Genomic DNA, 144,179 nt, shown 5'->3' with positions numbered 1-144,179 from the left:
GGAGCCGTGATGCATACAGCGATGTTTATTTAGAGACATGGAAGACAACGTAGCACTAAGGCTATCGTGGGATCAAACACTGACAACGTTAATGTTTACACAAAGGACTTATATACGCAAACAATAACAACACAACGAAGAGCAGGCGTGAAACACAAGGGGGCGTGGCCACACGGATGAACACACACACACACACACAAGCAAACACACACGGGGAGACGTTTGGGGGGAGGAGCCGTACAGTGACAAGAATATGTTCACACATGCTCGCTCTCTCTCTCTCTCTCTCTCTCTCTGTCTCTCTCTCTCTCTCCCCCCATCCTTTCAGCCTTTGGGTTTCAATAATACCCCCAGGGCAGACAGAGCCACTATTCAAGCAATGTAATAATGTAATATTCTGTAATATTCTGCTCTGGCTTCTCCTACCTCTGCAATGACATCCTCAGCTTTTATTTCAGTGGGTGTGGCATAGCCACTCATAAATATTAATGTTCCCCTGCCTGAGCTCCTGAAGTTACTACAGCCTATTAAAAAAAAAAAAACCTAATGAAATATGCAATTGCTTATAGTAGATTGTTCAGCCTTTTATATTCAGTTATTCATGACTATGGCTAGGCACCCCTGTACCCAATGATGTCCGCATTTCGATGATTGTGCTCATTTTTGAGTATCATGTGAGCTAGTAACATCTCAGCAAAAGAAAGGATTCCAAATGTGCGTTAGACTTTACAGTAACCTAAGACAACCCTTTTGCACGAAGGGAACTGATAACTATGCACACCCTCCATTATGTGCAGAAGATATTTAAAGTGCAGGACAGTCAAAGCATTAGGTGTGCGCGTGCGTGATGTTATTAACGTGACAGTAAAAGCTCACCATTTTTAAACGGGGGCTGATCGACTTTCCACTTATGCAAGACAAGAGTACATGTCAAAAATTAGAGACGAAATGAGGGGTTAAATGCTGCAATTAGGCATACAGCAGTCAAAGGCAATTTGGAAACACACTTAGAAAACAAACTATAAGATCATGATTTACACTAAGAAAACAAACAAACAAACAAAAAAATATATAACTGTCATATAGAAACAGAATACAAACTATCTTCCAAGATTGTAACTTATTTACATAATTAACAAAATATGAATTAATTTAAATTCTAATTATTCACAACAATAATGCTCGGTGACTAGAAATCGATTCTGATTGTAGCTTCATGTAATCCTGTAGCTACCAGTCTCTTTCAGTGAAAATGGTCAGGTACATTTATGTTACATCTGAAATATTTCCATGAGCTTTTATGTAACATACTAAACAAAGGTTAAGAACAAGCTAAATCAAATCAGGCTAACTCTCAGCAAGTCAGAAGGACTTTAGACTGCAAACCATGACCTAGTATTTTGTCAAACATGTTTGTTATTACATTATCAGTGACTTAGCCTTGTTAAAGTAGACGAGGACTTGTGCTCGTGAGAGAGTGACAGTAAGCAGCAGCATAACCTTGGAGAGCAGCACCCGCTCCGAGTTACGCGTACGCACCAACGGGTCCGTGCATCTCTGACTACAGGTGATCAAACCGGTACAGTGTGCTGGCGTAAGTGCCATTGACCACTCTAAACTGGAGTTTTGAGTGTATATACATGGAGGAAGGACAAGTAGTTAAAGAGGATTACGTCTCCACGTGTTGTGGTTGCTGGCGGTACTGGTCAGCGCAGGGCACGTGTGTCAAAGCCGGACATGCTCCTGTTCAGCGATCTGGCAATGCAAAACAGAGAGAGTGAGCTGCAACAGAGTTCCACAGTTTTAACAAGAATTTTGAATTATTGACAACTCGCATATAAGAACAAAGTGAAAGATTTACATTAGTGTCATGCTTTTATGTTTCCAGGAGATGAACTCGCCTGCTTTTCAGAGACGTGCAGAGCGGAACTTTCAAAAAGCTTATCAACGTGACGAGAATGTGAGGTTTAGGTTCATCTACAGTGGTACAGTAACAATGTGAAATGTGGATATTGAGGTCAGCATCACTTAAGAGTGTATGTGTGAAACATCCTCGTCACCATAAATGTTGTGTTGTTACATAATTAAGCAGTCCATCCAGTTTCATTTACTTGACTTATTAGCAGCCTGTGTCCACGGTCTAACTGAAGTATTTTTATTTTAATTTCCTCCATGTTGTTTATAATAGGCCTACAGTAAGAAATCCTTTTAAAGGTGATCGCCATTTCTCCCACTGTATACTGTTGAAGCATACAAGTTTTTATTCAGTGAGAGATATGTCATTTATGGGGATTAGGTACAGCGTGTTTTGTTCAGGACATTCGCGGCGATATATGTGCTAAATGGGATTGTAAAATAACTTGCTAGCTAGCCATGTATTTGGACAGAATTGTGTTACATGGGGATTTCTATCCCATGTTTTTAAGGCTGCGTTATGTACAGCCTAGCATAAATAAATACGCAAGAATGCAGAGCACGAATAGTCGTTGCTTGCAATCACTAGACAATCACTAGCAACTACATTTGCTAATCATCATTTTCTCTTTAAAGTTGGTGTAAATCTAAATCTATTGCAGACGTGACGTGCGATGTCATAATGCATCCGCATCAATTATGCAATTATGATGTAGTCAAAGAACAGATTTTTCAAATGAGCAATTTCTGTGAACCAATTTTAGTCTACCGATCACATTTCTGTTTTACCCAAACGATCTCTTCTGTTATCAAGTAGTGCCGGTTAGTTGGATTTTCAAAACAAAATTTATTATGGGTCAGTCCAGTAGTTACTACTGTAATCCAAGATGCAAGGAACCTGTTCCTTCTGAGAAGTATGAAAAGGAAAACCATGGGATATTTGGTCAATATAGGAAAAAGAAAAATGAAAAGACACGAGCCCAGATCCCTGCCAGAACATTCACACAACTTGTGCTATTCTTCACTTGCTGTTGTCGGAAGGGTGTTAATAGAAGGAACTCCACCTCAGATGATGACTTCTTTAAGGGTAAGTTCTGACCACAGCCACCACTTGGATGAACTGTGTGTGTGTCTGAGAGAGAGAGAGATCTACGTAGAAGTGTTCTAAGTATCTATACAATGCTAATAAGACATTTTCTGTTACTTTTTAAACAGACACTAGAACAAACCATTTAACGAAGAATGACTTGACTACTCAGACAACTGAATCAGCCATAGTAAGTAAAGTAGAACCAAGACAAATGATTTAAAGCCATACTGAGGCAAGGGACAAAAGCCACAAAAAATGGAAAAACAGCTATGGTGAACAGTGATGCTAATTTAATGCTTGTACTTAAGTACACTGAAATGTCTCTGAATATAAATTACAAATGCATTTCAACAAATGTTGGAGAAATTAATTAAAACCACTAATGTAAATGTATTTAGAATATATTTAGGACACATACATTTAGCATACGTAATCTTTGTCAGTTACAGGAAAAAAAATACTGTTGGTGGGTTTTTTGTTTGTTTGTTTTACATTCTCCTTACTATAGAATTAACAGTCGACTGTTCGGTGACTTTGCATGCTGAGTTGTAACGCTGATTATTAGTATAATTGTGGCGAGAATCAAAATCAACACTAGCTAAAATGACTGAATGCATTGGAATTTATTGTTCCAATAGCACAATTTGAATGGGTCTACGGTACCTTAGTGTGTCAGGTCCTGTTATTTCTGTTGAACATTTGGGGGCACATTTTTACATCATTAGGCCTGCAGGCTATGTGATAATGGATATGCGATAAAAAATTGTATTTGTTTCCTTTCCAGTCCAATACAAATGATAAATTACAAATGTATCAAAATGTAATTAAAGTCATATTTCAATTAAATGTATTTAAATACTGGTCAACAATATTTCTACTCATATCTACAGGTGGAACTGGACTCTTCCAAAAAGACAGAACCTCCACATATGAATGTCATGATGTTTCCTGAAAAGACTCAGATTTTCCATGACAATGACTGGGATAAATATATTGAGGACGTGGAAGCCATCTTTGCTAGAGTGAGAAAGTCTGCAGTGGAGCAGAGCAATCCTAACACTTGTTTTCCACAAATTCTCACAATGCTATGAACTACGCATTTCAAGTAGATGTAATTAAATATTGCTTAACACTGTTTCTCCTCATAGTTGCAGTTGACACTGGATTCTTACAGAAAGATGCGAGATCCAGATGTGAATTTTAAGATTGTTCCTCAAACATCTTTTACTAATGATGTTTCCTATGAAAATGATGCGGATCAACTGATTGAGGAGGTGGAAGCCGCATTTGCTAGAGTGAGAAAGTCTGCAATGGAGCAGGGCAATCCTAACACTTGTTTTGCATAAATACTAACAATGCAATTAAATATGCATTTGGAGTAGATGTAATTAAATATTGCTCAACACGGTACTTGTGTCTGCAGGTGGCCAAACAGTTAGAAGAAGAAGCCATACTTGCTAGGGAGGATATGGCTGCATAACCTCTGACAACAGCAATAAACGGCACTAAGAATACTCTGATATTTTTCAGTCTAATCCCTGCCTATGTTGTCTGCAACACATTCAATTCCACCATGGATAGTAATTATATCTTTTTTTTTTTTTTTATCTCACAAACATTCTGAAAGTAACATTTCCTACAGCTTTAAAGATACAATCACCATACTTGGCACCCACACTATTTTTTCCCTTGATGTCCACTTACATCTGTGTGGCTTAACAATCACAATTCATTTTTACACAACCAATTTCCAACCTCTATATATATATATATATATATATATATATATATATATATATATATCGTTCAGCAATTTATATATGATAATACAAGGCAGTAAATTAAATTGGGCTGAACTGGACAATAGTACCTGGCATGAAAAGTATGTCGTAGAGAGAGTAACAAAAAACTCAACCTCTCACCTCGCGCTCTGAGATGTCTCCGTCACTGTCTGTAGTGTCCTCTAGGATACTGCTGCCCTCACTAAAGTGTGTCACCCTGACCGGGTCAAACATCTCTTGAACATAATAACTACACAATGGAAAATCAGCTTCAAGTGCTGCATTGAGCAAGAGTGCACTGTAAATGGCCAGATACAAATGACAATGTCAGTAGTAAATTTATATATGCAGTCATGGAACAGGACCTAGCTGTAGTGTACAGCTTTAAGGTGCATATTATGATCTGCTCTTACCAATCATCCTCCTGGCTGTGTCTTGCTCTTTTGGCCAAATGTTTCTCTTCCAAAGCAGACAGACCAGACTCGCTGCATATTACCCCGTGCACTATAAATAAACCACATGTATAATGCCTTGTAAACAATGGAACAAGGGAAATTTGAATTGTGACTACTCTGTTAAAGGGGCGGATAAGGCACCCCACCCAAACCCCCCGAAAGCTGTTCTGTTATCCCTAATTGCTATGCAATAGTCCTGTGATTAACTCAAAGGCTGGAGAAGTTTCACCTTTCTCTACTTGAATCCTGAAGGCCGTTCGGTTCCGTCGCCCACAATCCATCCTGTGTAATTGAACATTCACATCATAACTCGACCCCGTGTAACAGGGCAAACTCACTCGGATGGGGGAAAGGATCACAGACTACCTGTACTGCTGCTGCAACTCTGCGGCCATTCCAACAACATCCACATACGTTCCAGCAACATCCTATTATAGGACACAGTGTATCTGGCTTAAGTACACCCATTTAATAGCATGTTGGACCTTCTTTGGCCTCCAGAACTGCAGCAATTCTTTCTGGCACAGCACTATGTGCTGAAAATACTCGGCAGGAATCTTGGTCCAATCTTCATAGGATATTTTCTCTCAAATTACATGGAGGGACTGACATGTTCTAAACTGCTGTTTTATACCTTTACCCAGGGATGTTCTATAGGATTAAGATCTGGGGACTGTGAAGGCCAGGGAAACATTGAAAATTTGCTGTCTTGATACTGGAACAAATCCGTGATTATACAACCCTTGCGGCAGGGTTTCTTGTCTTGTTGAAAGTGTCCTTCTGCCATAATTTAAGCAGCTGCATGAAGGGATGCACTTGGTCACAATACATAGGTAAGCCCTTCTGTTCAAATGTCTACCGATTTCAGAGGACCCATGGTGTGCCAAGAAAACATTCATCACACCTTTGTAGTAAAATCGGGCGAAACACTGGTCGAAACGTCTACCAAGGAGTCCACTCCTTACGCTGTTCGGCCGCACTGTACCCTTCTGCGAAGAGCAAAGCTGGTAAGGAAATCTCACAATTAATATCGCGATATGTCATCAGCTTGGCAAATGTCACATCCGGGTCACGCCAACACCATCTCAGCCTGCAGATGGCGTAAGTTTACACGACGGATTCTTTTATTCTCTTCAACGACAAAACTCAGGTCTGTACATCAAAAATATGGCTGATTAAAATGCCCGTAAATTAAATGTAGAGTCAATAAAATGCATATGAATTGACGCTTTGACTGATAAGTAGTTTTATTTGACTCAAGTTTAATCAACTTATCTTTCAACTTTATCCATTTTTATTACTCGCCTAATTTATCGTTTATTTGAAGTTTGCGGGCGCAACGTTCTGATTGACATTTTGCCTCGAGAGGCGGAAGTAATGAAAATTGCTTGGGTTAAACGATTGATTAATTAATGAATGTTATTGGATAAACAAGGCAACTAAAACAGTTACTAATGTTAAGTGATAAGAGTCCGGTAACAAAAATGGCTTGAGTTAAACGTTAAATGACGTGACACAAAGTTACTCAAATTATTTAATTATATACCACTGTAGTTTTTAGTTTACATGCATTTGTTGTTTACACCCTCATAGAAACTCCCTTGGTCACGAATGATAAAACTTGATATTTCATTTTTTAAAATGTATCAAATCAAGACTGTTTTAATCCTTTCTTTTCCAGATAACGATCACTTACATTTTCAATTCACAAGCATTTTTTCATGACCAGTTTAAATTTTCATGGATTTTTATCAGCTTCGATTTAATCATTTAGAATTTGCTAGTTCCTCCACTCATGTGCCTGAAATGTTACTAAACCGTGTTGTAAATTAGTAGATTCATTCCTGTTTGAGGAATTCTGGGTTGTGTTTATTGTCTGTGCGCAGAAAGGCTTTCCTAGAAGCCAACTGGCAAAATGTTCCAAGATTTCTAAGAAATTATTGAACTTCCCTAAAAAAAAACAAAAAAACAAAAACAAATAAGTAAGCTGAGAGAACTAAAACGAAAGCTATAAATACAACTTGACAGTTTTCAGCAGCAAGCGAATTTGTACGGTTACTGAGCTGCTAGCTAGCTAGCTAGCTACCGGCTGCACTGTTAACCGTGCTTCCGGTAGCTGGATAGCTAGCTAGCTACTTTACTGGGTATGATTCTGTGACCTCCTGGGCTTGGAGGTCTCTTTCTAGTTTTGGTTAAAGGGTCAAACTGCATGGTCTGCCCAGGCCCATAGCGACTTTGCTGGGCATGACTCTGTGACCTCTTGGGTTTGGAAGTCTGGTTATAGTATTATTTAAAGGCACAAGGCACAAAGTGCATGAAGTGTGCCCTGGCCCAGCACTACTTTGCTGGGCATGACTGTGTGACCTCTTGGGCCAGGAAGTCTGTTTCTAGTTTTATTTAAACGGTAAAACTGCGTGAAGTGTGCCCAGGCCCAGAGCTACTTTGCTGGGCATGACTGTGTGACCTCTTGGGCCTGGAAGTCTGGTTGTAGTATTATTTAAAGGGTCAAACTGCGTGAAGTGTGCCCAGGCCCAGAGCTCCTTTGCTGGGCATGACTGTGTGACCTGGTGGGCCTGGAAGTCTGGTTGTAGTATGATTTAACAGGTCAAATGGTCTCCATTGTGTGTCCAGGTTTAAGGCTACTTTGCCGGGCATGTGATTTAGAGAGCATTGGAAGTCTGGATCCTGTATTATTTAAAGGCTCAAATCACAAGAAAGTGTGCCCAGGGACGAAGCCACTTTGCCCTGCATGGTTGATGTGACACGGTGGGCCTGGCAGTATGTTTTTTCCCATCTATCCATTCACTTGAAGGGGATCAAAGTGCCCGAATTGTGCCCAGGCACGGAGCTAGGTTGCCGGTCATCGGCACGTGCGCACTTCGACCCTTGAAAACGTGAGCCCCAGGGGCCGTGCAGCATCGAATATGCACAGCCTTCGAGCTACCAACTGGGCACGAGAGCTGGACCCATCGGGTACGGAAGCCTTTCGGTCACGTGCTCGTTTTCCACGCCTTCAGCGCAGGTAGCCTGCGAATTTGAAACCGGTGCGCATTTTATTCTTTTCCCCTTTTATCCTTTCATATATCTCCGCTACTTTGGAGAAGAGAGACGCACGGGGGCTCGTTGAAAAGCTCTGGAACTCAGCTTTCAGCCGGTGCTAGCGATGGACGTCGGAGTAGAAAGTCTGTTCAGGGCTCTTTGGAAAGGGCTGCATCTCCCCTGTAATCGACTTCGAGTGGCACGCGGATCGGACCCACCGTTTTCACGCTACGATTTTTTAAAGCCGCCAGGGATGGGACGAATGCGTGGCAGGTGGCGTTCGTTAGGGACAGTCATGGAGGTGATGCGCACCGAGTTGCAGGCCATTTGGACCTGGCCCGGCCTAGATGTGAGTATGCAAAGTCAGCGCGTTTGTTTAAACTTCCTCCTCCAATTCGTTGCAATTGCGCATGCGCTTCTCGCTCATCCGTCTGGAGCGTAGCACTTTATTGGTAAATATCTCTGGGCCCCTTGGGAGTAGAAAGTCTGTTCAGGGGTTGTTAGCCTCTGTTAACCTCACAGATGTACTATATCTGTAGCTTTTAACAGCAGGCTACGATTCACACCACGTCTCTTCTGCCCTCAGGCGGTTGTCGGAGGAGATGCCTAATCTGCAGGAGTACCTGGAGAAAGAGGACATCGAAAAGAAGCTTCTGAGCCGAACCAATGAGGAGCTGCTCTGTAAATAAAATGTAAATATCTGTATAATATGTAAATAAAAGGAAGATGTGGTTGTATAGTGTAGTTGTTTGATTATAAATAATCTCATAATAATTTTATCCACAAATTCTTATACATTTACATAGTAACATTCACTCATATACTCAAATTCCATATGATACATAGAAAACGTCCACCTCATCTATTTTATAGTTTTTCCCTAAACAATAATACAAAAAAAGAAAAGAAAAAAAGATGAACACCACCCTCTAGCGATGAACCTCAATTATTTCAAGATAACTGTAAAACATGGCTAGGTTAAGTCGGCGTTAGAACAAAAAAGGCTCAGATTAACTTGTGTCTTATGGCACGCAGCTGAGTTTAAAATTATACGCAATGAAAGACTGAGCATAATAAATAATAAGACAATCTGAGCACTTAGTCCACATATTTCTAAATGAGAAGAAAAAGTTCTTCCAAACAATATAAAGCACACAATTCTATATGGGAAAACAGTTACATTTGTCATTAAGAGAAGCACTACTTATTACACAAATGTCAATAACTGTCCTAATATTAATAGTTCAACAGTCTTCCTCTGTCTATTATACGCACTGTACACATGTTAAATATCTGCCTTGAAATTACAATGAAATGACTTCCGGGCGCACTGAAAATTGTTATATACACACAGACACCCCCATACCAACATAAGCATAGTGCAACTCTATGTTTACGCACCAGGGATTGAGTGGGCAAGTGCGTGTATATGCAAGTTTAAATTATTATACACAAATGTAAGTAGTAGGCTATTTATGTGAAAATGTTTCATATGTATGTACAAGTAGTGTTTCCCTGATTTCTCCCTAAATGGCCCCTCATAGTTCAGCAGTAATGAGGCTAGTTAGATTTTGCTCAGAATTAAGTACACTTTGGGATGTTATATGTATCACAGTCTCCGGTGAGCCGTACATGGTTAATCAATCCAGGTTGAGGTAGAGTCAATGAAATTAGGAAATTCAAAGAAAAACAACTCATCTACACTCTTGGAACTTTAGAACCCCATATGTCCTGTGGCCCAATGTCACACGTGAGGGGAATCCCATGAACACCTTTACAGATCAGTCTGTGGAAAGACACTGAAGAGGACAGAGGAAAAATGAGGCGTTTCTGGAGATGGTGTGCTGGACGCATCGAGGACGAATACACAGACACAAAGGATGTGGAGGGTAAATGTAAATATAATGCCACTCACACCTGCGGTTGCTGGTGCTGCCACTCATACCTGTGGTAAAAATTCCTTTTTTGTCTTTAGCGCTGCATTGTCGCCTCTATCTCCCAATAATTCATATTCGAGGCTTTAGAAATCAAATTTTTTGGGGGGGTATATGCCATTTCCTGTTATTTGTGCAGAATACACACACTTTCATTTTGGAATCCACAAAGTTTTATAAATGAGCTCCCTGAATAACATCAATCTATTTCTACACTATATGGCTTTCTAATTTCATATGTCTATGTGTCTTTCTGTTTGTCTCTCTTTGTGTGTGTGTGTGTGTGTGTGTGTGTGTGTGTGTGTGTGTGTGTGTGGTTCTGTGTCAGTAGTGGGGCCTGTGGCCCGATTGGAGTGTTTGCGGTGTGAGAAGCAGGAGTTGGAGAACGGTTTGTTGGAGCAGCTGAAGGAGTTGAGGTTGCAGAAGCAGACGGAGCTGCAGGTTCTTCAGGAGATGCTGAAACACAAACAGCAGGAGGAGACAGAGCTCCTGCAGAAACAGCAGGAGGAGGAGGAGCATAACAGGTCCATCAAGAGTAAGTACTATGGAAATGCAATATATATATATATATATATATATATATCCAGCAGTAATGATACTTGCTCTGGCAGATATGAAAATGGCCTGTGAACAGGAGAAGAAATCTCTGGAGGAAGAACTTGAGAAGCTCAGACTGTCACTGCAGGTAGAGATCCCTTATAGTGTCAGTACACATCCACCAGTACCTCCACCTTTCACATATAACGTCAGTACACATTCAGTACACATTCCCACCTTTCCATTGTACTGGCTGTAGTGATGATTCGTGTGTGTGTGCGTGTGTGCGTGTGTGTGCGTGTGCACGTTTGTGTGTGTGTGTGTGTGTGTTAAACCAGCCCATAGAGGAGAACATTATGAGTCTGAAAGTGGTGCTGGAGATGAAGAACCAGGAGATCAAAGATCAGCACGATCTTTTGGTAAAACTATATACTCTGTATGTATACTATATACTCTGTATGTAGTTCCTGGTTTAACACTATATCCTCTGTATATATACTATATACTGTTTATGTAGTACCTGGTTTAACACTATACCCTCAGCTTACTCTAGTCTGCAGATGTGAAGAAATTAAACAGAATGTGTATCTGTGTATATGTGCGCACCTGTATGTGTGCCCGTGTGTGTGTGTGGGGAGAAGCATGTTCTGGTTCTCCTGCAGCAGAATGCAGCACTAATTGCCAGGAAAGACCTGCATGTCGCCAAGTCCAGGTCTCTACACCTCTGCACTGTTTCACTCACACATCAGCATGTGGTATGAGCAGGACTAAGACCTTTAAGGGAGACTCCTTTAAACCTTTAAGGGACTAACCCAGTACTTGTTTTCTTCATATCGCTGGGTTTGTCAAATTTCATCACAAGAATCTATAGCACTCAACCTGGTAAAACTATGCACTCTCTATGTATACTATATACTCTGTACCTGTCAAGTTGAAATCAGCTCATAATCAAACTCATAAACGTATATATCAACTTATGCTAGTGTATCTACAGATGTGAAGAAATTAAACAGTATCTGTATGTCTGTATGTGTGCCCGTGTGTGTGCGGGTGCATGTGTGTGCGTGTTGTCATCAGGCCCAGAAGAACGTGCTGTTGGAGAAGCGTGTTCAGGTCCTCTAGTAACAGAATAGCACCAGACTGAGAGGATAGGCCTGCATCTCGCCAAGTCCAGGTCTCTACACCTATGCACTGTTTCACTCACACATCAGCATGTGGGATGAGCAGGACTAAGACCTGCAAGGGATTTAACCTTTAAGAGATACTCTGTTCAGAACATCCTAAAACATTTTAGGAAAATTCTTAAGGGCTATGGTAGTGTTATTCAAATGAGTTCATGAAAGTTTGTAAGGGTTACATTAGGGTTGATCGAATGAGATCATTCCATATGACCTCTATAAGGCTTCATATAATAAGCGCTGTTAGCCTCACAGATGTACTATATCTGTAGCCTTTAACAGCAGGCTACGCGTCACACCACGTCTCTTCTGCCCTCAGGCGGTTGGCGGAGGAGATGCCTAACCTGCAGGAGTACCTGGAGAAAGAGGACATCGAAAAGAAGCTTCTGAGCCGAACCAATGAGGAGCTGCTCTGTAAGTAAAATATAAATATCTGTAAATATCTGTATAATATGTAAATAAAAGGAAGATGTGGTTGTACAGTGTAGTCGTTTGATTATAAATAATCTCATAATAATCTTATCCACAAATTCTTATACATTTACATAGTAACATTCACTCATCTACTCAAATTCCATATGATACATAGAAAACGTCCACTTCATCTATTTTATAGTTTTTTCCTGATCAATAATACAAAAAAGAAAAAGAAAAAAAAGATGAACAGCACCCTCTAGCGATGAACCTTAATTATTTCAAGATAACTGTAAAACATGGCTAGGTTAAGCCGGCATTAAAACAAAAAATGCTCAGATAAACTTGTGTCTTATGGCACGCAGCTGAGTTTAAAATTAAACACAATGAAATCAAATTAAATTGACCCAGCTGCAACAGGCTCAGCAACCACATTTCATTTCACTGATTGGTCAGTTAGCCAGGCTATACAAAACAGGCTATTGTTAGAAATTCTGCACATGTGCTTCACTTAGCTTCACATCTCACACTGCTTATAATTCTAAGATAACGTATCCACGTTCGTAATAACGTGGTGAAATCTGCCAAAAATGGTCAAAGGGTCAAACTGCGTGAAGTGTGCCCAGGCCCAGAGCTACTTTGCTGGGCATGACTGTGTGACCTCTTGGGCCTGGAAGTCTGGTTGTAGTATTATTTAAAGGGTCAAACTGCATAAAGTGTTCCAAGGCCCAGAGCTACATTGCTGGGCATGACTGTGTGACCTCTTGGGTCTGGAAGTCTGGTCCTAGTTTTATTTAAATGGTCAAACTGCGTGAAGTGTGCCCAGGCCCAGAGCTATTTTGATGAGCATGATTCTATGACCTCTTGGGCCTTGAAATGTGGTGCTTTGAATGATTTAAAGAGTGAAACGGTCTGAAGTGTGCCCACGTTTAAAACAACCTTGCTGGGCATGACTGTGTGACCTCTTGGGCCAGGAAGTCTGTTTCTAGTTTTATTTAAACGGTCAAACTGCGTGAAGTGTGCGCAGGCCCAGAGCTTCTTTGCTGGGCCTGACTGTGTGACCTCTTGGGCCTGGAAGTCTGGCTTTAGTATTATTTAAAGGGTCAAACTGCGTCAAGTGTGCCCAGGCCCAGAGCAACTTTGCTGGGCATGACTGTGTGACCTCTTGGGCCTGGAAGTCTGGTTGTAGTATTATCTAAAGGGTCAAACTGCGTGAAGTGTGCCCAGGCCCAGAGCTACTTTGCTGGGCATGACTGTGTGACCTCTTGGGCCTGGAAGTCTGTTTCTAGTTTTATTTAAATGGTCAAACTGCGTGAAGTGTGCCCAGGTTTAAAGCAACCTTGCTGAGTATGACTGTGTGACCTCTTGGGCCAGGAAGTCTGTTTCTAGTTTTGTTTAAACGGTCAAACTGCGTGAAGTGTGCGCAGGCCCAGAGCTACTTTGCTGGGCATGACTGTGTGACCTCTTGGGCCTGGAAGTCTGGTTGTAGTATTATCTAAAGGGTCAAACTGCGTGAAGTGTGCGCAGGCCCAGAGCTACTTTGCTGGGCATGACTGTGTGACCTCTTGGGCCTGGAAGTCTGTTTCTAGTTTTATTTAAATGGTCAAACTGCGTGAAGTGTGCCCAGGCCCAGAGCTACTTTGCTGGGCCTGACTGTGTGACCTCTTGGGCCTGGAAGTCTGGTTTTAGTATTATTTAAAGGGTCAAACTGCGTCAAGTGTGCCCAGGCCCAGAGCTACTTTGCTGGGCATGACTGTGTGGCCTCTTGGGCCTGGAAGTCTGGTTGTAGTATTATCTAAAGGGTCAAACTGCGTGAAGTGTGCCCAGGCCCAGAGCTACTTTGCTGGGCATGACTGTGTGACCTCTTGGGCCTGGAAGTCTGTTTCTAGTTTTATTTAAATGGTCAAACTGCGTGAAGTGTGCCCAGGCCCAGAGCTACTTTGCTGGGCATGACTGTGTGACCTCTTGGGCCAGGAAGTCTGTTTCTAGTTTTATTTAAAGGATCAAACTGCATGAAGTGTGCCCAGGCCCAGAGCTTCTTTGCTGGGCATGACTGTGTGACCTCTTGGGCCTGGAAGTCTGGTTTTAGTATTATTTAAAGGGTCAAACTGCGTCAAGTGTGCCCAGGCCCAGAGCTACTTTGCTGGGCATGACTGTGTGACCTCTTGGGCCTGGAAGTCTGGTTGTAGTATTATCTAAAGGGTCAAACTGCGTGAAGTGTGCCCAGGCCCAGAGCTACTTTGCTGGGCATGACTGTGTGACCTCTTGGGCCTGGAAGTCTGTTTCTAGTTTTATTTAAATGGTCAAACTGCGTGAAGTGTGCCCAGGTTTAAAGCAACCTTGCTGAGTATGACTGTGTGACCTCTTGGGCCAGGAAGTCTGTTTCTAGTTTTATTTAAAGGGTCAAACTGCGTGAATTGTGCCCAGGCCCAGAGCTACTTAGCTGGGCATGACTGTGTGACCTCTTGGGCTTGGAAATCTGGCTGTAGTATTATTTAAACGCACAAAGTGCATGAAGTGTGCCCTGTCCCAGCACTACTTTGTTGGGCACGACTGTGTGACCTATTGGGCCTGGAAGTCTGGTTGTAGTATTATTCAAAGGGTCAAACTGCATGAAGTGTGCCCAGGCCCAGAGCTACTTTGCTGGGCCTGACTGTGTGACCTCTTGGGCCTGGAGGTCTGTTTCTAGTGTGAATGGAAATTATTATTCGATCATGTATTATCATGTGATTCATATATAATCATGTTAATCCTTTCTCTATGTAATCCTATATGAATAGTTTAGTCTGCACATTCTGTCTTTGTATATTGTGTGAACAAAACGACTGCTGAATCAGCTGCTTCGTGATCTTGCATGTGTCGTGCGACTAATCCTGATAAAGAGGATCTAGCAAACTGTGTCTGTCCTGGTGGAACAGAGCATCCTGATATGTGCAGAAGTGCTTAGTGCAACAAGGAGCAGGAAATGGGTATACAGGATGACAGGACATCCCTTCCAGGATGTGAAGTTTAGGTATAAGGAGCAGAGCCAGTCTACCCCTTTAGAACTTTTGCTTAGAGCATTAGCTCTCACACAGCTGTGTTTTGTATGCCTTATTTTCTTTATTAAATTACTCTTTTAATCACGTCTGACTTGCTGTTTATTCAAAATTCCACCACAGAAATTGGTGTAGTCGGCAGGATCAGCAAGAGGCGAGAGGTTGACGGTTCCGAGTGTCGAAAGGGTAGGCCTTGCCTTTAACACCCTACTCAACACAGTTCCGACCTAGTCTGTTGGGGTGCTGCTGCTTGGGGTTGGGGCTGGTGTCGGAGCCTTCTTACAGTGTGTGTGATGTACCCAGGTTCCTCGTCCTTCTATTTTGACAGCAGTGTGGGTTGTTAACAGGACTTGGTGTGGTCCTGTCCACCGTGCTTGGTTCCCTTTGGGGAGTGCTGCGCACAAACAAGACAGCTGGAACAAAAGTTTTGGGTAAGTATTGTGAGTTCTGGCGCAACATTAATATGCTGTCCACGATTCCCCCTTTGCTCATATGGCTACGCCCATGAGCAATTCTGATTAGGCCCTGCATGTATGATTTGGCTAGGCAAGGTTTGCGTCCACTTCATCTATTTTATAGTTTTTTCCTGATCAATAATACAAAAAAGAAAAAGAAAAAAAAGATGAACAGCACCCTCTAGCGATGAACCTTAATTATTTCAAGATAACTGTAAAACATGGCTAGCTTAAGTCGGCATTAAAACAAAAAATGCTCAGATAAACTTGTGTCTTATGGCACGCAGCTGAGTTTAAAATTAAACACAATGAAACCAAATTAAATTGACCCAGCTGCAACAGGCTCAGCAACCACATTTCATTTCACTGATTGGTCAGTTAGCCAGGCTATACAAAACAGGCTATTGTTAGAAATTCTGCACATGTGCTTCACTTAGCTTCACATCTCACACTGCTTATAATTCTAAGATAACGTATCCACGTTCGTAATAACGTGGTGAAATCTGCCAAAAATGGTCAAAGGGTCAAACTGCGTGAAGTGTGCGCAGGCCCAGAGCTACTTTGCTGGGCATGACTGTGTGACCTCTTGGGCCTGGAAGTCTGTTTCTAGTTTTATTTAAATGGTCAAACTGCGTGAAGTGTGCCCAGGTTTAAAGCAACCTTGCTGAGTATGACTGTGTGACCTCTTGGGCCAGGAAGTCTGTTTCTAGTTTTGTTTAAACGGTCAAACTGCGTGAAGTGTGCGCAGGCCCAGAGCTACTTTGCTGGGCATGAATGTGTGACCTCTTGGGCCTGGAAGTCTGGTTGTAGTATTATCTAAAGGGTCAAACTGCGTGAAGTGTGCGCAGGCCCAGAGCTACTTTGCTGGGCATGACTGTGTGACCTCTTGGGCCTGGAAGTCTGTTTCTAGTTTTATTTAAATGGTCAAACTGCGTCAAGTGTGCCCAGGCCCAGAGCTACTTTGCTGGGCATGACTGTGTGGCCTCTTGGGCCTGGAAGTCTGGTTGTAGTATTATCTAAAGGGTCAAACTGCGTGAAGTGTGCCCAGGCCCAGAGCTTCTTTGCTGGGCCTGACTGTGTGACCTCTTGGGCCTGGAAGTCTGGCTTTAGTATTATTTAAAGGGTCAAACTGCGTCAAGTGTGCCCAGGCCCAGAGCAACTTTGCTGGGCATGACTGTGTGACCTCTTGGGCCTGGAAGTCTGGTTGTAGTATTATCTAAAGGGTCAAACTGCGTGAAGTGTGCCCAGGCCCAGAGCTACTTTGCTGGGCATGACTGTGTGACCTCTTGGGCCTGGAAGTCTGTTTCTAGTTTTATTTAAATGGTCAAACTGCGTGAAGTGTGCCCAGGTTTAAAGCAACCTTGCTGAGTATGACTGTGTGACCTCTTGGGCCAGGAAGTCTGTTTCTAGTTTTGTTTAAACGGTCAAACTGCGTGAAGTGTGCGCAGGCCCAGAGCTACTTTGCTGGGCATGACTGTGTGACCTCTTGGGCCTGGAAGTCTGGTTGTAGTATTATCTAAAGGGTCAAACTGCGTGAAGTGTGCGCAGGCCCAGAGCTACTTTGCTGGGCATGACTGTGTGACCTCTTGGGCCTGGAAGTCTGTTTCTAGTTTTATTTAAATGGTCAAACTGCGTGAAGTGTGCCCAGGCCCAGAGCTACTTTGCTGGGCCTGACTGTGTGACCTCTTGGGCCTGGAAGTCTGGTTTTAGTATTATTTAAAGGGTCAAACTGCGTCAAGTGTGCCCAGGCCCAGAGCTACTTTGCTGGGCATGACTGTGTGGCCTCTTGGGCCTGGAAGTCTGGTTGTAGTATTATCTAAAGGGTCAAACTGCGTGAAGTGTGCCCAGGCCCAGAGCTACTTTGCTGGGCATGACTGTGTGACCTCTTGGGCCTGGAAGTCTGTTTCTAGTTTTATTTAAATGGTCAAACTGCGTGAAGTGTGCCCAGGCCCAGAGCTACTTTGCTGGGCATGACTGTGTGACCTCTTGGGCCAGGAAGTCTGTTTCTAGTTTTATTTAAAGGATCAAACTGCATGAAGTGTGCCCAGGCCCAGAGCTTCTTTGCTGGGCATGACTGTGTGACCTCTTGGGCCTGGAAGTCTGGTTTTAGTATTATTTAAAGGGTCAAACTGCGTCAAGTGTGCCCAGGCCCAGAGCTACTTTGCTGGGCATGACTGTGTGACCTCTTGGGCCTGGAAGTCTGGTTGTAGTATTATCTAAAGGGTCAAACTGCGTGAAGTGTGCCCAGGCCCAGAGCTACTTTGCTGGGCATGACTGTGTGACCTCTTGGGCCTGGAAGTCTGTTTCTAGTTTTATTTAAATGGTCAAACTGCGTGAAGTGTGCCCAGGTTTAAAGCAACCTTGCTGAGTATGACTGTGTGACCTCTTGGGCCAGGAAGTCTGTTTCTAGTTTTATTTAAAGGGTCAAACTGCGTGAATTGTGCCCAGGCCCAGAGCTACTTAGCTGGGCATGACTGTGTGACCTCTTGGGCTTGGAAATCTGGCTGTAGTATTATTTAAACGCACAAAGTGCATGAAGTGTGCCCTGTCCCAGCACTACTTTGTTGGGCACGACTGTGTGACCTATTGGGCCTGGAAGTCTGGTTGTAGTATTATTCAAAGGGTCAAACTGCATGAAGTGTGCCCAGGCCCAGAGCTACTTTGCTGGGCCTGACTGTGTGACCTCTTGGGCCTGGAGGTCTGTTTCTAGTGTGAATGGAAATTATTATTCGATCATGTATTATCATGTGATTCATATATAATCATGTTAATCCTTTCTCTATGTAATCCTATATGAATAGTTTAGTCTGCACATTCTGTCTTTGTATATTGTGTGAACAAAACGACTGCTGAATCAGCTGCTTCGTGATCTTGCATGTGTCGTGCGACTAATCCTGATAAAGAGGATCTAGCAAACTGTGTCTGTCCTGGTGGAACAGAGCATCCTGATATGTGCAGAAGTGCTTAGTGCAACAAGGAGCAGGAAATGGGTATACAGGATGACAGGACATCCCTTCCAGGATGTGAAGTTTAGGTATAAGGAGCAGAGCCAGTCTACCCCTTTAGAACTTTTGCTTAGAGCATTAGCTCTCACACAGCTGTGTTTTGTATGCCTTATTTTCTTTATTAAATTACTCTTTTAATCACGTCTGACTTGCTGTTTATTCAAAATTCCACCACAGAAATTGGTGTAGTCGGCAGGATCAGCAAGAGGCGAGAGGTTGACGGTTCCGAGTGTCGAAAGGGTAGGCCTTGCCTTTAACACCCTACTCAACACAGTTCCGACCTAGTCTGTTGGGGTGCTGCTGCTTGGGGTTGGGGCTGGTGTCGGAGCCTTCTTACAGTGTGTGTGATGTACCCAGGTTCCTCGTCCTTCTATTTTGACAGCAGTGTGGGTTGTTAACAGGACTTGGTGTGGTCCTGTCCACCGTGCTTGGTTCCCTTTGGGGAGTGCTGCGCACAAACAAGACAGCTGGAACAAAAGTTTTGGGTAAGTATTGTGAGTTCTGGCGCAACATTAATATGCTGTCCACGATTCCCCCTTTGCTCATATGGCTACGCCCATGAGCAATTCTGATTAGGCCCTGCATGTATGATTTGGCTAGGCAAGGTTTGCGTCCACTTCATCTATTTTATAGTTTTTTCCTGATCAATAATACAAAAAAGAAAAAGAAAAAAAAGATGAACAGCACCCTCTAGCGATGAACCTTAATTATTTCAAGATAACTGTAAAACATGGCTAGGTTAAGTCGGCATTAAAACAAAAAATGCTCAGATAAACTTGTGTCTTATGGCACGCAGCTGAGTTTAAAATTAAACACAATGAAACCAAATTAAATTGACCCAGCTGCAACAGGCTCAGCAACCACATTTCATTTCACTGATTGGTCAGTTAGCCAGGCTATACAAAACAGGCTATTGTTAGAAATTCTGCACATGTGCTTCACTTAGCTTCACATCTCACACTGCTTATAATTCTAAGATAACGTATCCACGTTCGTAATAACGTGGTGAAATCTGCCAAAAATGGTCAAAGGGTCAAACTGCGTGAAGTGTGCGCAGGCCCAGAGCTACTTTGCTGGGCATGACTGTGTGACCTCTTGGGCCTGGAAGTCTGTTTCTAGTTTTATTTAAATGGTCAAACTGCGTGAAGTGTGCCCAGGTTTAAAGCAACCTTGCTGAGTATGACTGTGTGACCTCTTGGGCCAGGAAGTCTGTTTCTAGTTTTGTTTAAACGGTCAAACTGCGTGAAGTGTGCGCAGGCCCAGAGCTACTTTGCTGGGCATGAATGTGTGACCTCTTGGGCCTGGAAGTCTGGTTGTAGTATTATCTAAAGGGTCAAACTGCGTGAAGTGTGCGCAGGCCCAGAGCTACTTTGCTGGGCATGACTGTGTGACCTCTTGGGCCTGGAAGTCTGTTTCTAGTTTTATTTAAATGGTCAAACTGCGTGAAGTGTGCCCAGGCCCAGAGCTACTTTGCTGGGCATGACTGTGTGGCCTCTTGGGCCTGGAAGTCTGGTTGTAGTATTATCTAAAGGGTCAAACTGCGTGAAGTGTGCCCAGGCCCAGAGCTACTTTGCTGGGCATGACTGTGTGACCTATTGGGCCTGGAAGTCTGTTTCTAGTTTTATTTAAAGGATCAAACTGCATGAAGTGTGCCCAGGCCCAGAGCTTCTTTGCTGGGCATGACTGTGTGACCTCTTGGGCCTGGAAGTCTGGTTTTAGTATTACTTAAAGGGTCAAACTGCGTCAAGTGTGCCCAGGCCCAGAGCTACTTTGCTGGGCATGACTGTGTGACCTCTTGGGCCTGGAAGTCTGGTTGTAGTATTATCTAAAGGGTCAAACTGCGTGAAGTGTGCCCAGGCCCAGAGCTACTTTGCTGGGCATGACTGTGTGACCTCTTGGGCCTGGAAGTCTGTTTCTAGTTTTATTTAAATGGTCAAACTGCGTGAAGTGTGCCCAGGTTTAAAGCAACCTTGCTGAGTATGACTGTGTGACCTCTTGGGCCAGGAAGTCTGTTTCTAGTTTTATTTAAAGGGTCAAACTGCGTGAATTGTGCCCAGGCCCAGAGCTACTTAGCTGGGCATGACTGTGTGACCTCTTGGGCTTGGAAATCTGGCTGTAGTATTATTTAAACGCACAAAGTGCATGAAGTGTGCCCTGTCCCAGCACTACTTTGTTGGGTACGACTGTGTGACCTATTGGGCCTGGAAGTCTGGTTGTAGTATTATTCAAAGGGTCAAACTGCATGAAGTGTGCCCAGGCCCAGAGCTACTTTGCTGGGCCTGACTGTGTGACCTCTTGGGCCTGGAGGTCTGTTTCTAGTGTGAATGGAAATTATTATTCGATCATGTATTATCATGTGATTCATATATAATCATGTTAATCCTTTCTCTATGTAATCCTATATGAATAGTTTAGTCTGCACATTCTGTCTTTGTATATTGTGTGAACAAAACGACTGCTGAATCAGCTGCTTCGTGATCTTGCATGTGTCGTGCGACTAATCCTGATAAAGAGGATCTAGCAAACTGTGTCTGTCCTGGTGGAACAGAGCATCCTGATGTGTGCAGAAGTGCTTAGTGCAACAAGGAGCAGGAAATGGGTATACAGGATGACAGGACATCCCTTCCAGGATGTGAAGTTTAGGTATAAGGAGCAGAGCCAGTCTACCCCTTTAGAACTTTTGCTTAGAGCATTAGCTCTCACACAGCTGTGTTTTGTATGCCTTATTTTCTTTATTAAATTACTCTTTTAATCACGTCTGACTTGCTGTTTATTCAAAATTCCACCACAGAAATTGGTGTAGTCGGCAGGATCAGCAAGAGGCGAGAGGTTGACGGTTCCGAGTGTCGAAAGGGTAGGCCTTGCCTTTAACACCCTACTCAACACAGTTCCGACCTAGTCTGTTGGGGTGCTGCTGCTTGGGGTTGGGGCTGGTGTCGGAGCCTTCTTACAGTGTGTGTGATGTACCCAGGTTCCTCGTCCTTCTATTTTGACAGCAGTGTGGGTTGTTAACAGGACTTGGTGTGGTCCTGTCCACCGTGCTTGGTTCCCTTTGGGGAGTGCTGCGCACAAACAAGACAGCTGGAACAAAAGTTTTGGGTAAGTATTGTGAGTTCTGGCGCAACTTTAATATGCTGTCCACGATTCCCCCTTTGCTCATATGGCTACGCCCATGAGCAATTCTGATTAGGCCCTGCATGTATGATTTGGCTAGGCAAGGTTTGCCCGTAGGTGTGTGTGTCCAAGCACCATCGTACACTGCGCAGTCTAGTTGTCTCCACCTGGTGCGTTCGGTGGCGGTAGCCCCTGACTGAATCTCCCGTAATGTGGCATGCGGGGTAGCAGCGGTTTCCTGTATTGCTTGCACAGCGGTGTTAGTTGCAGCTGCCTTTGTTACTCTATCTACAAAATTATTCCCCTTGCTGATTTGGTCTTCTGTAGTCCTGTGAGCTGCACACTTAACAACTGCAATTGTCTTTGGCAGCAAAATGGCTTCTAGCAAGATGGTGATGTCTAATATATTTACCCGAGCTTGTCAGGAATTGCCTATGTTTCCATATGGCTCCAAAATCATTAACAGTTTTGTCTGCAGCTAATTGGCATGCTTCCGTCAGTGCTACTGGTTCAGCAGCCTGCGCTGAATAGGAGGACGGTAATACTTCTGTTTCAAGTATTTCATGATCTGTTACTGCCGCGTATGCCGCCCTATTGACCCCTGTGTCGTCCCTGCTTGCTGACCCGTCCACATAGAGGCATAGGTCTGGGTTACTTATGGCTTCTTCAAAGAGATCAACCTGCGGTGTACATACTTAAGCTAAGACTGCTGTGCAGTCTTGTGGATCTCCATCCTCCTCCGTAGGAAGGAGTGTAGCTGGGTTCAGTGTTATACACCTTTTGACAGTTATATTAGGCATATCTAAGAGGGTAGTGTGGTATCTCAGCTACCATTGGGCTGATAAGTGTGACACTCTTTGGTCCTGCAGTATTTGGTGTACTGCGTGTGGGACTAAAACAGTAAGAGGGGAGTATGCCACTATGGTTTAGGTAGCAAAATTATGGCTTGTGCTCAGTTTTGAGACAGCCCGTGTGTATTTCCCTTAATGATATGCCCCAAGAATGTCACTTCTTCCTTACAATTCTGTAATTTTGCTCTACTAGGTCAATTACATGTATGTTACATCTGAAATATTTCCATGAGCTTTTACGCAACATACTAAACAAAGGTTAGGAACAGGCTAAATCAAATCAGGCTAACTCTCAGCAGGTCAAAAATACTTCAGACTGCAAACTATGACCTAGTATTTTATCAAATTTGATCATAATTGTAACGCAGGGAGGCTTGGCAGGATACAAAAGAGGAGCCGTGATGCATACAGCGATGTTTATTTAGAGACATGGAAGACAACGTAGCACTAAGGCTATCGTGGGATCAAACACTGACAACGTTAATGTTTACACAAAGGACTTATATACGCAAACAATAACAACACAACGAAGAGCAGGCGTGAAACACAAAGGGGCGTGGCCACACGGATGAACACACACACACACACACACAAGCAAACACACACGGGGAGACGTTTGGGGGGAGGAGCCGTACAGTGACAAGAATATGTTCACACATGCTCTCTCTCTCTCTCTCTCTCTCTCTCTCTCCCCATCCTTTCAGCCTTTGGGTTTCAATAATACCCCCAGGGCAGACAGAGCCACTATTCAATCAATGTAATAATGTAATATTCTGTAATATTCTGCTCTGGCTTCTCCTACCTCTGCAATGACATCCTCAGCTTTTATTTCAGTGGGTGTGGCATAGCCACTCATAAATATTAATGTTCCCCTGCCTGAGCTCCTGAAGTTACTACAGCCTATTAAAAAAAAAAAAACCTAATGAAATATGCAATTGCTTATAGTAGATTGTTCAGCCTTTTATATTCAGTTATTCATGACTATGGCTAGGCACCCCTGTACCCAATGATGTCCGCATTTCGATGATTGTGCTCATTTTTGAGTATCATGTGAGCTAGTAACATCTCAGCAAAAGAAAGGATTCCAAATGTGCGTTAGACTTTACAGTAACCTAAGACAACCCTTTTGCACGAAGGGAACTGATAACTATGCACACCCTCCATTATGTGCAGAAGATATTTAAAGTGCAGGACAGTCAAAGCATTAGGTGTGCGCGTGCGTGATGTTATTAACGTGACAGTAAAAGCTCACCATTTTTAAACGGGGGCTGATCGACTTTCCACTTATGCAAGACAAGAGTACATGTCAAAAATTAGAGACGAAATGAGGGGTTAAATGCTGCAATTAGGCATACAGCAGTCAAAGGCAATTTGGAAACACACTTAGAAAACAAACTATAAGATCATGATTTACACTAAGAAAACAAACAAACAAACAAAAAAATATATAACTGTCATATAGAAACAGAATACAAACTATCTTCCAAGATTGTAACTTATTTACATAATTAACAAAATATGAATTAATTTAAATTCTAATTATTCACAACAATAATGCTCGGTGACTAGAAATCGATTCTGATTGTAGCTTCATGTAATCCTGTAGCTACCAGTCTCTTTCAGTGAAAATGGTCAGGTACATTTATGTTACATCTGAAATATTTCCATGAGCTTTTATGTAACATACTAAACAAAGGTTAAGAACAAGCTAAATCAAATCAGGCTAACTCTCAGCAAGTCAGAAGGACTTTAGACTGCAAACCATGACCTAGTATTTTGTCAAACATGTTTGTTATTACATTATCAGTGACTTAGCCTTGTTAAAGTAGACGAGGACTTGTGCTCGTGAGAGAGTGACAGTAAGCAGCAGCATAACCTTGGAGAGCAGCACCCGCTCCGAGTTACGCGTACGCACCAACGGGTCCGTGCATCTCTGACTACAGGTGATCAAACCGGTACAGTGTGCTGGCGTAAGTGCCATTGACCACTCTAAACTGGAGTTTTGAGTGTATATACATGGAGGAAGGACAAGTAGTTAAAGAGGATTACGTCTCCACGTGTTGTGGTTGCTGGCGGTACTGGTCAGCGCAGGGCACGTGTGTCAAAGCCGGACATGCTCCTGTTCAGCGATCTGGCAATGCAAAACAGAGAGAGTGAGCTGCAACAGAGTTCCACAGTTTTAACAAGAATTTTGAATTATTGACAACTCGCATATAAGAACAAAGTGAAAGATTTACATTAGTGTCATGCTTTTATGTTTCCAGGAGATGAACTCGCCTGCTTTTCAGAGACGTGCAGAGCGGAACTTTCAAAAAGCTTATCAACGTGACGAGAATGTGAGGTTTAGGTTCATCTACAGTGGTACAGTAACAATGTGAAATGTGGATATTGAGGTCAGCATCACTTAAGAGTGTATGTGTGAAACATCCTCGTCACCATAAATGTTGTGTTGTTACATAATTAAGCAGTCCATCCAGTTTCATTTACTTGACTTATTAGCAGCCTGTGTCCACGGTCTAACTGAAGTATTTTTATTTTAATTTCCTCCATGTTGTTTATAATAGGCCTACAGTAAGAAATCCTTTTAAAGGTGATCGCCATTTCTCCCACTGTATACTGTTGAAGCATACAAGTTTTTATTCAGTGAGAGATATGTCATTTATGGGGATTAGGTACAGCGTGTTTTGTTCAGGACATTCGCGGCGATATATGTGCTAAATGGGATTGTAAAATAACTTGCTAGCTAGCCATGTATTTGGACAGAATTGTGTTACATGGGGATTTCTATCCCATGTTTTTAAGGCTGCGTTATGTACAGCCTAGCATAAATAAATACGCAAGAATGCAGAGCACGAATAGTCGTTGCTTGCAATCACTAGACAATCACTAGCAACTACATTTGCTAATCATCATTTTCTCTTTAAAGTTGGTGTAAATCTAAATCTATTGCAGACGTGACGTGCGATGTCATAATGCATCCGCATCAATTATGCAATTATGATGTAGTCAAAGAACAGATTTTTCAAATGAGCAATTTCTGTGAACCAATTTTAGTCTACCGATCACATTTCTGTTTTACCCAAACGATCTCTTCTGTTATCAAGTAGTGCCGGTTAGTTGGATTTTCAAAACAAAATTTATTATGGGTCAGTCCAGTAGTTACTACTGTAATCCAAGATGCAAGGAACCTGTTCCTTCTGAGAAGTATGAAAAGGAAAACCATGGGATATTTGGTCAATATAGGAAAAAGAAAAATGAAAAGACACGAGCCCAGATCCCTGCCAGAACATTCACACAACTTGTGCTATTCTTCACTTGCTGTTGTCGGAAGGGTGTTAATAGAAGGAACTCCACCTCAGATGATGACTTCTTTAAGGGTAAGTTCTGACCACAGCCACCACTTGGATGAACTGTGTGTGTGTCTGAGAGAGAGAGAGATCTACGTAGAAGTGTTCTAAGTATCTATACAATGCTAATAAGACATTTTCTGTTACTTTTTAAACAGACACTAGAACAAACCATTTAACGAAGAATGACTTGACTACTCAGACAACTGAATCAGCCATAGTAAGTAAAGTAGAACCAAGACAAATGATTTAAAGCCATACTGAGGCAAGGGACAAAAGCCACAAAAAATGGAAAAACAGCTATGGTGAACAGTGATGCTAATTTAATGCTTGTACTTAAGTACACTGAAATGTCTCTGAATATAAATTACAAATGCATTTCAACAAATGTTGGAGAAATTAATTAAAACCACTAATGTAAATGTATTTAGAATATATTTAGGACACATACATTTAGCATACGTAATCTTTGTCAGTTACAGGAAAAAAAATACTGTTGGTGGGTTTTTTGTTTGTTTGTTTTACATTCTCCTTACTATAGAATTAACAGTCGACTGTTCGGTGACTTTGCATGCTGAGTTGTAACGCTGATTATTAGTATAATTGTGGCGAGAATCAAAATCAACACTAGCTAAAATGACTGAATGCATTGGAATTTATTGTTCCAATAGCACAATTTGAATGGGTCTACGGTACCTTAGTGTGTCAGGTCCTGTTATTTCTGTTGAACATTTGGGGGCACATTTTTACATCATTAGGCCTGCAGGCTATGTGATAATGGATATGCGATAAAAAATTGTATTTGTTTCCTTTCCAGTCCAATACAAATGATAAATTACAAATGTATCAAAATGTAATTAAAGTCATATTTCAATTAAATGTATTTAAATACTGGTCAACAATATTTCTACTCATATCTACAGGTGGAACTGGACTCTTCCAAAAAGACAGAACCTCCACATATGAATGTCATGATGTTTCCTGAAAAGACTCAGATTTTCCATGACAATGACTGGGATAAATATATTGAGGACGTGGAAGCCATCTTTGCTAGAGTGAGAAAGTCTGCAGTGGAGCAGAGCAATCCTAACACTTGTTTTCCACAAATTCTCACAATGCTATGAACTATGCATTTCAAGTAGATGTAATTAAATATTGCTTAACACTGTTTCTCCTCATAGTTGCAGTTGACACTGGATTCTTACAGAAAGATGCGAGATCCAGATGTGAATTTTAAGATTGTTCCTCAAACATCTTTTACTAATGATGTTTCCTATGAAAATGATGCGGATCAACTGATTGAGGAGGTGGAAGCCGCATTTGCTAGAGTGAGAAAGTCTGCAATGGAGCAGGGCAATCCTAACACTTGTTTTGCATAAATACTAACAATGCAATTAAATATGCATTTGGAGTAGATGTAATTAAATATTGCTCAACACGGTACTTGTGTCTGCAGGTGGCCAAACAGTTAGAAGAAGAAGCCATACTTGCTAGGGAGGATATGGCTGCATAACCTCTGACAACAGCAATAAACGGCACTAAGAATACTCTGATATTTTTCAGTCTAATCCCTGCCTATGTTGTCTGCAACACATTCAATTCCACCATGGATAGTAATTATATCTTTTTTTTTTTTTTTATCTCACAAACATTCTGAAAGTAACATTTCCTACAGCTTTAAAGATACAATCACCATACTTGGCACCCACACTATTTTTTCCCTTGATGTCCACTTACATCTGTGTGGCTTAACAATCACAATTCATTTTTACACAACCAATTTCCAACCTCTATATATATATATATATATATATATATATATATATATATATATATATATATATATCGTTCAGCAATTTATATATGATAATACAAGGCAGTAAATTAAATTGGGCTGAACTGGACAATAGTACCTGGCATGAAAAGTATGTCGTAGAGAGAGTAACAAAAAACTCAACCTCTCACCTCGCGCTCTGAGATGTCTCCGTCACTGTCTGTAGTGTCCTCTAGGATACTGCTGCCCTCACTAAAGTGTGTCACCCTGACCGGGTCAAACATCTCTTGAACATAATAACTACACAATGGAAAATCAGCTTCAAGTGCTGCATTGAGCAAGAGTGCACTGTAAATGGCCAGATACAAATGACAATGTCAGTAGTAAATTTATATATGCAGTCATGGAACAGGACCTAGCTGTAGTGTACAGCTTTAAGGTGCATATTATGATCTGCTCTTACCAATCATCCTCCTGGCTGTGTCTTGCTCTTTTGGCCAAATGTTTCTCTTCCAAAGCAGACAGACCAGACTCGCTGCATATTACCCCGTGCACTATAAATAAACCACATGTATAATGCCTTGTAAACAATGGAACAAGGGAAATTTGAATTGTGACTACTCTGTTAAAGGGGCGGATAAGGCACCCCACCCAAACCCCCCGAAAGCTGTTCTGTTATCCCTAATTGCTATGCAATAGTCCTGTGATTAACTCAAAGGCTGGAGAAGTTTCACCTTTCTCTACTTGAATCCTGAAGGCCGTTCGGTTCCGTCGCCCACAATCCATCCTGTGTAATTGAACATTCACATCATAACTCGACCCCGTGTAACAGGGCAAACTCACTCGGATGGGGGAAAGGATCACAGACTACCTGTACTGCTGCTGCAACTCTGCGGCCATTCCAACAACATCCACATACGTTCCAGCAACATCCTATTATAGGACACAGTGTATCTGGCTTAAGTACACCCATTTAATAGCATGTTGGACCTTCTTTGGCCTCCAGAACTGCAGCAATTCTTTCTGGCACAGCACTATGTGCTGAAAATACTCGGCAGGAATCTTGGTCCAATCTTCATAGGATATTTTCTCTCAAATTACATGGAGGGACTGACATGTTCTAAACTGCTGTTTTATACCTTTACCCAGGGATGTTCTATAGGATTAAGATCTGGGGACTGTGAAGGCCAGGGAAACATTGAAAATTTGCTGTCTTGATACTGGAACAAATCCGTGATTATACAACCCTTGCGGCAGGGTTTCTTGTCTTGTTGAAAGTGTCCTTCTGCCATAATTTAAGCAGCTGCATGAAGGGATGCACTTGGTCACAATACATAGGTAAGCCCTTCTGTTCAAATGTCTACCGATTTCAGAGGACCCATGGTGTGCCAAGAAAACATTCATCACACCTTTGTAGTAAAATCGGGCGAAACACTGGTCGAAACGTCTACCAAGGAGTCCACTCCTTACGCTGTTCGGCCGCACTGTACCCTTCTGCGAAGAGCAAAGCTGGTAAGGAAATCTCACAATTAATATCGCGATATGTCATCAGCTTGGCAAATGTCACATCCGGGTCACGCCAACACCATCTCAGCCTGCAGATGGCGTAAGTTTACACGACGGATTCTTTTATTCTCTTCAACGACAAAACTCAGGTCTGTACATCAAAAATATGGCTGATTAAAATGCCCGTAAATTAAATGTAGAGTCAATAAAATGCATATGAATTGACGCTTTGACTGATAAGTAGTTTTATTTGACTCAAGTTTAATCAACTTATCTTTCAACTTTATCCATTTTTATTACTCGCCTAATTTATCGTTTATTTGAAGTTTGCGGGCGCAACGTTCTGATTGACATTTTGCCTCGAGAGGCGGAAGTAATGAAAATTGCTTGGGTTAAACGATTGATTAATTAATGAATGTTATTGGATAAACAAGGCAACTAAAACAGTTACTAATGTTAAGTGATAAGAGTCCGGTAACAAAAATGGCTTGAGTTAAACGTTAAATGACGTGACACAAAGTTACTCAAATTATTTAATTATATACCACTGTAGTTTTTAGTTTACATGCATTTGTTGTTTACACCCTCATAGAAACTCCCTTGGTCACGAATGATAAAACTTGATATTTCATTTTTTAAAATGTATCAAATCAAGACTGTTTTAATCCTTTCTTTTCCAGATAACGATCACTTACATTTTCAATTCACAAGCATTTTTTCATGACCAGTTTAAATTTTCATGGATTTTTATCAGCTTCGATTTAATCATTTAGAATTTGCTAGTTCCTCCACTCATGTGCCTGAAATGTTACTAAACCGTGTTGTAAATTAGTAGATTCATTCCTGTTTGAGGAATTCTGGGTTGTGTTTATTGTCTGTGCGCAGAAAGGCTTTCCTAGAAGCCAACTGGCAAAATGTTCCAAGATTTCTAAGAAATTATTGAACTTCCCTAAAAAAAAACAAAAAAACAAAAACAAATAAGTAAGCTGAGAGAACTAAAACGAAAGCTATAAATACAACTTGACAGTTTTCAGCAGCAAGCGAATTTGTACGGTTACTGAGCTGCTAGCTAGCTAGCTAGCTACCGGCTGCACTGTTAACCGTGCTTCCGGTAGCTGGATAGCTAGCTAGCTACTTTACTGGGTATGATTCTGTGACCTCCTGGGCTTGGAGGTCTCTTTCTAGTTTTGGTTAAAGGGTCAAACTGCATGGTCTGCCCAGGCCCATAGCGACTTTGCTGGGCATGACTCTGTGACCTCTTGGGTTTGGAAGTCTGGTTATAGTATTATTTAAAGGCACAAGGCACAAAGTGCATGAAGTGTGCCCTGGCCCAGCACTACTTTGCTGGGCATGACTGTGTGACCTCTTGGGCCAGGAAGTCTGTTTCTAGTTTTATTTAAACGGTAAAACTGCGTGAAGTGTGCCCAGGCCCAGAGCTACTTTGCTGGGCATGACTGTGTGACCTCTTGGGCCTGGAAGTCTGGTTGTAGTATTATTTAAAGGGTCAAACTGCGTGAAGTGTGCCCAGGCCCAGAGCTCCTTTGCTGGGCATGACTGTGTGACCTGGTGGGCCTGGAAGTCTGGTTGTAGTATGATTTAACAGGTCAAATGGTCTCCATTGTGTGTCCAGGTTTAAGGCTACTTTGCCGGGCATGTGATTTAGAGAGCATTGGAAGTCTGGATCCTGTATTATTTAAAGGCTCAAATCACAAGAAAGTGTGCCCAGGGACGAAGCCACTTTGCCCTGCATGGTTGATGTGACACGGTGGGCCTGGCAGTATGTTTTTTCCCATCTATCCATTCACTTGAAGGGGATCAAAGTGCCCGAATTGTGCCCAGGCACGGAGCTAGGTTGCCGGTCATCGGCACGTGCGCACTTCGACCCTTGAAAACGTGAGCCCCAGGGGCCGTGCAGCATCGAATATGCACAGCCTTCGAGCTACCAACTGGGCACGAGAGCTGGACCCATCGGGTACGGAAGCCTTTCGGTCACGTGCTCGTTTTCCACGCCTTCAGCGCAGGTAGCCTGCGAATTTGAAACCGGTGCGCATTTTATTCGTTTCCCCTTTTATCCTTTCATATATCTCCGCTGCTTTGGAGAAGAGAGACGCACGGGGGCTCGTTGAAAAGCTCTGGAACTCAGCTTTCAGCCGGTGCTAGCGATGGACGTCGGAGTAGAAAGTCTGTTCAGGGCTCTTTGGAAAGGGCTGCATCTCCCCTGTAATGGACTTCGAGTGGCACGCGGATCGGACCCACCGTTTTCACGCTACGATTTTTTAAAGCCGCCAGGGATGGGACGAATGCGTGGCAGGTGGCGTTCGTTAGGGACAGTCATGGAGGTGATGCGCACCGAGTTGCAGGCCATTTGGACCTGGCCCGGCCTAGATGTGAGTATGCAAAGTCAGCGCGTTTGTTTAAACTTCCTCCTCCAATTCGTTGCAATTGCGCATGCGCTTCTCGCTCATCCGTCTGGAGCGTAGCACTTTATTGGTAAATATCTCTGGGCCCCTTGGGAGTAGAAAGTCTGTTCAGGGGTTGTTAGCCTCTGTTAACCTCACAGATGTACTATATCTGTAGCTTTTAACAGCAGGCTACGATTCACACCACGTCTCTTCTGCCCTCAGGCGGTTGTCGGAGGAGATGCCTAATCTGCAGGAGTACCTGGAGAAAGAGGACATCGAAAAGAAGCTTCTGAGCCGAACCAATGAGGAGCTGCTCTGTGAATAAAATGTAAATATCTGTATAATATGTAAATAAAAGGAAAATGTGGTTGTATAGTGTAGTTGTTTGATTATAAATAATCTCATAATAATTTTATCCACAAATTCTTATACATTTACATAGTAACATTCACTCGTATACTCAAATTCCATATGATACATAGAAAACGTCCACCTCATCTATTTTATAGTTTTTCCCTAAACAATAATACAAAAAAAGAAAAGAAAAAAAGATGAACACCACCCTCTAGCGATGAACCTCAATTATTTCAAGATAACTGTAAAACATGGCTAGGTTAAGTCGGCGTTAGAACAAAAAAGGCTCAGATTAACTTGTGTCTCATGGCACGCAGCTGAGTTTAAAATTATACGCAATGAAAGACTGAGCATAATAAATAATAAGACAATCTGAGCACTTAGTCCACATATTTCTAAATGAGAAGAAAAAGTTCTTCCAAACAATATAAAGCACACAATTCTATATGGGAAAACAGTTACATTTGTCATTAAGAGAAGCACTACTTATTACACAAATTAGTAATTATATCTTTTTTTTTTATTTTTATCTCACAAACATTCTGAAAGTAACATTTCCTACAGCTTTAAAGATACAATCACCATACTTGGCACCCACACTATTTTTTCCCTTGATGTCCACTTACATCTGTGTGGCTTAACAATCACAATTCATTTTTACACAACCAATTTCCAACCTCTATATATATATATATATATATATCGTTCAGCAATTTATATATGATAATACAAGGCAGTAAATTAAATTGGGCTGAACTGGACAATAGTACCTGGCATGAAAAGTATGTCGTAGAGAGAGTAACAAAAAACTCAACCTCTCACCTCGCGCTCTGAGATGTCTCCGTCACTGTCTGTAGTGTCCTCTAGGATACTGCTGCCCTCACTAAAGTGTGTCACCCTGACCGGGTCAAACATCTCTTGAACATAATAACTACACAATGGAAAATCAGCTTCAAGTGCTGCATTGAGCAAGAGTGCACTGTAAATGGCCAGATACAAATGACAATGTCAGTAGTAAATTTATATATGCAGTCATGGAACAGGACCTAGCTGTAGTGTACAGCTTTAAGGTGCATATTATGATCTGCTCTTACCAATCATCCTCCTGGCTGTGTCTTGCTCTTTTGGCCAAATGTTTCTCTTCCAAAGCAGACAGACCAGACTCGCTGCATATTACCCCGTGCACTATAAATAAACCACATGTATAATGCCTTGTAAACAATGGAACAAGGGAAATTTGAATTGTGACTACTCTGTTAAAGGGGCGGATAAGGCACCCCACCCAAACCCCCCGAAAGCTGTTCTGTTATCCCTAATTGCTATGCAATAGTCCTGTGATTAACTCAAAGGCTGGAGAAGTTTCACCTTTCTCTACTTGAATCCTGAAGGCCGTTCGGTTCCGTCGCCCACAATCCATCCTGTGTAATTGAACATTCACATCATAACTCGACCCCGTGTAACAGGGCAAACTCACTCGGATGGGGGAAAGGATCACAGACTACCTGTACTGCTGCTGCAACTCTGCGGCCATTCCAACAACATCCACATACATTCCAGCAACATCCTATTATAGGACACAGTGTATCTGGCTTAAGTACACCCATTTAATAGCATGTTGGACCTTCTTTGGCCTCCAGAACTGCAGCAATTCTTTCTGGCACAGCACCATGTGCTGAAAATACTCGGCAGCAATCTTGGTCCAATCTTCATAGGATATTTTCTCTCAAATTACATGGAGGGACTGACACGTTCTAAACTGCTGTTTTATACCTTTACCCAGGGATGTTCTATAGGATTAAGATCTGGGGACTGTGAAGGCCAGGGAAACATTGAAAATTTGCTGTCTTGATACTGGAACAAATCCGTGATTATACAACCCTTGCGGCAGGGTTTCTTATCTTGTTGAAAGTGTCCTTCTGCCATAATTTAAGCAGCTGCATGAAGGGATGCACTTGGTCACAATACATAGGTAAGCCCTTCTGTTCAAATGTCTACCGATTTCAGAGGACCCATGGTGTGCCAAGAAAACATTCCTCACACCTTTGTAGTAAAATCGGCCGAAACACTGGTCGAAACGTCTACCAAGGAGTCCACTCCTTACGCTGTTCGGCCGCACAGGGCCCTTCTGCGAAGAGCAAAGCTGGTAAGGAAATCTCACAATTAATATCGCGATATGTCATCAGCTTGGCAAATGTCACATCCGGGTCACGCCAACACCATCTCAGCCTGCAGATGGCGTAAGTTTACACGACGGATTCTTTTATTCTCTTCAACGACAAAACTCAGGTCGGTACGTCAAAAATATGGCTGATTAAAATGCACGTAAATTAAATTTAGAGTCAATAAAATGCATATGAATTGACGCTTTGACTGATAAGTAGTTTTATTTGACTCAAGTTTAATCAACTTATCTTTCAACTTTATCCATTTTTATTACTCGCCTTATTTATCGTTTATTTGAAGTTTGCGGGCGCAACGTTCTGATTGACATTTTGCCTCGAGAGGCGGAAGTAATGAAAATTGCTTGGGTTAAACGATTGATTAATTAATGAATGTTATTGGATAAACAAGGCAACTAAAACAGTTACTAATGTTAAGTGATAAGAGTCCGGTAACAAAAATGGCTTGAGTTAAACGTTAAATGACGTGACACAAAGTTACTCAAATTATTTAATTATATACCACTGTAGTTTTTAGTTTACATGCATTTGTTGTTTACACCCTCATAGAAACTCCCTTGGTCACGAATGATAAAACTTGATATTTCATTTTTTAAAATGTATCAAATCAAGACTTTTAATCCTTTCTTTTCCAGATAACGATCACTTACATTTTCAATTCACAAGCATTTTTTCATGACCAGTTTAAATTTTCATGGATTTTTATCAGCTTCGATTTCATCATTTAGAATTTGCTAGTTCCTCCACTCATGTGCCTGAAATGTTACTAAACCGTGTTGTAAATTAGTAGATTCATTCCTGTTTGAGGAATTCTGGGTTGTGTTTATTGTCTGTGCGCAGAAAGGCTTTCCTAGAAGCCAACTGGCAAAATGTTCCAAGATTTCTAAGAAATTATTGAACTTCCCTAAAAAAAACAAAAACAAATAAGTAAGCTGAGAGAACTAAAACGAAAGCTATAAATACAACTTGACAGTTTTCAGCAGCAAGCGAATTTGTACGGTTACTGAGCTGCTAGCTAGCTAGCTAGCTACCGGCTGCACTGTTAACCGTGCTTCCGGTAGCTGGATAGCTAGCTAGCTACTTTACTAGGTATGATTCTGTGACCTCCTGGGCTTGGAGGTCTCTTTCTAGTTTTGGTTAAAGGGTCAAACTGCATGGTCTGCCCAGGCCCATAGCGACTTTGCTGGGCATGACTCTGTGACCTCTTGGGTTTGGAAGTCTGGTTATAGTATTATTTAAAGGCACAAAGTGCATGAAGTGTGCCCTGGCCCAGCACTACTTTGCTGGGCATGACTGTGTGACCTCTTGGGCCAGGAAGTCTGTTTCTAGTTTTATTTAAACGGTAAAACTGCGTGAAGTGTGCCCAGGCCCAGAGCTACTTTGCTGGGCATGACTGTGTGACCTCTTGGGCCTGGAAGTCTGGTTGTAGTATTATTTAAAGGGTCAAACTGCGTGAAGTGTGCCCAGGCCCAGAGCTCCTTTGCTGGGCATGACTGTGTGACCTGGTGGGCCTGGAAGTCTGGTTGTAGTATGATTTAACAGGTCAAATGGTCTCCATTGTGTGTCCAGGTTTAAGGCTACTTTGCCGGGCATGTGATTTAGAGAGCATTGGAAGTGTGGATCCTGTATTATTTAAAGGCTCAAATCACAAGAAAGTGTGCCCAGGGACGAAGCCACTTTGCCCTGCATGGTTGATGTGACACGGTGGGCCTGGCAGTATGTTTTTTCCTATCTATCCATTCACTTGAAGGGGATCAAAGTGCCCGAATTGTGCCCAGGCACGGAGCTAGGTTGCCGGTCATCGGCACGTGCGCACTTCGACCCTTGAAAACGTGAGCCCCAGGGGCCGTGCAGCATCGAATATGCACAGCCTTCGAGCTACCAACTGGGCACGAGAGCTGGACCCATCGGGTACGGAAGCCTTTCGGTCACGTGCTCGTTTTCCACGCCTTCAGCGCAGGTAGCCTGCGAATTTGAAACCGGTGCGCATTTTATTCGTTTCCCCTTTTATCCTTTCATATATCTCCGCTGCTTTGGAGAAGAGAGACGCACGGGGGCTCGTTGAAAAGCTCTGGAACTCAGCTTTCAGCCGGTGCTAGCGATGGACGTCGGAGTAGAAAGTCTGTTCAGGGCTCTTTGGAAAGGGCTGCATCTCCCCTGTAATGGACTTCGAGTGGCACGCGGATCGGACCCACCGTTTTCACGCTACGATTTTTTAAAGCCGCCAGGGATGGGACGAATGCGTGGCAGGTGGCGTTCGTTAGGGACAGTCATGGAGGTGATGCGCACCGAGTTGCAGGCCATTTGGACCTGGCCCGGCCTAGATGTGAGTATGCAAAGTCAGCGCGTTTGTTTAAACTTCCTCCTCCAATTCGTTGCAATTGCGCATGCGCTTCTCGCTCATCCGTCTGGAGCGTAGCACTTTATTGGTAAATATCTCTGGGCCCCTTGGGAGTAGAAAGTCTGTTCAGGGGTTGTTAGCCTCTGTTAACCTCACAGATGTACTATATCTGTAGCTTTTAACAGCAGGCTACGATTCACACCACGTCTCTTCTGCCCTCAGGCGGTTGTCGGAGGAGATGCCTAATCTGCAGGAGTACCTGGAGAAAGAGGACATCGAAAAGAAGCTTCTGAGCCGAACCAATGAGGAGCTGCTCTGTGAATAAAATGTAAATATCTGTATAATATGTAAATAAAAGGAAGATGTGGTTGTATAGTGTAGTTGTTTGATTATAAATAATCTCATAATAATTTTATCCACAAATTCTTATACATTTACATAGTAACATTCACTCGTATACTCAAATTCCATATGATACATAGAAAACGTCCACCTCATCTATTTTATAGTTTTTCCCTAAACAATAATACAAAAAAAGAAAAGAAAAAAAGATGAACACCACCCTCTAGCGATGAACCTCAATTATTTCAAGATAACTGTAAAACATGGCTAGGTTAAGTCGGCGTTAGAACAAAAAAGGCTCAGATTAACTTGTGTCTCATGGCACGCAGCTGAGTTTAAAATTATACGCAATGAAAGACTGAGCATAATAAATAATAAGACAATCTGAGCACTTAGTCCACATATTTCTAAATGAGAAGAAAAAGTTCTTCCAAACAATATAAAGCACACAATTCTATATGGGAAAACAGTTACATTTGTCATTAAGAGAAGCACTACTTATTACACAAATGTCAATAACTGTCCTAATATTAATAGTTCAACAGTCTTCCTCTGTCTATTATACGCACTGTACACATATTAAATATCTGCCTTGAAATTACAATGAAATGACTTCCGGGCGCACTGAAAATTGTTATATACACACAGACACCCCCATACCAACATAAGCATAGTGCAACTCTATGTTTACGCACCAGGGATTGAGTGGGCAAGTGCGTGTATATGCAAGTTTAAATTATTATACACAAATGTAAGTAGTAGGCTATTTATGTGAAAATGTTTCATATGTATGTACAAGTAGTGTTTCCCTGATTTCTCCCTAAATGGCCCCTCATAGTTCAGCAGTAATGAGGCTAGTTAGATTTTGCTCAGAATTAAGTACACTTTGGGATGTTATATGTATCACAGTCTCCGGTGAGCCGTACATGGTTAATCAATCCAGGTTGAGGTAGAGTAAATGAAATTAGGAAATTCAAAGAAAAACAACTCATCTACACTCTTGGAACTTTAGAACCCCATATGTCCTGTGGCCCAATGTCACACGTGAGGGGAATCCCATGAACACCTTTACAGATCAGTCTGTGGAAAGACACTGAAGAGGACAGAGGAAAAATGAGGCGTTTCTGGAGATGGTGTGCTGGACGCATCGAGGACGAATACACAGACACAAAGGATGTGGAGGGTAAATGTAAATATAATGCCACTCACACCTGCGGTTGCTGGTGCTGCCACTCATACCTGTGGTAAAAATTCCTTTTTTGTCTTTAGCGCTGCATTGTCGCCTCTATCTCCCAATAATTCATATTCGAGGCTTTAGAAATCAAATTTTTTGGGGGGGGTATATGCCATTTCCTGTTATTTGTGCAGAATACACACACTTTCATTTTGGAATCCACAAAGTTTTATAAATGAGCTCCTTGAATAACATCAATCTATTTCTACACTATATGGCTTTCTAATTTCATATGTCTATGTGTCTTTCTGTTTGTCTCTCTTTGTGTGTGTGTGTGTGTGTGTGTGTGTGTGTGTGTGTGGTTCTGTGTCAGTAGTGGGGCCTGTGGCCCGATTGGAGTGTTTGCGGTGTGAGAAGCAGGAGTTGGAGAACGGTTTGTTGGAGCAGCTGAAGGAGTTGAGGTTGCAGAAGCAGACGGAGCTGCAGGTTCTTCAGGAGATGCTGAAACACAAACAGCAGGAGGAGACAGAGCTCCTGCAGAAACAGCAGGAGGAGGAGGAGCATAACAGGTCCATCAAGAGTAAGTACTATGGAAATGCAATATATATATATATATATATATATATATATCCAGCAGTAATGATACTTGCTCTGGCAGATATGAAAATGGCCTGTGAACAGGAGAAGAAATCTCTGGAGGAAGAACTTGAGAAGCTCAGACTGTCACTGCAGGTAGAGATCCCTTATAGTGTCAGTACACATCCACCAGTACCTCCACCTTTCACATATAACGTCAGTACACATTCAGTACACATTCCCACCTTTCCATTGTACTGGCTGTAGTGATGATTCGTGTGTGTGTGCGTGTGCGCGTGTGTGTGCGTGTGTGTTAAACCAGCCCATAGAGGAGGACATTATGAGTCTGAAAGTGGTGCTGGAGATGAAGAACCAGGAGATCAAAGATCAGCACGATCTTTTGGTAAAACTATATACTCTGTATGTATACTATATACTCTGTATGTATTACCTGGTTTAACACTATATCCTCTGTATATATACTATATACTGTTTATGTAGTACCTGGTTTAACACTATACCCTCAGCTTACTCTAGTCTGCAGATGTGAAGAAATTAAACAGAATGTGTATCTGTGTATATGTGCGCACCTGTATGTGTGCCCGTGTGTGTGTGTGTGTGGGGAGAAGCATGTTCTGGTTCTCCTGCAGCAGAATGCAGCACTAATTGCCAGGAAAGACCTGCATGTCGCCAAGTCCAGGTCTCTACACCTCTGCACTGTTTCACTCACACATCAGCATGTGGTATGAGCAGGACTAAGACCTTTAAGGGAGACTCCTTTAAACCTTTAAGGGACTAACCCAGTACTTGTTTTCTTCATATCGCTGGGTTTGTCACCTTTCATCACAAGAATCTGTAGCACTCAACCTGGTAAAACTATGCACTCTCTATGTATACTATATACTCTGTACCTGTCAAGTTGAAATCAGCTCATAATCAAACTCATAAACGTATATATCAACTTATGCTAGTGTATCTACAGATGTGAAGAAATTAAACAGTATCTGTATGTCTGTATGTGTGCCCGTGTGTGTGCGTGTGCATGTGTGTGCGTGTTGTCATCAGGCCCAGAAGAACGTGCTGTTGGAGAAGCGTGTTCAGGTCCTCTAGTAACAGAATAGCACCAGACTGAGAGGATAGGCCTGCATCTCGCCAAGTCCAGGTCTCTACACCTATGCACTGTTTCACTCACACATCAGCATGTGGGATGAGCAGGACTAAGACCTGCAAGGGATTTAACCTTTAAGAGATACTCTGTTCAGAACATCCTAAAACATTTTAGGAAAATTCTTAAGGGCTATGGTAGTGTTATTCAAATGAGTTCATGAAAGTTTGTAAGGGTTACATTAGGGTTGATCGAATGAGATCATTCCATATGACCTCTATAAGGCTTCATATAATAAGCGCTGTTAGCCTCACAGATGTACTATATCTGTAGCCTTTAACAGCAGGCTACGCGTCACACCACGTCTCTTCTGCCCTCAGGCGGTTGGCGGAGGAGATGCCTAACCTGCAGGAGTACCTGGAGAAAGAGGACATCGAAAAGAAGCTTCTGAGCCGAACCAATGAGGAGCTGCTCTGTAAGTAAAATATAAATATCTGTAAATATCTGTATAATATGTAAATAAAAGGAAGATGTGGTTGTACAGTGTAGTCGTTTGATTATAAATAATCTCATAATAATCTTATCCACAAATTCTTATACATTTACATAGTAACATTCACTCATCTACTCAAATTCCATATGATACATAGAAAACGTCCACTTCATCTATTTTATAGTTTTTTCCTGATCAATAATACAAAAAAGCAAAAGAAAAAAAAGATTAACAGCACCCTCTAGCGATGAACCTTAATTATTTCAAGATAACTGTAAAACATGGCTAGGTTAAGCCGGCATTAAAACAAAAAATGCTCAGATAAACTTGTGTCTCATGGCACGCAGCTGAGTTTAAAATTAAACACAATGAAATCAAATTAAATTGACCCAGCTGCAACAGGCTCAGCAACCACATTTCATTTCACTGATTGGTCAGTTAGCCAGGCTATACAAAACAGGCTATTGTTAGAAATTCTGCACATGTGCTTCACTTAGCTTCACATCTCACACTGCTTATAATTCTAAGATAACGTATCCACGTTCGTAATAACGTGGTGAAATCTGCCAAAAATGGTCAAAGGGTCAAACTGCGTGAAGTGTGCCCAGGCCCAGAGCTACTTTGCTGGGCATGACTGTGTGAACTCTTGGGCCTGGAAGTCTGGTTGTAGTATTATTTAAAGGGTCAAACTGCATAAAGTGTTCCAAGGTCCAGAGCTACATTGCTGGGGATGACTGTGTGACCTCTTGGGTCTGGAAGTCTGGTTCTAGTTTTATTTAAATGGTCAAACTGCGTGAAGTGTGCCCAGGCCCAGAGCTATTTTGATGGGCATGATTCTATGACCTCTTGGGCCTTGAAATGTGGTGCTTTGAATGATTTAAAGAGTGAAACGGTCTGAAGTGTGCCCACGTTTAAAGCAACCTTGCTGGGCATGACTGTGTGACCTCTTGGGCCAGGAAGTCTGTTTCTAGTTTTATTTAAACGGTCAAACTGCGTGAAGTGTGCGCAGGCCCAGAGCTACTTTGCTGGGCATGACTGTGTGACCTCTTGGGCCTGGAAGTCTGGTTGTAGTATTATCTAAAGGGTCAAACTGCGTGAAGTGTGCGCAGGCCCAGAGCTACTTTGCTGGGCATGACTGTGTGACCTCTTGGGCCTGGAAGTCTGTTTCTAGTTTTATTTAAATGGTCAAACTGCGTGAAGTGTGCCCAGGCCCAGAGATACTTTGCTGGGCCTGACTGTGTGACCTCTTGGGCCTGGAAGTCTGGTTTTAGTATTATTTAAAGGGTCAAACTGCGTCAAGTGTGCCCAGGCCCAGAGCTACTTTGCTGGGCATGACTGTGTGACCTCTTGGGCCTGGAAGTCTGGTTCTAGTTTTATTTAAATGGTCAAACTGCGTGAAGTGTGCCCAGGCCCAGAGCTATTTTGATGGGCATGATTCTATGACCTCTTGGGCCTTGAAATGTGGTGCTTTGAATGATTTAAAGAGTGAAACGGTCTGAAGTGTGCCCACGTTTAAAGCAACCTTGCTGGGCATGACTGTGTGACCTCTTGGGCCAGGAAGTCTGTTTGTAGTTTTATTTAAATGGTCAAACTGCGTGAAGTGTGCGCAGGCCCAGAGCTACTTTGCTGGGCATGACTGTGTGACCTCTTGGGCCTGGAAGTCTGTTTCTAGTTTTATTTAAATGGTCAAACTGCGTGAAGTGTGCCCAGGCCCAGAGCTACTTTGCTGGGCATGACTGTGTGACCTCTTGGGCCTGGAAGTCTGGTTGTAGTATTATCTAAAGGGTCAAACTGCGTGAAGTGTGCCCAGGCCCAGAGCTACTTTGTTGGGCATGACTGTGTGACTTCTTGGGCCTGGAAGTCTGTTTCTAGTTTTATTTAAATGGTCAAACTGCGTGAAGTGTGCCCAGGCCCAGAGCTACTTTGCTGGGCATGACTGTGTGACCTCTTGGGCCAGGAAGTCTGTTTCTAGTTTTATTTAAAGGGTCAAACTGCATGAAGTGTGCCCAGGCCCAGAGCTACTTTGCTGGGCCTGACTGTGTGACCGTTTGGGCTTGGAAGTCTGGTTTTAGTATTATTTAAAGGGTCAAACTGCGTCAAGTGTGCCCAGGCCCAGAGCTACTTTGCTGGGCATGACTGTGTGACCTCTTGGGCCTGGATGTCTGGTTGTAGTATTATCTAAAGGGTCAAACTGCGTGAAGTGTGCCCAGGCCCAGAGCTACTTTGCTGGGCATGACTGTGTGACCTCTTGGGCCTGGAAGTCTGTTTCTAGTTTTATTTAAATGGTCAAACTGCGTGAAGTGTGCCCAGGTTTAAAGCAACCTTGCTGAGTATGACTGTGTGACCTCTTGGGCCAGGAAGTCTGTTTCTAGTTTTATTTAAAGGGTCAAACTGCGTGAATTGTGCCCAGGCCCAGAGCTACTTAGCTGGGCATGACTGTGTGACCTCTTGGGCTTGGAAATCTGGCTGTAGTATTATTTAAACGCACAAAGTGCATGAAGTGTGCCCTGTCCCAGCACTACTTTGTTGGGCACGACTGTGTGACCTATTGGGCCTGGAAGTCTGGTTGTAGTATTATTCAAAGGGTCAAACTGCGTGAAGTGTGCCCAGGCCCAGAGCTACTTTGCTGGGCATGACTGTGTGACCTCTTGGGCTTGGAAATCTGGTTGTAGTATTATTTAAAGGCACAAAGTGCATGAAGTGTGCCCTGGCCCAGCACTACTTTGCTGGGCACGACTGTGTGACCTCTTGGGCCTGGAAGTCTGTTTCTAGTTTTATTTAAATGGTCAAACTGCGTGAAGTGTTCCCAGGTTTAACGCAACCTTGCTGAGTATGACTGTGTGACCTATTGGGCCTGGAAGTCTGGTTGTAGTATTATTCAAAGGGTCAAACTGCGTGAAGTGTGCCCAGGCCCAGAGCTACTTTGCTGGGCATGACTGTGTGACCTCTTGGGCTTGGAAATCTGGTTGTAGTATTATTTAAAGGCACAAAGTGCATGAAGTGTGCCCTGGCCCAGCACTACTTTGCTGGGCACGACTGTGTGACCTCTTGGGCCTGGAGGTCTGTTTCTAGTGTGATGGAAATTATTATTCGATCATGTATTATCATGTGATTCATATATAATCATGTTAATCCTTTCTCTATGTAATCCTATATGAATAGTTTAGTCTGCACATTCTGTCTTTGTATATTGTGTGAACAAAACGACTGCTGAATCAGCTGCTTCGTGATCTTGCATGTGTCGTGCGACTAATCCTGATAAAGAGGATCTAGCAAACTGTGTCTGTCCTGGTGGAACAGAGCATCCTGATATGTGCAGAAGTGCTTAGTGCAACAAGGAGCAGGAAATGGGTATACAGGATGACAGGACATCCCTTCCAGGATGTGAAGTTTAGGTATAAGGAGCAGAGCCAGTCTACCCCTTTAGAACTTTTGCTTAGAGCATTAGCTCTCACACAGCTGTGTTTTGTATGCCTTATTTTCTTTATAAAATTACTCTTTTAATCACGTCTGACTTGCTGTTTATTCAAAATTCCACCACAGAAATTGGTGTAGTCGGCAGGATCAGCAAGAGGCGAGAGGTTGACGGTTCCGAGTGTCGAAAGGGTAGGCCTTGCCTTTAACACCCTACTCAACACAGTTCCGACCTAGTCTGTTGGGGTGCTGCTGCTTGGAGTTGGGGCTGGTGTCGGAGCCTTCTTACAGTGTGTGTGATGTACCCAGGTTGCTCGTCCTTCTATTTTGACAGCAGTGTGGGTTGTTAACAGGACTTGGTGTGGTCCTGTCCACCGTGCTTGGTTCCCTTTGGGGAGTGCTGCGCACAAACAAGACAGCTGGAACAAAAGTTTTGGGTAAGTATTGTGAGTTCTGGCGCAACTTTAATATGCTGTCCACGATTCCCCCTTTGCTCATATGGCTACGCCCATGAGCAATTCTGATTAGGCCCTGCATGTATGATTTGGCTAGGCAAGGTTTGCGTCCACTTCATCTATTTTATAGTTTTTTCCTGATCAATAATACAAAAAAGAAAAAGAAAAAAAAGATGAACAGCACCCTCTAGCGATGAACCTTAATTATTTCAAGATAACTGTAAAACATGGCTAGGTTAAGTCGGCATTAAAACAAAAAATGCTCAGATAAACTTGTGTCTCATGGCATGCAGCTGAGTTTAAAATTAAACACAATGAAACCAAATTAAATTGACCCAGCTGCAACAGGCTCAGCAACCACATTTCATTTCACTGATTGGTCAGTTAGCCAGGCTATACAAAACAGGCTATTGTTAGAAATTCTGCACATGTGCTTCACTTAGCTTCACATCTCACACTGCTTATAATTCTAAGATAACGTATCCACGTTCGTAATAACGTGGTGAAATCTGCCAAAAATGGTCAAAGGGTCAAACTGCGTGAAGTGTGCGCAAGCCCAGAGCTACTTTGCTGGGCATGACTGTGTGACCTCTTGGGCCTGGAAGTCTGGTTGTAGTATTATCTAAAGGGTCAAACTGCGTGAAGTGTGCGCAGGCCCAGAGCTACTTTGCTGGGCATGACTGTGTGACCTCTTGGGCCTGGAAGTCTGTTTCTAGTTTTATTTAAATGGTCAAACTGCGTGAAGTGTGCCCAGGTTTAACGCAACCTTGCTGAGTATGACTGTGTGACCTCTTGGGCCAGGAAGTCTGTTTCTAGTTTTATTTAAAGGGTCAAACTGCGTGAATTGTGCCCAGGCCCAGAGCTACTTAGCTGGGCATGACTGTGTGACCTCTTGGGCTTGGAAATCTGGCTGTAGTATTATTTAAACGCACAAAGTGCATGAAGTGTGCCCTGTCTCAGCACTACTTTGTTGGGCACGACTGTGTGACCTATTGGGCCTGGAAGTCTGGTTGTAGTATTATTCAAAGGGTCAAACTGCGTGAAGTGTGCCCAGGCCCAGAGCTACTTTGCTGGGCCTGACTGTGTGACCTCTTGGGCCTGGAAGTCTGGTTTTAGTATTATTTAAAGGGTCAAACTGCGTCAAGTGTGCCCAGGCCCAGAGCTACTTTGCTGGGCATGACTGTGTGACCTCTTGGGCCTGGAAGTCTGTTTCTAGTTTTATTTAAATGGTCAAACTGCGTGAAGTGTTCCCAGGTTTAACGCAACCTTGCTGAGTATGACTGTGTGACCTATTGGGCCTGGAAGTCTGGTTGTAGTATTATTCAAAGGGTCAAACTGCGTGAAGTGTGCCCAGGCCCAGAGCTACTTTGCTGGGCATGACTGTGTGACCTCTTGGGCTTGGAAATCTGGTTGTAGTATTATTTAAAGGCACAAAGTGCATGAAGTGTGCCCTGGCCCAGCACTACTTTGCTGGGCACGACTGTGTGACCTCTTGGGCCTGGAGGTCTGTTTCTAGTGTGATGGAAATTATTATTCGATCATGTATTATCATGTGATTCATATATAATCATGTTAATCCTTTCTCTATGTAATCCTATATGAATAGTTTAGTCTGCACATTCTGTCTTTGTATATTGTGTGAACAAAACGACTGCTGAATCAGCTGCTTCGTGATCTTGCATGTGTCGTGCGACTAATCCTGATAAAGAGGATCTAGCAAACTGTGTCTGTCCTGGTGGAACAGAGCATCCTGATATGTGCAGAAGTGCTTAGTGCAACAAGGAGCAGGAAATGGGTATACAGGATGACAGGACATCCCTTCCAGGATGTGAAGTTTAGGTATAAGGAGCAGAGCCAGTCTACCCCTTTAGAACTTTTGCTTAGAGCATTAGCTCTCACACAGCTGTGTTTTGTATGCCTTATTTTCTTTATAAAATTACTCTTTTAATCACGTCTGACTTGCTGTTTATTCAAAATTCCACCACAGAAATTGGTGTAGTCGGCAGGATCAGCAAGAGGCGAGAGGTTGACGGTTCCGAGTGTCGAAAGGGTAGGCCTTGCCTTTAACACCCTACTCAACACAGTTCCGACCTAGTCTGTTGGGGTGCTGCTGCTTGGAGTTGGGGCTGGTGTCGGAGCCTTCTTACAGTGTGTGTGATGTACCCAGGTTGCTCGTCCTTCTATTTTGACAGCAGTGTGGGTTGTTAACAGGACTTGGTGTGGTCCTGTCCACCGTGCTTGGTTCCCTTTGGGGAGTGCTGCGCACAAACAAGACAGCTGGAACAAAAGTTTTGGGTAAGTATTGTGAGTTCTGGCGCAACTTTAATATGCTGTCCACGATTCCCCCTTTGCTCATATGGCTACGCCCATGAGCAATTCTGATTAGGCCCTGCATGTATGATTTGGCTAGGCAAGGTTTGCCCGTAGGTGTGTGTGTCCAAGCACCATCGTACACTGCGCAGTCTAGTTGTCTCCACCTGGTGCGTTCGGTGGCGGTAGCCCCTGACTGAATCTCCCGTAATGTGGCATGCGGGGTAGCAGCGGTTTCCTGTATTGCTTGCACAGCGGTGTTAGTTGCAGCTGCCTTTGTTACTCTATCTACAAAATTATTCCCCTTGCTGATTTGGTCTTCTGTAGTCCTGTGAGCTGCACACTTAACAACTGCAATTGTCTTTGGCAGCAAAATGGCTTCTAGCAAGATGGTGATGTCTAATATATTTACCCGAGCTTGTCCGGAATTGCCTATGTTTCCATATGGCTCCAAAATCATTAACAGTTTTGTCTGCAGCTAATTGGCATGCTTCCGTCAGTGCTACTGGTTCAGCAGCCTGCGCTGAATAGGAGGATGGTAATACTTCTGTTTCAAGTATTTCATGATCTGTTACTGCCGCGTATGCCGCCCTATTGACCCCTGTGTCGTCCCTGCTTGCTGACCCGTCCACATAGAGGCATAGGTCTGGGTTACTTATGGCTTCTTCAAAGAGATCAACCTGCGGTGTACATACTTAAGCTAAGACTGCTGTGCAGTCTTGTGGATCTCCATCCTCCTCCGTAGGAAGGAGTGTAGCTGGGTTCAGTGTTATACACCTTTTGACAGTTATATTAGGCATATCTAAGAGGGTAGTGTGGTATCTCAGCTACCATTGGGCTGATAAGTGTGACACTCTTTGGTCCTGCAGTATTTGGTGTACTGCGTGTGGGACTAAAACAGTAAGAGGGGAGTATGCCACTATGGTTTAGGTAGCAAAATTATGGCTTGTGCTCAGTTTTGAGACAGCCCGTGTGTATTTCCCTTAATGATATGCCCCAAGAACGTCACTTCTTCCTTACAATTCTGTAATTTTGCTCTACTAGGTCAATTACATGTATGTTACATCTGAAATATTTCCATGAGCTTTTACGCAACAAACTAAACAAAGGTTAGGAACAGGCTAAATCAAATCAGGCTAACTCTCAGCAGGTCAAAAATACTTCAGACTGCAAACTATGACCTAGTATTTTATCAAATTTGATCATAATTGTAACGCAGGGAGGCTTGGCAGGATACAAAAGAGGAGCCGTGATGCATACAGCGATGTTTATTTAGAGACATGGAAGACAACGTAGCACTAAGGCTATCGTGGGATCAAACACTGACAACGTTAATGTTTACACAAAGGACTTATATACGCAAACAATAACAACACAACGAAGAGCAGGCGTGAAACACAAGGGGGCGTGGCCACACGGATGAACACACACACACACACACAAGCAAACACACACGGGGAGACGTTTGGGGGGAGGAGCCGTACAGTGACAAGAATATGTTCACACATGCTCTCTCTCTCTCTCTCTCTCTCTCTCTCTCTCTCCCCATCCTTTCAGCCTTTGGGTTTCAATAATACCCCCAGGGCAGACAGAGCCACTATTCAAGCAATGTAATAATGTAATATTCTGTAATATTCTGCTCTGGCTTCTCCTACCTCTGCAATGACATCTTCAGCTTTTATTTCAGTGGGTGTGGCATAGCCACTCATAAATATTAATGTTCCCCTGCCTGAGCTCCTGAAGTTACTACAGCCTATTAAAAAAAAAAAAACCTAATGAAATATGCAATTGCTTATAGTAGATTGTTCAGCCTTTTATATTCAGTTATTCATGACTATGGCTAGGCACCCCTGTACCCAATGATGTCCGCATTTCGATGATTGTGCTCATTTTTGAGTATCATGTGAGCTAGTAACATCTCAGCAAAAGAAAGGATTCCAAATGTGCGTTAGACTTTACAGTAACCTAAGACAACCCTTTTGCACGAAGGGAACTGATAACTATGCACACCCTCCATTATGTGCAGAAGATATTTAAAGTGCAGGACAGTCAAAGCATTAGGTGTGCGCGTGCGTGATGTTATTAACGTGACAGTAAAAGCTCACCATTTTTAAACGGGGGCTGATCGACTTTCCACTTATGCAAGACAAGAGTACATGTCAAAAATTAGAGACGAAATGAGGGGTTAAATGCTGCAATTAGGCATACAGCAGTCAAAGGCAATTTGGAAACACACTTAGAAAACAAACTATAAGATCATGATTTACACTAAGAAAACAAACAAACAAACAAAAAAATATATAACTGTCATATAGAAACAGAATACAAACTATCTTCCAAGATTGTAACTTATTTACATAATTAACAAAATATGAATTAATTTAAATTCTAATTATTCACAACAATAATGCTCGGTGACTAGAAATCGATTCTGATTGTAGCTTCATGTAATCCTGTAGCTACCAGTCTCTTTCAGTGAAAATGGTCAGGTACATTTATGTTACATCTGAAATATTTCCATGAGCTTTTATGTAACATACTAAACAAAGGTTAAGAACAAGCTAAATCAAATCAGGCTAACTCTCAGCAAGTCAGAAGGACTTTAGACTGCAAACCATGACCTAGTATTTTGTCAAACATGTTTGTTATTACATTATCAGTGACTTAGCCTTGTTAAAGTAGACGAGGACTTGTGCTCGTGAGAGAGTGACAGTAAGCAGCAGCATAACCTTGGAGAGCAGCACCCGCTCCGAGTTACGCGTACGCACCAACGGGTCCGTGCATCTCTGACTACAGGTGATCAAACCGGTACAGTGTGCTGGCGTAAGTGCCATTGACCACTCTAAACTGGAGTTTTGAGTGTATATACATGGAGGAAGGACAAGTAGTTAAAGAGGATTACGTCTCCACGTGTTGTGGTTGCTGGCGGTACTGGTCAGCGCAGGGCACGTGTGTCAAAGCCGGACATGCTCCTGTTCAGCGATCTGGCAATGCAAAACAGAGAGAGTGAGCTGCAACAGAGTTCCACAGTTTTAACAAGAATTTTGAATTATTGACAACTCGCATATAAGAACAAAGTGAAAGATTTACATTAGTGTCATGCTTTTATGTTTCCAGGAGATGAACTCGCCTGCTTTTCAGAGACGTGCAGAGCGGAACTTTCAAAAAGCTTATCAACGTGACGAGAATGTGAGGTTTAGGTTCATCTACAGTGGTACAGTAACAATGTGAAATGTGGATATTGAGGTCAGCATCACTTAAGAGTGTATGTGTGAAACATCCTCGTCACCATAAATGTTGTGTTGTTACATAATTAAGCAGTCCATCCAGTTTCATTTACTTGACTTATTAGCAGCCTGTGTCCACGGTCTAACTGAAGTATTTTTATTTTAATTTCCTCCATGTTGTTTATAATAGGCCTACAGTAAGAAATCCTTTTAAAGGTGATCGCCATTTCTCCCACTGTATACTGTTGAAGCATACAAGTTTTTATTCAGTGAGAGATATGTCATTTATGGGGATTAGGTACAGCGTGTTTTGTTCAGGACATTCGTGGCGATATATGTGCTAAATGGGATTGTAAAATAACTTGCTAGCTAGCCATGTATTTGGACAGAACCTGAATTGTGTTACATGGGGATTTCTATCCCATGTTTTTAAGGCTGCGTTATGTACAGCCTAGCATAAATAAATACGCAAGAATGCAGAGCACGAATAGTCGTTGCTTGCAATCACTAGACAATCACTAGCAACTACATTTGCTAATCATCATTTTCTCTTTAAAGTTGGTGTAAATCTAAAACTATTGCAGACGTGACGTGCGATGTCATAATGCATCCGCATCAATTATGCAATTATGATGTAGTCAAAGAACAGATTTTTCAAATGAGCAATTTCTGTGAACCAATTTTAGTCTACAGATCACATTTCTGTTTTACCCAAACGATCGCTTCTGTTATCAAGTAGTGCCGGTGTCAGTTGGATTTTCAAAACAAAATTTATTATGGGTCAGTCCAGTAGTTACTACTGTAATCCAAGATGCAAGGAACCTGTTCCTTCTGAGAAGTATGAAAAGGAAAACCATGGGATATTTGGTCAATATAGGAAAAAGAAAAATGAAAAGACACGAGCCCAGATCCCTGCCAGAATATTTACGCAGCTTGTGCTATTCTTCACTTGCCGTTGTCGGAAAGGTGTTAAGAGAAGGAACTCCACCTCAGATGATGACTTCTTTAAGGGTAAATTCTGACCACAGCCACCACTTGGATGAACTGTGTGTGTGTGTGTGTGTGTGTGTGTGTGTGTGTGTGTGTGTGTGTGTGTGTGTGTGTGTGTGTGTGTGTGTGTGTGTGTGTGTGTGTGTGTGTGTGTGTGTGTGTGTGTGTGTGTGTGTGTGTGTGTGTGTCTGTGTGTGTCTGAGAGAGAGAGATCTACGTAGAAGTGTTCCAAGTATCTATACAACGCTAATAAGACATTTTCTGTTACTTTTTAAACAGATACTAGAACAAACCATTTAACAAAGAATGACTTGACTACTCAGAGAACTGAATCAGCCATAGTAAGTAAAGTAGAACCAAGACAAATGATTTAAAGCCATACTGAGGCAAGGGACAAAAGCCACAAAAAATGGAAAAACAGCTATGGTGAACAGTGATGCTAATTTAATGCTTGTACTTAAGTACACTGAAATGTCTCTGAATATAAATTACAAATGCATTTCAACAAATGTTGGAGAAATTAATTAAAACCACTAATGTAAATGTATTTAGAATATATTTAGGACACATACATTTAGTATATGCAATCTTCGTCAGTTACAGGAAAAAAAATACTATTGATGGGTTTTTTGTTTGTTTGTTTTACATTCTCCTTACTATAGAATTAACAGTCGACTGTTCGGTGACTTTGCATGCTGAGTTGTAACGCTGATTATTAGTATAATTGTGGCGAGAATCAAAATCAACATTAGCTAAAATGACTGAATGCATTGGAATTTATTATTCCAATAGCACAATTTGAATGGGTCTACTGTACCTTAGTGTGTCAGGTCCTGTTATTTCTGTTGAACATTTGATGTTTGGGGGCACATTTTTACATCATTAGGCCTGCAGGCTATGTGATAATGGATATGCAATAAAAATTGTATTTGTTTCCTTTCCAGTCCAATACAAATGATAAATTACAAATGTATCAAAATGTAATTAAAGTCATATTTCAATTAAATGTATTTAAATACTGTTCAACAATATTTCTACTCATATCTACAGGTGGAACTGGACTCTTCCAAAAAGACAGAACCTCCACATATGAATGTCATGATGTTTCCTGAAAAGACTCAGATTTTCCATGACAATGACTGGGATAAATATATTGAGGACGTGGAAGCCATCTTTGCTAGAGTGAGAAAGTCTGCAGTGGAGCAGAGCAATCCTAACACTTGTTTTCCACAAATTCTCACAATGCTATGAACTATGCATTTCAAGTAGATGTAATTAAATATTGCTTAACACTGTTTCTCCTCATAGCTGCAGGTGACACTGGATTCTTACAGAAAGATGAGAGATCCAGATGTGAATTTTAAGATTGTTCCTCAAACCTCTTTTATTAATAATGATGTTTCCTATGAAAATGATGCGGATCAACTGATTGAGGAGGTGGAAGCCGCATTTGCTAGAGTGAGAAAGTCTGCAATGGAGCAGGGCAATCCTAACACTTGTTTTCCATAAATACTAACAATGCAATTAAATATGCATTTGGAGTAGATGTAATTAAATATTGCTCAACATGGTACTTGTGTCTGCAGGTGGCCAAACTGTTAGAAGAAGAAGCCATACTTGCTAGGGAGGATATGGCTGCATAACCTCTGACAACAGCAATAAACAGCATTAAGAATACTCTGATATTTTTCAGTCTAATCCCTGCCTATGTTGTCTGCAACACAGTCAATTCCACCATGGATAGTAATTATATCTTCTTTTTTTTTTAATCTCACAAACATTCTGAATGTAACATTTCCTACAGCTTTAAAGATACAATCACCATACTTGGCACCCACACTATTTTTTCCCTCGATGTCCACTTACAACTGTGTGGCTTAACAATCACAATTCATTTTTACACAACCAATTTCCAACCTCTATATATATATATCGTTCGGAATTAAACAGGCACCTGTTGCTACTGCACCTTTAAGACATATGTAAGAGGAATGAGCTCCTTTATGATTAGCTGACCTGTATTGTGCTTCAATCAAAAAGTACTCAGAGCTGAAATGCATGAGAAAGGCAATTTAAGTGGGTGTGCTAAACCTCTATAGGCTGAATAGGTAGAGATATGTAAATAAAGTGTTCTTGTGACATTAGAAATACAAATTTCAAAATGGGGGCATTTCGCAGCTAACTAAAACACTGACAGTTTAGAATTGGTGGTAGTCAATGGTCTATGCTGTCTAATTAAAATGCACAATACATGCTCACGTCTTCTTTTAGTTTTTGTTAGTACACAGACAGCTTAAATGATCATTAAAGAAGCTCACGTTACCATATCTACATGGACATTTGGCTATATTCCACTGAACGTGTTGCTGTAAATCATACATACAGTTACCTGCTTGAGTCCATCGACCTTTGACGTTACTTTTAATAAGACATTACCCAAAACTTCCCTCTAAATCTGACGACAACAAAAAACCTTAAAAAGCTATGTTCCAACAATTTGAAAGCTTGCTAGATAGTAGGCTAAATCACAGGATATTACTACTAACCTAATAGTAACACACACAGTTAACATAAAAATTGAATATTGATCATATACAGCTTTTTTATATATATATATATATATATATATATATATATATATATATATATATATATATATATATATATATATATTTTTGATATTTATTTATTTATTTATTTATTTATTAATGTTTAGTCGCTAGTCATGCTAAACATTGTGTGAAACTAGCCGTGTGTTTTAGTGGTGCTTCTGGCGAACTGAGCTATTTTGAGCTCACTTTCCAATTGTGATGTTTAAGCAGTTGTAATGTGTTATTTTTGATACCCAGTCTATAGCTAGATAATGAAAGGCCACCACATTAACTTTTAAAATGCAAGCCTTCTTTTACAGTAAAAAAAAAGATTCAAATATTTTTTCTAATTATGCATACTATCCCTTCTATCAGAACAAATTAGAGCTGCATCTAAAGATAATTGTCATTTTTTATTCTGTTGATTTTTTATGCAAATTAAATAATTACTGGCTATTTCACACAGCCCTAGTAGTATGTGTTAAGTGCTAAGATACCTCTTTACTCTGTGCACTTCACTGTTTCCTTCCCTTTATAGGCTTATAGACTACCACACCGCTGTGGAACTCACAATAACTAATGGGCCTTTTATCGGTGCGACTTCCTCTTTACATTTTACACAATCAATATTCTTATGTGTTTCCCTACTTTGGCACAGGTGTCTGTTCTTGAATGGTGAGTATTGTGTGAGTAATGGTGAGTATTTTTAATTGTGTGTTTTTGCTCTGCATTTTGTTCATCAGGATGTGTAGTTCTTAATCATGCCGTTGAATATTTGCATATAAACATGTCTAGCATGCATATAACTGGCAGTTCATAACGGACTAGACAATGACATTGTATTGTTGTTTTAGCTTTATGCTCTTTAACATTAGAATATAGATGAAACGGTAAATACGAGATCAAGTATAGAATGTCAGTCTTAATTGGAGTGTATATAGAACTCTCGCTATACTGGGTAAGCCATACAGTCATCAGTCCATATGTTTAAAATGTTCTTTGATGTGAAGCTCATATTATTTTTCCCCCACTTACGCAGAACTTGACTGTGAAAATGTCTGTTGGAAGAATACAACAGGGGAACCCTCAGTTGTACTTCACATCACTGACACTGTGTAGACTTTAACTAATGTACAGTTGTGTAGATTTACAGTTGTGTACAATTAGAGCAAGTGACCTAAGCAACATGTATTGCATACTCAGTTTGCCTTAACCAACCTATCACTTCATCATGGTCAGAATATTTGCTATAGATACATGTAATGCTTCAGCAGTGCTACTAGTTCTAATACACTCAAACTAGTGCACCAGAGTGGGTGATGTTAATGGTACTGTTAGAAGCAAACCTATATGACTGGGGTTGGGCTTTTTTCAGAAGATAAAAAGCAGAAAAAGTAAAACCCGATGTAAAACTAGGGGACTACGATATACATGTAGACTTTGCAAACAAGGTCATTGGGTTGCGTGTATATTTTAAATAAGGTAATAAACAAAGTATATTTAATGAACTATAACTCGTTCCTAAATATATAAGATCTGAAAAACAATTACATTAAAAATAAACTTTAATACAACTTCCAACACCAAAAAAAAAATTTTTACAAAACAGAGATTTACAATTTACAAAACAATTACAAAACAGGGAAAAAATATATACAAAATTACAGTCCAGGGTCCACAGCACTTCAGACCGAGAAGCCCATCTCTGCAGCCAGATCCAGAATGCCAGGAATCCCCTCCAGCAGGCCTAGGATTTGGTCAGAGAAGAACACTTCTCCTTCTTTATTAACAACTGCATCACACACCAGTGGCTCCTCAACAAAAAGGTTCTCGAGTGGCCTTTTGCTGGGAGGTTGGCCCTCATCAGCATGTGCCTCCGACTCTGAGCTGGAGTGAGAGAATGATCCCTCATCTCCAGAGAAGGCCTTCCTCTTTCTCTTCCGCAGCTACGGTGGTGGAGTCGTCCTATTCTGCTTGGCCATGTTCTGCAGGTGGTTCTGGTGGCAGGCCATATGCCATTGCTCCAGGCTGGACAGGTGAGAGTAGTAGGTCTGCATGTACCACTCCCAGTAGACCTGCTGCCAGTAGAGCTCCTGGTTTGTATAATAAGCTCCGATGTTGCCAGGCAGCCGAGGGGACTCGCTGGTATGCAGACCGGCATTCCGCATACAGAAGGGAATCGGCGTAAAGTGCCAGTGGCTTGCACTTGCTGTGGACACATATGGCATGAAACTGAAGACTGGATGCTTCCATTACTGTACACCATGGATGAAGATGTTTTGGTTATGATTTCCCCAGCAACAAAGAGTACTAAAAATCTTGAGAGAGTATCAGCACATCTGCAGAAGACTGATGGCTCTGTACCACCACCAGACCTTACAAATATACATTTAATTAGCTTTTTCTTTTTTTCCCCTCTTTAGCATTCATAGTAATTTGCTAAGGAGCACACCTGTGGGATGCTGAAGGATCTTTATGGTCGGTGCCTCTACAGCACCACTAACACGTGAGGGGGCCACAGTGCTTCCACAAGGGAAGGGTGCCAGCCCGTAGGAGTCCACACACATCACTGTCTCATGGGGGTGGGGGGGGGGGGGGGAAACAATTGATTCAAGTGAAATATAGTTTATTTTAAAAGTAAACAAATTAAACAATAAAATGTAAAAAAATGAATTAAAAGAGCAAAATGCATTAAAAGGAAGACATCATTAAAGTTGAACTAAAATCAAAGAAATACAATGAACAGTTAAAGAGATATAAATTCAAGCAAAATAAATATGATGAACTGTATATATAAAGGGCATCAAATCAAAGCTATAGAATAGCAGTGCAAAACTGTCCCTGAGATCTAAAACAGCTTAAGTGATCTGAAAGGCACAGGAGAACATGTTTTCAGTTTTTGAAAGTCTGTGCGTAGCTCATTTTATTTCCGCTGACTGCAGGGTAACAGCTGAAGGCTACCTCACCATGTATAGTTCTTTTTCTAGCGACTGCTGTTAGGTCAGACTCCACTAATCTGGTGTCTAATAAGCCTGTATTGTTCCTGCATATCAGTAATGTAAGGACCTATCCAATTTTTACAATTTTACCAATATCTTAAAATTGGTTCTGAACATTCCCGGAAGCCAGTGATGATGTGAACACTAGTGTAATGTCTGTATACCTCCTTGTCCTTGTTAATACTCTTACTTTTTCAGTGCATAATGTGTTACATTTTAATTTTATGTTTTCAAGAAGAGAAACTTCCATATACATTCTACAGTATATGAAAACAGGCAGTTTTGAAAGAGGAACCCACCGGCAGGCTTTATGTAAAATGGTAGGTTTTTTTAAAAAAATGGTAATGAATTAAACTCAAATAAATAATTTATGCTAGTTTCTAAAATTTAGATCAAAATGTCCTGTACACATGGAAAACAAAGCTTGACAATTATAGGTAGAGTAATATTAATATTAATATTAAAGATCCAGGCTATCTTATAAAACATTTTACTAAAGCTTAGAATCCTACTCTATACATATATAATAATAAATATAATAATAAATTTTATTATGGACAAGCCTATATATGGAAATCCATTCTGAAGCACTACTTAGTAAGCCTATGGGCTTATAAATATAAAATAATGTACAGTGTATGAAAATAGTTTTTTTCTTACCATGAGTGGTAAAATCTGATCTACTGTGTTCCTGTCCAGACCAGGGCTGGTCAGATCTCCGGTGATATGAATTCATAGTCAATCTGAAAAAAATGGATAGAGCCTCAAAAGTAAATTGCAGAGCAAAATCACAATATGACCAGTTCTGAGCTTTTGAGCACCAAAACTGAGCTCCAAACTTTCTAACCTCCCAACCAAACATTCAAAATGGTGATTTTTTTCATCATTTCTTAATTTTTAAACAAAAACACTACATTAAACATGCTGCTACAATGACCTGAATCAGATTGCTCCATAGAGACTGGTTTGGTTGGAGTCATTCTTCTTTGTTTAGTTTGTCTAGATTGAAATAATACAAATGTCATTAACTCCGGATATTTTTTGCAGTATTTTTGACTATACACTCAGGATTCTAGACACTATGTCTTCTCAATAAAAACACAAGAGAGATAGTATGTGAATGCAGTGCAGAGCATGGAGGCCTTATTCTGAGCCATCCATCCTGCCATCACCAATAGCATGTGTGAATGTGAAAGGGGAAACACCCACTCTCTTATACATCTTTATGAAACTCTTCTTGTATACTCACGCCCCTTTTTAAGTCAGTTATTGCAGACAGTCTCTGTGGACAAGTAAGACATCCTCCCTTTACATCACAGTAAAGCCCACAGTAAATCCTGTTGTCACTTCAGTCGGCTGCACCCAAAGGCTGGATACATCTGCATGTGTAACTGCTATTAAGGGCTTACTTAAAGACAATTTTAATAATACCTTTATATATATATATATATATATATATATATATATATATATATATATATTTTATAATAATTCTGTTCCATTCAAGGAGCTTCTGATGGTTAACTCTTCTTGTTTGTTGTATTTTGTTATTTCTTTGTCATTTTTCTTCCTCTCCCCCTCCTCTGCAAGTGTCTTCTGGTACTTACAAATAAGAATTCATTCTTAATTTCAAATTTTAAGATAGTTTTAAAACTATTTATACATTAACACCTTAACACTTGTTATCTAAAGTTTTACATATAGCATAAAGACCCTTCAGGATGTAAATTAAAGTAGACACTTGGTAAAAGGCATTCATTTACCTCCAGGCTTTTATTTCCATCATTTCAGTTCCAATTGGTAACATGAAACACAGAAAAAAAAAGTTTTTAAAAAAGAACAAAAAATGCCTTTTATTTTGGCATTATCCAATGTGTATGTGGATGCTGGGGATGTAAAATCGGCCATTCAGTAAATTTTTTGATTTCCCAGGGTCTTGTAAAAATAAATAAATAAATAAATAAATAAATAAATAAAGTGAAATTGGGAGCAGATACAATAAAGTATTCAGGAGCTACACAGAATTTTCAACTTGGTGTCATCAGGCATCTCCATACTGCCCAAATCCAAAAAAGTCATCGGTCACTGTATATCAAGAGTGTGCAATATTTTTTTGTCTATTGTGATAAAGTCCATTTCAGAGTCCATGTCTTCAAGGAAATGAATATCCAACCCAAAATGTAAAAATGTACACAAAACCTTTCCAGCACTACACTGGACTTCAAAGTCTTGTAGAGGAAACAGTTCATAAATGCTATTAACATGTCCACAGACGTGCCCCCATTAGCCAGAACAATTGCAAACACTATGCATGCAATGTGCTGTTAGCACCTCCTATGATGTGGATGAGGGGTTGGATTTTAGGAGGCAAAAATAGAACACAGCAAACTTATAAAACACAGCAACCTCAAAGTATTTACAAATCTGTACAAATATGTAATGTCTCTAAGTGCACTTCTGATCATGCATCTATGCAGATCTATGAAGCAAGCACATCTGTTCTGCATCTATGCAGAGTTGAACACTGCAAGATCAGCACATGAACATTGTTCTCATCTTGCAGTGCACACATTTCCTCCTCTCATGTGAGGCTTTCTGTTGCATGTCAGTGGATACCTCACAAACTGGAACAGGGAAGCACCCCTGTGGCCTCTGCTCCTGGACATGAGGAAGCGATGAGCAGGCGCTCACAGCTTCTGCCTGCAGGGATTCCTGTGGCTGCCCAGCACCAGCCAGTTCCAAACACAACACCTACCTGAAGTGCTTCTGGTTGAAGGCTTCTGCTGTCTTGCCAGTGCCATCTCCTTATGGATAATGAAGCTGTTCATCACCGCAATGTCAATAAACTGAAGAAACAACTGCACATACCAGCGCCTGGTCTTCTGCGTTACAGAGAAGTAAGTACTTTATGAGGGCATCAGACAAGTCAACTCCTCGCATGAACTTGTTGTATGCCCACACAGGCTCCGGTACAGGGATCCATTGGGTGGACCAAGTGCCACTTTGATTGATCCAACGCTGCACTGATTTCACACTTTGTGGACAGTGGAGCACACTGTGACATCTCGTGTGTCCCTCCACTTTATGAACAGCAACGGGCCATCCCTGGTCCATTGCATGTCACCATGGACTACTTTTCTTGGCAGGGCATTAGCTGATGTTCTTGGGAACCCTATCCTGGTCTCACAGATGCCCCAAAACCAATTCCTCGCAGGTGATGGAAGAGCAGTGAATTGGTGTAAAAATTGTCAACATAAACTGTGTATCCTCTACCTAGAGAAGTTATACAAATCAGATGGATCACAGCACAAAACTTAGGCCAATTCCAGACGGTTTCCATGCCTTCTCTTCATACATGCTGAAGTTATATGTGTAGCCACTGGAGCTGTCGGCCAGGACGAAGAGCTTATACTAATCAAGGAATGGCACAGCCAAAGAAGCTCCCAGTTCCACCAAACCTGACAGAATGGGTCAGAAGGATATCCTGGTCAAGATGGACTGGTCAGAGCTGACACTTCCATTGTTAGCCCTGTGTTAAAGGCTGATGTTACCTATTCAGTCAGCTTATTACCTATGTGTCTCATAAGGGTTTCTACCAAAGATAATTAGACTGTCAGGACCGCTAAATGAAGATGTCCTCGTCAAGATGGACTAGTCAGATCTGACATTGGACCATTTTTATTTGTTTTAAAGGCTAATAATATCTATGCAGTCTGCCAATTACCTACGTGTCCCATTAGGTATTTTGGCCTGCCAAAGTCAAACATGCTTCTAGGACCAAACCTGGCATATTATATTATGAGGCTGTCCTTATCAAAAGGTTGTGCTAAGTTCCTGACATCGGCCATTTATGGATTCTCACCTGCCAAAGACAGGCATTTATCTGAAGCTTTTATCTAAAGAAATTATGATAACTTCAGCAATTGAGGGTTAAGGGCTTAGCTCATGGGTCCAACAGTGGCAACTCGGTAGCGGTGGTGCTTGAACTACCAACCTTCTGATTACTAGTCAAGTACCTTAACCACTGCCCACTAACTTTGGTCAGATCTGACATTGGCCAATTAGGTTTTCTAGCCTGCAAAATCCAATCAGGCCACCAGTTCAACCAAACCTGGCACAGTGGTTCATGACCATGTCCAGTTCAAGATAGTGTGGTCAGTTCTGAAATTGGCTAACTAGGGTTTCTGTCTTGCCAAAGCCAAACATGATGCCAGGACCAACAATCCTGGCAAAAGAGGTCATGAGGACATCCTTGTCAAAGGGTGTGGTCAGATCTGAGATTGGTCAGATCTGACATTGGTCGATTAAGGTTGCGTGACAAAGCCAGAAAGGCTGCCAGGCCCACCAAACCTTGTGCTGTGATTCATTGGGACATCCTGGTCAAGAGGGTGTGATAGGATCTGACATTGGTCCATTTTTAGCCCCTTTTTAAAAGACTGATATTACCTATGCAGCCTGCCTAGTACAGACATGTCCCATTAGGTTATCTGGCCTGACAAAGCCAAACAGGCTGCGGGTCCACCAAACTTGGCACAGTGTTTAAAAGGGTCCTGCTCAAGAGGGTCTGGTGCGACGTCAGATTGAACCATTTTTATCCAGTTTACAGCCCAATATTACTTATGTTGTTTACAGCCCAATAAAGCAGCCAACTCCCTATAACTAAACAAAATCACCAGGCTGACAGGCCTCAGGCTGACTAAGGACCACATGCAGGTCAAAGCGGTGTTGTGTGATGGCTTTAATGTAGGACTTGGCCTGAGGAAGGATGCCAAGTTTCAGACCTTCTAAGGATCTGTGTAGATCAGCCTCTGTTTAAGAAGCCTGTGAAAAACTCATGAGGCCTGTGCACCAACATTTTGGTCTAGACACACCAAACTTCATGTGCTCAAACACATCTTCTAAAACTGGCTATCACCAAACTGCAGTACTTTGGGCCTCCAGACTTATCTACATTCTACCTGAAAATTAGCAACTTTCACTAGACATCGAAGACTACGCTATCATCAAAAACTTTATCAAAAGAACTACCTAAAAACATTAACATTTTTCTTTGACTACTTCTGTTCTTTAGCTATTCTTCTTCATTAGAGATAGATTTATCTGTGAAGTGTAGATTCATTACTAGTCTGACAGAGACTATTCTAGCACTAGATGTGCGCACCCAGACCTTAGAAAGTGTAAGACATATCAAGGAATTAGAAGTACGAACTCTGGATGCCTTAGGCGAAGTTAATGAACCTTTAACTTTAGTACTAAGCCCTCGAAGTGGGGCAATAGGTGACGTTACAGCGAAAAAGCAGAGCTTCGTCTCGCTCATAGAAGCACCACACCTCTCATTTGCATGTCCAACAGGTTTGCCCCACTCAGCAAAATACATTTAAGCTTGTTGAAAAAGCCCTGGTTATAGGTGACTCTATTTTGCGACATGTGAAATTAACTAGGCCTTTATGGACACCAGTAACATTCACATCGGAGCTAATGATATACCATATTTATCATATTGACAGTGTCCCAAAGCTAAGCAGAAATACAGAAAACCAAGAAAAACGTGTCTTAGAAAAACCTAATTAGTATTAAAGTAAGTAAAAAACCTAATTAGTATTAAAGTAAGTGACACTCAGAACACTGCCCGTACCTTTCATCTAAAGCTAGGTTTACTAAATGTTTGAGTACTCATAATTTGCAGGAAACCTGTAAAAAGCTAAATTTGTATTGATAATAAAATACTTCTAATGACCTACAAAGCACTGAATGGTCTTGCCCCAGAGTAGCTTAGTGAAAAATTCTAGTGCATTATGACCCACCACGTCTGCTTAGATCAAAAGGTGCAGGCTCTTTACTAGTACCAAGAATAAGAAAATCTACCACAGGGGGCAGAGCCTTTTCCTATAAAGCTTCCAACACTATGGAATAACCTTCCGGTAAATGTTTGAAACTTAGACACAGTCTCAATGTTTAAGGCTAGGCTGAAAACCTCTGTACAGTCAGGCACTACTTCTCATCTTAGGTAAAGGTGTAAATCTGGGATCTGGGCATTGAGTTATGGTAAACTGAGATGTTATCTCATTTGTCATTCACATTTGCTGACAGAGAGCGGCAAAGTGCTGATGCTCCAGGGTGCCCTCATGCCTGTGTTTTCTTCTGGCTCTATCGTTTTAGCTATGCTGCCATATCTAGATCTGCCGGAGTCCATCTTTGAACATGTTCCCTAATTTACACACCCTCATACCTGGACATGCCTAATAATTATTATAATCTATTCTCTTTTTGCTGAGGTACAGCTACACCTGATGTCATGATGTTACTTAACCTCAACCTGTCTCAGCTGCCATGGCTCCCCGCCACCACCCCCTGATGCCCCCTGCTATAGCCCACCACAGCTCCGCCACAACCAACTAAGTTCTCCATTGCCTTTGATGGATGTTCTTTTGCGGGATGGGTTTCAGACACGCGCTTACCTTTGTGATCACTTTTTATACATTTGCACTGTCTCTTCCATGAGAAGCAGTAGGGGTTATGTTCTGTGGGTGATACAGCTTATTCAGAGTGCTACTATGAGAGTTTTAACTAGGTCAAAAGATAACAGCACATTACTCCAGTTCTAAAAATCTACACTGGCTTGCAGTTAGTTACACAACTGTGTTTAAAGTGTTACTACTGGACTATACATCACTATGTCTAGACTATAAATAAATGTATGGATTAGGCACAGAATACATTACATACATGCTTAAAGAGTCTACACCCAGCAGGTCTCTTACACGGATACTGATCAGCTAGTAGAGCATAGAATTCAAGCTAAATGTGACAAAATAGAATTGCATGTTTGTAACATTTTAAAATTATTTTCATTAATTAAAGAAAGAAAAATGTAATTACAATTAAAATCAACTGTCCTTTATACGTGCAATTGTAAAGCACCCTTGAATAGCCTTGTGTATGAAATGTGTTATATAAATAAACCTGCCTTGCTTTGCTGTTGTAAATAATTTTGTGTGTTGTATTATGTTTGTAAAATAAAGCTAGGGTTAGGTTAAAATCAAGCTTTCTCTTGATTTTGTCAGATGCTAAAACCTTTTTATGTATGGCTCTACCAAAGGAAGGTAGGTTTGAATTCAGAAAGCTGTTGCTGTTTTAAAATGAGCACACAACACCCTAAAATGTTTAAATAGAAATTTGTATTTACATTAATATTAACACCGAGAAACAAGATGCACCAATGATTTACATCCTGATCAAGATAACAAGCATGTTTACTTTGTCACTTTTTTAAAATCTATTTATTTTTCCTTTTTTGAAAGAAATTGCACAGGGATATTATCTAATGGTATTTCTTCATTTCTTCTCGAAGAACAACATAGGTCTTGGTGGGAATTAGATTTTGATTAATTACGTACAAAAGAAGAAAAAAGAGCAAGCTATAGTGGAATGAAGAGTAGTCCTCAGAATTCAACAGGTTAAAAGAAGGAAAAAATAATTAAACGAATATTCAGAATATCAATAATCCATCTGTAACAAAATATCTGAAATAAAATCTTTCAATAGCTTCATTAAAACATAATTCAAATGTCATCAATAATTTTCTACTGGCCAAAAAAGAACAAATTTTTTTTTTTCACATTTTGCAAAGAAGGTGATTAAGAGTGCGTAGGACCTCCACACCACTACGTAATCAGATGTATAGGACCGCCACAACACTATGTAATGAAATGTATAGGACCTCCACATGACTACATAATCAGATGTATAGGACCTCCACATGACTACGCAATCAGATGTATAGGACCTCCACATGACTACGTAATCAGATGTATAGGACCTCCACATGACTACGTAATCAGATGTATAGGACCGCCACATGACTACGCAATCAGATGTATAGGACCTCCACATGACTACGTAATCAGATGTATAGGACCTCCACATGACTACGTAATCAGATGTATAGGACCGCCACATGACTACGTAATCAGATGTATAGGACCTCCACATGACTACGTAATCAGATGTATAGGACCTCCACATGACTACGTAATCAGATGTATAGGACCTCCACATGACTACGTAATCAGATGTATAGGACCTCCACATGACTACGTAATCAGATGTATAGGACCTCCACACGACTACGTAATCAGATGTGTAGGACCTCCACATGACTACGTAATCAGATGTATAGGACCTCCACATGACTACGTAATCAGATGTATAGGACCTCCACATGACTACGTAATCAGATGTATAGGACCTCCACACGACTACGTAATCAGATGTGTAGGACCTCCACAACACTACATAATGAAAAGTGTATGTCAACAGTGGCACTGAACCAGCATAAACTGGACAACAAAAATCTTTGGATTACGCAAGTGATTAAAGGTAGATTTGTAAACAGCTGTAAACATAAATGAGCAAAGGCAGAAAACAAGAAGTATAAAACATGGTGAAATAAGACATATATAAGTAAAAACAAGTATAAACTTATATATAAGTAAAAACAAAAGGGATGTAAAACTCAGTCATAAAATAACAAAAGGCCAATCAGAAACAGTGGCAATGGTGCCACAGTTCCTGTCACACTGTTATATTTTAAATTCAAACTGTAGTGCAGGACCTCTAGATGACAAAACATAGCCAAAGCCAAAAAGGTCCCTGTATTGTGAATCATATTCGACAGGTTTACATTATCTACTTTCAATGCTGCTGCCACCAATCAGCTTAATAAAAATATAAGAATATAACTTTACTAACAATTTAATATGCATCATTGTAAGGAATAATGTAGAGGTTTTTTTTAAAGAGATTCATAATACTACCTTTAGCAATAGGAACCCCACAGATTTGTGTGGTTTGCTCTAGAAATAATAATTAAAAAAAGTGCTCTTTGAAAGAATAAAAAGTGGTATTAAGTTAAAAAAAACTTGGTAGTAGTAGTAGTAGTAGTAGTAGTAGTAGTAGTAATAATAATAATAATAATAATAATAATAATAATAATCTCACCTCAATGACCACCCAACCCCCCCCCCCTTGAAATACTGAAAATAAAAGCTGTATTGACCTATAATGTGCAATAGGAAAATCATATTTTAAATACCAAGCTTGACAATCTGTGCAAAAATGGTATGTGACCTACAAAAAGCAGATATAGTACATTTGAAATTTATTTACAAATCCTATTCACAGACAAACCGGGGGGGGGGGGGGGGGGGGCTTATGACATCACTCCTAATACTGCAGTACCTTTACTCTAAGAAGCTGTATCCTGCTCATGTGAAAAATCCAGAGGGTCAGATTATTGCTTAAATCTGCATATGTAGTTTCATAATCACTTCTGAACCATCATTGCTGCTTCTCTGCAGAGAGGACATCTAGAACTGTAAAAGACCCTTTTGTACACATTATGCTTTCGGTAAGGCTAGAATGACCAAGAAAAATATTGTATCAATCTTGTTGCTGTAAATCAGCTTCGTTCTCCCACTAAAGTGCAATCCCAGCTGAATAGTTCTTTATCTTGCAGTACCTTTAACAAGACAGACTGTGATTCTACATCCAATCTGTCAACACAACAAGATATACATTCAGAAAACTGGTAAGGAGAATTTGTCTTGCGTGTTCAACATGGACTATTTCAAACCTTTTTCACTGTCCTCTTATCATCACGCTTTGTTCCAATTCCAGTGCAGCAAAGTGTCAGGATTCAACATTATTAAAGAAAAAAACTAACTGCACATATAAACAGGGCAACTCTGAGCACAATTCTGAAGATTATGGTACTAATCATACACTCAATTTCAGTCTTTTGTTTATGCTAGTTTGTTGGCATGTGTGGCATGTGCTCACATTGTGTATGAGCTTTATATGTGCAGTTATTTTGTGTATTTGTGTGTGTATGTGAGACAGATCTGGCCATTTCCCTTGAAGTGAGAGCAACCCCAGTTTGTTTGAAGTGCTTGGCCCTCCTTTTTAGCAGTATTTCTGTGAAAACAAAGCCAGAGAGTAACAACATGGGTTCTGGTTAAAACACATTTAACACCAGTTTCATTCCTCTCCCATGAACATGAAACACTCATTGCTAAACACAACACAAAGCACCATTAGTAAAGCTTTTTTTTCCAATTTTGCTGCACATTCTCCACCTTTTTCACTGGTGACAAAAAATTAGAGAAATTATACAGTAAAACTATGCAGTATGAAATGATGGTTTGGCTCACCTGATCTGGGCCCATGGACATCCTACCCATCATGCCAATGTTCATCTGGCCCATGTGGCCAGTGTTGGCACTGGCTCCGCCTCCTAAGCCTCCGTTCATCATCATGGCCCCGTACTGCCCACCAGAGCCTTGCTGTCCAAATGCCTGCTGCAGATATGAACTGGAGACACAACAGACATGCAAAACTATTAAACTAACACGAGACAGTCAAACAACAGACATGCTAAACTATTAAACTAACACGAGACAGTCAAACAACAGACATGCTAAACTATTAAACTAACACGAGTCAGTCAAACAACAGACATGCTAAACTATTAAACTAACATGAGACAGTCAAACAACAGACATGCAAAACTATTAAAGTAACACGAGACAGTCAAACAACAGACATGCTAAACTATTAAACTAACATGAGACAGTCAAACAACAGACATGCTAAACTATTAAACTAACATGAGACAGTCAAACAACAGACATGCTAAACTATTAAACTAACATGAGACAGTCAAACAACAGACATGCTAAACTATTAAACTAACATGAGACAGTCAAACAACAGACATGCAAAACTATTAAAGTAACACAAGACAGTCAAACAACAGACATGCTAAACTATTAAACTAACATGAGACAGTCAAACAACAGACATGCTAAACTATTAAACTAACATGACAGTCAAACAACAGACATGCTAAACTATTAAACTAACATGAGACAGTCAAACAACAGACATGCTAAACTATTAAACTAACACGAGACAGTCAAACAACAGACATGCTAAACTATTAAACTAACACGAGTCAAACAACAGACATGCTAAACTATTAAACTAACACGAGACAGTCAAACAACAGACATGCTAAACTATTAAACTAACATGAGACAGTCAAACAACAGACATGCTAAACTATTAAACTAACACGAGACAGTCAAACAACAGACATGCTAAACTATTAAACTAACATGAGACAGTCAAACAACAGACATGCAGAACTATTAAACTAACATGAGACAGTCAAACAACAGACATGCAAAACTATTAAACTAACACGAGTCAAACAACAGACATGCAAAACTATTAAACTAACATGAGACAGTCAAACAACAGACATGCAAAACTATTAAACTAACATGAGACAGTCAAACAACAGACATGCTAAACTGTTAAACTAACATGAGACAGTCAAACAACAGACATGGTAAACTGTTTAACAGGAGACAGTCAAACAACAGACATGCTAAACTGTTAAACTAACATGAGACAGTCAAACAACAGACATGCTAAACTGTTAAACTAACATGAGACAGTCAAACAACAGACATGGTAAACTGTTTAACAGGAGACAGTCAAACAACAGACATGCTAAACTGTTAAACTAACATGAGACAGTCAAACAACAGCCAATTCATGGACACATAGAAGTGGCATCACTGTCAACTTAATTTGGCCAGCAGCAATGAATTCTAACTCATGCAACTGTAGAAACAATGTCTTAGCTTCTCAGAAGTCTCTTAAAATTGAATAGATTCAAAATAATTTGAATAGATGAAATTGTTCACCTGTTGCGGCCTATTCCACTCTGAGGCCATGCTTTCATGTCTGGTGTCTGGTACATGAGCCCTCCCTGGGGGTGCTGCATCATGGGGCTCTGCTGTGGTGCAAGGCGAGTGCCCATCATGCCGGTGGGTGGACTGCCTCCAGCTGGAGCAAATGAAGGGTCTGTGTGCTGACCCATGCCTTTGGATGGACAGTGGAGTAAGACAGATTTATGCTGCATGATGCAGCTCTGCACAGACGCAGGTATACAAATGCACATCAAGTCCTTACACATCAAATGACATAACATGGTATTGAAAATCTATATGCATCTATAGAGACCACTAATGTGGAAAAAGCAAAATGACAATTTCACAAGACAACTATAAATGACCTGACATTCTGAGCAACTACTACTGTTGGATGAAAAATGCTGTGATAACTCTACTACTCCATTCTCGTATAAGGCCAGCTTGGAACCTGATGACCAGCTTGCTCATACAATCTAATAAGAAACTAGCAGCCACCAATCATCACATTTGTAATTTGCATAATTCTAACTTGAAAAGATGTCATTTTCATAATTCTATTTGGTGGCTATTAGCTCTCATTCAGTAGTGGCAATATTTTATGTTTTGGACTAAACCGTTACAGCTCTTAGGCTTTCCTTACCATAGTTTCCCCCATAGCTGAACTGCTGCTGTGCAGGCCCACCCATGCCTCCACCCATGCCTCCACCCATGCCTCCACCCATGCCTCCATCCATGCCCGTGGGTGCGGTAACGTTGGGCGGAGGGCTGAAGCCTCCAGCTGCTGCTTGTTGTTGCTGTTGCATGAGCATCATCACTCTGTGTCTGCGCATATGCATGGTGAACATCTCCCTACTACGCTGGGCCAGCATCTGAGCATTCAGAAAGCCAGGCTGTAGAGAGAGATACAGAGTGAGGAAATCACACACACCCACACCCACACACACACACACACACACACCCCCACACACACAAATACACACCAACCAACACACAAACCCACATCCACACACACACACACACACACACGAACACATACACACAAACACGTGTGTGTGCATGCTCATGTGTTTGTGTGTGTGTGTGTGTGTGTGCGTGTGTGTTTGTGGATGCATGTGTGTGTGCGTGTGTGTATGTGTGTGCGTGTGTGTGTGTGCGTGTGTGTGTATGTGTGTGTGTGTGTGTGCGTGTGTGTGTGTGTGTGCGTGTGTGTGGGAGGGTGGGGTGGGGAAATTGCTTACCTGTCCTCCCATTCCTGGCTGTATAGCAGGTCGTATTCCAGGGTTTCCTGCTCCAGGGTTTCCTGCTCCAGGGTTGTCCATCTTCATGGCCATGCCCTGCCGAGACTGGCTCAAAAACTGGGCAAGACACAACAGTGGCACTGTGATCAGGCAAGGCTGCACCTCCTCCAACAGGCACCTGCCCTGGATGCTCCATGTGCTGCTGCTGAAAGTCCTTATTCATAATCACCGCTTCCTGGTGAGGCTGTCAAATGTTACTACTGCCTGTTATAACATTTACCATGTAGTCTAACAGATAGCAGGTAGTCTAACTTTACCATGTAGTCTAACAGATAGCAGGTAGTCTAACTTTACCATGTAGTCTAACAGATAGCAGGTAGTCTAACTTTACCATGTAGTCTAACAGATAGCAGGTAGTCTAACTTTACCATGTAGTCTAACAGATAGCAGGTAGTCTAACTTTACCATGTAGTCTAACAGATAGCAGGTAGTCTAACTTTACCATGTAGTCTAACAGATAGCAGGTAGTCTAACTTTACCATGTAGTCTAACTATTTAACTAAATTGATAAAACTGGTTTTTTGTTTGTTTGTTTAAGATTTTCAGAAATACTGTCAGAAATGTCAGTTCGTATTTTCCATAACCTGTGAACATCCCTTATGGTGCATGTACAGCAAGAACAAAATACTGTGTATGTTTCTGTGCTTCACCTGTTGACCCTGGAGCCTCTGTTGCAGCTGCAGTCTGGTGGGCTTTGTTGCGCCCATCATCCTGGGTCTCATCATTCCAGCACGGGGCTGTCCAACACCCCCCACTGGACCCATGGCCCCCATCCCGGGAAAACTGCCCTGCTGGGTGAGCATTGGGTTGTAGCCTCCAGGCGGGGGTTGACCCTGCATGGGGTTGCCCCCATAGCCGGAGGGGAAGGACATGGATGGTGGAGGGGCATGGTAACCCTGTGGATACATGGGCTTCTGCTCCATCACCATGGAGACATCCTGCCCTGGGAAAGGCTCTGGTGGAAGCTCTCCACCCTGGCCCTGATTAGAGGGGGAAAACGAGACAGGGAGAAAAACAGAGTGAAGAATAAAATGAGAGAAAGATAAGGTAGGGGCGAGAGAGAACGCGAGAGAGAGAGGAGAAGAAGGGAGGAGGAATGAATAGAGGTGCACATAGAGAGAATCTGCCATATTGTGATTCTTTAATGGTTCATCGAGTAGCATCTGAAAGACACTTGACTATAACTATAATAACTAGTTCCACGTTACGTATAGTCCACAGGTGCCGTGTGTCTATAGGCTGACCTGGTTGATGAGCTCGGGGATGCCAAGGGCGCGGTCTATCTCCTCTAGAGCCATGACATCTGTATTGTTGAGCAGTGAGTCCAGCTGGTCTAACAAAGCACGCTCATCACTCTGTCCCTCGGACGTGGAGGGCGGTAGTAGCAGCTCATCCAGTGCACTGCCAAATTGACGCCTAGAGAGCACACACACACACACACACACACACACACGCATATATACGCACATGCACCCCATCATTTTCTCACACTTATCAGTATTTTTGGAAGTTGTGTTTCTGCAAAGCACTTTACAAAAACCTTAGTTTTAAAGCAGCACTATATAAATAAATTGTATTATTATTTTCAATATTATTACATCCTTAACATACATATATCCAATTAGAGGAAACCTAGCAGTGTCAGTTGGTATCATCAGTGGACGCATACTGTAATGTCAGGCAGGAAGGTAAATGACCTGTTGTTGTCTATTCCCACAACATTGTCTGGCCAAGAGGGAGATTGACTGTCTGGACACTGCTGTTGGACAAATGGACCCATGACCATACTCATATCAGTGGAACCTGAAGGGATTTAAATACATATATAGTTAAGACTTGGTGGTCTTTTTAAAATCTTTATACACATAGGTGTCCCTTTACACCGAGAGGTCAGCGGCAATGATAAAGTTTCCCATCATATAAATGAACTGTTTTGTTAACTACAGGACATTTAAGTATTTTGAGGTTGGGAGTTGGGTGACTACAGGACATTTATTTTAAAGTTGGGAACTAAAAGCCTCTGGTTTAACACTTTGCTGTGTCCCATCTAACCCTGATATCATCAAAACTTTGTTTCCTGTCTGAGCACACATACCCATGTCCATTAGTTGCTGCTGCAACATGGACCTGGTCGCAGGACCAGCGTTAGACCTGTTGACCATCACGCCTTTAGAGCTGTAGGCGTCCATGCCAGGGCGGATCGTGGAGGTGTGTGTGGCAGCACCCACGGGGCTGGCACTGGAACAAGACATGCCCCATTCCCCCGGCCCACCCATGGGAGATCGCTCTGGAACCCCCATTCCTCTGCTCATAATTCCTGAGGAGGACAAATAAAACCAGTATGTTGATTGGTTTTCTAATGTTTTAATGTATTAGACTTTAAATCTCTCCAGGTACGTCTCACAAAGCACAGCTTTCGATGACAATCCAAGATTTTCTAAGCACCACGTACGTCCTTACTCCTGATCAGCCAAAAGGACCAAACTGACCCCAAAATCTATCCACCATCCGACAGGCAAAGAGGAGCAGAAACAGACAAGCTTGATTTGTTGCTGCAGTACTCTGCATCCACATACCCATGTTCCCATGGTAACTGTCAGGACCTGCCATCGTGCGCTGGCCATCCAGGCTCTCCTGTTTTATGGGTATAGGACAGGGGGCACTGCGCCGGGTGGAGAGCCCCACGCCACCAGACGGCTTGGCATCCACTGGCATAGCCCTGTGGAAGGATGCCCGTGGCCCCGGCCCCATTCCAGGGCTGCTCGTTCCTGGGAGATAAGGAAGAGGACTGGTTCATCAGCCATTTCATTTATCTCATAGGAGCCTAGGGTTAGGGTTAGGGTTAGGGTTAATTATCTCATAGCAGCCTAGGGTTAGGGTTAGGATTAATTATCTCATAGCAGCCTAGGGTTAGGGTTAGGGTTAATTATCTCATAGCAGCCTAGGGTTAGGGTTAGGGTTAGGGTTAATTATCTCATAGCAGCCTAGGGTTAGGGTTAGGGTTAATTATCTCATAGCAGCCTAGGGTTAGGGTTAGGATTAATTATCTCATAGCAGCCTAGGGTTAGGGTTAGGGTTAATTATCTCATAGCAGCCTAGGGTTAGGGTTAGGGTAAATTATCTCATAGCAGCCTAGGGTTAGGGTTAGGGTTAATTATCTCATAGCAGCCTAGGGTTAGGGTTAGGATTAATTATCTCATAGCAGCCTAGGGTTAGGGTTAATTATCTCATAGCAGCCTAGGGTTAGGGTTAGGGTTAATTATCTCATAGCAGCCTAGGGTTAGGGTTAGGGTTAATTATCTCATAGCAGCCTAGGGTTAGGGTTAGGATTAATTATCTCATAGCCACCTATAAGAATCAAATGCAGTGTGCAAATTCGATCATGGTGTTGGATGTGATGTCAGGCGTGATGTCAGACATAATGTCGGGCACTGTGGCAGCCTCTAAAATCTAAAAACTGTAGACTTGATTAAAATAATCGCAGGGTAACTACTTAGCAAATTCCATTCCACTCTATTTAGCAGTAGAATTGTTTTACCATCGTCATCGAAGGAGTGCGCCTTACTCTCTACGTCAGACACACCCCCTACATCTCCCTGCTCTGGGATGTCTGCGCCAGAGCTTCTCAGGCCTCCCAGGATGGTGTCCAGCTGCAGTAAAAACACAAACCCTGCTCCCATACCATAATACACTTAACAGTTATGTGAACATATGAAAAACTACTATATGAAAAATATTGGCAGATATACAAGATGAATGCAAAATTAAGGGCTTTACTTTAGGTTATACCATCTGGTGTAGTCTAGGAGCTTTTCATCAGAGGTTTTGAAATATATTAAAAAATATTATTCAACTTTGTTATCAATGATCAAGAATATTATATAGATGAAACTGTACTATGTTCATTGGTTTCCAACTCCAGCATTCTTTCAAACAGTGTGTAAAGTTCTCACCTCATCAGGAGGCTCAGCCTTGATCTTGTTCTCCATGTTGTCGTGGGCTACTCTGTTGAGGGGGGTGCCAATGTTTCCTCCAGCTACCCTTTTACTCTCCACATCTTCAGGTTTTGGCTTGCCATCGGCAGGCTCTTTAGAGTCATCCTTGTTGAGGAGGTAGTGGAGCAGAGCGTGGGTTTTCTTCTCCTTGGGGCTATGCTGCTCCTGCTTGGCCTCAGGTGGAGCTCCTGCTGTGGCACCTCCCACACCCGCACTGGCTGGACCTACCTCTCCTACCCCAGTACCTGTCTCCTGGCCCAGGGTCACCTTGCCAGTTGCCTCTGCAGTGATTTTTGCCACTTCATCAGGTGTGTTCCCATTCTGGAGCAGCTTGTGAAGGATCTTGTGCTTCTCTTGCAGGGATGCTGTGTAGTGGGAGGAGCCTAGAGCTCCAGACACGCCCGCTGTTCCATGAACTTGGTTCTGATTGGTGGAAGAGGACACACTATTCGAGGACGGACTCGTGACACAGGCAGATTCTTTGCCTTCAGAGGCCATTGACACACTGGTGGCTGTGGGAGGTCCAGGGGGTGCGCTTCCCACTCCTAGCCCCAGTTCCTCAGTAGGTGAGGTGAGAAGCTGCAGAAGCTTTTTGTGGCCCTTGCCATCTGGAACCCTCCTGGAAGGCTCAGAGGGCGCCGCTCCTGCCTCGCTGCTTCCCTCCCCGTGATGTTTTCCAGCTCCAGCAGCCTGACTGTCGGGACGGTCCATGCCACTGCCCTCGGCCTGATGGGTGTGACCATGGTGCTGCTGGAGATGCAGGGGGTGATGGTCTCCACTTCCAATACCGAAGACTCCTGCTGGGCTCTTGGAGTCAGCATGTCCAGGTTTGGGCTGGTTGGGCTGTGAGGAGGAGTGCATGCTGGGGGAGCTGTCGGGTTTGTGGGCTGGGGGTGGGGAGGTCAGGCTAGAGGGGAGCGGTGTGCCCACACCTTCACTAATGGCCTGGAGAGCATTGAGAGAGCTGCTAGAAAAGGAGCCGTTACCTCCTCCACCAGCTCCTCCACCCACACTGCCTGGACCCATAGGGGAGTGCATGCCTGATATACACACACACAGACACACACAATATTACGTTACAGAGAAACCTCCATCACGGAGAGCAGACGTGAACAAAATACTGATATACAATCCTAAGCCAACGAAATCATACCAGCAAGGCTCTCATTTACAAGTGAATGCCTCTGTTCCTCACTCACCTGGAGAGAACTGGCTGGAGGACATTTTGGGACTCCCTCTGTTGCGGGGAGACATGAGGAGGCCCTGCTGGGGTCCATTAATGCCAGGACTTCCCTGGGAAGGGCTGTTCATACCGCCAAGTCCGTAGCTACCGCTGGCCTGAAACGGCGGCTGCTGGTGGTGGTGTGGATGCTGCATCCCAGGACTGGAATGATGCATTGGATTTATTTGATTCATGTGGTTTATTTGATTCATTTGGTTCATTTGACTCATTTGATTCATTGTATTCATCTGGTTCATTTGGTTTATCTGATTTATCTGATTCATCTGACTCATCTGGTTCATTGGATTCATCTGATTCATCTGGTTCATCTGCATCATTCGGTTGCCCATGTTGGCTCCACTGCCCCCATACATTGATCCACCACCCATGTGACCCATGGGACCCATGTCATAACCCCGGTTCATGCCCATTCCTCCCATGTTAGCCATGCCCATGCCTCCACTCGGACCCATGTTCATTTGGGCATTGGGGTTGACACCACTCATAGCCTGCTGTCTCATGCCAGCTTGCATCATGCCTCCACTTTGGTTAGCACGACAACCATTGGGCTCTCTGTAAATATGCAAGAAGAACTCTTATTATTGTTCTTTTGTGATGGATCAATATGTTCAAATGTAGCAAACATTTATACCTTGTTACATACATAGACATGTACACATACATATATATAACTACATATAAATAACATACATATATAGATTTCCGACAATGCATTATGCAATGCAATTATTAGTGTAAAGGTAATAAGTAAAAATATCAAAAATTAAAAATATGAACAAAATGCTGTTTTTTTTTACAGGATCTGGGAGTGTTTGAGTGAGTCTACACCTCTGTAGTGTATGTCTGCTATTTTTACAGGGTTTGGGAGTGTATGAGTGAGTCTTCACCTCTGCAGCAGGTGGGTTGATACAAATCCTTGTGGTTCATTGGTCAGTGGGTTGCGGTAAAGTTTGCTTTTGGTTTGTGCTGTGACCGGGGTGCCATCAGACAATGAAAATCTGTACACGGGTGTCTCCGCATGACCCTGGAGGAAGGCTAGTGAGGCATAGAGCAGGAGAGATCAGATTCAGGACTGATATGACTCTGGGGGAGGAATACTGGCTGCATTGCACGTACCCTCATGGTAGTGGCGTTTATGGGACCAGGGTTGCCCATCGCTGTGCTGCAGAAACATCTGAATACAACGTCTCAGGAGGTCCTCCCAGCCAGGACGCATGGAAGCGCGCAGGGAATTCTGGTCTATCTGAATCAACTTACCTATTTGAACAACAACAAAAAGTTTCAATGAATGTACAGGCTGAATGAGGGCTTAGGCAGATCCAATGTAAAAGCAGGTGGAAGGAGTTTATGTTCAATTACTAGGCTGATTATGAAATTGTAATATATAATGCAATGATAACAATGATATATAATGATATATAAATTTCAATGATTGTATTGAAATTTACATCATAATATAATGCAACATATGAAGAATAAGCCTTTCTTTCATTGTTTCCATTGTTATTGTTGCTATTACTATTATGGGGAAGAATGCTATTCAAATTGTTTTCATTAGAGATTATTAAGTATAACAAATGCTGGCTTAATCTGATCCCAGCCTGATCAAACAGACTAAAGTCTAAATTAAATGTAGTTCTAAACTTGGTTCACTGCAATGTGCTATAGTGAAACCTTGGTGTGAGTCTGTGATCTACAGCTTCTATACAGCATTAATAAATATGTAAAGAAGAACCACAGATGGGATTTAATTACACAAACAATGGGACATTTTCAGTTGGAAAACCTCTTCAGTGACCTAATCAGAAAATCACAGATCATATTGTCATTTCACAGTAAAACTATTTGCTTTCATAACCTGCTGAAGAGATCAGAGGAAAAAGGCCAAAACCGACTGGAAAAGTCACTGCTATTCAATTATACCAGCAACGGGAAATTGTACAGATTTACTTAATAAAATTGTCATTTAAAATGTTATAGCTAAATTGAGGATATGTAGTAAATTATTATTGTCTTTGGGAGAAATATTGTGGCTACCTGATTAAGGGTGCACTATGTACTTTAATTGAAGAGTACAAGCATAATAACAGTGGAAACCCTAACCGTAACCATAACCCCAACTAACCCAAACTCTAACCCTAACGTGGGATCGCATGTTTTGATATGTTGCACTGTGTGTGTGGTTAACCTGAGAGCTCATGTCTGGTGTTGAAGCTCTCTGTCCTCTCCACAGCAGTCACACGTCGTGCAACGCAGATCATACACGACTGCAGGTCTTAGAACACACACACACACACACACACACACACACACACACACACACACACACACACACACACACACACACATCACATAACCCCTTTATAACCAAAGACATACACACAAACCACATAACCCTATTATAACCAGACACTCTTCAAATACCCAAGATAGATCCTGGGCTCATTTGGGGTTAGGGGCTCACTATCGCTGGATGCTTTCAAACAGAAGAACTCCACAACATAAATCAGTTGCACACTTCCATATGTTACTTTTCTGTGTGCAGGTTTGCAAAATATTCGGTACTACCTTTGTCTGTTTAACTTCATTATTTTTAGAGTTGGAATGATACTGACACCTTGCATTTGAATGTCTCCCGATATCAGTAACAATCCAAAGTTATTTAAACAAAGACCACTGTAGAGCTGTGGTTCAGTAGTTTGGGTGATGTATATATGCTATACAGCATGTCTCTTAATGAGATGACATACTCACTATATCTATATAATATACTAATATACGTATATAATGATAATATATTTATATAATGTGTTTTATACACACACACACCAGGCAGTAAGTGAGCCGAGTGACTACCTATACCATGAGTCTCTCTTCCGGTGACCTCTGCTTAAAACCAATGCAGTCTGATGATAATTACAACATGGTTCTTCTGTCTAGCCAAAAATATATATATATATGACAGTCAAGTTAGCTTATTCTCTTCTTATTCAAATTTTCCAATCCACCTTATAAAAGGCTATCTACAAACAATCATTTTTTGTTTTTCATGTAGTTAGTTTCATTATGTTAAAGCCACAGAGTGGTTAACTTCATGGATGTAGAGAAGGCGAGTGCGTTATTGTTTAGTCACTCTTTCTCCTCTCTGGCTCTGTTTCTGTCAGGTTTCTCTGCTCTTTCTCCTTAACTGAACCCTGAACCTCTTTTACTTCATGGCCAAACAGGAAGCAATATACTTTTTTAAAGAATGGATTAATATATCACTGGTCGCGAGTCAATGCCAGTGAACAGTGCTAAGAAGTGATTATGTTTCCTTTAATTCTCTCACTAGAAGGCAAATAACCTGTTCCCCACATTGTGTTAACTGGGTCATCATGTGTGTGAGTGAATGGATATGTACATTTGAACATATTACTTTTAATCATTAATGTTCAGAAAACACTACAGTTAAAACCATTTATATCAAATACTCTGCAGTCCTTTCACAAAATTCGAAAAGGGAAGTGTTACATGCCAGGTGTGCACGTTGGTGTGCTTTATATTGGTTGCTTTTCCCTGTTACAGGTAAACCAATAAGACGCCTTGTGGGCCGAGATGGACGCAGGACTACTGCTTTAAAGGCGGATCTCCTGCAAAAGTATGCGGGGCGGAGCTGATTCGGGGCATGCTTTGAGTTATTACTAAAGTCTTGTGACAGTGTACGAACAATACTGTTTAGTTTACTTACGAGATTGCTTTTATGTTTCCCCTATCTGTTGGTGTGGAAAAGTCAGGTAACATGGTTACAGGTGATTTCAATGTATAGATGTGGTAGACTAGGGGCGGGTGCCACTTCATTGCAGTGTTGACCAGGAAAGGCATGCAGGTGGCAGGGAAGCTGTTTTATTATTTTTGTCTCTTTGTCATCGTCCACAGCGTCCACCCGTACTTTATGGTCAACTCACTAGAATTGTTCTTATGCTTTGAACTATATGCTCTCACCACTGATTTTATTGGTGCAAGTAAATTGATAAACGCAGAGGTTACTGGTGTTGGTCTCAGCCTTGGCTATTTTACACATGCCTCATACACACACATATTTCCTCTTAGGACTGTTACAGCCCTGTCTGTTTTGCCACCAATCGGGGCCATGTAACAGAAGTGACGTTGATTTAGTCACACAATAAAAGGATGCAACGTGCCAACCCACACACTGCACTGAGGGCAGGGTACGTACAGCATACGTATAGCAGACTGCACCAGAGTTCATTTGAAGTGAACTCCAGTCCAACGATTTCAGGTGGAGCAGAGATCAGACCATTTGAAACCAACTTTCACACTTGACTAAACATATTGAACTCTTACAGTAAGTAGTCTTGGGTCAAAAAAAAAGCTCTAGGGTGAAAACACCCTGTGCTCAACATAAGACTTATTACTACAGAAATGGTACCCAAAGAAATGCCCCCTTGTGGCTGTCTGGAAATGATGCCCAAGGAAATCATAGTGTGGCCATACCGTCTCCCTCTTCTATCATGGCCTTGGGCTGCGTGAGGGCAAAACACTGCATGGTCTCATAGCGCGGGCTCCCACCGGCCTCTTCAGCAACAAACTTCACCAGCATACGGCAGTTGAAGGTGTGACTCTTCTGGCGAGGGACCTCAGCTGCCCATGAAACGCCATTTACTGGGGGGTTGAGGAGAAGCTTGGGGTTAAGACAGTAGGGGTGGAGGACAAGCATGGTGAAATGGGGTTATATAAATGGGGTTATATAAATGGGGTTTCATATATACATTTGTATGAATTGAGTTTCATATATACATGCAAGCAGTATGTGTATAAGTGCATATGCTTTAAATGTTTAAGCGATGTTTATTAAGGATTACAGAACTAGATTTACACACATCACTGCTGCACTAGGGTTAGACACACAAGGGTTAGACACTCTAGGGTTAGGCTCACCAGGGTTAGACCCACCAGAGTTAGACCCACCATGGTTAGTCACTCTAGGGTTAGACCCACCAGGGTAAGACCCACCAGGGTTAGACACACTGTTGCAGCAGCTATCCAGTGGTGAGGTGCATATCAGGATTGCGAATGTGAAATGGGACAGGTAGAAGTCCTGATTAAATCTGGAATTTCTCTCTATTTTTTTTTTTTTACAACTAGCACACACAGAGACAGTAAGACAGACTGAGAGAGGCAGATGCATGTATAGATCCATGAGTGTGGCATTTCCTTACCATGCTAACCAATCCTGCTCCGCCTTCTTTCCTAACCTTAATAATGTACATATAAAAAACTGTGCCTACTTTTTCCTGCTTGTTATTCAGGCTGGCTAATAGAGCACCAAATGCAACAAAGACTGACAATTTCCAAAAGGGTTTGGATTAGCAAGAAGGAGGGGCCAGTATGCAGTTTCAGTAAGACTCAAACCTGAGTCACGTTCAGCTGTGCACTGTGCCATCTCGATATCTCAATACACACGCATATGCAGGCATGTGCAAACACTCCAGAAGAGTCCACATTATTTAGTGGTGCTAGACTTCCTGATAACTACAGTGGGATCTGAATGAAACACAGGCCTGTTGAAGATGTGTGGAGCAATCACCATCCCCCCCGCCCACCCCAGGCATACAGCTCTGCTCCACCTAATGAGGTTGGATCAGTGAGTATGTGTGTGTGTGGGTGGGAGCATACAGAGTGCATGTTTTCTATGTATACACACAAGGCCATGTGTTCCTGGAGGAGTGTTGAAAATTTCCGTGAGTGTTTATCAAATCAAAACCAATTCTCTGTGATGGCTAAAGGCACAGATGCAATATATAGCTACTCGTCAACAAAATGGTGACCTGTGTGGCATAGCTTTCACGGTGGGTGGGTGTGTCAAGTGTGTGTATGTGTGTTACATGTGCTTGTGTGTTACAAGTATGCGTGTGTGTGTGAGACTAACCATTGTTCCTTGGTAGGTTCTTGTGAAACTCCTCCCTGTCCTCTGCATGGAGAATGTTGTACACACTCGTGTTAATCAGTTCCTCCTGCTTGTACTGCAGATACTGTGTGACGTTGTCTGACACAAAAACAACACTGCCCTCTCGGTTCACCACAAACAGGAAGCCATCCAGGGCCTACAGAACCGTGAGACATGGAGTCAGGAATACATTCCTCCAATATTTCTGCAATATTCTTCTAATATTCCTCTAATATTCCTCTTAGACAGCATTTACTGTTATCTTACTGCAGCTTCCCCAAAGACCTGGACTTCTATCAATCCCCAAAAAATAAATGATTAAAAAATAAACAACTTAAACGATCTAACAAACAGAACACTGAATACATTCTGCTATTTAAACATGTGCACTTTGCTGGTCACATTCCTGGACAAAATCCATATGTGGGAGTTAAGCAAGAAACGCACTACTAAGTCTCTTTTTGAGTTTTAATGCAACTTTGATGTCTCTCCTTTATCAAAACTCTTAATGCACTTTGACCTCTTGCTCACCTGGAGTAACAGTGGCCCCAGATGGTCTTTGTCGATGACCCCCTGACCTGTCGAGGACACGTCCGCCTTCTGAACATCGTCATCACTGGACGTGGCCTTTCCTGCGCATTTACACAAAGGTAACGGAGCCAATCAAGCAATACATACAAGCCACATACATACGCACATATACACACACTTAGTCCTTCTCCCACAAACCACATACATACACACATAAGCACATTCTCTCTCATGGACAGAAATTTCCCCATGATAGAAACACAGGCAACAGGTTATTTAAAGTCCAGATTTGTGTGTTATCTTTTTTTTACTCTATTACAGCTAATTTGTGAGCTTATTATAAAGGCCATCATGTATGTGGGTTAGGGGTAGTCATAAGCTGTATCTGGACTGTTAGAGAAATTGACATATAGGCCACTGCATAGCACATTGATTTACTGGTTTGGTGGAATTGTGAATGTTTACAGATATGACGCATGACTATCCTATTCAGTAAACATACGATCAAACTAAATATCTACTTGCAAACATAACCCTTTAATTAACTGGATCGTTTGGAAAAATATATAACAACACAAAAACAGGATGTTGGGTGACCTGATAATATTCCACACACACAGAAACCAAATCTTTAACATAAACGATTATGACCACTAGGGGGACGCAAGATCCAGTTGCACTCTACACACAACGCACATTACTATGCCAAATCTTAGTGCCTCTTATTGGGCAGCAGGTAGAAGAGGTGGGCTGGCGTTGCAGGTAACTGCCTAATCTGCTGCTTTTGTATTCAGGGGGAGAAGCAGAGAGGAGACGGCGTTAAAGCAGAACCGAGCCAATCAGAGTTAGAGGAACGATTCCATTTGATGAGCTCCCTGGAGGTGGGTCTACAAAACTAGTAGTTTGACTATCACTGGCAGGCAGGAGGGAGAGGGAGAGACAGACAGACAGACAGACAGACAGACAAAGAGAGAGCGAACAAAATGGAAAAAATGCAGAAAGAGAGATAAAGGGAGAGAGGGAAATGGGGAAAGGAGTGAGAGAGACCTTCTGGTTTAGCAAGGTCTGGATATCATAAGCTGCATTTATTTACTGGAGGTAAAACACGGAGACTGACAGAATGAGAAATGAACAAAAATGAAAGCAGGATGTTAAGACTGGAACAGTAACGTTGCAAGAGAGAGAGTGAAGGACAGAGAGAGAAAGAGAGAATTAAAGAGATACGGAGAGTGTGAGAGTGAGAGACAAATACAGTGAGCGTGTGAGAGAAAGTGAGGGAGTGAGAGATTAAGAAACAAGGACAGAGAAAGAGTGCCACTTCATTATTCACTTCCTGTAACTATGGCAACCTGTCCCCACAAAGTCAGAGACAGCTGTGCCGCTTGAGAAGGTTTAGCTTCTTCCTCTCCCGCTTTCTCTCCGCCTCCTTCTTTCCCTCGCTCCCTCCTTCCCTTACCCCACTCCCGCTTCACCTACTTAGTACTCTCTCCCTCTTTTTCTGCCCAGCTGTCTCTCTTGTCTTCTTTTTTCCATTTCTCTCTCTCCGCTTCTCTCCATTTTTTTCTCATTTCTCTCCTCTCGTTCACCTTTTTTTTTGCCCTCACTATGAACCTCTAGGTCTCACTCTCCCTTGTCTCATTTCTTAAAGCTCTGGCTTGTCGTCGTGCCAGACTCAGAACATAAAAGTCAGATAATAAAACTGTAAGACAATGAGGAAAGTGGAAACAAAATAAATACTTATATTTTACATCCACTACTGAGCAAGGGAGAAGTCTGCCTTACTTTAGACATGTTCCAGGAAGAATTTCTATTATATTAACGAAATCATAAAACTGCACCAGCTGCATGTGAGAAGAATTGATACCTATAGTGAGATGAAATGGAGGCTTATGGTGGTCTGCGGGCTGGGAAATGACTTTCACCCTCTTGTTTCAGGGTTATAGTAGAGGAACGTGATGTGATTCTAGTGTTAAGGTGAAGGAACGTGAGATATTTCCTATTCTAGTGTTAGGGTGGAAGAACGTGAGATATTTCCTATTCTAGTGTTAGGGTGGAGGAACGTGATATCTTTCCTATCCTAGGGTTAAGGTGGAGGAATGTGAGATGTTTCCCATTCTAGGGTTAGGATAGAGGAATGTGATAGGTTTCTTATTCTAGTGTTAGGGTGCAGGAACTTGAGATGTTTCCTATTCTAGTGTTAGGGTGGAGGAACATGAGATGTTTTCTATTTTATGTTTACGGTGGAGGAAAGGGAGATGTTTCCTATTCTAGGGTTAGGATAGAGGATTGTCACATATTTCCTATTCTAGTGTTAGGGTGGAGGAACATAAGATGTTTCCTATTCTAAGGTTAGGGTGGAGGAACGTGAGATGTTTCCTATTCTATGGTTAAGGTGGAGGAATTTGAGATGTTTCCTATTCTAGGGTTAAGGTGAAGGAAAGTGAGATGTTTCCTATTCTAGGGTTAGGATAGAGGATTGTCACATATTTCCTATTCTAGGGTTAGGGTGGAAGAACGTGAGCTGTATCCTATTCTATGGGTAAGGTGGAGGAATTTGAGATGTTTCCTATTCTAGGGTTAGGCTGGAGGAATGTGACATGTTTCCTATTCTAGCGTTAGGGTGGAGGAATGTGAGGAGTTTCTTTTTCTAGTGTTAGGGTGGAGGAATGTGAGGAGTTTTCTATTCTAAGGTTAGGGTGGAGGAATGTGAGATGTTTCCTATACTAGGGTTAGGGTGGAGGAACGTCAGATGTTTCCTATTCTAGGGTTAAGGTGGAGGAATGTGAGAGGTTTCCTATTCTAGGGTTAGGGTGGAGGAATGTGAGATGTTTTCTATTCTAAGGTTAGGGTGGAGGAATGTGAGATGTTTCCCATTCTAGGGTTTGGATAGAGGAATGTGAGAGGTTTACTATTCTAGGGTTAGGGTGGAGGAATGTGAGATGTTTCATATTCTAGGGTTAGGATAGAGGAATGTGGAAGACTGTGAGCGGTTTCTTATTCTAGTGTTAGGGTGGAGGAACATGAGATGTTTTCTATTCCAAGGTTAAGGTGAAAGAAAGTGAGATGTTTCCTAGTCTAGGGTTAGGGAGAAGGAACATGAGATGTATCCTATTCTATGGTTAAGGTGGAGGAATGTGAGATATTTCCTATTCTAGGGTTAGGGTGGAGGAATGTGAGATGTTTCCTATTCTAGCGTTAGGGTGGAGGAATATGAGGAGTTTTCTATTCTAAGGTTAGGGTGGAGGAATGTGAGATGTTTCCTATACTAGGGTTAGTGTGGAGGAACGTGAGATGTTTCCTATTCTAGGGTTAAGGTGGAGGAATGTGAGATGTTTTCCATTCTAGGGTTAGGATAGAGGAATGTGAGAGGTTTACTATTCTAGGGTTAGGGTGGAGGAATGTGAGAGGTTTCCTATTCTAAGGTTAGGGTGGAGGAATGTGAGATGTTTTCTATTCTAAGGTTAGGGTGGAGGAACGTGAGATGTGTCCTATTCTAGGGTTAGGGTAGAGGAATGTGAGATGCTTTCTATTCTAAGTTTAGGGTGGAGGAATGTGAGATGTTTCCTATTCTAGGGTCAGGGTGGAGGAATGTGAAATGTTTCCTATTCTAGTGTTAGGATAGAGGAATGTGAGATATTTCATATTCTAGGGTTAGGATAGAGGAATGTGGAAGACTGAGCGGTTTCTTATTCTAGTGTTAGGGCGGAGGAACGTGAGATGTTTTCTATTCCAAGGTTAAGGTGAAAGAAAGTGAGATGTTTCCTATTCTAGGGTTAGGGAGAAGGAACATGAGATGTATCCTATTCTATGGTTAAGGTGAAGGAATGTGAGATATTTCCTATTCTAGGGTTAGGGTGGAGGAATGTGAGAGCTTTCCTATTCTAGCGTTAGGGTGGAGGAATGTGAGAGGTTTCCTATTCTAGGGTTAGGGTGGAGGAATGCAAAAGGTTTCCTATTCTAGGGTTAGGGTGGAGGAATGTGAGATGTTTCCTATTCTATGGTTATGGTGGAGGAATGTGAGATGTTTCCTATTCTAGGGTTAGGATAGAGGAATGTGAGATGTTTCCTATTCTAGGGTTAGGGTGGAGGAATGCAAAAGGTTTCCTATTCTAGGGTTAGGGTGGAGGAATGTGAGAGGTTTCTTATTCTAGTATTAGGGTGGAGGAACTTGAGATGTTTCCTATTGTAGTGTTAGGATGGAGGAACGTGAGATGTTTTCTATTCTAGGGTTACAGTGGAGGAAAGTGAGATGTTTCCTATTCTAGGGTTAGGATAGAGGATTGTGACATATTTCCTATTCTAGGGTTAGGGTGGGGGAACGTGAGATGTTTCCTATTCTAGGGTTAGGGTGGAGGAATGTGAGATGTTTCCTATTCTAGGGTTAGGGTGGAGGAATGTGAGATGTTTCCTATTCTAGCATCACACAGCCATGTGGACAATCGTGTGACCAGCAGCGAACAAGTAAACCGATAACGGAAGACATTAATAGTGCCCATAGGCGACATGCCACAAATTTTGCATTAGTTTTAAAGTAATTAATTTAATGTTTTCACTCTATATACTATAATGTTTCAGTTCAGTGTCTGGTTCCATCCAGAGGGGTGTGGCTCTTCACTGGTGACTATGACAATGTCAGCCTTGGCTATATTTACTATATAAATAAAATATAACTTGTATACACTGTAGAAATATGTGTTTATACAAGTGTACATCACCTTCACCTACTATCTAGTGCCATCTGTATGATACATGTGTATCTCACTTTCAGCTATTATCTAGCTCAGTCTGCAGGATACATGTGTTCTCTGCACAATTTTGGCATATTTTCAGGGTCCTCTTTCCTAAATGACCTGATAAAGAAAAAAGGAGTCTGGATGTCTGGATATTTATTCCTAAAAGAGGAATTTGTCCTAAATATAAATTTATGCATAAACAGTATCTGCAAGGTCAATTACAGTATAAATGTATATGAAAAGCATCCAGGACAACATACACAGAGTACAGGACTCAAGTTGAAAGTCAGTTCACTTAAGAGTACAATAGTGGCATCAGTAGTAGTGGATGGCAACTAATTATTGACTGTGAAATGTGTGGCAACCTATTAGGTACAACTGTGAAGTAGCTGAACATAATACAATGATCACTAAGTGTACATACACTTAGATGTCTCCAGATGTCTGCATAGATCTTTGGTATTTGTATTTGGATAGTTTTAACTTCCTTACTCAGAATAAATGAAGGATAAATGAAATTCCATCATCAGTTCATTAGCTCTCAGTTTATCATGTTCAAATGCTATGAAACTGTCATGCTAAATTGCATGAGATGATGTCTACCATCTCACCAAACCAACTCAATGCTTTTCCTTGCAAACAACAGACGATCTGCACTGTCAAACACAAGACATGCAGAGATGCACTTCTCTAGAACTGTTTCCAATTATTTTAAATATAATTACCATACTATAAACTTAAAAATGTATTATTATCCATTCATTTTTATTTTCAGAGCCAAAAAATAACAATAAACCTTGATATTTAGACATGAATTTTTATTGGCAAAACCTATAGTAGTAAAGCAACACCTATAGTGTTTGCACTGTTGTGTCTACCTGAACACAAATGAATTAACTAAGAGATAGCTGAACATTATTGGTGTTAATTCAATACTTAGGTTTTTGCTGTGTAAAGATGAATGTTAAGAACCATAATGTACCATAAACTGCAAAGAGGCATAAATGATATTAAAGTTGTTAATGTGATACATGATCAACACCACATGCATGGACATGGGCTTTGGCTAATCATCTGCTCTGAGAAATGTGAATCATTACATCTACAGCAACAACCAAAACAGAACTGATTCACACGCATCCTAAAAGGCAATGGCTAGCCTTGTCTGATTAAGGTGGAAGGTGGCAAAGTGCACGGAAGATTCAATGGCAAAGGGAATCACTGCAACTGTAATTTATTTTAAGAATACTGTAGCTAAACAGTCACTGCATCCTAACAGCCATCACTAAATACAGGCTCTGCAAAAAAGACAGACATATCTCTACAGCCAAAAATGTCAACATGGTCTGGCAGTATTAAACAATAAGGAATCTTCACTACATGGGGGTCATCCCAGCTGGTCAGTTATTCTGCATGTACATGCAGCACATGTACATGCAGATGCTGTATGTCCTGTAATTTGCAAGATGGGGCCTTCAATTATCAGACTTGTTGTTCCAACACATGCCCCAGATGTAGATCTTAGACTGGACTAAGATCTGGGGAATTTGGAGGCCAAATAAAAACTTTGAACTCTTCATCATGTTCCTCAAACCATTCCTGAACAATTTTTGCAGTGTGCATAAATTTTGCATCATTATCCTGATGTAAGAAGCCACTACTGTTAGGGAATACCATTCACAAAGAACGGGTGTACTTGCTCTGCAACAATGTTCACAGTAGCCCTTGTTGCTCAGATCCTTATGCTGGCCAATATTTCCTGCTTTCAACACATCAATTCCAAGAACTAACTGTTCACTTACAGCCTAACCTATCACACCTGTTGACAAGGAACCAATGTAATGAGATAATCAATATCACCTGACAGTGGAATTAATGTTATGGCTGTGCATATATATTTCCCAACCGCCCTCCCCTGGACAGTCTTTGTCATTCAAGCTCAGGTCTTTTACCATCCTGTGTAGTACCTTAGCTGTTCCCAGGACTGCACACTTCTGGATGGAGATCTTGGATGTCGTTCCTGGGATCTGCTGGAGCCATTCTCCCATTTTGTGAGTCACAGCCCCTAGTGCTCTGATTACCATGAGAACTACAGTTGTCTTCACCCTCCGCTCTTCTTTCAGCCCTTGGTATTTTGTGAGCTTTTTGTGCTCCTTGTTCCTGATGTTGCGATCACTTGGGATTGCTGAACCCTATCATTAAGATCCTCTTCTGCTGTTTGTCCAACACTACTGTCCTGCTGGTTAGCCATTACCATTTTGTCAGTCTGTATCTGGAAGTCCCATGGGATCTTAGCACAGTCTTTCTCCTCCACCCTTGGGGGTGTATCCCACTTTGACCATGACACTTCCAGCCTGTACTCAGTACAGATGTTTCTGTAGCATATACCAGCCACTTGGTTATGCTGTTTCAGGTACGCGCTGCCTGCTAAGATCTTGCATCCTGCTGTTATGTGCTGGATTGTCTCAGGGGCATCTTTGCACAGCCTGCATTTGAGGTTCTGCCTGGTGTGGTAGACCAGCCAGTACTGATCTTGTATTCAGAGCTTGTTCCCGTGCTGCCATGTTGTCTTTCAAGCCAGCCTTTTCCAGCCATGTGTAAGACTTTTATCATTTCAGTCACTTCCATGATTTGCCAGTGGTACATAACATGCAGGCGTTTATCCTTACAAGATGGGTCCATCTCCTCCTCATTCCCTTCCTCTTTGGGTTTCTGCTGTCTGAGGTACTCAGTAAGCACTCCTGGATCTTGGTTGTTTCATTCTGGATAGCGGCTCTGATGCTCACTAGTCCTCAGCGCTCCTCCTCCACTTAGTGTACAGTCTCAGTTTCCTTGTCTTGATGTCAGTGGCTTCTATTTCCTCCTGTGACCAGCTTTCTATGCCAGCAGGGTCTCTGACTGGTAGAACATGGGTATTGATAGCCTGGGTCTTGTGCACCAACACACATACTTACTCATCCTTCTACTAGAGGCTTGGAAGGGAACAAATCCCAGGAATAACAAGATCAATCTGCCTCGGAACAACGGTTGGTATAACATAGTGAGTAATACCCCTACCAGTAAGAGTCCTTGGCCAAGGCGTTCCTGGAGTGTAATTGGCTTTATGCCAGGGAGCTGTGTAGACATGGATCAGATTGCTCATATGCTTCATTCACATCTTCAGGTACTTCACTTGGTCTTGGTAGTCTGCTTGGACTGCTGCCCAATCTCAGGACAGTATCTATTCTCCACTCTCACGCATCTGATTGTTGGCCTGGGTAATGTCTGAGCCAGTGTGACTTTGTTCTGAAATCTCATTGATCGTGAGGTAGGTGTGTAGCATTGATTGAGAGATAACACTGGAGACACCTCCTATACCAAAGTTAGTGTGTGTGTGTGTGTGTGTGAGTGATGGTATGGTAAAGGGAACACTAACAGCAATAAAAGCCTACCTTGCTCTTTAATCTGTCGAATCTGGCGCACTGTCTCCTTGAGAATTGCACACTTGTCCGGCTTGACGTTAAAGCTGTCAATGTCACTGAGGTTGGCTGAAATCAGTTCAGCCAGCTCCTCGATATACTTACTCTCCTGCTCTCTTCGCCGTTTGTCACACCTGCAGGAGCACATATGGCTGTTATGCCCCTTGTAAGGAAACAATCTGCTTCCTGTACCTCAACCTCATACTTTGCATACCCAACTTCCAACTTCAAACTTCATATCCACAACTATGAGCAGGGTTGGTTTGGTCCCATCTTACCCCAAACCTGGTGTGTCGCACGTGGACAGCTTGCGTTTGCGGTCGGAGCACAGTGACTCCATGGAGTTGTCCGTCACGCCGCTCATCTTATGTACATATCAGCAGCTGGACAAAAAGACAGACAAAAGAGGTCATAAAGGGTTATACACACCTTTTGTCTCAAACATTATCCACTTGGGTAGAAACACTATTCTTTAGTTGTGAATCCCAGGATCTGGCAGAGAACTCATTCACTCATGTCCAGCAGACTTACGATTGCCCACAAGGGGGTGTTATTAAGTACTCAAATAGCTTTTGTGTGCATCATTGGAAAACAAAATTGGTGGGAATTATTACTGCCTTCTTGGATCTTGTGTCTTTTCCATGTCCACTTCTTTAGGCTTAAATCTCAGACTATACACTTGTATGAACTACATACTCCAGTAAACATATCATAAACCAAACAACAGAAATATATTAGGACATAAAGGGACATCATAAACCTGATGCTGTGAGTTCCAGGTCTTTTAATGTCTCCACAGGACAACAAAACCAGTTATGTGATGATTTCAGCGCTGGTGGCACTTGGCACATGCGCCAACACTGTCATCCATGCTGGCATGCTGAGCCTCCTGAAAATGCCTTGAAAAGGAATTTCCTCCCCATTATTAAGATAAAGGATGTTAATATGTGTGAAACCTGAACAGGTGTGTGCTACTCTTTAATGCTTAATTAATAAATGATTGAAGTTGGATTTATACAGCACCTTTCAAGGAACCCAAGGTCACTTTACAATCAACACATTCAGCTTTTAAATCCAAGAGCAGGTTGGCACTATAAGGGTCGGTGCCAGGCTGAGGCCCCCTCCAGCCACCAGAGAGAGGCCTCGAGTCAGGCACACCACTAATCAGGCTTAACGCCCAACAGCTGGGCTACACCTATATAAGCCCAGTGACCCAGTCACTCAGTGCTGGGACTTTGCCAAAGTTCTGAGCAAAGCTCCTAGCCAGTAACTTTAGGTATTGAGGTCTGTGAGCCCTCTGTGCTGTGAGGGTGTCCCGTGTTTTTACACGTCCCCTCCCCTCTCCAGTTTTCCCCCCTCAAATCTGTCTCTCTCCAAAAGCTCCCCTTAGCCATTACAGTTCCTCCCTGTTTTCTGGTTTTGTTTGGGAAGTTTGTTTGGTTTTCCCCCAGGGCATCTGGGCTGCCATTCTTCCCTAAACACCACGCCACGTCCTTGGTTCTCCCTTTTCCCCACACTTGGCGTGGTGTTTAGTTTTTTCCCCTCTACTTTTGTTGTCCTCCATTCCTTTGAAGGGCGATATGCACGCAGGTAGTTCTACAGCTGCTGCAGTCTAGCGGGTATTTGTGCCCCTTTTTCTTGTTTTACCGGTTCTACGAACTAACTGTTCTGCACACGAGCCCACCATCATTAGAGCATGGTTGCTCACCCAGTAAGCTGTTGGTGCCATCACCCATTTGACCTGGGTTCGAGCCCATGTTACAGGTATCAATTAGCCCAGGCTGAAGCTTGAGTTTGAGGTCAAGCTGGGCTGATAAAAAGATGGAGTGGTGGAAGAAAGTTTCTAAGGAAAGTGGGAAGAAACTGAGAATTAATCTTCTGTGTGAAAATAAGTTAATAGCTTCTCTCTAAGAAGAGTGGAATACACTTTCATTTTATTTTTCTTAGATCCAAGTTTGTTTGTCTTCTCCTTTAGTGTGTGTCACTTATTTCGTCGCACTCTCTGTGACCTACATTTTTGATCAAGCAAACCCATTTTTTTGTTGCTGATAGAGACTAAGTTTTTGTCATGTGGCCAGTGATTAATCGGTTCCAGTATCTTCAGCAAAGACAAGAGTAGAACACAGAACCTAAGACCGCAGTTATGCCATTGCCTGAGGAGAGGGCCTACAATGCCAGTGCACCAGTTCTCTGACTGAGGCAGGTTAGAAAACCAAGTCTAATGAATTGGGAGACATTTTGGTGCTCATCAGCTCCATGATGCGGTACGCAGGCTAGTAGTCCCTACAGTCTAATGGCGCCCTCCCAACCCATGTGCCTGTTCTGACCTGGTCAAACTCATTGAAGTGTAAGGCCACATTTCATATACTCAATAGTTGACACCAGTCAGGTTACTATCATTTTTGTACCTCAGAAATAGATTAGATTGTAATTACATTAGGTAATTCCATTAGGTAACCATAACCAACTTTTTTCTTGTTTGCTAGGTAATCAGTCCTAATCTCCCTTGTCCCTATAGATTGCTTTAATAATATTCTGGTTTATTTGTTTTTGTTGTTTTAATCACATTTGGTTCACCACAAATCTTGTTTGGTTAATTTTGTTTTGTGATAGCACTATGATAATGACCAATACTTCATGGTCATTATTAAACCTCAATTTTTAAACCTCAATTTTTAATTCAGTGCATTACTATAAAACAACAAAAATATTAAACTAGGGTTAGGGTTAGTAACAATAATAAATAAAAAATAAACTTCTAATTGTGGGTTGATGATCAATGACATTGCAGAACTTGTGATGACACTTGTTAATTAACTTCTAATAAAAAATAATTATACATTCCCTGGTAATCAGGATGGTGAACCAATGAATTTTATCAACATTAATTGCCAATTTATTGCGGTATTCATACCACATTCATACACATTACACTTGCAAGGTATAATGCAAGTGTTTATAAAGTGTTTTAAATAGGGGCTGGTGAGTGTAAGAACAAGGGAGGTGTTACTAAAAAAGTGAACAATAAATGTATGCAATGTACTCTGTATGTATGCAGTGCAAACTGTATTTCACATTAATTATGCAATGCATACTACAGATCTATAATAGGGTTAGCACTAGTTAGCATTAGCTCTAGTGTCTAGTTTTACTATACAACAAAGGTGTGGGTCTGTTATGTTCTAAACACATGCATCTTAGATTAGGCTGTATTATATGCTTCACAAGCTTCAGGTGTTCCTAGTATACTTGTGTGCGTGCGCGCACACACACAGACAAAACGGATGCCAAAGAAACTGCTTGGTAAAAAAATAGTCCATCATTCCACATCTTCTACCTGAGTAGTGCTGTGGGTGGGGGTGGGTGGAGGGGATGAGAGGTGCGATGGGCGTAGCAGAGCTATTGATGTGGGTGATGCAATTGAGAGGTAAGCAGTGCTCTAGAAGTGCATGTGGAAATGGTCCAAAAGACAGGAGAGTTTCTGAGAATTACAGAGAGCTTTTGCGTGTCTTTCAATCTATCTGTAAGTCTGTCCATCACTTTGTCGGTCTCTCTCTCTCTCCCTCTCTCTCTGTTTTTGTCCATCTGTCTAAGTCTCTCTGTGTCTCTGTCTGATTGTCTTTCTCACTGTGGCTTACTATATATTTATGTATGTCTCCTTGTTGCTTTTGAACACATGGACAGACCAAAGCCTTTCTTATCCTAGCAGAGAAGTGTTTTCCTATATTCTTCCCAACTCTACTCTTCTGGATGCCTGGGGTGGAGTAACTCCAGCAGAGCAATAATTATTATTCTACAGTTCCATAAATAAAAGTACTCATGACTCATATTTGCAAGGAAAGTATGAACAAGAGAGATGCTCCACTCGTTGCTATAATGAGTTTCAATACTCATGCTATGAGCAGAAAATATCACTGTTTAACCACAGCTACCCTTTTCACTTTTCTTCTTCATGCTCCTTCACTGCATAGTCTTAGACCAGAATAATGTAACATATCTACATATCATGCATCATCATATGCAAATATTGCATTGCTAGATTTTTAAAACCATCACATTGACAGTTTTCTTCAGACTGTGTAACCCAAAACCTAACCTAAACCCTAACCAAAACCCTAACCATAACCCAGTGTAACCCAAAAGCTAACTGTAACCCAAAACCTAACCTAAACCCTAACACTAAAATGGTGCTGGGTTTCCCAATCCTCCAACCAGTGTTCATTCCCCTAATCCAACACCCTGGCTTCTTTTTATTCTCTCTCCTCACACAAAATTCTTAAACTCTGGATGTCCAGCAATCCGACTACATGTCCACTGGATCCCATTCCTTCCACTCTGTTCCAGACAATCTCAAGAGATCTGTTTCCTTTCATCTCTGTCATCATCAACAACTCCTTATCCTCTGGACGAAACCGCCAATCCTCAAGAAGGCCACACTCAACAACTCCAACATAATCAATTACAGACTGGTATCACTTATCTCTTTCCTCTCAAAAGTTCTTAAACAAGCATTTTACAATCAATTATCTCTTTTCCTCACGCAGAACCAGCTCCATGATGCCAATCAGTCTGACTACAAACCAACACATTCAACAGAAACAGCCCTCATAGCAGTAATGGAGAAGCTTCATGCTGCCTAAGATGCCAAACTGTCATCTGTCTTTATTCTTTTAGCCATTTCAGCAGCCTTTGACTCAGTAAACCACAACATTCTCCTTTCTGTTCTCTCCAGCCTTGGTGTGACTGGCCCTGCATGGAGAGGGTTTCAGTCCTATCAGGTAATATGGAGAGGATCCATATCCAATCCATGTAGACTCTCCACCTGTGTCTCCCAGGGCTCAGTGTTAGGCCCTTTTCTCTTCTCTGGTATACTCATTCTCTTGATGAAGTATCATCTTCTCATGGCTTCTCCTATCTCTGCAATGCTGATAACACATAATTATTTATTTCTTTCCCACCCTCTGACACAGATTTACAGTATCTCAGCATACTTGACTGACATTGTGTCACGGATGTCAGCCCACCACTTGAAGCTCAACCCCAATAAAACCTAGCTTCTGTTCCCAGGAACTCCCAGCCCTTACTATGACCTCAGTTTTCTTTGGGAACTCCCTGGTATCACCATCTGAAACTGCTTGTAGCCTGGGCATAATTTGCACAACCAGTTCTCATTCTCAAATCATGTTTCAAATCTGACCTGGTCTTGCAGAACTTTTTCCTTTGTATCATCTCTCAGAGGAAGCTGCCCAGGTGCTTGTAGAATCTCTTGTTATCTCAAAGCTTGATTACTGCAACTTGCTATTTGCTGGTCTTCCAGCCATCAAACCTCTACAACTTATCCAGAATGCAGCAGTGTGACTGGTCTTCAATCTTCTGAAGTTTACACATGTCACTCCACTGCTGCACTCCCTTCTTTGGCTTCCAGTAACCACCCACATCAGATTTAAAATCTTGATGTTCACCAACAAAGCCAAAAATAGACTAGCCCTTCGATACATGTGAATGGTCAAAGCCCGATCCGTACCTCGAGTACTTCGAACCTCAAGTACGGCTCGACTTGAAATACCATGTTTCGAGTCTCATGGAGATAAGCATGGAGACTATTCTCTGTCCTGGCTCCTAGATGGTGGAATGAACTTCCACTGGCTGTCTGGACAGCAGAGTCCCTTACAGTCTTCAAACGCAGGCTGAAGACCCACCCATTTGTGGAATATTTAAATGACCACTGATCCTGCTCCTATTTTGACTAAAACTCTAATACTCATTGTTTTTGCACTGATTGTTGTCTGTTATATAGCCAATATGCGTTTTGCACTTCTAGATATCAGCAGTGATCCCTGTATTTCAACAGCATTCTAGTTCAATGGTATCTTGGACTCTAACCTACTGTACTGCCTAGGATATATTCAATGAGTAAATGACAAAGCACTTTTGTAATTCACTCTGAATAAGATTTTCTGCCAAATGCCATAAATGTTAATGGTGCATGAGGTAACAGCAACACATGCATGCTGAATAGGGTTAGGGTTAGAATAATGAGAGAGCTCTCACACTTCTAAACACAGACATGCTTAATAGTGAGACACCACTTGCAATTCTTGCCAGTGCTTACTCAAGAGTCCCTATAGCTTCACTCTAGAGTTTACACGTTCCTTCTCTTGTTCCTCATTTTTTTCAGCTTCAGTCTCAACTCACACAGCAAAGGAGACACACGAGAAAGGTTGCACAGAGGTTGTGGCTTTAGAAAACAGTAAAGACAGGAGAAGTGACGTCTTCTTTACATGAAACAAATGATTTTCTCTAAACAAGTGGTGTGAGAGACAGTACAAGAGAATATTGCCTCAGGGAAATGGATGACCTCCATTCTAGTTTTTAACAGGCCAAGCAGGGAAAAGCAGTTTCATTTAGGGGCACTGAGGCTGTCAGGCAGTAAAGCAAGGAGACAGTGAGGCTGTTAAGCAGGGAGGTACGGAGGCAGTGCAGCAAGAAGGCAGTTGAAGCAGGGAGGCAGGGAGGCAGGGAAGCTGAGTGGTAGTGGAAGAGGGATAAAACTCTGGGATATGCCAAGGGAGAATAGGGTTGGGGTGTCCCATGAAAATAGTTAACCCACTAGGGTTAGAGTTAGAGTCAAGGTACTCACTAGGGTTAGGGTTACAGTTAATGTACCCAGTAGGGTTAGGGGTGAAGTTAATATACCCCTTAGAATTAGAGTTCATGTACTCACTAGGGTTAGAATTAATGTACCCACTAGGTTAGGGTTAGAGTTAATGTACCCACTAGGGTTAGAGTTAATGTACCTACTAGGTTAGGGTTAGAGTTAATATACCCACTAGGCAGATTTTATGCTGCTGTTAAACAGAGGAGTCCAAGAGCAAAGCAACAGAATTATTGCACTGTGTACATAATGTCAGTACGACATCTAATTTTAAGAATGCATCTAATTTGTCTTTCACAAAACTGATTTGCCATGTTCGGCAAATCAGCTCTTAAGACAGGAGGTTTTAATGTCAAACTTATTTTTTCACATCATTATTATTAATAGTAGTAGTAGCAGCAGTAGTAGTAGTAGTAGTAACAAACAGTACTTTTACTACTCGTAACAATGAAAAAAATAATAGCAGTTTGAAATTAAAGCTACCTAAGGAAAGATAAACAGTTACAAATATGTAGAAGCTCTTTGCGTGGTTTTGTTTTGCCTGAACACGAATCTTAACTCTTCTCAGAGGGATAAAATGGTTGCAGGGAGAAGAAAAAAAAGGAAAATAATGGGAAATAAAAGTGCAGAAAAGGCCCAAGGGAGCATGCTGAGTTTCTGTCACCACGATGCACTGCTCAGCTAACCTAATGTTAACATGCTAACTCCTGTCTATTCATAGTGCTTTCGCTAACATGCTAACTCTATTCATAGAGTGCTTTTGCCAACAAGCTAACCCCTGTTATTGAAAAGAACTATGGAGGGATGCTTTTATTTAAACTTATCTAACATCAGCCTCTGGTGAGACTGAAGAGTCCTCAGCCTGTAAAGAGAGGAGAAGGTTTCAAGTGTTCAGTGATTGAAATCATCAGACATATCTGTTAGGCCAGGAAACTACTCTTAAGATACTTTAACAGGAAGAGAGTATTTTCATTCTATACTGAATCATTCCTTGATTTTTCCTCTCTTTATGCTCACCTGTCATAACCCCATCCTTCCACTACACAACACAATAATTCTCTTGTAATCCTAACTGGCTTTCACTGTAACTCTAAGCCTAACCCTTTCACTAACTCGTTACTAAGTCATGTAACTTTATTTTCAACCCCCCCCCCCACACACACGAGAGAGAGAGAGAGAGAGAGAGAGAGAGAGAGAGAGAGAGAGAGAGAGAGAGAGAGAGAGAGAGAGAGAGAGAGAGAGAGAGAGAGAGAGAGAGAGAGAGAGAGAGAGAGAGAGAGAGAGAGAGAGAGAGAGAGAGAGAGAGAGAGATTTTCCAAATCTTATCTTTGTTGTCACTTATTTTGAAATTACCACTGCTTTTTTTGAATTGCTTCTGTAATATGGTACTCACTACAGTCATGACAAATAAAGCTACTCCAAGTCCTGATAGAGAGAGAGAGAGAGAGAGTGAGAGCGAGCGAGAGAAGAAGAAATGAGAAACAGGAAGAAAGAGTGACAAAGAAAGCAAAGCGTAGGGGGAGCGAGACCAGGAGTGTCATTTCATTATGCAAATAGCAAGAAGGAGGGCGGGAGATAGAAAGAGGTCACAGGTCACATTGGTGACACCGATCACACTGTTGACAATAGCTACACTAGACACAATAGCTACACTCGACACATTTGTTATACTAGGTCAGGGAAAAACGCAGCTTCTCAAGAGCATGTGCGTGCATGCATGCGCAGATACAAACACGCACGCACACACACACACACACACACACACACACACACACACACACACACAGCACTCTTACCTCTTCAGCAGTGGTTAAACAAAAAGCTCATGCTTTGTTCTGCTTCACATCCTGAAAAATGAGAGAAAAGGCATTGATTTAGTACTGAACGAATCAAAGCAAGACAGATTAAACAGAGCTACTTCACTGGAACTCGCACCAGAAACACGAATACATCTCAGTTCACATCTGTGCTCAGTGTCGTTGCACAAGTCATGCTTGTGACAATTTCAGACAGGAATTCACAAGCACTGGTCACCCAAAAGTGCCATTTATTAAGCCCACTGGTTTTATTTGGTGGGTGAATGGACAACACTACCACTGTATTTACAGAAATACCAAGACCAGTGGGCTAGTAGCTGAGGCAAAAGTGTTGCTTGTTTATGGAGAAAATTAACAAGAATGATTTAGGATGGGGGGGGGGGGGTCTCTAGGTGCAGCAGCTCTAACCGCTAACGTTTGTGTGCTTGAGAGCCACTATGCAGCTGTTTTCAAGCACAAAGCACTGTCAGGAAGCACAGGGGAGAAACAGAAGCGAGAACATGTAAATGAATGACAGGAAGGAGAAAGAAAGAGAGAGTGAGCATGAAAGAAAACAAGAATGAGAGAATGAAGAGGAAAGAAAAAAGAAATGTAAGAGAAAAATGAAAGAATACTGTTAAAAAGAGAATGCACAGAAATTGTAGTGAGAGATAAGTCAGACAGACAAAGATTGTAATCTCTCTGTCTCTCTCACTGTAATGTCTGTTTGTCTGTGAGAGACAAACAGACATTACAGTGACAGAGACTGATTACTCTGAGAGTCATTTCACTGAGAGAGAAAGACAGAGAGATTTCAGTGAGATACAGAGATTGCAGTGGGAGAGACAGAGAGAAAGGATAAAGAAAGTGTATCTTTGTAACTTGATGATTAAATAACAAGGCTTGGAAATAATATCAGTGTAAATCACTAGATCTTCTGAAAGTATAGTGCTATTTACAGTGGGCCTATGTAAGAATGACCTAGTATTATTTATTGCATGTAATAATTTTATGAATACTCAATTTTATGAATAATACATTCAAATTCACTGAAATGTACTCCTATATTATTAAAACAATAAATGAAATAGAAAAAAGATCAGTGCTCCTGACCTCTTGGTGTAAAGGGAGGGTAGAAAATCCACAGTAATGAAACTGTAACGGTGAGTGGTGTGGAGGCGGACACACGGGTGGAGAAGAGCGAGATTTATTAGGGGTAAATCCAGATTCAGAGTCGTTAGGGTAGTTCAGGGTCACAGAGACCACACAGAGATTCTGAGAATGCACGACAACAAAGAAACAAACACACGAAGGCAAACGGGGGAAGCAGCCTCTAACAGAGGCTAAGAAACGTGGAGGCTGGGATAACCATACAGACGGGGAGTCACGGAGTACAAACTTACGGGTACGGGCTTTCAAACACATCCATACAGACATTCAGTGAACAGCAAGGACAAAGGGAACAAGACGGTGTTTAAATACAGGAATTTAATCAAGATTTGAAACGAGGAACAGGTGTGGAAAACCAAACGAGGGGCGGAGAAAATGAAAATACAGGATAGAACCAAAACACACAAGACAGGGACACCATGGACCATAGAAGCTGGGAGGGACCAACCGTGACAAACTGAAGCTTGTTATTTTAATTCTCTTGTTCTGTTTTTATAAACTAAGTACTAGTGATTACAAAATCCAGGACTGGAATTTGGATTCAAGATTGTTGATGGATTTAAAGCAAACTACTGCATCTCACCTTTACTTCATATATTTTAATTTCTAACTTATTGTCATTCCACTATATACTTTTTATACCTCAAAACAGCTGTCATTATTGTACGTGTTAATAATAATAATAATAATAATAGCATGTTATTTATAAATACATTTGAAGATACTCAAGGTCCCTGTAAATACAATAAAATAGCAAAAATGACAATATGAAAAAGAAAAAAATATTTAACAAACAAAAACATGATTTGAATAAGAATAGAGTTAAATTGATTAACACAGCATTAAAATAGTACCAATTAAAATTAATAGATAAAGAGTCTCTTAATCACACACCTGTCACAGAGCTGCAATAATTACTCAATTCAGAATGTAAGATGAAAGAGGCAAGTTTACAGCTGCTTTTTAAAAGCAGGGAGAGACGTACAAGCATGTCAATGACTGTCCTTCACAGTTTAGGACCTGCTACGCTAACAGCCCCATCTCCTGTGGCGTGGAGCCTAGAGTAAGGGACAGAGTGAACGAGTACGGGAAGACCGGAGTATTCACAAATAAGTACGAGTGAAGGATGGTAGAATGGTATGAAAGTGCCAGACCATGTAAAACATTAAAGACATTAAAGAAACATTAAAGAAGAAGGAGTTTATATTGAACTGAACGGGAAACCAGTGTAGGTATTGGAGTGTGGGAGTTATATGTTCCCATGGTCTGGTGTCAGCATTGCAATGGACCAGCCTAGCAGTAATTAATGCAGTCTCAGCCATCCCAGACTGTCAGCCAGGTGATCAACTAAGGCAGGAAATGGCAGCGTGTTTGAAGGCTCAGTGTTCATGTAAATTTGCGTATAGTGCACAAAAGAGTGGAACTGTGCTTTCTGATAACATTGCCTGCATGTAGATAATAAAGAGTAGCGGGCCAAGGACTGAACCCTGTGGAACACCATGTGAAATATTTGACAGATCTGACTTAAACCTGATTATAGATACAAACTGCTGTCTATCAGTGAGATATGATTTAAACCACACAAGTGCTTTCAGTGATGCTAAATTATCAAGTCTAGAAAGGTGTTATGAAATACTTGGTTGAAAGTGGCAGAAAGGTCCAGAAGAACAAGTTCATTCAACATTCCAGAGTGAGCTGCTACCATTAGATCATTTATGACGCTGACCAAGTTTCAGCACTGTGGATAATTCCAAACCCAGACTGGCGTTGTTCAAATACATTATTAGAGAACTTTTAACAGTCATACTTAATTGTCTTCCAGCTCTCATTCTTGTTTTGGCTCTAACTCTTCAAAAATGAGAGAATCATACGACCATTTCCCCAGTCTGTTAGGCTGGAAAAGGTTTCAGAAAGAAGCCATAAGAGGTTCACAGGCATCACAAATACAACATGATAGAAATCTGACTGCACCTAAAGCATTACAAAAAATAGCACCGTAACAAACAGCATCCATTATCCACAGAAAAGTATCATAAATGCTGCTGGTCTTAAATTTTTTAAAGCAGCCCCCTTTTTCAGGTTCTTAACATTGAAAGACTGCATTAAAAGCTCAGCATTGTTAAGATTTGTATTAAAATCCTAACAAAAATGTGCTAAAAACTGATCAACCCAAACACTGCAATAATATGTGAATACAATGCACTTTTAGGACAGATAGACTCAACAGTTAATACAGATGAAATACATTTATAAATCACTGCAAAATGTCCTCACAGCAGATATGATCAATATCTAATCCCAAACAAAAAAATAAGTCCAAAGTATGACCCCCATGTGACCTGTTGCTTCAAATGAAAAGATTCAGTTATATTAAGAAATTTTGTGACATCATTAATATGGAGATTAAAATCACCAAGTAATATCACTTTGATAATTTTAATATTAATAATGTACTGAATGGAGGTAAATGGAGGTAAAAAACCCCCCAAAACAAACCACAATAAAAAGGGTTTAGTTGATGAACCTGTCAAGTGTAGGTGAAAAGTAGTAAAAATAAATAAATAAATAGTGTATACTCACTAACTGCCAAGAAAACCGGTTTTGCCAAACCACAGTGAGACCTCCACAGTCCAGAGTTCAAATAAATGAACAATGTGTAAGACGCAGTTGGTCAGGTGGATAAATTCCATATTTCATTGCCATGGTTCAGTCAGAAACAAGTAATCCAGGTTTTCCCTGTCATTTAGTACGTGGGCTTCTCTGATGCAGAGCAAGCACTTATCAAATACATTTTGATCAAATAAGGCATTATACCAATATCAGTACACCAACATCAGAGCATTGCACGTGATCAGTCAGAACACACACACACACACACATCACAGCAATCCCTACTGTACAAGAATCAAGAGTGAATCAAGAGGGCAGTTGTAGACCCTCCAAGCCATAGTGGTTGCCAGGAAACACCAACCACAGATAAGATGGTCTGATGGGGTTGGGCACAGGCCAGACAGTAAGACTCTCCCACCAGGGTCAAGAAATGTGACTTGTGTAGCATGTTGTCTGTTGCACTGTTGTTTTGTGTTGCACCACGGTCCTGGAGGAACACTGTCTCGTTTTTTGAAATGACAATAAAACCTCTTTGAACTTTGAAATGTGACTCTCATGGGCACAGAGATACAATTCTGGAGCAAGGAATCATTTCCAGAGATTGCAGGATTTAAATTCAACTTTTAATTGTATGACAGTGTTTGAGTGTACGGTAGTATGTAAGCACTTCAAGAAAGAGAGAAGGAGGAGAGACGGAGGGAAGCAGCACGAGTTACACAAGCAAGATGAGTTCACACAGGTCATACTTATGAAACCATTCTGGTTTGACTGACACAAATGGAGACATACAAGCAGTTTGGGGTTCCTGTCTGATCCTGTTGGCGTTGTCTATATTTTGAGTGACTGCGTGGGTGATTGGGTTGAGCCTGTTTGCTGGTAAGATTCTGCATGTGTTTGGTTTTTTGTTTTTTTTTTTTGTTTGTTTGTTTGTTTGTTTGTGTGTGTGCGTGTGTGTGTGTGTGTGTGTGTGCGCGCACTTGTGTGCTTGTAGTCAAGTGGCACGCACTTGCTCCCACCGTTTGGTCAGTCAATACTGACTGACACTTCACAGACAGTGAGTCAGAATCCTACACTCAATTTACTAAACACACAATACGTCTTCAGAGGACACTACTTAACACCACTACTGTTTGAGAGGGAATTACTTAACACACAGTGCTGCTTTAGAGGACATTACTTAACACACACTGCTGTCACTGCTATTTAAAAGAGGGTTAGCTAAATACACACCGCTGTTTCAGATTATGTTAGCTAATTCAGGAACTCTTGTCTGATGAAGTTGCAGGTGAAACACAAGGCAAGCATAACACTCATAACCTGTGATATTACTGCACTGATAACATCTCTGATAGCACAGAGATAACTCTGACCCAAGTCAGCATCAGTCCTTCACATGGAAACACAGGTTGTGGATCTCCAGATATGAAATTATTAAAACAGATTAAAAATTAAAATTACTAATCCTTCTGCAGGACAGTGATCCTAAGCAGAAGGCAAAAGTAACACAGGAGTGACTGAACAACAAAAACATGAAGGTTCTAAATTCCAGGTTCCAGATCTCAATCCAGTCAAAATCCCGTGGCACTGTTTGAAAATCGCAGCACACAAGCGTCGCAAAACCACCCTGAAAATCTGCCAGGAACAGGCGAAAATACTTTCAAACAGTGTGCAAGGTAAAACTTTCAAAGAGTGTCATTACTGCAGCAAAAGTACTAGTGTGAAGGAGTATAATATTTATGCAAGCCGCATTATACATTTTTGATTACAAATAATTACGAATTTGAGAATTTAGTTTAAAAGCAAATTTGCATTCACAATTAAAATATTAGAACAACCTGTCACAGGCAAAGAACATACAGGAAAAAGGAGAAAGAAAACACAAGTATCCAACTGAAGTATACAATGAAATGAGCGAAAATGAAACCAAAGTGCACTAATTAGAACAAAATAAATCAATGTAACATAAATGACTGACAATGGGCACAAAAATAGAAATGGCTTAAATAAGGCATAACACACAGGTGTGGTATAGACAATGAAGTAAGAAGCACACCACCTGTGTGGGGCATGGCAATAAACCAAAACAGACAATGTAGTAACAATGAACTAACAATGTAAACAAACAGGCTCATGGCTGCCACCCCTTGATGGAGGCTGATGGTGTGAAGACACCATCACTTCATAATCCATGCATGAGTAATTTGTAATCTCAATTAATCTAACAATTGAAGGGATTGAATACTTTTACACAGAATATATGTAAATTCCCCACTGTCCCTCTTCCGGGCAGTCTTTTCACTCTTTTCACTTGTAGGTATTTGCCTGTAGCTGCTTTCCTTGTGGCCTCTTCATGATTCCCATTTTTGTCTGGGATTCCAAGGTCCTTGTAGCTGCCCTCAACATCTGTCATGTTACCTTCCCGGCAGTGCGATGCTATGAGTTCTAGCTTCCTTACATCTCCTTGCAAGCATCCTACCATTCTTATCAAGTCCAAATGATATTCCGATGTCACTGCTGTATATCCTGCTGATATGGACTAGTGAGTTGATGTATCGATCACTTCTGGCCTGCGGCATGATGTCATCCATGCAGAAGAGGTGGCTGATGGTTGCTCCATTCCATAGCCGGTATCCTTAGCCACACTTAGTGATAACAGGGCATCTCCTTGGTAAATCCTTGATGGTGACTCGTGCTGTTGGTCTGAGGTTCGCCTCCAGGGTCGTCTTCCACAGCTCCACTGAGTGCTCGATGGAGGCTCTTAGAGTCCGTTGATGTTATACAGCCTCAAGCATTCCAGGATCCATGTGTGGGGCACTGAATCATAGGTTTTCTTGTAGTCAATTCAGGCAGTGCAGAAGTTGGCTGGTCTGGTCTTACTGTCTCGAGTGATTGATTATCCACCAGTAGCTGGTGCTTGGCTCCTCTGGTGTTCTTGCCAATGCCTTTCTGGGCCCTGCTCATGTATTGAGTCATGTGCTTACTCATCTTAGCCACAGCGATGCCTGACAGGATCTTCCATGTTGTACAGAGGCAGGTTATCAGCCAGTAGTTGGATGGAACTGCCCGTTTCTGGAGTCCATCAGGATCAGGACTGTCTGACCTTCAGTTCTGGGTGGGTTCCATCTGTTAGCAGCTGGTTCATTTGTGCTACCAGGTGTTCATGGCGTTCAGTCAGCTTCTTCATCCAGTAGGTGTGGCCCATGTCAGGGCCTGGATCTGTACAGCTCTTCATACTTGACACCCTTTTTTTGGATGTATGCTACCGTGATGATTACAGGATCCTGTTCAGGAAGGTTGTTGTGGTCAGCTCTCAAGTTCAATAACCACTGGACATTGTTGTTGTGATGGTTCCTTCTTCCATATGCTTTTCCAGTATTGCTCACTCTCCGGCTTTGGTGGGTCTATTCTCATTCTGTTACCCTGTCACTGAGAGTACACTTTGGACGGCTCATAGGAGAACATCCTTAATTCTCCATGCTTCTATTTCTCATGTGTATCTCTATCAGCTCTTGCTACCTGCCTGAAATCTTTGCTCATCAGTTTCCAAGACGTCAGGTATGGACAGCTTGTTGTACTTGTCAGGTACCTTCATCACGCCTTTATGCATTTCTGATAGCTGGCTGACTTCTCTCTGTGTGGCCTTTATCTGGGCCTCCAACCTCATTCTCCATGGAGAATAATGCTCCTTGTCAATGTTCATCTTGTAGCCAACCATTTCAAGTACCACTATCTGTTTGGTCTCAGTGATGGTCATCTGTAGTTCTGCATTCACATCTTCCAGCAGCCTTTCAGGTATTTCATTTGGTTCTGGTAGTCTACTATGACTGGTGCCCAGTTTAGCCATGATAGTCAATCTCAGGTCAGCACCTCTGCTACTGATCTTGGTGCATGGCTTCACTGGGTCTTAGTTCCCAGTTTCAAGGTGTGGGGATGATAATGATATCTCCCCTCTGACCTGTCATTCTGGCTCTCCCTTTCCATCACCTTGTTGATCTCTAGTCCTCAGCCAAGGCATTCATGGAATGTAATTGGCTTTATGCCAGGGAGCTGTGTAGGCATGGACCAGTAGATTCACAGTAGAGATTGTTCACAATGCTTCCAGCACATCTTCAGGTACTTCACTTGGTCTTGGTAGTCTGCTTGGACTGGTGACCAATCTCAGGAAAGTAGCTCTGGTGCCTTGGTGACATGTTGTCCTGGTTCCCCCTTGCCATAGCATTTGTGTTGTACATCATCAATCTCAAGTTGTAACAGCAGTTGCTGCTTGCAGATGTTGGAACACTGATATACTATTTGCTTCAGTCTTAATCTAGATGTTGGGTTTCGAAGCATCTCATATCCTTTCGCACTGGGATTGCTTCAGTTGTAGCATTCCAACAGTCCTCCACTCTTGTCCATGAACATCTTATATTTGTTCCAGTAGCCCACTTTTCATCAGACTGTCCTGGTCCCTCAGCATCTGACACAGACCTTGTTGATCCGGGTGCTGTCTGAGCCAGTGTTACTCTCTTGTTTAAAACTCTCAAATTGTTAAGGTAGACAGTGTTAAGGACCTCACCTAAGGGACCACATTAGAGACACCCTGGTCAGGATTCAAACCCCCAACCTCCTGTACTGAAGTCAGTACTCAACCCACTGAGTTTACTTTATATATATATATATATATATATATATATATATATATATATATATATATATATATATATATATACACACACACACACACACACACACACACACACACACACACACACACACACACACACACACACACACACCCCTGAGGATGTGACTGATCCCATGTATCTGGCAGTGCTGAAATTTTCTCCTACACACAAAAGCAAAGAAATCCTTCATAGACAGCTTATGCAGGGAGTGACCTGCCTCCCCAAAAAATCAGTAGCATGGCACATGATCTCTATAGCAGACATAACCACAAGCACCTACTGCAGCACTGCAATTCAGCGTTTCATTAACTGAATTAAGATGCAAATCAGATGAAATGAACTAAATGAAATACAGACAAGTGTAAAAGAGGAGAAGAGACATCAATCTAAGCACACCGCCATGCAGAGTGCCTCCCTCTGACCCATGTGAACCTCCACATGACTCCACCACTCCATCAATCCACCTCTCCACTACTCCACCACTCCATCAGTCCACCTCTCCTCCATTCCACCACTCGACCTCTCCATCACTCTAAATGAGAAGATGGATTAATGATTTGTTTCGGTGTCCACACCAAGACAGGTTTTCTGCAATTGCCTCCCTGAAAGGAACATCCCTTCCTATTCATATTTACCCTTCCCTCCATCTCTCTCTCACTCTACCCTACCTGTGTCTCCTGCTCTCCCTCTCTCGTTCTCACTCTCTCATGCTCCCTCTCTCCGTGTCTCCCATCCTTTTTTTCTCCATCTCCCTCATCCTTTCTGCTCGTCCACATCATCCTCTGCCTGTACCACTGTCTTAAAACATCTACAGCAGGTACAGATGCAAATGACTGCCATCACATTCACTCCAGAGCGGTACTTTGCTGACTGGTGTGGTTGTTCTGGTCTCCACATCAGAGGGAACATAGAATTCCATGAACCATCGCCTACAGCAGCTTGGATTCTGATGTATTATTGTGCCAGTTCTCATATTACTGCCATGCACAACCCCTCACAGACAAAACGCAGGATGTTTTTTTTTTAAACTGCTCTTCTGCCTGGCCGTTGCCGTGCCAACCAGTGCATTAGATGAGGAAAAGCCAACCTTGTGACGGAGCGGAGAAAAAGTTCTCCAGTCCTCCACAGCAGGGGGTATGTCCAACTCTCACCCAGAAGCCTGAACAGCAAGCGCCGTCCTTCGCTACAGGGACAGAGAAACAGATAAGGGGTGGGAGACAGGCAGAGAGACAGAGATAAAGAAGGAGAGAATAATAATAAGCACTTCTGTTTAACACCAAATGTTCATTATTAATATCTTACAGCTGAACAGCCAATGGCATTAATCATTAATCTTAATGACAACACAGGAAGTGAAATCAACATGTTAGTGCTGTTGCAATCATCTGCTTCCATGTTTCTCAATGTTTTTATTAATATGTTTGCAATAATGCAGCATACAAATATGGTTAAAATATTTCCTGAATCTGTAGAATCTGCCCCTTCAATTTTGTTGATAGTAAGAGTTAAGAGCCTATGAGAGGTTAGAGATATAGGTTAACATACATGTCATTAACATACAAGTCATGTGATTTGTGTGTTTGTGTGTCACTCAGGTCTTCTCCATCTAATAACCATGTGTGATTGGTGAATGTGTATCAATTTGCCTGAAACTAACCAATAAACAATCATGAAGTCACTAAGGATAAACATTTCCTTCCTAGTTCAATCAACATGTAACTAGTTAAAATGCAAAAGGTTTACAGCTGTTGAAGTTGCAACGCCTGAGGGTGTTGATTCCTTTGATGAAAAGCAATACAAAGTAAATCAATTGCTAAATGTTATTTTTTAAAAATAATAGTGGACTTAGATATGTAGTCACTTTTAAATTTGTTGTAATACAATAGTCATGTCATAATTGTAATACAATAGTCATGACTTTGATAAAATTGACTGTCCATTAGTACGTTTGTTAATTTTGTTGTGTGAAATTAAGACAGTATAATATAGACGAATACTGTCCTGTACTGCTGACACTTCGAATCATATTTTGATTATAGTTGTTGTAATGTTCATTTCTCACCTGCACACATGAAGCTTGATATTTTGATATTCTATGAGTCTTGATATCTAATATAAAGTCACATTATTAGTCACATTTCCTCTCACTCCCTCTAAGATTACTAATCTCTAAAGTGAATTTAAGAAAATACACAAGAACAGAAAAAATGCCAAGAGGTTTCAGAGATAGAAAAACAGAGATAAACACAGGGAGTTAAAACATGGAGGGTTAAACAGGGGTTAACGATGGAGGGTTAAACACAGGGGGTTAATGATAGGACACAGGAGGGCAATTGTTCAGATTTATTAATAAAGTTGTTCATTTGATGTGATTACACACACAAACACATAGATCTGTGCAAACACATAGATCTGTCAATCTGGTTACATGGGGAAGAATTTACAAACTGCACCTAAGAATACAGAGAATCATTTTTTTAATACATTATTTTGTATATTTCAGTACAACAAAACACATCTATGTTAACATTTAATCAAGAAAAATAATGGTTTTTGTACTAGAATGGCTATTGTACTACAACGGTTATTGCACTAGCATGGTCTTTGCTTTCTCACATGAAGTGCCTCTGCTTACATTTGGCTCAGCAAGTGACCTCAGACCCAAGAGTCTCCCCCCATGAAGGTCTCTCAATGATCCATTCCACACACCCTTACCACTGAACCATGGGCCATGTTAGTGCACAGAGCGGGGAAGATGGCAACTCACCTTCTTTGCACTGGAAGCCATATAAGCACACATAGAAACAAAAAGAAACGGATCCCTAGTACTTCAGAAAGCCCATTTAAGCCTAACCCTAATCTTGCGCTAGTACTTCAGAAAGCCCATTTAAGCCTAACCCTAATCTTGCGCTAGTACTTCAGAAAGCTCATTTAAGCCTAACCCTAATCTTGCGCTAGTACTTCAGAAAGATCATTTAAGCCTAACCCTAATCTTGCGCTAGTACTTCAGAAAGCTCATTTAAGCCTAACCCTAATCTTGCGCTAGTACTTCAGAAAGCTCATTTAAGCCTAACCCTAATCTTGCGCTAGTACTTCAGAAAGCTCATTTAATCCTAACCCTAATCTTGCGCTAGTACTTCAGAAAGCTCATTTAATCCTAACCCTAATCCTGCCCTAGTACTTCAGAAAGCTCATTTAATCCTAACCCTAATCTTGCCCTAGTACTTCAGAAAGCTCATTTAAGCCTAATCCTAACCCTGCCCTAGTACTTCAGAAAACTCATTTAATCCTAACCCTAATCTTGCCCTAGTACTTCAGAAAACTCATTTAATCCTAACCCTAATCCTGCCCTAGTACTTCAGAAAGCTCATTTAATCCTAACCCTAACCCTGCCCTAGTACTAAAGAAAGATCATTTAAGGCTAACCCTAACCCTGCCCTAGTACTAAAGAAAGATAATTTAAGGCTAACCCTAACCCTGCCCTAGTACTTCAGAAAGCTCATTTAAAAAGGTTTCAATGCTACATCTTCATGTAGTCAGAGTAGTATAATCAAACATCAACCTGGAAAATGGCAAACCTCTCCCCATGATATTTATTACATGTGACATGATCAAAGTGAGCAAAAAAATGTATCTCAATTTTTGATGCAAGTATCCTAGTTACACAGACATGATAAATGTTAAGAAAATACAAAAAAAAAAACCCTGCAAATGATCTCCAGATTGTGATTCATGTAATTTATGTGTATGATGTGCATCACCAGTGTTCTAGTTTTGGTAATATATGAAGGTGACTTGAGCATGGCTTGCGACAAAAAGAAAACTTTTACCATTAAACTGAGTAAAAACCCAGAACAGTCCACTTCGTTTCTTCTCTAAGCAAAGACTGTTCTTACAGCTGCAAATGCTGCCAATGTGTTTGAAATAAACACTTACCAAGATAAAAAAATCAGCCTGGCTTTATTGCGTTTCCACAGTTGCTCTAATAATCTTCTGAGAAAAACCTGGTGAAAAACCTACTTGTTGACACACTGTCAATGTGGGCACTTATAAAATACAAGCCAATGTAAAAAGATATCAACAAACAGAACATGCAGGATTGTAACGTGCATGTTGTTGGATGTTGGCAGCATTTGGGTTTGAATCCCAGCTGTGTCATGTGCAGGCTGGATGTGTATGTATTGAGTGAAGGAGATAGAGTGGTTCAGTCCTGATGGGATTCCTGTTATTATTACAGAAGTTTGAGAGGACATTAATATACATCGTCATGAGCTCCACCCCATGAATAAAAGTGTATCTGTGTCGCACAGTGATTCCTCATATCAACACAATAACTAAATTGAGGTGATCTTCCCACATTTTACATTTACCTGCCACTTACAATTCTGACTAAACACAACCTGAGCAACTGAGAGTTAAGGGCCTTGCTCAGGGGCCCAACAACAACAACCTGGCTGTGGTGGGATTTGAAACAGCAACCTTTGGATTACTAGCCAAGTACCTTAACCAGTGAGCTACCACTGCCCTGCTTGTGCGCACACACACACGCACACATGCAAAAGCATGCACACACACGCAAAACACATGTAGGCACATATATGCACGCACACAAATACAAGCATTCATGCACATGTACATACTCAAATACACTTATGTGCACGCACACACACACACATTCATATGTTCACAAGCACACACACATACACACACAGGGATGGATGCTCTTGGTGACTTCAGCAAAATCCAGAAGTTAAAGAAAAACAAGAGTGAAGACCACAGGCATATACAAAGTAGTCAGACACCAGCCAGAAAAGGACAGAAAGACAAACAAAGAGAAGAAGAGAAGGAGTATGCGAAATGGACTTTCAAGTATGGAGATAAATGTCCAAAAGCAAATGAAGACCACTCAGGAAAAAAGGCTCAGAGAAAAAAAAACAGTCCACCACCAGTCTTGTGGGTGGAGCAAAATGATGGGGCAGAAGCAGGGTTCTGAATGTGCTTGTGGGTTACAGGCCAGGGAAGATCTACTGCTCTACTCATCGGTCTTCCAGATTTCTCCTTTTTAACATATGAAGGATTTGGCCCTTTCTCTCACAGGAAGCTACCCAGGTGCTTGTGCAGTCTCTTGTGAGCTCAAAGCTAGACTATTGCAACTCACTACTTGCTGGTATTCCTCTAAGAGCCATCAAACCTATACAACTTGTCCAGAATGTAGCAGCATGAATGGTCCTCAACCTTCCGAAGTTCACACACGTCACTCCACTGCTGCGCTCCCTTCATTGGCTTCCAGTAGCTGCACACATCAGATTTAAAATCTTGATGCTTGCCTACAAAGCGAAAAATGGACCAGCCCCTACATACATGAGGTCAGTGGTCAAAGCCCAATCCATAACTCGAGTACTTCGAATCTCAAGTACAGCTCAGCTTGAAATACCATGCTTCAAGTCACATGGAGGACAAGTGTCGAGACTATTTTCTGTCCTGGCCCCCAGATGGTGGAATCAACTTCCACTTGCTGTCTGGACAGCAGAGTTCCTTGCAGTCTTCAAACGCAGACTGAAGACCCATCTATTCATGGAATATTTAAATGACAACTGACCGTGCTCCTATATTGACTAACTAATTTAGTACTTATTGTAAGGTATTGTTTATTACACTGATGTTGTCTAACAAACTAGTACTTATTGTTTATTACACTTATTGTTTAAGATAGACCTTATGTATTTTGTACTTCTAGGCATCAGCAGTGATCCCTGTATTTCTACAGTATTCTAGATCATTGGTACATTTTACTCTAACCTCTTGCACTGAATATGATGTATTATATGAGTAAATGACAAAGCAATTTTCTAAGTCACTCTGGATAAGAGCGTCTGCCGTAAATATAAATGGAAATGTAAATCTGTCATGATCCATAATGCATTCTAATGTCCAATAATGGCACAGTTTGGTCTGGAGATTTAGTTCCTCTGTTGTTGTAAAGCAACAACATCATATCCAAAAATTTGGAGTGCATTTTAAACACACGCACACGCCAACGCAAGCACACGTGCACACGTACACACATCCACCCATACAAACACACAAAAAAGCGCAAACACAAACAAACACACACACACACACAAACACAGTTCCTTTAATCATGCTCCACTGATGTGTGCACCATAACAGGACTGCAACAGGAAGTGGGTTCTCCTATGTGACTTCCTGTTGTTTAGTCGTAAGGAGAAGCAGAGCTCCAGATCCACTCCTCCTCCCTCGTCAGATGTAGGGCTTTCATCCTCAGAATCTGAAATCTGAAGATGCCCGTAGCCTGGGCAGAACTTTGGACAAGTTGCTCATGTTTCAAATCTGACCTAGTCTTGCAGATTTCTCCTTTGTAACATACAAAGAATTTGGCCCTTTCTTTTGCTGTCCAGGTGCTTGTGTACTCACTTGTAATCTCAAAGCTAGACTACTGTTTTGGAGCATGTAGTACGCAGTGTCGTTAATTTGAGTACACTCAAAAATCCAAGGTGAATACTTAGAACTGGTCAGTTTTGAGTATGGTTTGAATGGACACTATTGTCCTATAATGCAATGAAATGCATGTTACTTTAGGTTAACAAGCAGCTCTGCTGTAGTAGTGTTTAACCCTGTAGTAGTGTTTAAGATAGGTAGCCGATTCGCCAGCCAGCTAGCTAGCTAATGACAGCTCAGTTTAACTCATCCATATTTGTAAATGAGGTAGAATATAAGGCTGTAGCATTACTGTTTTAGGTTTAATAGAAATTATAACTTAATATATAAACTCAACGAGAAATCGATGACATTGTTCACTAATAAAGACTCAGATCTTACAGTAGCCAGTGCTGTTTAACTGACATGCAGCTTATTTTGCTAGCATTATCTAGCTTCCCTGCTAAAGTGTGAGCTCGGCTTAGCCTGAAGAATAATTTTATGTTTAGGTGTGATACTACAAAAGGAATACAGTAAAAGAAAATTAAAAATGACAAATTATGTAAAGCCTTCTCAGGGACTGATGAAGACACCCGCCTGCTAATAACCTGCCACAAAGGGAGGAAAGTGATGGAAGAGAGAGAAAGAGAGAGGGAAAGAGACTCCGTCTGCTTTAGACATATTTGTTAAGTGAGATTAAAATAAAATGTAATAATATAATTTGTTTAGTTTTTTGGTTTAATTACATGTGTGATTAATTTTAATAATGATGGTAATATTAATAGTGGTACTAAATGTCCCGGCATCAAAATAGGTAGGCTAAATAGAAATGTCAGGAAATCTGATTCCTGGCCATATGCCAATGTCCATGGATCAATGATTCTATTGGTAATTTGGTTGGCTCACTGTTGAGCCCAACTGCCTTTTATTCCGGTTTTCATGTTTTCCTTAAATGCAGCTGTGTTGTAAATATTTTGCTGCTCAGTCCCATGGAGGAGGCGTATTGCGTTAAGATATTAACGTGTGTATACTCTCCATGTGAAATATCAGTTTACTGTGGAAAGCTTGTGAAGGCTGAGGTTTAATTCACAGAAAAACAACTGTCTAAAAAGAAAAACTGGAACCTAGTAAATAAAATAGCACTCTTCTATGGGACCATCTTTGTGGCAGTTAAGCATTATGGAAAAAGTATCATTCATTTCCCATTTTTTGATCAAAGACATCTTGTAGCTTAGGAGAGTCCTGCTAAAGCCCTGCTGATCACTGAGGGTCCTGCTACAGCCCTGCTGATCACTGAGGGTCCTGCTACAGCCCTGCTGATCACTGAGGGTCCTGCTACAGCCCTGCTGATCACTGAGGGTCCTGCTACAGCCCTGCTGATCAACTCCACCAGCAGCCTGCTGCAGTGCTGCAAACAGTCACAGAAAGTAAAACTTTAAATTTGGTTGATTTTGCCTTTAAATATATTATGAATAAAGCACTTAGTTCTTCTTGTTAGCCAGAAACATGTCAGTGATAAGGCAATCAAGCTCGACCCTTACGGTATGTTGATGCTGCCATGGACAAGTCTGCCATGAGACAATCAATGCAATTCAGTCAAAACAAAGGTAAGGTGAACAGAGGACAGGTGAACAGAGAGCAGGTAAACAGGGCAGGTAAAGAGAGGAGATACTGAACAGACACTACACCCTGATAAATACTTCCTAAAAATACACCCTGCTATAATACTCCTTAATAAATACACCCAGATAAAAATCTCTCTAAAGAAAAACACGCCGGTTAAAAAAAAAAAAGAAAAAAGTCACTAATACAAACCATATATAATGAAGAAAAAGTCAGGCTCATTTATTTTTTTCCTGCTAAGCCATTATTTATTGAATCACCAATTCATCCACTGGAACACTTAGTATAGTAATTAGCACATTATTGTAGTTGGCTCCATGACCCTGGCATTGTAGTTGGCTACATAACTTTGGCATTTAACAGAAGTGATAAATTAGAAGTCCATAAAGAATGTTCCAGAACCTTCCTACAACATTTCAGTCTACTGGTGTCTATTGGAGAACTTCAGAGCTATAAAACATGGGGATGATTGGAAAAAGGAGGCAGATGTCTCTGAGAGTTGCTTGCATTGGGTTTGTGTGATTTTTTAAATAAAAAGCCATAATAACTAATAATCATACAAACATAAGAGGGTGAAGCAGGAACTGTGTTTTTGTAGAATCTGGATGCACTCAGCCTGAAATCACAAGCCTAAAAGAGGTAACAGTATAAAAACAACCTCTGAGAAACTGTGTGTATGCTTGTGTGTGCACATGCATGAGTGGCATGTGTGCACGCAACCAGGAAGAATTGTATTGGAAAGTGGAGTAATGGAGGCCTAGCAACTCCTCAGAGTTGAGCTGAGCTGAGCTGTCCTGCTCCCTAAAGTACACAAGAGAACAGAATGAGAGAGCGGAACAGTACGCATTGAGAACAACATTATACAGTGAAAGAAGAGAACAGAATACAGTGTGTATATAAAAATATTTTTATCTCACTCCTTCTCCCAGATGCCCTGGAGTCCGAAGGAGGCCGATGAAGGACTGCCTTAGTCAGACAGATTCATAGATAGATGCAGCGAAATGCAGCCAGCATCTACCAGAACTGCAAACAGTAGCATAGTGCCATTACAGAAGAGTGCAAACAGTATCATTGTCCAATCACAGAACAGAGTGCAGGAATAAGAGTGTAATAAACATGAGGAATATAAATATATGTCAATGGGGAGAATATAAGAGAAATATATAAGGAGTATAGAATGTGTGGGGGAGGACAAAATTTGCAATCATATTACAAATATTACGGCCACTCCTGGTTTGTAATAAACTTAGCTCAGGATGTCACATGACAGGGTTTGCTGCACGTTTAAATAAGCGAGCACACCAGTCAGTTGTAGTAGAGGGCAAAGGACGCAAGTTGACTGATGTTCAAAAGGACATATAGATTATAGAATGCAAGTAAAGCTCTTTATTTGCTTGATCATATATTTGTACAAAAACAAGCGTTCCTTTCTTTTGTAACCTAACACAAAATATGCATATTACTCATGTAACGGTGTTCCTGAATAGAATGATAAGACCATCCTCTCTTAAATTCCATGGTTGCTATTGAGCCATAAAGCGATACTTTCTTTGAGTGACACTCGTTCACCCCTATGGGTACCAAGGTGTTATGGGGGAAGGAGAAACTAGGCTATCAAATTACTTCACAATTGTTTTCCAGGTGCAATCGGCATGATTCACAGCTGTTTCAAATAATGGAGGTCACTTAGATGAAAATGTAGACACTTGCCTTATATGGTTACCCACTATGTGAGTGAGAGCCATGCGTACAGCAACACAATGCTTGTGTGTTGTAATCAGATAAAGTGTAGCGCATGTGTGCGACACGGTTTGGCGAAACTAATGCAGTTATGGATGTTTTTAGTGAATAATTTGATCGCCAATACTTTTGGACATCATGGAAAGGAAGAGGCTGACTTTAGCTGAAGTTTATGTGGAGTTAGTTGGATGCAGTTATGAGCTGGAAGCTGAGAGATGGTTTATTGGCTTCTAGCATGGACTAAGATGTTTGTATCGCAAATCACTGGATGTTTCCATTCACTGCTGGAAAAATTCATATTTCTGCTATAAATCATAAATGAAAATGATTGTGCATTAAAGAAAGCATAGTTTCTTTTTACACTATTAGAGCACTTACAGTATTACAGTATTTTCACCATCATACCCTTTTAGCATAATAGCAATGAAACTAATAGTAAGTTGTCGAACTTTGTGATGTTTTAGCAAAAAAAATCTTGCTCACTCAATGGATAGCAACTGATGACTCTGTGTGTATTTATAGAGGTTCTTTGGCACTTTGGAGGTGTCTAGGGCACCTAGTGGAAAATATTGTGTAGCTCTTGAGTAGTTTCATGTATATGCCCTAAATTGTTCACTTTATTTGACAAGACGCTTGTTAATCAGGAAATGTAGCATGACTCAAAATGAATCTCCAGCATCCAAATACACATAAAATAAATGGTTTGTTTTTTTTTTTTTTGTTTTTTGCTTTTTTGTCTTTTACATTTTCTTCTGTATTAGATGAGCTCAAATGGAACCTAAATGATGGAAATGAGCCTGGATTTGAATGAATCTCTCCGCCCACTTCAATCCTGAATGGTCATTCTGCTATATGTACAATTTCAGATAACTCACAGAACGCTCGCCTCCTGCGTGTCATGTGGTTTGGCCAGCCACGTGTAGTGGGAGGATCTGTTTGTGGCCACACCTGCACCTTGTTTGTCTATATGTATTTAAACCCATGTCGAAATGTGTAGAGTGTTGGTCATTGTGGATGTAACGTCGTAAATGTCTTGATGTAATGTTCCCTTTGTTGATGTTAATCGTATTTGTGTTTACTGCCCGTGTTTAATGTTAACCATTTCATGTTCATATTCATCGTGTGTAATTCTTGTGAGGGCCATTATTGTCTTATGCTTATATGTCAATAAATGTACGTCCCAGTCGCTGGAGTCTGTACTTCCTGCCCCTCGCCCTATGACACTCGGGCCACCACGCGTTACAATAACTAGTGTTAAAGTGAACAAGTACAAATCGTTCTAATATGATCTTAAAATTGTAGTTGCACTTAAGGGTTGAAAATGAAGTTAAAATTGGTTCCTTTAGGTCCCTTAGTTAAGGTCCTCAACACCATCTACCTCATTAATAATGAGAGATGAGAATAAGAGAATCACACTGGCTCAGACAGCACCTGGGTCAACGAGGTCTGCATCAGATGCTGAGGGACCAGGACAGTCTGATAAAAAGTGGGCTACTGGAACAAATACAAGACCCTCATGGACAAGAGTGGAGGACAAAGGACTGTTGGAATGCTACTACACAAACAGCCCCAATGTGAGGGGGTATATGCAGAGGATGTGGGAACTGTGCATAAAGCCTTGAAAACTGCCAAGTAAAGATTAACAGCTCTGGCTGCCCACCTGAAGAGATAAACATGTGAAGCAGAAGCCAAGAGAATAAACAGTATGTTCTCCCATGAGCCGTGTACAGGGGCAGATCAACAGCATAAGAGCAGATCCACCAAAGCCAGACACTGAACAATACTGGAAAGGCACATGGGATTTTATATGGTTAGAAAACCTGAGAACTGACCACAGCAATCTCCCTGAACAGGATCCAGTAACCGTCACACTAGCAGCCCAAGAAAAGGCCTCAAGCAAGAAAAGGTGTCGGGCACCATTGTGGCTAAGATGAGTAAGCACGTTGCTCAACAGGAGTGGAGCCCAGAAGGGCATTGGCAAGAACACCAGAGGAGCCAAATACCAGCTATTGGTGGATAAAACAGTCACTCGAGACTGTAAGACCAGACAGACCAACCTGAGCACCACCTGGATTGACTGAAGTATGATTCAATGCCCCACACATGGATCCTGGAATGCTTGAGACTGTATAACGTCCCTTGGAACCCCTTGTACCTTGGAATCCTACACGCAAATGGGAATCATGAAGAGGCCACAAGGAAAACAGCTACAGCCAAATACCTACAAAAAGTGAGAAAAGTCCTGAGTAGTCAGCTGAATGGGAAAAACAAGAAAACCTGCACCCTGCCAGTCATCAGGTTCCCCGATAGCATAATAAGATGGTCTAAAGAGGAGAAAGAAGCCACTGACATCAAGACAAGGAAACTTCTCACAATGCACAGAGGGCTTCACCCCAAATCCAGCACTCTGTGACTGTACACCAAGCAGAAGGAAGGGGGCCAAGGACTAGTTAGCGTCAGAGCCACTATCCAGGATGAAACAGCCAAGATCCAGGATGACAGCCCCAAGTGCTTAGTGAGTACCTCAGACAGCAAAAACCCGAGGAGGATGGAAGCGAGGAGGAACAGGAACCATCATAAGAGGAAAAACCTCTGCATGTTAAGTACCACCAGCAGATAGTGAAAGTGGCTGATATGGAGAAATCTTACTGATGGCTGGAAAAGTTTGGAGTGAAAGACAGCACAGAGGCACTAATCATGGCAGCACAGGAACAAGCACTAAACATGAGATCAGTAGAGACTGGGATCTACCACACCGGGCAGGACCACAGATGCAGTCTGTGCAGATGCCCCTGAAACAATCCAGCACATAACAGTGGGGATGCAAGATGCTAGCAGGCAGAGCGTACATGGAACGCCATAACCAAGTGGCTGGTATAGTGTACAGAAACATCTGTGCCGAGTACGGGCTGGAACTGAGATACAACACCAAAGGTGGTGGAGAATGACCAGTCCTGTGGGACTTCCAGATACAGACAGACGGTAATGGCTAACCAACCGGACATAGTAGTGATGGACAAACAGCAGAAGAGGACTTCAGCAAAAGAGGCACCTCAAGAGGAAGAGACATGAGATGAATGGGCAACATGAGAGAACAACCTGCAGTAACACATCTACATTGTTAATTACCCACACACATGTACAGACACCATCTCCAGAATGGAAAGCTCAGGGAAACCTGTAACCTCCTCTAACATATCAAAGAACACATCTGTTTCATGTGAGTATTTTTCTACTGGGTAAGATTTTCCATGCCCATCCCCCACGAACACAGGATTGTCAGGAACTGTGGTCAAACAGTTATCGGTGCATCCACATTTATTAGCAAGCAGCAAATCATTCGAATATATAACATTACTTAGCTATTAAGGGACTTCAGGAAACACTGACTGAAAATGTTACCATTGGAATTAGCAGCAAAGCAGGATGCTGGGAACACCTTGTGTAGAGTAACTGACCTCAGCTTGCATCATCCAGCTAACCACAGGACTCTGCCCAGATCCTCCATCCTCCAAAATACAGGACACTTCAGACAAACCTCCCCATTTCTCCTCAGTAGAGTTAGCAGTGCAAAATCACCATAACTTCTCAAAAACCTTTTCCATCATGAACCTAAACCTCTGTTAATGGTATTTATCCACCAGACTAATATTAATGGTTGAATCATCATCTTGCTAGGCACCCTATGGCAGGAGCTGCAGAATGTGTTGCCCTCATCTCATTAGCTGTTCTCCTAGAGTAACAGAGCACCAGGCCGTATGGAGAGAAACAGAGAGCCAGTCAAATGCTACTCTCTCTCACACACACACACACACACACACACACACACACACACACACAAATGCATGCAGACATACACGCACATGCACATGTAAACACATCAATAACTGGGATTTATCATTTGAATCACTCCATAAAGAAGTGCAGGTGGCAGGATGAGAAAATAGAGGAGCAAAAGTGAAAGGCAGAGTGAGAGAGAGAGAGAGATACAGCAAGAAAGAGAGAGAGATACAGCAAGAGAGAGAGAGATACAGTGAGAGAGAGAGAGAGATACAGCGAGAGAATGATACAGCAAGAGAGAGAGAGAGATACAGCAAGAGAGAGAGAGAGACAGCAAGAGAGAGAGAGAGAGAGAGAGATACAGCAAGAAAGAGAGAGAAAAGAGTGAAATAGTCAGAGGGGCAGACGGAGAGATCAACAGAGAGAGTGACACTGAGACAGAAATGCAGGGGGAGAGAGAGATTTGGCCAGAGTAAATCAGTTCTATTTTAAGACAGCATTAAAGAGACCTCCAGTAGAACAGATGAGAATACATACACACAGACAAAAAGAGGGTTCAATGAGTTCATCACACACACACACACACACACACACACACACACACACACACACACACACACACACACACACACACACACACAGCTATTTTGGTTACCCATGAATACCTGCCAATATTCTATAGACACAGAAATAACAGAAAGGATTCTGGGTACACTGTTTCCACAATCCTCACATTGTTCCCACAATCCTCATACTGTTCCCACAGTCCTCACACTGTCTCCATAATCTACATACTTTTCCCATAATCCTCACACTGTTACCTCATACTATCACTTCAAAAGAGATGAGAAAAATACCATACAATACAAAGAAAATAAGGTGGTAGGAACTGAGAAAAGCACAACAGAGTGGTAAACCACCGTACATCAATCTCACACACCCACACACACATACATACACATACACACACCCACACCTGCTGAAGTATTCAAATCACATTCACAGTATTAAAAGAATACACACACACACGCTCTCACACCAACATGAGCATTCACGGTGCTTATGTGTGCATGGACGCCTGCATACACACACACACACACACACACACACACACACACACACACACACACACACACACACACACGCGCGCACACACACATACGGTCCTTGTGGAGCATCCAAATCACATTTCCTCACTGACCATCATCCATCATTCCTGCACACAAAGGCACAGAGTGGAATGACAGAAAACTGCATGGCAACACTCACACTCCACCCTCTCATACTCCACCCTCTCTCACACTCCACACCCTCTGTCTCTGTACCTCTTTCTCTCCTTCACTCTCTGTCCCTCCCTCTTTTTTCCACTCTCTGTCCCTTCCATTACGCACTCTGTTGTTCGTTCTATTTCTTTACTTCTCTTACACACGCAACCCCAACCAATAAACACTGCTTACGTGAGTACAATAAAAGATGTAAACATAAAAGTTTAACTTAAAGGACATTAATTGCTTTGATTGTCTTAATAAATCAAGTCCTACCGAAGATTAACTTCATTACAACTGTCCATCTCAGAATTCATTATTCCAGTGGAACTGCACACATTTGGTAGTATATGTTCATATTCCATGACAGACAGGGCTGTATTATCTCCCGTGTCTGGTTTTCTTTTCTGAGTGTCTGACTTGCACTTCTCTCGCTGGGGGCCAGAACTGCTGCTATCTAATGGCCTTGTCTGTTCAGGGTAAAGTAATTGGGTTGGAGAAGAAAAATGTTTGGCCACAGAAACTGATGTGGAATCCATGTATTTCCACTGTCTTATGGTTTATGCTATACACCACAAGACTGGCCGAGAGGAAAGAGAAATAAAACAGACAGAGGGGGATGGAGGGAGGGAAAGAAGAAGGGAGAGAGAGGGGAATGAGGAAGAAAGGGAAGGAGAGAGAGAGAGAGAGAGAAAGAAAGAAAGAAAGAACGAACCATAGGTTATTCCTGTTCATTTCACTATTTCCTTTAAAACTCTACTTTGAGATTCTCCTCGTGCTCCCAGTGACCACAGATGGTAGTTTTTGTGGGTTGGGCACTGGTTTGTATAAGAAGGTGAAAACACCATTGGCACCTGCTGGACTGACGGCTATAAGTTGGAAAGAAAGCAGCATGGGGTACAATAGGGTCAAGTTTAGGGATTTCTACCAGCACTGGGTATATTAGGGTTAGGGTTTTCCATCAGCACTGGGTATATTAGGGTTAGGGCTTCCATCAGCACTGGGTATATTAGGGTTAGGGCTTCCATCAGCACTGGGTATATTAGGGTTAGGGCTTTCCATCAGCACTGGGTATATTAGGATTAGGGCTTTCCATCAGCACTGGGTATATTAGGGTTAGGGCTTTCCATCAGCACTGGGTATATTAGGGTTAGGGTTTTCCATCAGCACTGGGTATATTAGGGTTAGGGTTTTCCATCAGCACTGGGTATATTAGGGTTAGGGTTTTCCATCAGCACTGGGTATATTAGGGTTAGGGCTTTCCATCAGCACTGGGTATATTAGGGTTAGGGCTTTCCATCAGCACTGGGTATATTAGGGTTAGGGCTTCCATCAGCACTGGGTATATTAGGGTTAGGGCTTTCCATCAGCACTGGGTATATTAGGGTTAGGGCTTCCATCAGCACTGGGTATATTAGGGTTAGGGTTTTCCATCAGCACTGGGTATATTAGGGTTAGGGCTTTCCATCAGCACTGGGTATATTAGGGTTAGGGCTTCCATCAGCACTGGGTATATTAGGGTTAGGGCTTTCCATCAGCACTGGGTATATTAGGGTTAGGGCTTTCCATCAGCACTGGGTATATTAGGGTTAGGGCTTTCCATCAGCACTGGGTATATTAGGGTTAGGGCTTTCCATCAGCACTGGGTATATTAGGGTTAGGGTTTTCCATCAGCACTGGGTATATTAGGGTTAGGGCTTCCATCAGCACTGGGTATATTAGGGTTAGGGCTTCCATCAGCACTGGGTATATTAGGGTTAGGGCTTTCCATCAGCACTGGGTATATTAGGGTTAGGGCTTTCCATCAGCACTGGGTATATTAGGGTTAGGGCTTTCCATCAGCACTGGGTATATTAGGGTTAGGGCTTTCCATCAGCACTGGGTATATTAGGGTTAGGGCTTTCCATCAGCACTGGGTATATTAGGGTTAGGGCTTTCCATCAGCACTGGGTATATTAGGGTTAGGGCTTTCCATCAGCACTGGGTATATTAGGGTTAGGGCTTTCCATCAGCACTGGGTATATTAGGGTTAGGGCTTTCCATCAGCACTGGGTATATTAGGGTTAGGACTTTCCATCAGCACTGGGTATATTAGGGTTAGGGCTTTCCATCAGCACTGGGTATATTAGGGTTAGGGCTTTCCATCAGCACTGGGTATATTAGGGTTAGGGCTTTCCATCAGCACTGGGTATATTAGGGTTAGGGCTTTCCATCAGCACTGGGTATATTAGGGTTAGGGCTTCCATCAGCACTGGGTATATTAGGGTTAGGGCTTTCCATCAGCACTGGGTATATTAGGATTAGGGCTTTCCATCAGCACTGGGTATATTAGGGTTAGGGCTTCCATCAGCACTGGGTATATTAGGGTTAGGGCTTTCCATCAGCACTGGGTATATTAGGGTTAGGGCTTTCCATCAGCACTGGGTATATTAGGGTTAGGGCTTTCCATCAGCACTGGGTATATTAGGGTTAGGGCTTCCATCAGCACTGGGTATATTAGGGTTAGGGCTTTCCATCAGCACTGGGTATATTAGGGTTAGGGCTTTCCATCAGCACTGGGTATATTAGGGTTAGGGCTTTCCACCAGCACTGGGTATATTAGGGTTAGGGCTTTCCATCAGCACTGGGTATATTAGGGTTAGGGCTTTCCATCAGCACTGGGTATATTAGGGTTAGGGCTTTCCATCAGCACTGGGTATATTAGGGTTAGGGCTTTCCATCAGCACTGGGTATATTAGGGTTAGGGCTTTCCATCAGCACTGGGTATATTAGGGTTAGGGCTTCCATCAGCACTGGGTATATTAGGGTTAGGGCTTTCCATCAGCACTGGGTATATTAGGGTTAGGGCTTTCCATCAGCACTGGGTATATTAGGGTTAGGGCTTTCCATCAGCACTGGGTATATTCTATCACCAAGCCTGGTTCACCATTTCCTCATGTACCCACATTTACATCCACTGTTGTCCTTGCTCATTCAACACTCCAAAAATGCAGCAGCAAGAACGACCTTGGCCTCCGATGACTCTACAAAGCTTTTAAGACCGTCTCACTGCAAACTGTATTCAGCCAACCAATTCTTTCCCCCTATTTACCGTAATGGTACTGTGTGTGTTGACAGTGAGCTGATGGGGGCCGATAACGAAGCCCAGACAGAGCTGTCTAGAAGCAAGACTGTGACATTATGCAAATAATAGAGGACTTTCATGTGCTGTCTCTACCTCTTTTCCTCCCTCTCTCCACTTCCCTATCTCTATATAACTCTCTCCCTCTCTCTCCTCCTCTTTCTCTCTCCCTTCCTCACTGCCTAGCAGGAGCAGTCATAGAGGAGAGAATAAAAACGTCAGAGGGGGAGTCAAAGGGACAGGGTTCCGGTAAATTGACAATCTGTGCATTGGCTCATCATGTTTGATCACAAACGAAATGGCACACTCCAGTACATGGGGACGAGACTTAATTTATGGATCTGCTTTGTGTGTTTATTCTTTCCCCAAGACTCCTTTTCTCTCACTCTTTTTTTCCTCTACAGGAGAGCAAGTAATTATGGCAACTTGTTGGGGGGAAAAAAAAATGTTCCTCTTCAAAAAAAATCCTTCTTTCCTCCTCAGCCTGCCTCTGTTTCTCCATCTCTCTACTAGTCTCCTCCCATCCCCTCTCTATATCTTCCTGCACATCTCAGCCCCTCACTCCTTTCTTCCATTTGCTCCTCTTTCTCTGGCACTCTCTCTCTTCATACAGTGCTGCACACCACCCTGACACTGGAGGATGAGAGCAGTGTGTAGCAGTGTGTAGCGCAAGGCCACAGATGGGCGTTTCAGCTTCGCCCCTCCCTCCTCCTGCGGGGTCAAAAGTTTACCGTGGTTTTAATTTCACCTTTCTACAGCCAATCAGAGCACGGCAACGGCTACAGGCGAACTTTACCCTACTTGCAAATTAGATGACAAAGCTCTGCAGCTAGTCTTTCTGTTTCGCCTGCTTTTCTCAACCCCCCCCCCCCATGAACCCTTTCTCATGTCATATATTTTTCTTCACTCATCTTTTGCAGCAATTCATTTGGCAAATGGCCAAAAATGGTGTCAGAACTGTATCTCTTTACTTTGGTGTTTAAATCTGTTTATTCTCCATGTTTATAAAAAATGAGCGATGGGGAGAGACAGAGAGACCGTTTTGGGGACAGACGGATGTATGTTTATAAAAAAAATGAGCGATGGGGAGAGACAGACAGACAGAGAGAGAGAAGAGAGTGTTGGGGACAGACAGACAGAGCGAGAGCAAGAGAGAGAGAAAGAGAGAGAGAGAGAGAGAGGGAGGGAGGGAGAGACTGCGACAGGCAGTGTTAGGGAGGGGTGAAGCCAAAAAACAAACAATTCCCTTGAGAAAAGACTGCACGATCCCAATCTACATTTATCTGCATTGTATTGTCATTATGTATGAGAAATGCTCAGTGAACACAATCCTAGTCGTTAATCAATATCCTCTCCACTGCACTCAGCCCCCTCAACCCCCCATATGCATACACATCCTGCACTGAAAAGGGAGGAGTTAAATGAATCATTGATTACAGAGGAATCAGCTCCACTGTGCGATAGAAAAGCAGAGAGAGGAAGAGAGAGAGACCGCTTAAAAAACAATCACATTTACACACTAAACACAGTTTTAGTTCACTGGCTACTATGCACCAATTTCCTCAGAAGTCCAGGCAGTAAATGCATGTCCAGCCTGTCTTTCTGTCAGTGTCTGTGTGTGTCTGTCTGTCTGTGTGTGCGTGTGTGTGTGTTTGCAAAATTCCACATAATCTCTCATCACTGGGATGTTTGGCTGGATGTTGTACCATGAGTACTGGAGCCTGATTCTGAGATTCCTGCTTGCACAGTTTGTAAATATACTTGCACAGTTTGTAAATATGCTTAGAAATGAAAGCAAATTACAATACGATGGGAATGCCACTGCATTAAGGCAAAAAGAAAGGAGTGTTAATGTTTAGTTTTCATATAATCGCATTAGAATTCCATGCAGGACTACTAACAGGACTACTAATAAACAAACAATAATTGAGAAGGGCAGTAAAGAACCAGATCCAGAGCTCCCTAATCTTATGTTATCAAGCTTTGGAGATCCAGAGCACTGAGCCCAAGCTCTTAGGAGCTGCTGAGGGGCGACCAGGGGTTCCAACTTCTACTTCTACTGCACCTGTAACAGAGTTAATTGCCTGGTGAAGAACAGTTTACCTTAACCAATTACACCTACAACCAGCTGGAACCAACCCCCACCATCCCTGCGCTTCAACCATCCCCCACCATCCCCACGCTTCAACCACTAGTCTAAAGGAAGTCTTCTTGCCCAGCTGCTTGGTTGTTGGATATCCTGCACAGCAATCATAGAGAATTAAGCTGAAAATAGGCTTGTGAGTGCACTGACGGACAAAAAGTAAGATCTAATTCCACCGAGTGGTGTTGTTAGCACATTTCTGCATCACAACCAAATAAGAGTGAACACGATCTTGAAAAAAATTTATTATTATACATATTGCACACATTAAAACCATCAAATAAAATAGTCCAAACAAACTTATATAACTATTTTAACAATCGAACTTGTAGCAATTCCTGAGAAGCTACAGGATGCTCGATCGGCCGAGCTGTCACAGATGCTTCTTGATCTCTCAGCAGCCTTTGACAAAGTCCACCACAAGTTCCTCTTCTCTAGCCCCACAAGATGTGGGAGTACTGCACAGCTTGGAGATGGCTTGCTTCAAACCTTGAGAGATGGTCACATCAAGAGACATGGACGGGATCCACATTGGCTCTCTACCGGTGTCCCACAAGGCTCAGTGCTTGGACCTCTTCTGTTCTCCCTGTATCCCTGCTCTCTTAGTGAGGCCACATCCTTACATGGTTTCTCATTACACATCTGTGCTGGTTATACTCAACTGATTTTCTCCTTTCCATCTTCCAACGCTCAGGTTTCCGCTTGTATCTCACTCGGTCCTTTGTCATCTCGAGACTGCATTCATTCCTGGCAATGCCATCAAACTACTGGAACTGATCCAGAATGCAGCTTCATGGCTTGTTTTCAACCTCCCAAAGTTCATACCAAAGCTCTCCCATATCCATCCCATGCTGCATTCCCTTCACTAGCTCCCTGTGTCAGCTCACTTCAAATTCAAGTTAAAACTGGCTCAGCTGTCACGTACCTAAAAGCACTAATCAAAGTCCATTCTGCACCACGCTGCCTTTGAGCCACTAATACAGAGTGACTTGAACCACCATCCCTCAAGGCGCAAAGAAAAGATGCATCAAGACTCTGCGCTGGCTCCCAGGTGGTGGAGTGTCCTTCCCCTGGCAATCCATACAGCTGAAATGTTTGTCTTCAAATAAAGAATGAACGTTTACCTCTTCACCAAGTCATTGAGCATTTAAATATGGACAAAAGTAATCTTTGCATTTTTTTACGGCTGATGCTTTTATCCAAAGCAACTTACAATTATGACTGAGTATAACCTGGGCAATTGAGGGTTAAGGGTCTTGCTCAGGGGCCCAACAGTGGCAACTTGGCAGTGGTGTGGCTTGAACTGTCAAACTTCCAATTGCAAGTTAAGTACCTTAACCACTGAGCTACCACTGCCCACTAACACTGTCTTTTGTTCTGTTTTAACCAGGGCTTTAGCCTGATGATATTCCTAACACTGACATGTTGTCCTGTGAAGATCTGTGTTTGATAGAAAAAGTGTTGCTAAGCACTCTGGACAAATACTGCAGAAGCATGTTAATAAGAAGGAAATAAAAGGTCAGAAATGCCTTTATCTTCTGTGCTAAAGCCAGGCAGGAAGCAAAGAGGGAGGGTCTTTGGCGAAAACAAAGTTAGGAAAACCAGCAAAGCTTTAGGAGTGGGAACATCCTCCATCTCCCATCTAATTGTCTTCCTCAAGTGTTCATGGGAAAAGGATGCCAACAGCAATCTGGCAACCTAATAATCGAGCAGCCTAGCAATCCAGAATATAATTAACCAGAAACCTGTCACTCCAGCATATGCAATGATTAGTAGGAAAACCATTAAACATTTTTAATTAAAAAAAACAAATTCAAAAAAGGTGGGGACAATGACCAAGACTACACAAAACAAGTGGGAATACAAAAACTCCATTTAAAATAATTTCAACTCCGTCCAGCTCAACACCTCTGCTTCCTGAGATCTTCATGCTCATGTTTGAGAACTTCTGCTGTCCAGACACAAGTGCCACTTCACAGCCCCAGTGCGTCCCAGGTAGGAAGGTCAGACGTTCTGTGAATTATTAATGCAGTTGTTCTATCTTTCCATGGACATCAGGTTTCCAGTTTTCTTTACACTCAAAGAGAAGTATTTATTTATAGCAATCCATGAGGTTAATCCCCACTGTGCCTTAGCTCAAGCTGCCCTGTGTGGTCCTAGAGGGGAAACTTACCCTGCTATGCATGAGTTGAACAATAAAGCTCAAATGTCAAAACTGATACTTCCAAATATCTGTTGTGTCAACAGCCATGATACTGCGTAGGGGTTCGGGTGTCAAATAACTGTTCAGCGACATGCCACCCACAATCTCAGATGAGCCTCTCCGAGGACACAAACACATGGTAGACAGCAGATACCTTGGAAGTAGCGAGATGATTCCTACTCTCAGTCACTAATCATGCACCTGCATGTTGAGTTAAGGAGAGCACAGTCTGCACAGTCCTATGGGGCCTGACCATTCCATCAGCCCGCAGATGTAACACACTGTGTGAGAGCCTCTGTCCTGAAACACTGCCACAAACTTGCAATTCAACCACCCACCATGTATGTTTCCAACAACCTGAGCACTTTGTGTTCTGAAGCTGTTATACTATATTCTGACTTACCCATTAATCTGTTAACTGTATCCTACAATGTAAAGGGTAGCAACAAAAAAAATTATTAAGACAGCAGCACTATAATTTGCTGTTCAGTTTCTCTCCAGAAGAAATGTATAAAATGCCACATTATAATAAGCTATAATAAATTTAGAGAATTGCAGCAACAAATGAAAAGCAAGCTCTGAGGTTAATGCTATGGTAGATGGCACCTTTAAAACATTGTAGTCAGCGCCTCAAAACTTGTCGACACATGAGCGGTAGCAGAGGGGGCCAGCAGCCTGATGTGCTCTTACAACAGCAGAAGAGTTCAGACAGAGTTGAAGCCACATCTGGGAACATTTACTGCTAAAGTTCTTAGCGCAAGAGAGAGAGAGAGAGAGAGAGAGAGAGAGAGAGACAGAGACAGAGAGAATGGATAAAAATGGTAAAAATCCTTAACTTTCTTTTCAATGTAAGAGCAAATGAAATCAGAACGATGCTTTCCTCCCTGGAATGCAACACTTTGGAGCTCCAAAGACCCTCCGCCATGTAACTGACAGAAAAAAACTCCATCAGTAAAGTAGGTAGACCCCCTCCCAGGTGCTATGAGGTTCAGCAGACCGAGAGCAACCTACACTGGTTCAGCAGACACAGAAGCCAGAGCACAGAGCAATCCCTCATGGACTGCTCAGGAATAGAGTTATAATAGAGTAATCCCTCATGGACTGCTCAGGAATAGAGTTATAACAGAGTAATCCCTCATGGACTGCTCAGGAATAGAGTTATAACAGTAATCCCTCATGGACTGCTCAGGAATAGAGTTATAATAGAGTAATCCCTCATGGACTGCTCAAGAATAGAGTTCACTTTGATGTCAATTTTATATCGTTCTTTCCATTTGTCTTTCTTTTTCCCCTTTTCCTCCTCTCACACACTGTCTCTCTCTCTCTCTCTCTCTCTCTCACTCTGTCTTCATATCTCTTCACCCAACAGCCTGCCTGTCTCCTGTCCTGGCTGTGTGTGTAGTGTATTGAGCACACCCAGATTCACAGCATTACCGGAACGAATGACCTTGAGCCAGCATGCAGGAGTGTGTTACCATGGCAACGGTGCTTCACACAACCAGTAACAGCTGGATGCAACACACTCCCAGAATTTCAGAAGGATTCACCACAGCAGGGTGAAAAGCAGGAGACAGTTGTCTTTGTTCACCTATACTAACCTTTTGGTCATACTGACACCAACATTAAGATTTTTTTAGACCTTTGCCCAAATAACAACAAACAGCAAAAATCTAAAAACTAGTGAGTCTTATTATCAACGTCAAATGGCTAATTGGAGTGTATTCACATTAGGCTGTCATGTTTATTTCATTAATATTAATAAACACCACTTGAAGGAGCTTCCTCAGATGCCTGAAGGCATAAGAAGCTGTGGAAGTCATACCTGAATAATAAAGAAAACAAACTGGTGACACTCAAAAGCTTATCATTACTTCCATATCAAATCAGAGTAAATGTAACACATGAGTAACACAAGAGTAAATGTAAGACAAGAATAAACGTAACAAGAGCAAATGAAACAAGTTCCATCTGGAAACCATTTCACAAATGTCTGGCTCTGAATACCTAAATTAATCTGACATGTGTGTCACAATGTGAATTTAATACAACACAGACCCACAAACAGACAAGTAAACAAAAAAGCACAGGAATTCAAAAAACTTACTCCTAACTCAGCACCACCGTGCTCTAACCCACCCCTAACTCAGCACCACCGTGCTCTAACCCACCCCTAACTCAGCACCACCGTGCTCTAACCCACCCCTAACTCAGCACCACCGTGCTCTAACCCACCCCTAACTCAGCACCACCGTGCTCTAACCCACCCCTAACTCAGCACCACCGTGCTCTAGCCCACCCCTAACTCAGCACCACCGTGCTCTAGCCCACCCCTAACTCAGCACCACCGTGCTCTAGCCCACCCCTAACTCAGCACCACCGTGCTCTAGCCCACCCCTAACTCAGCACCACCGTGCTCTAACCCACCCCTAACTCAGCACCACCGTGCTCTAACCCACCCCTAACTCAGCACCACCGTGCTCTAGCCCACCCCTAACTCAGCACCACCGTGCTCTAACCCACCCCTAACTCAGCACCACCGTGCTCTAACTCACCCCTAACTCAGCACCACCGTGCTCTAACCCACCCCTAACTCAGCACCACCGTGCTCTAACCCACCCCTAACTCAGCACCACCGTGCTCTAACCCACCCCTAACTCAGCACCACCGTGCTCTAACCCACCCCTAACTCAGCACCACCGTGCTCTAACCCACCCCTAACTCAGCTTCAGCACTAGCCCAGTCTTCTAAGTTAGTCATCATTTATAATTCACTTGATTGATTTTCCCCAATACCAGCAATATGCCACTGCCTGCAAAGGTGACATATGAAGAAAAGTCAGTGCTCCTGCAAACATGAGGCATGGTGTCTGTAATCAAAGCTTTTGTAACTGCAGTTAGGACTGGCTAGATCTGTGTTACAAGCCTGACACATTCTTCAGATATGTGCTGTTCAAACACAGCAGTAGCAGTTCAGTCATAGCAGCCTGGGTTAACGAAGCAGGGCTTGTAAGGAATGTTGTGGGAGATCTGAACTGTATATAAAGTCATACACAAACCCATCATGTTTGGGTGGCTTACACCATGTTTAAAATGACTACATTTGTTATTCAATTCATTATCTTTCATTCGGGTCTTCAAATGAGCACAAAGAGACCCCATCTCCAGATTGCTTGCCTTTTTGTACAATACAGTACAGTAGAAGGTATCCAGCTTTCTTTAAACGACAAAAGGGAGGTAAAGCATTGACAACTACAATAAAAAAGAGTGACTGGAGGAATCCTCTCCTTCTTTCAATGTTTTGAGGTGGAATGAAAATGTGCAGAAAGATTCATTTATCTATAATATATAGATAATGTTCGAGAGGAGGCCATGTTCGCCAGTGAAAAGGACAAAACGTGGTACCAAACGTGGCACTTGGCCCGAGCCCCACCAAGAGAGAGAACGGAGGGCATCCAGAGAGAGGCCATGGTGCTCTAACCCACCCCTAACTCAGCACCACCGTGCTCTAGCCCACCCCTAACTCAGCACCACCGTGCTCTAACCCACCCCTAACTCAGCACCACCGTGCTCTAACCCACCCCTAACTCAGCACCACCGTGCTCTAGCCCACCCCTAACTCAGCACCACCGTGCTCTAACCCACCCCTAACTCAGCACCACCGTGCTCTAACCCACCCCTAACTCAGCACCACCGTGCTCTAACCCACCCCTAACTCAGCACCACCGTGCTCTAGCCCACCCCTAACTCAGCACCACCGTGCTCTAACCCACCCCTAACTCAGCACCACCGTGCTCTAGCCCACCCCTAACTCAGCACCACCGTGCTCTAACCCACCCCTAACTCAGCACCACCGTGCTCTAACCCACCCCTAACTCAGCACCACCGTGCTCTAACCCACCCCTAACTCAGCACCACCGTGCTCTAACCCACCCCTAACTCAGCACCACCGTGCTCTAACTCACCCTAACTCAGCACCACCGTGCTCTAACCCACCCCTAACTCAGCACCACCGTGCTCTAACCCACCCCTAACTCAGCACCACCGTGCTCTAACCCACCCCTAACTCAGCACCACCGTGCTCTAACCCACCCCTAACTCAGCACCACCGTGCTCTAACCCACCCCTAACTCAGCTTCAGCACTAGCCCAGTCTTCTAAGTTAGTCATCATTTATAATTCACTTGATTGATTTTCCCCAATACCAGCAATATGCCACTGCCTGCAAAGGTGACATATGAAGAAAAGTCAGTGCTCCTGCAAACATGAGGCATGGTGTCTGTAATCAAAGCTTTTGTAACTGCAGTTAGGACTGGCTAGATCTGTGTTACAAGCCTGACACATTCTTCAGATATGTGCTGTTCAAACACAGCAGTAGCAGTTCAGTCATAGCAGCCTGGGTTAACGAAGCAGGGCTTGTAAGGAATGTTGTGGGAGATCTGAACTGTATATAAAGTCATACACAAACCCATCATGTTTGGGTGGCTTACACCATGTTTAAAATGACTACATTTGTTATTCAATTCATTATCTTTCATTCGGGTCTTCAAATGAGCACAAAGAGACCCCATCTCCAGATTGCTTGCCTTTTTGTACAATACAGTACAGTAGAAGGTATCCAGCTTTCTTTAAACGACAAAAGGGAGGTAAAGCATTGACAACTACAATAAAAAAGAGTGACTGGAGGAATCCTCTCCTTCTTTCAATGTTTTGAGGTGGAATGAAAATGTGCAGAAAGATTCATTTATCTATAATATATGCTGACATGTTCGAGAGGAGGCCATGTTCGCCAGTGAAAAGGACAAAACGTGGTACCAAACGTGGCACTTGGCCCGAGCCCCACCAAGAGAGAGAACGGAGGGCATCCAGAGAGAGGCCATGGGTCAAAGAGCAGAAGACAAGAGAGAGAACGGAGAGCATCCAGAGAGAGGCCATGGGTCAAAGAGCAGAAGACAAGAGAGAGAAAAATGAAGGCAGGAGTGAAGAAAACATCAACTGATGTACAACAATAAAACATAAAAGGCGAGTAGGTGAGACAGAGACAATTATGGCAAGAGATGTAATTAAATAGCAAACAGAAAATGTAATGAGAGAAAACTAACTGTCCTTCCAAAAGCAGGTAATCGTTCCATGTTTTCACTCTTCTCCTCTGCGTAGTTTGCCCTAACTGCCTTCAGCTCCCAGCCACCATGTGCTCCTGCGCATGAGCCAGTCAGCACCTCCTTGCTGCCTTCATCTCCCCCCTCTTTGTTTGGCAGACACCATCCATCACTGTCACCTCAGTCATGCCATCGAGCCTCACGTGGTTTGTCACAGGCAAGGCAGTGTGGCGGTGTCCGGCCACCCAGTTCACCAGTGGTTAGATGCCCTCTGTAAGTCGCTAGGGGGACCTAAGGGGCTCTTTCTTCTTTCAAATATATTTAACGCATCTTTAAGGAAAAACTACTTTTTCCATGGATTTGTTCATCTAACAGTTTACATGTAGCAATTAATCCTACTTACATTATTACATATTTACAATTAAGGGTACGTGCCTCCTGTGTTGCATTGTAGAGTCAAAGCTAAAATGTTGTTCCGGTTGAAACTCAAGGCTTGTCAGCCAAACTGAACAGGCTGGCTTTTTGCTCCATCTAGTGTAAAGCCCTTATGGACAGCAGCGAACAGTATCTCCACATGTTTCTCATCATCTTTTCTCCAGTGCTCCAGTGTCTGCTGGAGCCCCATTTCTGGGTCAGTGATCTCTGTTTCAGCCATTCTTTTAGAAAGCATGGAGATAATGTAATAGCAAGTATCCAGTGGACCCAGGTAGGCCAGGTAAGGTGTTGAAAGTGAGAGGCAGAGAATGGACAAGACCAGGGAACGTACCATACATGGTGTTCTCTTCGGAATCTCTCTAAACCCATGAGTCACTGCTCATATCTCTCCTTATCCTGCTGTCCTCAGACACTTTTCCACCTACATGGTGGCTGTGCCAATGTCAGAACTTTTAACTAATCTGTGCTTTTTCTACCACCAAAGGACTGGTTCTCAACCACCAAAGTTAGTGCCAGTCTGGTGCCATAAAACCTGAAGGTCTGGAGCCAATGAACCTGTGACACAGGTGGTGCAAGGGTGTGGTCTTGCCGTCACTTGTAAAGTTATTCAGTCTTCATTTTCCATCACTTCTCTACAGTTCATATAATCTGATATTTTATCTGCCACCTAACAGCTATAAACAATCACAACATAAAAATACACATAGCGCTCATCATCTTACACATACTTGTCCTCTATGACAATTCCTCTATGTCAGGTTGAGATGCTAAAATAATTATTTATTGACTATATGCTCTCAAAGCAAGAACTAAAACTTGCAAGCAAACAATGCGATCAATATTGTTTTGATGTCATCTGTTGACTTCTGTTTCCAGACTGAGGTATGACCATCAGATATGTAATCATCCAGTTCTCCAGCCAGTGGAAGGGCAGCCCAGTTTTGTAAAGTTCTCGTAAAATTTACTTCATCCTGGGAACCATGTTTGTCGGTGGCACTGGCACCAGCACTGAGGTTGAAAAAGTGGTAAGAGAGAACTCAAGACCTATATATCTGTAAAATCTGTCAAGAAAGGGATGCTCTTTCAGTAGAATCTATCAGTAGTATGACAGAGGTCTGTGATATTGCATTTATCATCATGCTCAAAGGCTCCAGTAAGACCAATAAGGCTCTTCTATAAACTTCCCCAGTTGCTGCAGTTCTTCGTGCAGGTCAAGCAGCAAGCAGTTTAACATGAACACTGTGTTAAATAAAGCTGAGATTGTTTACTCCTTCCACATTCAGACAAGTGTTAGGCAGCTCACTAATAAAGTGGAAATGCAAGGAGTGAGTGGTTAACACTTCATTAATATCTGTCCTTAACCTCAGAGAGATTGTTGACAAAGATAACTAATGTTCTGCAGAGAAACAATCTCTGTCACTGCCTGCAGGAGGCAGTGTTTGGAGGCTCTTCATTCAGATTGTTCTATTGCCACAACATACATCTCATCCACCACAGGGATGGAACTGCCAAGCAATAGCTGCACCTGATTCCACCTATTTAATCATTTGGTCTCAACTGGTCTCAGTTGGGTCACAACTGGTCTCAATTGGTCTCAACTGATTAAAAAGGTAAGCTCCTGCTGGGTTGGAATAAGACAAGCAATCACACTGTCCGTTTGCATATAAAATTGCCCATCCCAGTCTAGACCTTACCTGCATATAACAACCAACCAAAAATTCTGGCCAAGAAGGACAATAGGTTTTATAACTGTGGAATAACTGGATGGAAATCATCAAAATTTACAAATGAGCAATGCAATTTGATTTGCCACCTCACATTACCCAGGACCAAACAGGAGCTGGAAACACAGTAGCACATAGTTGTGCTCCATATACTGAAGCCAGTCTGTGTGATCAGACTGAGTTCTTGGTTAAACTTATTTATGTTTCCGAAATGGGCATCTGCAGTTGCCACAAAGCAGAAGGCTAGTTAAGGCTGGTTAGCTAGCTATTCCTATTATATTTGTGCTATATATAACCATAGAAGCTAAGTTTCTTTTAAACAAACAAATATAATGTTTCAATTTATAAATCAACAATAATAAACAAGCACAAGCAAGTCTGGTCATACAAATGAAATACAGTGTGTTGCATACAGCACAGAAACACCGTTATGTGCTTTTCACTACACTTACCTCGACTGTACAGAGTCGTCAGAACAAAACATGGTGACAGTGTCTATATCTGCCCGTTAAGGTTTTTTAACACAGACAATTCTGGAAAACTGATATTTCTTGATATGCATTCAACACCAAGTATATACAGCTGACAAGTAACTTTTTGCTGGTTTACAACAAATCTTAGATGAACGTAGATGACTAATTTATTAGCACTTGTTTAGAAGGCATTTTGCTACTCTTCTGTCAAACCTTTCTATGTGAGATGTGTTCCCATATAAGTAGAATGATTCCTAAATGTATGTTATAAAAATAAGTTCGCGTGTGTAGCGAACACCTGGCTTGTGTAATTTCGATTATCGTGGACGCCCCTGGCCGTATCCAGATTGTTGCTGTAATATTTATGCCCAATGACACCTGGTTGGACAGCGTGCTCTCGTATACCCTCCCACATCACATAATACTCCATCCAATACAGCGCGTAAAACTAGTCCATCAAAAAAGTCTAAGAGATTTTGCATTTGTATAATACTTGCATTACAAATTACTTGTAAGTATTTAAAACAGAAACATGATTTTGGAACATTAAATCTAAACGACCCCGGTTCCGTTTCGAACCACAATCTTCGTTGTCGGCAAAAGCATTTTTATTTGGATAGCCCCAACGACATGTACAGAAACTAAGATTTGCCTAATCGTGCATCTGTGTTTATGGTCTCTCTGGCATGTGCAGCGAATGGCATACGGGAAAAAATGTATGTACAGGAAAACAGAATCTGTCTAGCTAGCTGACTGTGTGAACTGAATTGGGGACATTTAAAATTAGTCTTCGCCAATCGCTGCTACAACCTCTACAATAAACGCAACATGTAGAATATTTGAAATCTACGGAATAAGTCGCAACCCGTTAAGATTAACGGTGAAACTTGGACAAAAACGGTTTGCCTTGTCTTGCCTTGGACATCCTTTATTTGCGTGTGATGCGTGCCGTTTAATAAGTTACCAGTACCTCGCCTAAAACTTTAACAATTTCAGAAACACAACAATATAACCAAAAACCAGAAACAATTAAACGATTGGGTACACTTGAAGCAAGCGAACTTAAATCTCTCAGAGCATTACATGGGACTGAAACTGGCTTACCGTCCAAATAAACCAGCACGTGCGGCGTAAAGGCTGTTTCGCGTGCAAGTCACCAAGAACGTCTGCGAGCGAAGCGCGAGCGTTTCCGTGATATCAACACCAGCACAATGTTGCCGCGCGTGATACTAACTGGCGGATCGCATAAGACAAAGGTTCACTAAAAAAGTAGCGCACCTAACTTACCTATTTATTACTATCCCGAGGACAGCATATATTTCTTCTACTTCTTCTACGGGTTTTTTTTCTTTCGTCTTATTCGTCTTAATTATTATTAATATTATTGTGCTTCCTTTTTATTTATTTATTTTTTAACAATTCTCTCTCCGCCATCTTCGGTACTGTGTTTGTTTAAATGGGAAACACTCCCCGAGAGTGGTCAGCCCGCTTGTAGCCGACGGTGAGGATTTCTGGGTAATGAAGTCACTTCTGTCTTAACCGGCAACACTTTTCAACGTGGGCCTCGTGACAATGGACTACATATACATGTATGCACAGGAGGTGCAACTTGTAGTCCAATGTAGACAGCTGGCACGATGACATGAGTGCAACATGCCACGGTATTTATTTATAGTCCTGTTAACCTGATAGGCACCCTGAAAGCAAACAATGACCTGCACACACGGTGTGTGTCGTTCGTTTAACAACCCATTGTACATATACTCTGTGTGTGTGTGTGTATGGAGATATATATATAATTACAAAAATGCATATTATTGGATTCACCACACATCCAAACATAGTCATGTTATTTGCCAATACAGTTAATAATGTGACAAAACACATTGTGCTATTTCCCCCCTTTGTTTGAAACATATTAAAGGTACAAACGGTAGTGCATCATTATATGACTTCATACAGTAAAGTGCATTAGATTTGATTCATGTGAAGTTTTTAAAATGTCATTAATGTATCACCAGTATAAAACTATATGATAAAGAAGCTTTGATGAAAACACATCTTATATATACACGTGTTAGTGCATCATTATTGCTCTGTTTATTGCATGTTATTATTCTGTTTAAACCATTAAAGCAGACTGTAAAATCCAATGTGAAGTTCACTGGATCGCTAATGACAAACATCTTAATGATTTTATGGTCATATGTATTCAGAGCACAGGGCATTAAAATATATAATTCTACTCTTCTTAGTCTTGTGCTGTTAGGGTGAGCATGCTCACTTATATGATATAAAACTATAAGGATAAATAAATGTACACAAGGGTAAATGGATAAATAAATGTACACAGGGGTTATTGAATAAATGAATGTACACATGGGTTATTGGGGGAGGGAATTATTACACATACAAAAAGTGAACTGCAGATATTATACAATTATGCCAGAGATGTTAAAGTATAGAAATTGCACCAGTCAATAAAGCTGGCTACTAGTGAGAACCGTATTCCTTCATCCTTATTTTTCTTTTTTGAAATCACAAAGGTCAATGTTCAGAATGTTATTAACCAAGCGATCTGTTTTTTCATGTCAGCTAGCTAGTGGGTCAGCTAGCTAGCTAGCGAAACACTTTTCCACCCAGGTTAGCTGGCTACCTGGATTGTTACAACCCAGTCTAGATTGGTCCTGAAATATGACGGACTGGTGTATGGGAGTGATATAATGGACCGGCGTATAGGAGTGAAACGATGGACTGGTGTATGGCATTAAGACAATGGATCAGTGTATGGCAGTGATATGATGGACCAGTTTAAGGCAGTGATACGAGAGTAATAAGAGTAGAATTATATATTTTTAATACCCTGTGTTCTGAATACATATGACCATAAAATCATTATTTAAGATGTTTGTCATTAGTGATCCAGTGAACTTCACATTGGGAGTGATATGACGTACTGGTGTATAGGAGTGATACAATGCACCGGTTAGTGTATGGGACACACTAACTGTTAAAAAGGCCAGTATTGATTGGACTGTTCTGCTGCACCTGTCAGTGGTTTGTTCCAGGTGCTGAGCTCATGTCAAGAATAATAACTTTAGCTTAACATGAAAATGGAAGTCGTGAAGTTCAAAGACAATGTGTTCAAGATCTCCTCTGTTAGTGTGTCCATTAAGTGTTAATTTATAAAATGCTGAAAATTGGATAGTGATTGAGAGTGAGATTTAATGTTATTAATATGGATAGATTAAGTTTTGATGATATACCAAGACATGTTTTGTTAAACCCGTCAGCATGGTCACGTTTAACAAGTGACTTTAGATGTCCTCCTAACTGAGAGCTAGCTAACATGTATAATCCATATTATTGTGTCAGCATAACATGTTCTTCCACAATTGTATGCTAATTATACAATGTGGCATGCTATGTTCATACTGTTAATTTGGTTTAATAAGTACATAGAAGCAGTTATCTATAAGCAGTTATTGGAGTCAAAATTTAAGACCAGTTGTGGTCTTAGAGTGCTACCCAGTGAACATGCTGTCTAACTGTAGTCAAATAATAAGACTACTGACCATTAAGATAATCAATGTTAATAATAACCATTTATGTTGTTTACTTGTGTACAAAAAACACAAAAATGGCCATATTCACCTTCGAGAGACATAATTAGAAGAATGTTCATTGGTGGATTGAAGCACAAAACCCGTAGTGTAGAGGCAAGCCATTATCAGTTACATCTTCTTCTCACTGACCATCCCTTGAGTACTATTTTAACATTCTATTTAGTATATGCAACATTGGATGTAGCCTCACTATCTCACAAATAGACTCTTTCAAAGTTTGTAAACTAAGATGATATCACAATGATGTGCACACATTTTGGCACTGAAGCATAGCATTCTGACATATGTTAGCAGCAGAGCCAGTTTAAAAATGTTCTGGTGTTAGACAAAATACAGATTTCTGGTTGGTGTGTACACAATCGTACAAACCGTTATCCAAATTTTATTATATTCCATGTGTGCGTCCTTTTCAGAGCAATAGTAGATATCTATGGGAGTTGTCACAAAGCAGCTTTACAAATGTTTGAGTCCAAGCCCCCAGTGAGCAAGCCAAGGGCGACAGTGGCAAGGAAAAACTCCCTAGAGCATGAGGAAGAAACCTTAAGAGGAACCAAGACTTGAAGGGGGGGGGCATCCTCCTCTGGCCAACAACGGACACCACAATAGTAACAATATAAACAATACAGAGTCAAATAAGTAGTGAGAGACAAAATAATAAAAATATATAAGCAATCGATATCTATTTCGGTTTTCTTCAAGTCCTAGTCTGGTTTCGACAGTGTGCGTGTGTCTGAAACCCCATCTTCCATGAGAACATCTGTGAAGGGCAACAGAGAAGTAGTTGGCTGGGGTGGAGGTATTGTGGGCTACAGCACGGGACATCAGGGGGTGGTGGGAGGAGCCATGGCAGCTGAGACGAGGCTCAGTAACAACATGACATCAGGTGTAGGTGGACCTCGGCAGAAAGAGAGACTAGATTAGGCATGTCCAGGTACAAGGGTGTGTAAATTAGGGAACTATAATGTGCAGTGATGGACTCCAGCAGATCTAGCTATAGCAGCACAGATAAAAAGAAAGAGCCAGAAGGAAACACAGGGATGAGGGCACCCTGGAACATCAACACTCCACCACTCTCAGTCAACAAACTTGAGTGACAAAAGAGAGGTGAATTGACAGCATTGATAACATCCCAGTTTACCACAACTCTCAATGCCCACGGACCCCCATATTTACACCTTTACCTAAGATGGGAAGTAGTTAATAAAATGCCTGACTATACAGGTTTTCAGCCTAGCCTTAAATATTGAAACTGTGTCTGAACCTTGACCATTTACAGGAGGTTTATTCCATAGGATCCATAATGACTCCAAGATCTAGGACTTTTGAAGAAAAAGTGAGTGGGAGACCATTGAGGTTCATTAAGTAATTAGAGAGTGAGGGCCTAGCTGTTTCTGGGTTTAATAGAAGCACTTCTGTTTTTCAGGATTAAGTGAGAGAAAATTCCTCAACATCTCAGTGTTGGACGTCCTTTATGCATTCCACAATAATGCTAAGATGATATATATAATGTCACCTAGAGGTAGCATATATAAAGAAAAAGGGGCAGAACAGATCCTTGTGGGACACCATAGCTAACCTTGTTGTATGCTGAAAGGTCTGCATTTATGTTGACAAACTGGTAGCGACTGGCTAGATAAAATTGAAACCAGGAAAGTGCTATTCCCCTAATCCCCTAATAGACATTTTTGAGTCTATCTAGTAAAATGTTGTGAGCTATGATGTCAAATTCAGAACAAGCACTTTCAGGAAAAAAGATAAAACCCTAGTTAGAAGCCAACAACAGGTCATTAACTACTTTAATCAGCTCTGTCTCTGTACTAGGATGAGGCCTAAACCCTGTGTGAAATACTTTATCTATCTGGTTCTGATTCAAGTATGAGTTCAGCTGCTGAGCTACATCTTTTTCCAGGATCTTGGAAATAAATGGAAGTATTTGTCACACAGCCCTTCTTGCATACTCATGAACTAAAGTACAACTCCCAGAATCCTGAGAACATAATCAAAGAAGCATCACCTGATCATGACACACTCATACAATCACCAGATTACTGATCACACCTGTAATCAATTATCCTCTGCCTATATAAGTTTGTGTCCTTTGTGATGTATTACCACCTTGCTGTAGTGTACATGAAGGGTTCTGCTGAGGTTTATGGTAACAACTCTGTTTTTCTCTTGTTGGGTGTGTTTGCCTGATTGTTTTTGCTGGTTTTTGACCTGGACAAATTTTTTTTTCACTTTGTGCTTGTTGGGGTTAGATCCTTGGTTCAGTAATCTGTCTACTCTAGTTTTGATCCTCGCTCTCATTATTACTGTGATTTTGGTAAATAATCAGATCAATTACAATATACCTTTTCATTTATCTGTTGCTCCTTGTTCATAACACATGCCAACAGTTTCAAATATTTTAACCCATCTACCACTTCCTAAATCTAACAATCTTCACAACAACTGCCAAACATGTCCTCTGGACACTAATGTCAATGGTGCTAATGCAGCTTCAAGACAAAGTCTCTTCTCAGCTGATGCTGATGACTTGATGCCTGCTTTAAATGGTTTATTCCTCGACAGCATACAGTATACTGGTGAGAAATATTTACAGTAGGATGTAAAACAGAAATGACTTGTTTTGGTTTGCTTTTTATGCAGAGCAGTCAAAAATGCATAAAATTAAATTATGTTTTGAAAGTTACAATAAAAAAAGTGATGCACTCTGACATTTAACAATGTGCTGTCCACAAAAGTATCTGACATTTTTTTCTTCAATTTCATCAAGGAAAATCAAATATTTCAACCTGACTGCATAAGTGTTATAAGTTTGAATGTCATGTCTATATACTGATTTAACTGCTAAACTGCATATGCAGTTTATCATTTAAGCAATACAACATGAGACCACAACTCCATCTGCAGGATGCTAAGAAACTGATCCATACTTTCGATTTGTTTTTCTTTCCTTGTGTCACATAGAACATATGGAAAATAAGGGACTCAAATGCAAGTCTTCAACTGAAGAGTTTAATGAAATAAACAGAAAATGAAACCATACATTATAATGCGCTAACTGGAACAAAAAAGCCAACGTGCCAATAATGACTGACAGTCAAAGAAACACAAACAGCTTATAAAAGGTTCACCATAACCCCCATGTGGTGGGACGAATGAGGCACAACACGCACCAGCTGAGGGAGTTGTGGCAAAGAACCAAAACATAGACCATGTGCAACAAAACCAAACAGCCATGTACACTGTCACCACCGTCATATGGTGGGCAGTGGTAGGAGGTGGTGAGGCACTGCAAAAACTCGACTGCTGTAATACTAAGGTTTAGACAATTCTAAGGTGTTAGGCTTAGGCTACTGTAAGGCATTTCTCATAGGATTTCCTACAACTACATAATGTTCACTACAACTTGTGCAAGTATATATTATTAATAAATTGACAGTTTCCTGGGCCCGTAAAAATATAAAAGTGGCCAATAAAACCTCTCTACTGGCCCAGGATCCACTCTGGGGAAAAATGTTTCGTTGGACATTGCAGTTAGCATCAGCTTTTAATGTCAGACTGGTCATATGGACATTGTGTGTGCACAAACTTTAGTGTCTAGGGGAAACTGGCATCAATAACTTTGGCTTTCAGAAGGAGGGAATCAGGAACTAGGAGAAACACATAGACACAAATACGCTCACCTCTAATTAATGACTTTTAGAAGGCCACAATTGCAGAATCTATTTACAAAATGTAGAACAAATATATATGCATGGTTCAAATTTCTAAATTATTGCATGTATGTAGATATTGCTATTCTCATGTGTAGAAATTAATATTAATATCAGGTGGTGGTAGGCTATTGTAGGTACCATCCCAATCCAGCAGGTGGCAGCACCATCAGCAATGCATAGAGCAAGCTAGTGTCAAATGGTAGAAAGAGGGTGTGTCTAAAAGCACATGGCAGGCAGGTGTTTTAAATACCTAGATCAGCAGAACTTCCTTCTCACTCTGATTTTCCTGCAAAAAGGTTAGACCTCAAAGAGGGGCTTTGTCATCTCTTTCAGTTTCTTTCTTCATTCAGCACCACATGGACAGTTACCAGCAAACAGCTGAAAATCATATTTCTTAACTGAATTAATCCAAGTAATGGTAGAATCTAAACGAACGTCTTTTCAACGTTACTGCGGCAACAGATTCACTGAATTACTTTCAAGCAAGCTTGAAAGGTCGGGCGGCCTGAAACAAAGGTGAT

The 144,179-nt window shown here is 41.8% G+C and overlaps 1 protein-coding gene across 8 annotated transcripts; it reads right to left on the bottom strand.

Annotated features, from left to right (window-relative positions):
• Nucleotides 1–63,546: 63,546 nt before the first annotated feature.
• Nucleotides 63,547–137,744, bottom strand: LOC145653427 (nuclear receptor coactivator 3-like). Of its 8 annotated transcripts, XM_081706771.1 has the most exons (26): nucleotides 137,598–137,744; nucleotides 107,359–107,454; nucleotides 97,825–97,875; nucleotides 95,486–96,890; nucleotides 90,134–90,272; nucleotides 89,652–89,756; nucleotides 89,347–89,507; nucleotides 81,183–81,283; nucleotides 80,634–80,808; nucleotides 79,199–79,366; nucleotides 76,893–76,979; nucleotides 75,821–75,961; nucleotides 75,592–75,739; nucleotides 74,661–75,256; nucleotides 73,420–74,501; nucleotides 73,005–73,116; nucleotides 72,043–72,234; nucleotides 71,562–71,783; nucleotides 71,164–71,269; nucleotides 70,711–70,882; nucleotides 70,117–70,446; nucleotides 69,407–69,523; nucleotides 68,809–69,058; nucleotides 68,160–68,337; nucleotides 66,597–66,756; nucleotides 63,547–66,360 (listed from the first exon to the last, which is right to left on the bottom strand). In XM_081706771.1, the coding sequence occupies exons 6-26, from the start codon at nucleotides 89,735–89,737 to the stop codon at nucleotides 66,349–66,351; spliced, it is 4,596 nt and encodes a 1,531-aa protein (XP_081562897.1). In that variant the 5' UTR covers nucleotides 89,738–89,756; nucleotides 90,134–90,272; nucleotides 95,486–96,890; nucleotides 97,825–97,875; nucleotides 107,359–107,454; nucleotides 137,598–137,744; the 3' UTR covers nucleotides 63,547–66,348. The 8 variants fall into 8 exon arrangements, with proteins under 8 accessions (XP_081562897.1, XP_081562898.1, XP_081562895.1 ...); XM_081706772.1 differs by lacking the exon at nucleotides 90,134–90,272; XM_081706769.1 differs by lacking the exons at nucleotides 90,134–90,272; nucleotides 95,486–96,890 and having other exon boundaries at nucleotides 137,415–137,744.
• Nucleotides 137,745–144,179: the final 6,435 nt, after the last annotated feature.

The sequence above is a fragment of the Electrophorus electricus genome, chromosome 24 (genome assembly GCF_041902795.1).
Source record: "Electrophorus electricus isolate QZ-2024a chromosome 24, ASM4190279v1, whole genome shotgun sequence".
In the NCBI taxonomy this organism is placed as follows: domain Eukaryota; kingdom Metazoa; phylum Chordata; class Actinopteri; order Gymnotiformes; family Gymnotidae; genus Electrophorus; species Electrophorus electricus.
The sequence above is the reverse complement of the archived record's forward strand: the minus strand, read 5'-3'. Positions and strand labels throughout refer to the sequence as shown.

Coding starts and splice junctions, on each gene's coding strand:
- LOC145653427 (XM_081706769.1), bottom strand. CDS start 89,737: ATGAGCGGCGTGACGGACAACTCCATGGAGTCACTGTGCTCCGACCGC. Junction 68,338..68,808: donor CAGCTATGGGGGAAACTATG/GTAAGGAAAGCC, acceptor GTCCATCCAAAG/GCATGGGTCAGCACACAGAC. Junction 66,757..68,159: donor AGTGGAATAGGCCGCAACAG/GTGAACAATTTC, acceptor TTGTGTCTCCAG/TTCATATCTGCAGCAGGCAT.